Source organism: Trifolium pratense, linkage group LG7 (genome assembly GCF_020283565.1).
Source record: "Trifolium pratense cultivar HEN17-A07 linkage group LG7, ARS_RC_1.1, whole genome shotgun sequence".
NCBI lineage: Eukaryota > Viridiplantae > Streptophyta > Magnoliopsida > Fabales > Fabaceae > Trifolium > Trifolium pratense.
The window spans coordinates 25,200,568-25,344,746 of NC_060065.1; the positions used below are offsets into that span (position 1 = coordinate 25,200,568).

General features: G+C 32.4%; 10 protein-coding genes, 2 long non-coding RNA genes and 1 pseudogene across 17 annotated transcripts; 8 read left to right on the top strand and 5 right to left on the bottom strand.

The window, feature by feature from the left end:
* Positions 1-650: 650 nt before the first annotated feature.
* On the bottom strand, positions 651-4,330 carry LOC123900098. Its single transcript, XM_045951415.1, has 6 exons — positions 4,179-4,330; positions 3,635-3,699; positions 3,502-3,534; positions 2,565-3,402; positions 1,992-2,237; positions 651-993 (listed from the first exon to the last, which is right to left on the bottom strand). Exons 1-6 carry the CDS (start codon positions 4,227-4,229, stop codon positions 925-927), a joined length of 1,302 nt encoding a protein of 433 aa, XP_045807371.1. The 5' UTR covers positions 4,230-4,330; the 3' UTR covers positions 651-924.
* Positions 4,331-6,566: 2,236 nt separating this feature from the next.
* On the bottom strand, positions 6,567-27,461 carry LOC123898181 (myosin-2-like). The gene is made up of 24 exons (XM_045949074.1): positions 26,734-27,461; positions 25,958-26,059; positions 25,720-25,863; positions 25,493-25,643; positions 25,370-25,397; positions 25,059-25,227; positions 24,214-24,277; positions 24,065-24,078; positions 23,884-23,968; positions 18,003-18,106; positions 17,768-17,906; positions 17,366-17,484; positions 17,108-17,260; positions 16,936-17,025; positions 16,401-16,478; positions 16,101-16,259; positions 15,422-15,622; positions 15,042-15,247; positions 14,828-14,963; positions 14,277-14,406; positions 13,801-13,911; positions 13,615-13,712; positions 8,199-8,411; positions 6,567-7,420 (listed from the first exon to the last, which is right to left on the bottom strand). The coding sequence occupies exons 1-24, from the start codon at positions 27,139-27,141 to the stop codon at positions 6,962-6,964; spliced, it is 3,561 nt and encodes a 1,186-aa protein (XP_045805030.1). The 5' UTR covers positions 27,142-27,461; the 3' UTR covers positions 6,567-6,961.
* Positions 27,462-42,150: 14,689 nt separating this feature from the next.
* On the bottom strand, positions 42,151-48,094 carry LOC123897311. The gene is made up of 5 exons (XR_006804942.1): positions 45,495-48,094; positions 43,993-44,169; positions 43,813-43,897; positions 43,365-43,454; positions 42,151-43,206 (listed from the first exon to the last, which is right to left on the bottom strand). It is a non-coding gene; the product is annotated as an uncharacterized LOC123897311 (long non-coding RNA).
* A 13,341-nt stretch (positions 48,095-61,435) lies between these two features.
* LOC123897313 (myosin-2-like) lies at positions 61,436-78,913 on the bottom strand. 6 transcript variants are annotated; one of them, XM_045947905.1, is made up of 13 exons: positions 73,206-73,372; positions 72,955-73,101; positions 72,275-72,571; positions 72,058-72,160; positions 71,660-71,717; positions 71,283-71,335; positions 67,901-67,949; positions 66,792-66,893; positions 65,682-65,783; positions 64,572-64,673; positions 62,364-63,212; positions 62,116-62,276; positions 61,436-61,654 (listed from the first exon to the last, which is right to left on the bottom strand). In XM_045947905.1, exons 4-11 carry the CDS (start codon positions 72,084-72,086, stop codon positions 63,087-63,089), a joined length of 621 nt encoding a protein of 206 aa, XP_045803861.1. In that variant the 5' UTR covers positions 72,087-72,160; positions 72,275-72,571; positions 72,955-73,101; positions 73,206-73,372; the 3' UTR covers positions 61,436-61,654; positions 62,116-62,276; positions 62,364-63,086. The 6 variants fall into 6 exon arrangements, 1 of the variants encoding a protein (XP_045803861.1); XR_006804947.1 differs by lacking the exons at positions 61,436-61,654; positions 62,116-62,276; positions 62,364-63,212; ... (5 more) ...; positions 71,660-71,717; positions 72,058-72,160 and adding exons at positions 74,648-75,295; positions 75,408-75,858; positions 76,663-76,734; ... (2 more) ...; positions 78,280-78,475; positions 78,651-78,833 and having other exon boundaries at positions 72,184-72,571; positions 73,206-73,264; XR_006804943.1 differs by lacking the exons at positions 61,436-61,654; positions 62,116-62,276; positions 62,364-63,212; ... (5 more) ...; positions 71,660-71,717; positions 72,058-72,160 and adding exons at positions 74,648-75,505; positions 75,698-75,858; positions 76,663-76,734; ... (2 more) ...; positions 78,280-78,475; positions 78,651-78,913 and having other exon boundaries at positions 72,185-72,571; positions 73,206-73,264.
* On the top strand, positions 73,665-74,345 carry LOC123897314. The gene is made up of 2 exons (XR_006804948.1): positions 73,665-73,780; positions 74,151-74,345. It is a non-coding gene; the product is annotated as an uncharacterized LOC123897314 (long non-coding RNA).
* A 621-nt stretch (positions 78,914-79,534) lies between the features above and the next one.
* LOC123896121 lies at positions 79,535-81,109 on the top strand. Its single transcript, XM_045946553.1, has 3 exons — positions 79,535-79,681; positions 80,241-80,672; positions 80,759-81,109. Exons 1-3 carry the CDS (start codon positions 79,535-79,537, stop codon positions 81,107-81,109), a joined length of 930 nt encoding a protein of 309 aa, XP_045802509.1.
* A 2,685-nt stretch (positions 81,110-83,794) lies between these two features.
* Positions 83,795-84,878, top strand: LOC123896122. The gene is made up of 4 exons (XM_045946554.1): positions 83,795-83,843; positions 83,920-84,017; positions 84,104-84,538; positions 84,627-84,878. Exons 1-4 carry the CDS (start codon positions 83,795-83,797, stop codon positions 84,876-84,878), a joined length of 834 nt encoding a protein of 277 aa, XP_045802510.1.
* A 500-nt stretch (positions 84,879-85,378) lies between these two features.
* LOC123896123 (replication protein A 70 kDa DNA-binding subunit B-like) lies at positions 85,379-88,152 on the top strand. The gene is made up of 12 exons (XM_045946555.1): positions 85,379-85,391; positions 85,489-85,640; positions 85,750-86,014; positions 86,105-86,201; positions 86,277-86,404; positions 86,483-86,567; positions 86,669-86,798; positions 86,907-87,019; positions 87,129-87,249; positions 87,343-87,519; positions 87,602-87,670; positions 87,757-88,152. Exons 1-12 carry the CDS (start codon positions 85,379-85,381, stop codon positions 88,150-88,152), a joined length of 1,746 nt encoding a protein of 581 aa, XP_045802511.1.
* Positions 88,153-88,723: 571 nt separating this feature from the next.
* On the top strand, positions 88,724-93,876 carry LOC123896124. Its single transcript, XM_045946556.1, has 7 exons — positions 88,724-88,784; positions 88,889-88,978; positions 89,167-89,259; positions 89,352-89,802; positions 89,882-90,810; positions 90,898-92,115; positions 92,231-93,876. The coding sequence occupies exons 1-7, from the start codon at positions 88,724-88,726 to the stop codon at positions 93,874-93,876; spliced, it is 4,488 nt and encodes a 1,495-aa protein (XP_045802512.1).
* Positions 93,877-94,496: 620 nt separating this feature from the next.
* LOC123896125 lies at positions 94,497-96,801 on the top strand. The gene is made up of 4 exons (XM_045946557.1): positions 94,497-94,614; positions 95,495-95,586; positions 95,665-96,078; positions 96,333-96,801. Exons 1-4 carry the CDS (start codon positions 94,497-94,499, stop codon positions 96,672-96,674), a joined length of 966 nt encoding a protein of 321 aa, XP_045802513.1. The 3' UTR covers positions 96,675-96,801.
* A 10,965-nt stretch (positions 96,802-107,766) lies between these two features.
* Positions 107,767-108,946, top strand: LOC123896126 (protein ALP1-like). The gene is made up of 3 exons (XM_045946558.1): positions 107,767-108,128; positions 108,200-108,425; positions 108,498-108,946. Exons 1-3 carry the CDS (start codon positions 107,784-107,786, stop codon positions 108,944-108,946), a joined length of 1,020 nt encoding a protein of 339 aa, XP_045802514.1. The 5' UTR covers positions 107,767-107,783.
* Positions 108,947-111,024: 2,078 nt separating this feature from the next.
* On the top strand, positions 111,025-114,418 carry LOC123895287 (UBP1-associated protein 2C). Its single transcript, XM_045945542.1, has 2 exons — positions 111,025-112,542; positions 114,095-114,418. Exon 1 carries the CDS (start codon positions 111,186-111,188, stop codon positions 112,539-112,541), a length of 1,356 nt encoding a protein of 451 aa, XP_045801498.1. The 5' UTR covers positions 111,025-111,185; the 3' UTR covers position 112,542; positions 114,095-114,418.
* Positions 114,419-118,440: 4,022 nt separating this feature from the next.
* On the bottom strand, positions 118,441-120,083 carry LOC123895288 (annotated as a pseudogene).
* Between the last annotated feature and the right edge of the window lie 24,096 nt (positions 120,084-144,179).

A 144,179-nucleotide genomic window follows, 5' to 3' on the forward strand; every position in this document is an offset into this window, starting at 1 on the left:
TTTGAGAAATTGAAACCCACCCAAATAAAATCAACAAGATTTCTAAGCAAAGGGGGCAAAACTAAATCACAGTCACAGCAAAATGGAACAAGCAAGCACAAATCCATCTCAACAACACATACCCAAATAAAATCAGCAAGAGGTGAGGGGAAAAACTAAACCGCTGCAAAAGGATGCTATGGCACTTACTCTCTCCGTCATCATCTCCAATTAAATCATTAAGCATCACCGTTTTGACTTATGAGAATCATCATCAGAAATAACAGCCACAAACACAACAACAATCCAATGACAGATCAAAAATCAATTATCTCAGAAACAAGAGCAAAAGAAACCCTAGAAAATTCATGTCTAATTCGTGTTGCTGGTGACGCTTGTTGGCGACCTGCAAAACGAGATTTGTGAAGTTTGCATGTCTAACGGGGAGGACCATTGTGACAAACGGTCATATAGTTAAGGGACCAAAACGGACCTGTATTTCTTTAAGGGACCATTGTGAAACCGAAAATGTCTTTAAGGGACCATTGAACTAATTAGGCCTAAAATAAATGCACCAGTTCTTGATTTACGAGTTTATCTATGCAAGTTATACCAATAATTTATTATGTAATAGGATCGGGTGAATGCACATAAGCATCCTAGGATAATGATGAATAGCCACAAAAGGTATTGCAAAAAGAATTTAAGGTATGGTATTTTGTTAGAAACAAACCAAAATTTATCACCAAACATTGCAGGTTGGAGTCATAACCATACTAGACCCACTCACACTATATACAAGAGTTAGTAGCACAAACCAATATAAAGCTTCAATAAGTCGTGTGACATCGGGCTACTTTTTTCCCTTATTTTGAAACTGGGTTACTTCTTTCCCTGATATTTGATTTTTCATAACCCTCGAAAAGAATAGATTGCTATACTCCATTACCTCAGGTAAATCTTTCTAGATGCGTTACCTGGGATCTTTGCCTCACATTGATCGTTGACTTTTCCCTGTAATAATATGATGATGAATTTGCATTAGACTCGGATGGTTTGACAGCTAAGGAGCATTTAAACAAAAATGTGCCGAAAAGAAAGAAAGTAAAAAGCAATTTACAACCAAGTCACAAAACTGAAGTTAAATTCTCTATTCCAATTGCAAGATCAAGATGCGTGAGTTAAAACAATTTTGCCAAATAGCAGCTATAGGCTGCAATACTACAGTGTAGCAGAATTTGAACAAATTGTTATTTTCTGTGACACACTATTTAGTAAAAAGTGTTGTCAAATAACCGCTATTGTGGCACTATTGTGCTGCAGCGTAGTTGAAATATTTTTAAAAAATGGTATTTTTCCACAATCCGTGACTGACAACACTGGTTTCTGGTGTTACAAATAGAATGAAAATATGATCACAAGTTGATTACAATAATTACGAATTTCCATCTCTCAAGAGAACGACAAATAGAAAGGAAGAAAGAAATATTTTGCAAGTCATGCAAGAAAATGAAGTTGACCGAAAAGATTGTTATCAAACTTCATGAAGAAACATGAACAAAACACTTGACCAATCACATTCCCTAGAAGTTTCCAGGAGAATAGATCCTTGAAAATATCAGTTAACAAAAGGATATTAGAAATTGACAGATATCTCAATTAAACAATTTTTTAATTATTTGTACATTCAACTAGAACTCACAATGCATGATATATTAGAAGTCCAACAAATCTCCTAAAATAATATTCTTTCAAATTAGGACTTCCTTGTTATCTCTCTGATTAGTTTTATTTGCTTTTTCTTAGGGTCATGTCTAGCCCCCCCTCTTTTGTACATAATTTTTTTTCGTTTTATATATTATTATTATGAGATATAGGTTCGGTTCGGGAAGGAATGTTTAGGGGTGCCAACATAGTTGGAATGTCTACTCATTTCTTGAAGCCGGGATGCTCTTAACTTATCGAAGAAAAAAAAAACAAAACAAAAGAATAGTGAAATTGACTATAAATACCAGTATTGTCAAAGCCGCTGTTGCTGCTTTGTCATCCTTGCGCTGACGATTCTGTTCTGTAGGTTTCTGACTTTTTAAAATGCCCCTCGCAAGAGCACCTTTTTCATTGCAGTTTCGATTCACTGTCAATTTCCTCGTAGCATTCTCTTTCCCCTTGTCAAGTGTCTTATTAGCACCGGCACTAGAATTGTTTTTGTTGACTTTGCCTGGTAACATAATACTTGAACGCACAGACTGACTTTTGACCTGTGAAAATGTAAACCCAGCATTCTTAGCAAACATGTATCTTATTATTTCTAAGCTATAAATATATTAATCAATAGCAAGGAAAGGAATAATTGTGATGAGTGATGACTAACAAGATAACCGTCACTTAATACAAAGGGAGGAACCCAAAATTCCTAATAAAGAAGATATAATAATGCATTTGATAATGATTTGGTAAATTTATTTTCAATATTAAACTAATCCTCGGTATATATATGACCGGTCAAATTAGCAAAGTCATTCACAATTGAATAAAGATATAATTCTTCATGTCAAATTATATAAAATGAAAGACTTGCTTCTCACCAATGAATTTGCAACATTGATGTTACTTCCTGTAATGGAAGATGTCTTGGATTTATTACCAAGATTGCATTTGTTCTTATTTGCAGGATTCATTGCAACCACATCTTTCTTATCTGTGATTTTCTCCCTCAGCTGCTTTGCTACAAACTTAACTTCATAACTAGTATTTGAACATGACCCAACACTAGACTTCCCAGAAGATGATTTATGACTTCTTGATTTCATGTTACCAACATCCATCTCTACTTTTGAGACTTCTTGTGTTACATAACTTTTCCTAAAACTAATACTATTCACTGATGAACTTCCACTCTTTTGATCACATGGTTTACTAGACACCTCCGTATATTTATGCTGGTCATGAACGCATGAGGATTCTACTGTAACCAAACTTTTCCGAAAGCTAACGCTTCTAACCGACGAACTTTTGCTTTTCTCATCACATGATACCTTCTTATGCCCCTTATAATCCTTCCTTTGCATCATGTTCTCAGATGTAATGCTGCAACGGGGCTTGGACGTAGCTTTTCCCCTGGCATTGTGTTCAAAAGTCAACCCCGACGTCTCACTCATGAATCCTTTTGACCTACTAACATTTGATGTTGATTTGGCCTTCACTTCATGACCAAAGCTGGAACCTTGTTTGAAGCATCTCCCCTTGCTTAAACCCTCCTGTTTATCCAGCAAAGCATTCAGATTAATACCTTTCCCCCACTTCTTATTGTTATAGTATTTTCCTCTTGATTTCGAAACTGAAGAAGAAAGCACCGGCGATGCTACCACCTCACCAGAGTGAGCAAACTTTGATTTCAACTGTCGGGCAGACAACTGGTGGAACCTGAAAATTATTTTATCACAACATTGTACTCAAACACTATTCAGTAAAACCCCGAACCCGCTATGGAAAACCCAAAAAAAATTCCAACAAGATCCTTACGGGTGGCTTCTGTTGAACCAGTCATCATCAGCTCTGCAATACAACCAAAACAAAATCAAAATCAAAACAAAATAAAATAAAATAAAAATCAAAACAGAATATTAATTCGAAAGTAGAATCCAAACTCACTCACATATTTTCATAACCAGACTTAGCTTCAACAATCAAATCTGCCCACATAGGTGCTTCAAAATGTTCCTGTATATCATGCAATTACAACTAAAAACTCAATTTTCATCCTTAACAAAATAAATTAGTAATTAATTAACACTAAAATAAATAGCTGTTAATGTAGAATTGAACATGTGGTGAAATTGGAAACATATTCTGCAAAATTGCAAGAAGGTTTGTTTCAATTTCATTTGGTTACCCTAAATTGAATTCATTACATTATTACTTTCACAATTTTTTTTACTCTGTACCATAAAAACGAAACACAGATAATTTCCGAGAAGCTGAAAAAACTGCATAATCAAAATTCGAAAACCTAAAAAATGTGCGATGAAAATGAAATTGATAAGTAGTGAGAAGAAAGTGATGCTTACCAAAGCAATGTTCGAAAACAAATGATTTTTAAGATTTTAAGAAATCTGAAGAAAGTGCATAAGGAAAAAAAAAAAAAAACCCAAAAAATGTGTAATGCGGAATCGAAGAAATGAGAAGAGAGTATTGGTTACCAGAAAAGCCCAGTGATCGATGACGTTCCCGTTCTTCTTAGAAGCTTCCATGAATCTCAAATCAAGAAGACTATGAAAGCGTTTCTATTCTAAAACTCACCTCACTCAGTTCAGTCGGTATTCCGTATGTATAAATTAGTGTTCAAAATCATGAAATTCTAACGACTATACCATTTTTTCCTTTAAAAAAAAAATTTCCATAGCATTTTTTAAAAATAAAAAATGATTAAATAAGTTTTTTTTTTTTGTTTAAATTCAAATTACAACAAAGTGTTTCATTCAAATCGGATCACAATAATTTTAAGCGGGTTAAATAAATTTGTAGTCCTTCAAAAATTATCAAATTTTATTTTTAATCTCTATAAAAAAAAAAAACCTGATAAGTCTTGGTCTACAAACTTATTATTTGAAGGTCTATTAATTGATGGTCACAGGGTTACTGAAAGGATAACAGTGTCACAAGTTAGAAACATAAAAGACTTTGTAGCAAAAAAAAAACATAAAAGACCTATTTATTACTTAAAAAAAAATTAAAACCTAAAAGTTACAAACCGTAACTTAAAGATCCTTGAATGCATTTGACATATTATATGTTTTGTTGAGTTTGAATTTTGTTAATAATAGTGAAAACTCCATTGTTAGAGAAGAATTTTTTTATTGATAATGAGAAAATTATCAACATTTTGAGAATAGAAAACATCGCAGAAAACAATTTATGATATATAAACCACCCTAAAAAAATGAAATGTTATTTACATATTTATTGTGACAAATTTATATATAGTTTCCCCACTATTCAAAAGTTTCAGCTCCGTCAATGATCCTTCACACCCTATTTATCAAAACATTAAAAAAAGAAGAATAACAGATTCGTACGAAGTACAAGTACGGGAGAGTCATATAACACTCGTGCAAAGAGTGTAAAATCTCATGTCCTTATGAAGAGTTTCTGGTCATCAAAGAACGTGTACAGAGGACTACAAAGCAGACAAAGAGAGAACTGAAGAGTCGCGAAAAAAAATAGGAGAAAAAAAAATTGTAAAATACATGTGTCCCTTTGTTTTTACTTTTTCAAAAAAATAAAAAGGCTAAAATGCAGTTTTACCCCCTGTTTTGAAAAATGCGGAATTTTACCCTCCCCTATTTTAAAATGCGGAATTTTACCCCCTATTTTATAATTTGTTGGATTTTGCCCCCCACCAAAATTCTGCACAAAATCTGCTTCTAATCCTCAAGTTCAAAGTTTCGCACAGAATTCAATTTGGATCAATAATTAACAAAATTGATACCAAAATAACCGTAATCGAGTTAGCTTTCCACAAAATCAAACCCCACTAAATTTGGAGTTTCACAGAGAGATTAATTACTGTTTTAGTGAAGGTCTGTCCAATTACTAATTATGCAGAAATCTACTTGTGACCTTCAAATTCAACATTGTCTACCGAACCCATCGTAACTCCAAATTCGACGAAATTGAAATGTCAACAAGGGTAATTTCGTTAGCTTTCCTTACATGTAAATACTATTCAAAAATGAGCTACGAGGTGAGAGGCATGACGAAAATACCAGTAGTAGTTTCATACGATAATTAATTTGGACAGAGCTTCACTAAAAGGTAATTAATCTCTCTCTATAACTCCAAAGTTAGTGGAGTTTGATTATGTGGAAAACTAACTCGATTGCGGTCATTTCGGTACCAGTTTGGTGAAATATTGATCCAAATTGAGTTATGTGCAAAACCTTGAACTTGCTCAGAAGCAGATTTTGTGCAGAATTTTGGTGGTGTTGGGGGGGGGGGCAAAATCCAACAAATTATAAATAGGGGGTAAAATTCCGCATTTTTCAAAACAGGGGAGGTAAAACTGCATTTAAGCCAAACAAAAACTATAGGTTTTTTGTCCAAATGAAAAGGTTTTGGTTGCTAACACTTTTATCTAATGTAGACTAGAGGTAAATCAAAACAAAACATTGAATATAACAACACTTTTTTGGGTTTTGCTATCCAAAAAGGTTTAGTAGCACAGCTTGTTGTCCGTCTACCTTTTGTTCATATGTAATTATTATAATTATAATATATAAAAGCAAGGGGGCAAAATCCAACAAATTATAAATAGGGGGTAAAATTCCGCATTTTTCAAAACAGGGGAGGTAAAACTGCATTTAAGCCAAACAAAAACTATAGGTTTTTTGTCCAAATGAAAATGTTTTGGTTGCTAACACTTTTATCTAATGTAGACTAGAGGTAAATCAAAACAAAACATTGAATATAACAACACTTTTTTGGGTTTTGCTATCCAAAAAGGTTTAGCATCACAGCTTGTTGTCCGTCTACCTTTTGTTCATATGTAATTATTATAATTATAATATATAAAAGCAATGTGTATTCCATTTAAAAAAAAACCAACACTTGAATATTAAAATCTTTGAGTTCAGCGACAATATACATACCCATCACTGGTTTTCCACCATGTTAAGGAAGAAAGAATATACTGAAGCAGACTATACCAATCAATACAGCTATGCTACAAATCTACAACTACGCACAATCTATAATTCTTCCACGGCTCCACCATTAACAAAATTGCTAGATATACAATTTCATGCCTTATACCAAGTATCACAATGATAGCACTTTTATCTAGTGTTCAAGCAACATAGTGAGATATAAAGGAAGAAACTCTTCAAAATGACAGAGTTCACGACTACAATCATTTTGCCACTATTTGCTGTGTCTTCAACATTCATGGACTTCAGCGAAGAGACTGCTTGAAAACTGCATGCTATTATGCTTTCAAGCTTAATTTCCCCCACCATGTCCATCGACTTTTTTCGGTTTCAGAAAGCCTTGCTTTTGTCTCCCGTAATCTAACCTTGTATTGTTTCTTCCATCCCTCAAATCTTTGCTTAAGTTTCCGAAGTTCATCAGCAGAATTTGTGTTGGAAGACTGCCCTGGTTTAACCTCATTCAAAGCTTTAACTTCATCATTGAAGGTCTGTCTTCGCTGCTCAAATTCCTTCATCAGATTGCTCACTGTAGTCAAAGCACCATTAGTCTGCCTCCCTGCATCAGCGACCGAAAAACAACTAGAAAGCTTCATAGGTGTGCTCCCATCAGTTGTTCGAGATTCCATGGAAGTAGCATGTTCAGAATCATAGTAGCGAGGTGACACAAGATCATGTCTTACAGGTTGAACAGTGCCATTCTCTGAAGCATGGTTCTTTCTAGCAGCAACAAGACTCGTCTGCATTGAAATTGCAATTAGAATCAACTATAACGACACATTAATTTATCAGCCACGATTTTTACTTATTAGAAATGAGAAAGTTAAATCAATTTGAATATCAAACAAACATGTGTTAACAATTCTGGCTTATTTAAGAAAATACATGCTATCAAAGTTAAATTTTGTTGTCACAAGTTTTAAACTGAGTCTAACTCATCCTTGCAGAACTGGTAGTAAGTTGTAAGGTGCTGGATGCACTTCTTTATAAACTTTTTTTAGGCCTTAGCTCTTTTCAATGTCGGATATGGGCTAACCGAATATACCCCTTGCCAACAATACTACTAGGCTTGCCATCATAAAAATTGGATTTGGTACAACTCATCCATACAAAACCGACTTGCAAGGTGATGTCCTTCTTTATAAACTATTTTCAGACCTTATATTTTTTTTCAATGTGGGTCTTGGGTTTGCATTGAAAATGGTTGATTGTAACTGACTTTATATGACAATTTTAACTAAAACAGTTGGGACAGCTATCCCAGCTAACTATGCATAGTTAACAGAGGTAGAAGTGTGGTAAAATTAAACACTTAAAACTATAAGTTATTATATTATAGTCTCATTTTTGGGATATAAATGTTATTTGGTTAGTAACAGGAGGGGATAGAAGGAAATAGCTAATGTAGACTAAAGGTAAATCAACTAATTAAAAGTTTGGTGTTATATTAACAGCATCATTTCAGTAACATCCATGATTATGTCAAAAAATGAGGCCTAGCCTAAACTGAAAACTTACTTGCAAAGATGCCATCTGCTTTTGCCATGCCTCCTCCATTGACTTCATCTTCGCTTCATATTCAACCCTCTTTCTTTCAGATTGTTTTAACTTTTCCCTCAATTCAGTATTTTCCTCTTCCTTTTGCTTGACAATTGCTTCAGCGCTGTATACCCGTTTCTGGAGTTCTGCTAAAGCTGAAGGCATGTTCTCAACCAGCTCTTTGGACAAATCCTGTTGAACCAACAAGAAAAATAAGGACTTTCATCATGAGAAGATGGGAATTTTAACAATATCGTGGAAAATATATATTATATATCCATGGAAAAAATATTTCAAAAGGTAAATATGAGAGATGTGTATTACATGCATATGCAGAATAAGTTGTAGTATGCTAAAGGGAAAAACAAAATTAAATATTTGGAATAACATGTAAATCAGTGCTTGGTACCATTTTCACTAGGAAGCTTACATAATTGTATAATTAAATTACCACAAAAATGAAGACAGAGAATATTTTGGATTTCTAATAGTTGACTAATAAAATTTGGCTGCAACAGGGTTTGCTTTTTATGTCACATATGCTTAATTAACTCATATTCTTTGAATAACCAAACAATAACTTAATTAGGGAAAAGAGTATTTTCAATGCATGACCAAACATTGTTAATAGATTTAGTTGAGGGATTAATAATTGGGGAATAATTAATAATTGCGGTAATCGAAATCACAAGTGAAACCATGACTTGAGAACTTCTCTCCATTGGTTTACAAATTTGGGTTGTATTCTTATTCTTAATTACTTGGTACTTTGTTGCCATAAACAATTCAACCGCTTATTAATCTTATACCACTTATGCAATAAAGGGCACTTGATCTAAGTGATTTTTTAGTACAACAATAGACATTTGTGAGATAAATGGTACTGAAAATTACACGAGTTTTTATTTGAAACTCCTAATTAGCCACAAGTTTTAGTCAGTAAAAAGAATAGGAAAACTAGATTTAGCGTATTTACAACAACTGAAAAATAACCAAATAGATGGAGTTGTCTAAATTAAATCATGTTGGAAAATATTTAGTTTCCTAGTTTGTTATTTCTAGGAGATTCTAAGCTTATCTATTATTTCCTTTTATGTTTGTATTCTTCCTATTTAAACCAGCCTTGAGCTGAGGAATAACACATAATAGTATTCACTTATTATTTTCTACATGGTATCGAGAGCTCCCGATTTTGGGGGTCTCGCTTCCGCAAAACCCTAGCCGCCGTCGTGTTTACAATCCGACCACGACAACTGATTTTGTGCGGCACTGTTCACCCGTGGTACTGTTCATACGGCACTGTTCATCCCGCGGTACTGCTCACCGACGACACTGTTCACGCGCACTGTTTACGGGATTACTGTTCGCGTATACTGTTCACCGGCGTTACTTTTTTCTTTGCTGCTTCCGGTACTACTTGGCTAAGATTATTAATTATGACGTTTTTTTATTCTCGACGACGATCATCCACTTTCAAATACCGTCGTGAATGCAAATATTGTCATCAGTTTGGGACATACTATTTTTCAATGTTGGAAATTACATGGTCTTCCGCGACCTTCAAATCGGAAGAACAAAGGTGGAGGTGAGGGTCATACATTCCAAGCCAGTAATTCTGATCAAGAGCAACAATCTTCTTCAATTCAGCTTTCATTCACGATGGAACAACTAGACAGACTGTACAAAATTCTTGAATCTAACACTCTTTCTGGCTCTGTTGCCCCAAAAGGTACTTCTGCCCTTTTTAGTGTCAGTCCCAGTCGTGCTTGGATAGTAGATTCTGGTGCAAGTGTTCACATGACAGGTGATTCTACTTTGTTTTCTTCTTATAGTCCATGTGCAGGTAACCATAAAATAAAAATTGCGGATGGATCCTTTTCAGCCATTGCGGGTAAAGGTTCGGTTGTGTTGTCTCCAAGTCTAACCCTTAAAGATGTTCTTCATGTCCCAAATCTATCTTGTAGTCTCATGTCTGTCAGTAAATTAGCCCAAGATAGAAATTGTCAAACTAATTTTTTCCGTACTCATTGTGTTTTTCAGGATTTGAACTCGGGGAAGATGATTGGTAGTGCTAAGGAGAGTGGAGGACTCTACTACTTCGACATTGAACCTGAATCACAACTACCTTCCAAACCAATAAGTTCATGCTTTGAATCTTTTTTAGTTCTGAATAATAATAATGATGATGTTATGTTATGGCATTCACGATTAGGTCATCCTAGTTTTCCTTATTTAAAACACTTATTTCCTGAGTTATTTCGTAATAAGGATTTGTCCTTGTTTAAATGTGAAGCATGTGAATTTGCAAAACATCATCGTTCTCATTTTCCATTACAGCCCTACAAACCATCAAAACCTTTTTCTGTTATTCACAGTGATGTTTGGGGCCCTAACCGAACGAGTACACTTTCTCATAAAAAATGGTTTATCACATTTATAGATGATCACTCAAGAGTTTGTTGGGTGTACTTGTTAAAGGGGAAATCTGACGTTTGTCAGGCCGTAAAAGATTTTGTTAAAATGGTGCAAAATCAATTTCAAACAAATATTCAAGTATTTAGAAGTGATAACGGCAAAGAATATTTTAACACAATGTTGAGTGATTTTTTTCGTGAAAATGGAATTGTGCATCAAAGTTCATGTCCTAACACTCCCCAACAAAATGGAGTTGCAGAAAGGAAAAATAGGCACTTGTTGGAGGTGGCTAGAGCTTTACTTTTCGCAAGTAAAGTACCAAATTATTTGTGGGGTGAAGCAGTTTTAACTGCTGCATACTTAATTAACAGAGTGCCCTCCAAAGTTCTTAATTTTCAAACTCCAATTCATATTTTCAAAAAATGTTTTCCTAATGATCGTGTTTCAAACGATTTGACCTTAAAAATCTTTGGTTGCACTGCATTTGTTCATGAACATAAGAATATTAGCAAACTCGAACCGCGTGCTATAAAATGTGTTTTTGTTGGGTATTCTCCAACCCAAAAGGGATATAAATGTTTTGATCCAAAAAACCAGAAAATGTTTGTCACCATGGATTCTTTGAAAACAAACCTTTTTTTGACACGCATCTTCAGGGGGGGAATTTATATGAAGATTCGTTTCAAACTGAGGACATGAGTTTTTTTAATAATTTATCTTTGCCGGTATCACAAAGTTCTAAGACTTATACTTCTGCACCAACAAAAAATGGTCATGATTCTTTATCTAATCCTACTCCTGTTATGAGTAGTGAACTTGGTGAATCCGAGCCTAAATTTTCTCATGAAGAAAACAATGAGAATCTTGAAAACGATGATAATGGTGATCTAATTGAAATGCCACAAAATAATGAGTCATATAAAGATAATAGGTTTGAAGCAGGAAACAAGACTTGGAAAGGAAAGGTTTTTGTGAGAAAGAATCACAAAGAAAGTGATGAGTCCACATCTCAACACTGTCATGAATCTGAACCGGGGGATGATCAACTTCCTAAAAAAAGAAAAGGTAAGTCTATCTCTGTTTCTGAGAGTCGTATTTTGTATCCTGATATCGATGATCCTGTGGCTGTTAGAAAACCTGTTAGATCTTGCACTAAATACCCATTGTCCAATTTTATATCATATTCAAATTTGTCTTCGTCTTTTTCTGCCTTCACCTCAAAATTGTCTAGTGTAGAGATTCCAAAAAATGTACAGGTTGCTCTAGAAGTTCCAAAGTGGAGGGAAGCTGTACTTGAGGAGATGAAAGCTCTTGAAAAGAACAAAACCTGGAGTGTTATGACACTACCGGGTGGCAAGAAGACGGTTGGATGCAAATGGGTGTTTACTGTGAAGTATAATTCAGATGGGTCAATCGAAAGGTACAAGGCTCGATTGGTGGCTAAGGGTTTTACTCAAACCTATGGTATAGACTACTCGGAGACTTTTGCTCCTGTTGCAAAATTGAACACTGTCAGAATTCTCTTGTCTCTTGCTGCTAACTTAGATTGGCCCCTACATCAGTTGGATGTTAAGAATGCTTTTCTCAATGGTGATTTAGAAGAAGAAGTATATATGGACATTCCTCCTGGCTTTGAAGACAAGTTTGGAATTGGATCAAATGTATGCAAACTAAATAAGTCTTTGTATGGATTAAAGCAGTCTCCTAGAGCTTGGTTTGAAAAATTCACTTATTCCATGAAGAAACAAGGGTACATTCAAGGACAAGCTGACCACACCTTGTTCACAAAGTTCTCACAAGATGGAAAAATTGCTGTCCTAATTGTTTATGTTGATGATATCGTCCTTACTGGAGATGATATAGTTGAAATGGCAAGAGTAAAAGAGAAATTAGCATTAGACTTTGAAATCAAGGACCTGGGATCCATGAGATATTTTCTTGGTATGGAGGTTGCTCGATCAAAAGATGGTATTGTAGTTTCCCAACAAAAATACATTCTAGATTTATTGAAAGAAACAGGAATGAGTGGATGTCGACCAGCAGATACTCCCATGGATCCTAATGCAAAACTTTGGGAAGAAGGTAGTGTTCCTGTTGATACTGGAAGGTACCAGAGATTGGTTGGGAAACTGATTTATTTGTCACACACTAGACCTGACATTGCTTTCTCGGTTAGTGTAGTAAGTCAGTTTATGCATTCTCCTTTTGAAGAACATCTTGAGGCAGTCTATAGGATACTGCGATATTTGAAAGCAAATCCTGGAAAGGGATTATTTTTTAAGAAGACTAGTGAAAGGAATGTGTCTATCTTTACCGATGCTGATTGGGCAGGTTCGATTACTGATAGAAGATCAACCTCTGGATATTGTGCCTATGTTTGGGGTAATCTTGTGACATGGAGGAGCAAGAAACAAGGAGTTGTAGCAAGAAGTAGTGCAGAAGCTGAGTTTAGAGCTATGGCTCAAGGTATATGTGAAGGATTATGGATCCACAGAGTCCTAGAAGAGCTTAAGATGAAAATTGAGCTTCCATTGAAATTATACTCTGACAGTAAAGCCGCTATTAGCATAGCTCATAACCCAGTTCAACATGACAGAACCAAGCATATTGAGATCAATCGACATTTCATAAAAGAGAAGTTAGATGCCGGAATCATATGTCTACCTTTTGTAACTTCGAGTCAGCAAACTGCAGATATCTTAACCAAAAGTTTGGCAAGACCCACCTTTGAGCATTTGATCGGCAAGTTGGGCATGACAGATATCTATGCACCAACTTGAGGGGGGGTGTTGGAAAATATTTAGTTTCCTAGTTTGTTATTTCTAGGAGATTCTAAGCTTATCTATTATTTCCTTTTATGTTTGTACTCTTCCTATTTAAACCAGCTTTGAGCTGAGGAATAACACATAATAGTATTCACTTATTATTTTCTACAAATCACAAAAAGAATAAGAATAGATTCAAGTGCACAGTAAAATACCTTAACATGAGACTTCGGTCTAGGTTTTGCATTATCATGATTTTTCTTCAATATATTGTCGCAACTAGAGTCCCTACGAACCAGCCACCCACGAATCACTGCATTAAAAGGAAATGGATAATAACCAAATCATATTCAACACCTATTTGGAAGGCAAGGATGAATAGAAAGCAGAACCATACTAACCAGATTGAAGTAATATGATTGCATGAATCTCCTCAAGTTTTTTAGAATAAATGGATATGGAAGATTTCGTCAAAAGACCATGTTTCTTTCTTGTAGTTTCTCCACGAATAACTGCAATGTGCGAATTAGCCATTTAGAAATAAACATGTGCAAATTAGCCATATAGAAATAAACTAGAACAAATATTATGTATGAATAATCACTTGTGACAAGAATTCTATGATTTGAGCCTACAAATTATATATATATATATATAGTTTTCTTAATGAATGAATACGGAGTACCAGTAAGGTCCTCAAATTTATTTTACAACAAGGCCAAACTGCAGAGGAATTTCTATTTCAACCAATATCAATTACTCTTATGAAAATTATTTACTTGAGAAATTTTCATTTCAATGAAGAAAAATATTGATGATGCCTACACTCAGTAGGTAGTTTTGTTAAAATATAAACTAATATTGCTACCGGCATTACATGATTGTAATATTGTCGCTCCATTCTTAAATTCACAGAAATAACTACGAGCTTGATGACCACGGAAGCATTTTTGAATCCGAAGAGTTCCCTGCAAAAACTGTTTTCTCTTATCCTCCAAGGCACCGATCTACAAAACAAGCCAGACCACCAGAATGATCATGTCAGAAAAACACAATATGCAAAATTATAAAGTCAAACCAAAGAAGAAATAACAGATTAAACATATAATTAGATATTCTGACAAGAAAAAATTAATGGTTCAAAAACAAAATATTGAAAAAAAGGGTTGATCATGTTTCAATGGCACTTCCAGAGCTGTGTCAAGCCATGCGGAGCATGAGCCATCTGGTTTCCTTGTAACTCAACAAGTAGTGTATACATACAACACTTTGAAGAAGGGCAGTTGAGAGAAGTGAAGTCAAGGCATGAATGTGTTTAAAATGCCAACTATGTAGAGGTTATAAATTTAACTTACGTGATGCAGGCGGGAAAACAAAATGGAAATACAAAGTAAAAACCAACCCTGCAAAGAAAATTTAGACATATACCTGCCCTGCTCGGAGATACAGTTTCGTGTAGCCAACTTGGTACATTTCAGAAGGGATATTAAATTTTTGCAAAACAGCGACTGAGGTGCTCAACGGATCCCGGGGTACATCAGTCCCAAAAAGCAGAAACTCGTACCTAGAAACATAAGGATCTGAAATCAACCCGTTATTCAAGATAATCGAAATCGTGGAAAATTTCAAAAGTTTAAACTACCGTCTGGAAAACTCTTGATGGTTCATTCGAGTAGGATATCCAGCCCTTGAAATTCTAACAGCGTCTAGAACTCCACAAGATCTGAGCTGTTGAAGGACAAGTTCATTGTCATAAATTCCAGGATGCTTCCTAGTATTTGGTTTTATACAGCGAATAAAGTGAGGAGTGCTGCTCTCCAACTGATGCATCAACTTGAACAATTGATCCTAAACGTAGAAAATTAGTTAGATTATGTTACTTCAATAATTTATTTGCATATGTTATACAGAGGATAGAGTTCATTGTCCATCATCGTGTCCTAATCTTCTGTGAAAAATCAAAGTAATAATTTCTTTCCGAATTTGAATCAAGCTAAAGCAGCATAAATGCTAAAAGATTACCTTGAAGTTTGTTCCGACACCTCTCTTCTGTGAGTATAATGCATCAAAATGGAAAGTGGAATTTCCATGCTCCTCAGATTGGTTAAACACTTCGGAGAACAAATTCAGCAGTTCACAATTACATGATGAAATGAGTTGAATGGAATTAGAAGACAACATATCTCTGTTCTTTTCTATAAAGCCATTTGTATCATACAAAACCTGATAGAGGCCCATATGTAAGTAAAATCACAAAAAAGATATACAAAAAAGAAACAACTATAACAGATATTAGAACAGAGATTTCTCATATTTGATCTACATCAGTTAATAATTAGATTTTAGTGACCATGATTGTCAATGTCTTACAATACATGCAAGTCATTTTTCAATTCAAAACAAAACTGAATTCAATATATACAAATCTTTTTGTGAGTCTACTTTGGAGTTTGGGCATGAATTCAATAGATACATTTTCTTTTCAACTCTATAGTCGGTAACTTTTCTTTTGTTATTTTCATTTATGACTTGAATTATTGAGGTTTGTATACAACATATGAGCTTATCATTTTGAATACGTATCTTGAAAAAATGCCTTTTGGGAAATACATCTTTTAATTAATGATTTGAATCTCAATTTGATAACTATGTTCGCAACAACTAAATTCCAGAACTTCTTAGATAGTGGTCAGAAACTAACCTCCCCTGCATAATGACGAACACTGAAAGCTCCACCTCTTTCCACTTTGAAGCAATGATTAGCATCCAGGAGATTCTTTAGTTTATTAGAAAATGTTAAATCAGAAGCCTCGGTGAGATTTGATTCCTCATCCAACAATGAGAATAGACTGAGAGGTTTCTGCACATTAAATCAAAATGGTCTATTTAATAGAAAGGGATAATTCCTAGAAATGAATGAAACAACAACTATAATAAAAGTTCAATTTCCAGGGAAAGAGGAATAACTCGCTAAACCATTTAGACAACTAAACCAACTTACCTTCTCAAATAAATCCAAGCACTCTTGATTGTCCTCAAAATCTAACTCTGTACAAACAATGCCGTCCGATTCACAGTCCTGACAAAATATGTAAATTGCATATCAAGCCTGTGATGAACACATGCTTAGCACTGGATTCATTTTTCACTCAGATCAAAAATAGTTCAATTTACAGATCTACGAAAATAATACCAAACAACTGACTCTTTGATAAGATATCCTTCTTGATTAAACTATATTATGTAAATAGCATACCACAATTTAATCCCCCATGAATGTATTTTAACTACAGAGTTGACATAAGAGAATATGGTATTACTCCCATTGCACTGTTTTTTTGTTAGTATTTGCCTATTTGGAAATAACTTTGGAAGTCAGGTTAAATCGGCCTTGTTCTAGGAATTCACACTAAAGCATTCTTAAGACATTAATTAATAAAAGAATTCAGAGCTATTTCACATTATATTGTTCAATATTTTAAGGTGTTCAGCACCAAATATCCGGTAATATTAGCACTTAACATAGATTTACTGACCTCCTGCTCAAGTTTAAACAGATGCCGATTAAAATGTTGTTGAAGCCTCTCATTGGCATAATTTATGCAAAACTGTTCAAAGTTGTTTTTCTGAAAAGAGAAACAAGAAACTATAAGAACATATACCACACACAGTCTTTGAAGCATATGCATGTTAATACAAATTGAATACCTGGAATGACTGAAACCCATAAAAATCAAGGATACTAATGAATTTCTCTGTATATTTTTCACCCACTTCAAGTGACTTGTTAACTTGTTGTACAAGCCATTCAAACAAGCTTGCATAAATAAATTTGGCAATTGCATCTCTTGTTTCAATTGCCTGAGAATAGAATGTGAAAAAGATAGATAGATAGATAAACATACTGAATAGAGAGCATTTAGAGCCACAAAAAATTGAACAGACATGTTTGAGTAATAAACACACCTGCAATAATGTCAAACTTGTGGCAACAGTGTCCTCGCCAGGTTGGATTTTATGGGTAGATAATGCCATTATTAATTCCTGGGAACTGCAACCCATCAGCATGGCAGCACTGGATACAGCTGCAAAGAGAACGAGATGTATTTACTCTCAAGTTCTGTGTAAAATTCCAAGTATACCCTCTTAAATTAATATGTTAGCCACAGTTCAACAGAACTGGTTCAAAATCATCTCCCACACAATTCAAAATAAATTTTTGTTCCGTATAATATATGATATTATGATATCACAAAGAATCCATGTTAGTCCCAGTATGCTTTAAGAATTCAGTGACACCGAATTAGCATACACAGCATGAGGTGCAAATAGACCATCAAAAGAAATGCAACGTACTATCTATCTTACCTTCATCACTCATAACTTCAATGTGATTTCCACTGTCAATAACTTTGAATGATATATTTCCCAGCCATAGTATTGCAGCAAGCATCTTAAAGATGAGGTCTTGGTCCTCTTTACAAATTCGAACAGCATCAAATGCTTTCTGGGGTAATTGCAGATGCAAAAGGAGAAAACTGACATGAATTTAAGAGACCAGAAATAAAATCAGAGGCTGCAAACACGTTGTCAAGTAATATACCTTCAGTTGATGAAAGTTTTTAGCATCATCAATACCATCAACTGTCATGCAGTCACTTTGATTTAAATATTTATATTCACGGGCTGCCCTAAGATTCAGTCTCTCTGCATAGCAAAAGAGAATGATTCTATAAGTCAAAATATTACAAATTCAATTATGGTCAAGAATGTCTGCAAAGATAACATAACTTGTGAAAATTTAGGCTCGGATACTATGTTGAATTTGTGATTTCATCAGCTTAAATCAGATCACACTCATGTCTATTTATACAAGCTTAGTCTATAATACTAATTGTTGGAAAATATTTAGTTTCCTAGTTTGTTATTTCTAGGAGATTCTAAGCCTATCTATTATTTCCTTTTATGTTTGTACTCTTCCTATTTAAACCAGCCTTGAGCTGAGGAATAACATATAACAGTATTCACTTATTATTTTCTACATGGTATCAGAGCCTCTCCAAGATCCGTTGTTGGGCCACCCGATATCGGGTCACCTACCATTTATATCCGCGTACCAAGCCCAATAGCGCTGGACGCGAGGGGGTGTGTTAAGAAGTCCCACATCGGTTAAGAGATGGCCTTACTAAGTGTTTATATACTAGAGGCAATCCTCACCTTACAAGCCGGTTTTGTAAGGATGAGTTAGGCCCAATACTCATTTCTAAGATGGTATCGAGAGCTCCCGATTTTGGGGGTCTCGCTTCCGCAAAACCCTAGCCGCCGTCGTGTTTACAATCTGACCACGACAACTGATTTTGTGTGCGGCACTGTTAACCCGTGGTACTGTTCATTCGCTGGTACTGTTCACGACGGTACTGTTCATGCGCACTGTTCACCGATGTTAATTTTTCTTTGCTGCTTCCGGTACTACTTGGCTAAGATTATTAATTATGACGTTTTTTTATTCTCGACGACGATATTCCACTTTCAAATACCGTCGTGAATGCAAATATTGTCATCGTTTGGGACATACTATTTTTCAATGTTGGAAATTACATGGTCTTCCGCGACCTTCAAATCAGAAGAACAAAGGTGGAGGTGAGGGTCATACATTCCAAGCCAGTAATTCTGATCAAGAGCATCAGTCTTCTTCAATTCAGCTTTCATTCACGATGGAACAACTAGACAGACTGTACAAAATTCTTGAATCTAACACTCTTTCTGGCTCTGTTGCCCCCAAAGGTACTTCTGCCCTTTTTAGTGTCAGTCCCAGTCGTGCTTGGATAGTAGATTCGGGTGCAAGTGATCACATGACAGGTGATTCTACTCTGTTTTCTTCTTATAGTCCATGTGCAGGTAACCATAAAATAAAAATTGCGGATGGATCCTTTTCAGCCATTGCGGGTAAAGGTTCGGTTGTGTTGTCTCCAAGTCTAACCCTTAAAGATGTTCTTCATGTCCCAAATCTATCTTGTAGTCTCATGTCTGTCAGTAAATTAGCCCAAGATAGAAATTGTCAAACTAATTTTTTTCGTACTCATTGTGTTTTTCAGGATTTGAACTCGGGGAAGATGATTGGTAGTGCTAAGGAGAGTGGAGGACTCTACTACTTCGACATTGAACCTGAATCACAACTACCTTCCAAACCAATAAGTTCATGCTTTGAATCTTTTTTAGTTCTGAATAATAATAATGATGATGTTATGTTATGGCATTCACGATTAGGTCATCCTAGTTTTCCTTATTTAAAACACTTATTTCCTGAGTTATTTCGTAATAAGGATTTATCTTTGTTTAAATGTGAAGCATGTGAATTTGCAAAACATCATCGTTCTCATTTTCCATTACAGCCCTACAAACCATCAAAACCTTTTTCTGTTATTCACAGTGATGTTTGGGGCCCTAACCGAACGAGTACACTTTCTCATAAAAAATGGTTTATCACATTTATAGATGATCACTCAAGAGTTTGTTGGGTGTACTTGTTAAAGGGGAAATCTGACGTTTGTCAGGCCGTAAAAGATTTTGTTAAAATGGTGCAAAATCAATTTCAAACAAATATTCAAGTATTTAGAAGTGATAACGGCAAAGAATATTTTAACACAATGTTGAGTGATTTTTTTCGTGAAAATGGAATTGTGCATCAAAGTTCATGTCCTAACACTCCCCAACAAAATGGAGTTGCAGAAAGAAAAAATAGGCACTTGTTGGAGGTGGCTAGAGCTTTACTTTTCGCAAGTAAAGTACCAAATTATTTGTGGGGTGAAGCAGTTTTAACTGCTGCATACTTAATTAACAGAGTGCCCTCCAAAGTTCTTAATTTTAAAACTCCAATTCATATTTTCAAAGAATGTTTTCTTAATGATCGTGTTTCAAACGATTTGACCTTAAAAATCTTTGGTTGCACTGCATTTGTTCATGAACATAAGAATATTAGCAAACTTGAACCGCGTGCTATAAAATGTGTTTTTGTTGGGTATTCTCCAACCCAGAAGGGATATAAATGTTTTGATCCAAAAAATCAGAAAATGTTTGTCACCATGGATGTTACATTCTTTGAAAACAAACCTTTTTTTGACACGCATCTTCAGGGGGGAAATTTAAATGAAGATTCGTCTCAAACTGAGGACATGAGTTTTTTTAACTCGTTTCAAACTGAGGACGTGAGTTTTTTTAATAATTTATCTTTGCCGGTATCACAAAGTTCTAAGACTTATACTTCTGCACCAACGAAAAATGGCCATGATTCTTTATCTAATCCTACTCCTGTTATGAGTAGTGAGCTTGGTGAATCCGAGCCTACATTTTCTCATCAAGAAAACAATGAGAATCTTGAAAACAATGATAATGATGATCTAATTGAAATGCCACAAAATAATGAGTCATATAAAGATAATAGGTTTGAAGCAGGAAACAAGACTTGGAAAGGAAAGGTTTTTGTGAGAAAGAATCACAAAGAAAGTGATGAGTCCACATCTCAACACTGTCATGAATCTGAACCAGGGGATGATCAACTTCCTAAAAAAAGAAAAGGTAAGTCTATCTCTGTTTCTGAGAGTCGTATTTTGTATCCCGATATCGATGATCCTGTGGCTGTTAGAAAACCTGTTAGATCTTGCACTAAATACCCATTGTCCAATTTTATATCATATTCAAATTTGTCTTCGTCTTTTTCTGCCTTTACCTCAAAATTGTCTAGTGTAGAGATTCCAAAAAATGTACAGGTTGCTCTAGAAGTTCCAAAGTGGAGGGAAGCTGTACTTGAGGAGATGAAAGCTCTTGAAAAGAACAAAACCTGGAGTGTTATGACACTACCGGATGGCAAGAAGACGGTTGGATGCAAATGGGTGTTTACTGTGAAGTATAATTCAGATGGGTCAATCGAAAGGTACAAGGCTCGATTGGTGGCTAAGGGTTTTACCCAAACTTATGGTATAGACTACTCAGAGACTTTTGCTCCTGTTGCAAAATTGAACACTGTCAGAATTCTCTTGTCTCTTGCTGCTAACTTAGATTGGCCCCTACATCAGTTGGATGTTAAGAATGCTTTTCTCAATGGTGATTTAGAAGAAGAAGTATATATGGACATTCCTCCTGGCTTTGAAGACAAGTTTGGATCAAATGTATGCAAACTAAATAAGTCTTTGTATGGATTAAAGCAGTCTCCTAGAGCTTGGTTTGAAAAGTTCACTTATTCCATGAAGAAACAAGGGTACATTCAAGGACAAGCTGACCACACCTTGTTCACAAAGTTCTCCCAAGATGGAAAAATTGCTGTCCTAATTGTTTATGTTGATGATATCGTCCTTACTGGAGATGATATAGTTGAAATGGCAAGAGTAAAAGAAAAATTAGCATTAGACTTTGAAATCAAGGACTTGGGATCCATGAGATATTTTCTTGGTATGGAGGTTGCTCGATCAAAAGATGGTATTGTAGTTTCCCAGCAAAAATACATTCTAGATTTATTGAAAGAAACAGGAATGAGTGGATGTCGACCAGCAGATACTCCCATGGATCCTAATGCAAAACTTTGGGAAGAAGGTAGTGTTCCTGTTGATACTGGAAGGTACCAGAGATTGGTTGGGAAACTGATTTATTTGGCACACACTAGACCTGACATTGCTTTCTCGGTTAGTGTAGTAAGTAGTTTATGCATTCTCCTTTTGAGGAACATCTTGAGGCAGTCTATAGGATACTGCGATATTTGAAAGCAAATCCTGGAAAGGGATTATTTTTTAAGAAGACTAATGAAAGAAATGTGTCTATCTTTACCGATGCTGATTGGGCAGGTTCAGTCACTGACAGAAGATCAACCTCCGGATATTGTACCTATGTTTGGGGTAATCTTGTGACATGGAGGAGCAAGAAACAAGGAGTTGTAGCAAGAAGTAGTGCAGAAGCTGAGTTTAGAGCTATGGCTCAAGGTATTTGTGAAGGATTATGGATCCACAAAGTCCTAGAAGAGCTTAAGATGAAAATTGAGCTTCCATTGAAATTATACTCTGACAGTAAAGCCGCTATTAGCATAGCTCATAACCCAGTTCAACATGACAGAACCAAGCATATTGAGATCGATCGGCATTTCATAAAAGAGAAGTTAGATGCCGGAATCATATGTCTACCTTTTGTAACTTCGAGTCAGCAAACTGCAGATATCTTGACCAAAAGCTTAGCAAGACCCACCTTTGAGCATTTGATCGGCAAGTTGGGCATGATAGATATCTATGCACCAACTTGAGGGGGGGTGTTGGAAAATATTTAGTTTCCTAGTTTGTTATTTCTAGGAGATTCTAAGCCTATCTATTATTTTCTTTTATGTTTGTACTCTTCCTATTTAAACCAGCCTTGAGCTGAGGAATAACATATAACAGTATTCACTTATTATTTTCTACACTAATCCTAATAATAAATATTTGGATTTGATACCTCTCACTTATAAACACTTTTTCAGATTGTACCTCATCAAATATGGACTCTCAAAACACACCGCCCTCACGCCCAGAATTGGACATTGGAAGCGTAATTTGAATTTCAATTTTCATTGGGATGGGGATTTTATGAATTTCAATTTTCGTCTTTTGAGGATATGCCTCTTGTGTAGTCGTTGGGTACTATCAATCTTAAGCCAGGTGTTCTTCTTTTGGTGGGATATCATGCCTCCTTTTAATCATGAGGATTTTTTAAGGGACAGATTTGGATTCCTAATTATTGTTTCCCTTATGTTTCTCTGTGTTTTTGTTATTATCTTGTTTGTTTCTTTTTCAGCTTTTTTGTTGTTTTTATTTTTTCTTTTTCTTTAGGTAAGGTCTAGCCCCCCATTTGTAAATTTTTTATATAATATTATATATATTATGAGCACTTCGCACAAGATTAGGGTCTACAAGGGGTGCTAACATAGTTGGGATGCCTACTATTCTCTTTGATGTCATTATGCTCTTAGTTATCCAAAAAAAAAAAGAGGTCTGATAGAAGCTGGCCCAACAAATTTTGGATAGGCTCTAATACCATCATAAAATTTTGGTTTTGGTCTAACTCAACTCAACCCTACAAAACCGGCTTATAAGGTGAAAGATGCCTCTAACTTATAAACATTTTTTGCAGGCCATATATCTCATCTATGTGGGCTCTTAACAATATTTAATGGCATATTATACCTATTGTCTGCATGCCAACTTCAATGATGGTAACATAAGGATAAGTAGAACCTCAAAAAATATCCCGACCACAATGAGCTGAGAAATGTATAAGCATCAATATACTTCAATACTTTGAGAATAAATAAAAGCATGGGCTGCTTGGCTCTTTAAAGTGAACGCTATGATCATTGCCACTTCATCTGATTGCATAAACCACATAAATAGACACAAATATGCCATATACCAGGAATGATTGTGCGGTAGAAACAAAAAAGTTGATAGAATATTGCTAAGAAAACACACCTTTAAGACTAGATGAAGATCCAGCACAAAGTTGATAAAATACGTGATACAACCTCTCGCCATTGGCCATTTGAACAACTCTCGACTGCTCACAGCACACATAATATTTCATGAGTTTTTAACAAAAGATAGGGCATTACAAATTATCGCCATTCAAAAAAAAAAAGGCATCACAAATTACCTTTTCCAACAAATCTGTTCCAGTTAGCATGTGGGTTGGAATATGACAAACACAGAACCAGTAAAATAAGTCAACTCAGTAATTACAATAGAAATTGAGAGAAGAAACAAGCAAATGTTTAGTAAAATGTATAGCTTGAATTAGCTTACAGGTTTGAATTTTAGCCCCGCATATTTTACCCATGGCACTGAAATGAATTTGAATAAACTTTCCCTGCATCAATTTAAAAATATATGAGTGGAACTGCTCAGCCTTTAAATATCATCCAAAAAGTGATGCATAGCCTTCAACAATTATAAGTAGGATTAAAATTTCAAATTTATGGACATATTTGTTGAAAAACCTTTCAACTATATAAATTAGGCTTAAATGCACTTTTGGCCTGCCTAGTTTATCAATTGTGCGATTTTGCCCCGTCAAGTTTAATCCATTTCTGATGTACTAGCCCCCAGTCAAATTTTGACAAAAATGTGCTGACGTGGCAATCTATTAACATTGTTTTTGGACCAGATTCATCAGATACAAAACAGAGTAAACCAGAGGATGAAGAAGACAGAGAAAAACTAAAATGGACTAAAGCGAATGAAGTTGTTATTATCAGTGATGATGTTGTTTTTGTATATATTAGTTTTTGATCTGGTTTTGTGTTTGAAGAACAAAAATCAGTGAAAACAAGGTGAAACTTGAAGGTATAATCAAGGAAAATGTTAGAGAAGAGAAGAGAATAGAATCTCCTGCAAAAAGATCGTGCACGGAAGAAAGCAGGTGGAGGAAGGAAAGCTATGATATGATCAAGTAGTCTTTGTGGAAGCGTACTCCATATTCTGCTGTTCATCCTTCTCTCTTTCCAGGGTTTGAATGCATTTAGTGATGAAGGTGAGGAAGAGAAAAGAAGGATGCATATTTTTCTGCGTTTGGGGCAAAAAGTGCATTTAAGCCTAAATTCTAACAATAGCAGGAGTAAGTTCCATTACACTAGGAAAGAAATACTCACAAATCTGCTAGAGTTGTCATTTACAGACGTTTTTGCATTTCCAAAAGCTTCTAGTATGCAATTTGTCTGAAGAACATCATTTGCTCTCCCACAACTGCTACTACCAAGAGCAGCTAAGTATTGCATAGCAATTTTAGCTGTCTCTGTCTTTCCAGATCCACTCTCACCACTGCAAACAAATTTTAATGGTGATTTTCAACGCACTAGAGTTTATATGCCTTACTACTATGACAATTTAATACCATCAACTGCAGGAACATATATTAAAGTATTTTTCACAGAAAGAGTCTGCAATATACAAAAGTGCTGACCTTATGATAATGGACTGATTTACTTCATCTGAAAACACAAAGGAAAATAGAAAACCTTTAAAATGTGTAATTCAAGTAAAGCGTAAAAATTCGAACAAAGAGTGGGAAAATATCTTCACTCACCTCTCATCATCTGGTTATAAGCTGCATCTACCATACCATAAACATGAGGAGTATCAACAAATTGCTGCCTATAAGTGGAGACATAATCATTTCCATAAATCTGGAGATCTTTGAAAGGATTGAGTGCAATTAAAACCGGACCTGCTTTACTCTGCACACAGAAAGCAAGATCATATATATGATCTGATCACCTAAGCAAAAGAAAAAGCCAGAGCCGGCATACATACATATATCATCTCCCGAGAATATCTAAACCTAAGATTGTGAAGAACAGATGGCTCATTCAAATAAGCGATTTTGATAAGGTCATCCGCACCCTCTAAAATATCAGGATTAGCTGGTACGAGTTCTGATCTAGCCATTTTCAGTACCTGAAGTAACAATTGAATAGCATGAGCAACTTTAACCTTGCAAACTTAAGATTACACAGTCTCTTACAAAGGCACAAAAAGCATATAAACTTACTTTTCCATTTGATAGTGAAATGGAAGCTTCTTCTCCCGAAGTTGATTGTATTGAACCTAGCTCCCATTGCCCTCTTGGTTGCCTACACCAAACGCGAAGCTTCTGGAGGAAACAACCAACAAACCAAAAGTCAATTTAACAGAAAAACAAATGCCATGAACAAAAGCTTAGTCTATACTCTATAATCTATACCAATCACTACCAAACAAAAGAACAAATATGATGCTCAAACATACTTAACCACAAAAAAAAACTGCAGCTTCTAGAGTTAAATTTAAAAAGTAAACTAGATAATTTTCAATCAAATACCCTTGCAAAACAACCATAAAAGAATTGAATGAGACATTAAATGAACAAAAAAATGCATGTTTGGAATCATCTTTTGACAAAATCACAATGTCACATATTTCACTGAAGCCTCAAAGTGTAACTTTTGCAAAAATCACAATAGCACGATGTGATTTTGCCAAAACTCACAGACAATCCAAACAAATTTAACTTTTGAAACTTTTTTTTTAAGACTCGGTATTCAACCAAAGGATCGACTAATCCGAGGGAAATCAATTTCACTGTCCACTAGCAAGGGGGCATTTAAGAGTTTTGCTATGTATGGAGTGACCCAACACAGAAAGTGGCACCCGGAGGATTCAAACCTGAGAGCTTGAGAGGATCAGTTCAAAACTTGAATTATCATTTCAATGCATGATCATCATATATATTTAAAACATATTAGGAATTAATTTATTTTTGTTTCTCTTTTCGAAGTTCATAGTTACCATTTTGATGAAATAAGAAATAGTGTCACCATCCAATTCTGAAATTGCTGACACATAAGGTGACTCCACAACATCCTTCTTCACCCTCTTCCTCCCAAAACTGCTGTCACTTCTCTTATATTCAGAACATTTTGATGTTGATGGTGATGGTGATGGTGATGTCTCCTTCCTCTTACTTTCCACATTGTCAATAAATCCATTCTCGACCACAACACATCTACCAACCTTAAAATTATTCGGCAACGATCGCCTCGCAGGAGGAAGCCTGGCCTTAGAAGCCGGACGAGATGGCAAAGCAGGAGGTAAGTCCTTCTTCTTCTCTTGTTCCTCATCCATCCGACGAAGCGATTCTAACATCTCTTCCAACGAGCTTCTCGTTAGAGAACATGACGAAGCTGATAACACCATTTCTGAATTTTTGGTTGGCGAAATGTAAATCGCCAACAAGAATGCAAAAGGATATCGGCGTTGAAGAAATTGAGATTTAGGGTGAAAATTGGTTAGTGTTGTTGATGAATGAATGAATTGAAAAATGAAGAGTTGTTACACGGGTTTCTATTTAGTGAAAGGGTGAGTTAGATATAATGCATTGGAGAGTGAAACAAAAGTTGTTGTGTTTGGGATTAGAGAGAAAGATGGAGAAACAGAGGGTAGCTAAAAAAAGGAAGAACACCAATTTCTTTGTTTTGTGAAACCAAAAAATTAATTTAATTGATTGAGAAAAAAGAGAACAGAGAGAGAAGAAAATGCTTTTTCTTTTCTTTTTTTCTAATAATTCGTCCGTTGTAATACTCAAAAGAACGAAAATTGGAAAAATTATTTATATTTGAATTTGAATCGGCGTTTCTTCTGTCCGTAAATTCAAATTACTCCATCTTGAGGGAGGTATCCAAGTCTTTTATATTTAGACAATCAAGAGAAAAAATATATATTTGGATTTTTTATTTTTTATTGTGAAAAAACTATTTCGATTTTATGAGTCTAATAAACAACTTATATAAAAATATTTCTTTTAAAATTTGTGAATTCAAAGTCACTAGGTTTGGTCTAGTAATGAAGGATTTTGGTAATACGTTATAGATCATGGGTTCCGCCCTCAACTCATTGTAAATAAAAAAAATATATAAATTATGCATTCAATTTTTTAAAAATCAAATTATTATACTTTTTAATATAATAATTCTACCTTTCATTATTTAATTTGTGCCCTTAAAATACAAATTAGTTGGATAAAAAAAATACTCTCATTCTTTTTGTAGAAGACAATTTTTTTAAGGACAAAACTTATATGCATTTTTTTAGATGCATTTTTTCCTGTTTCTCTCACAAAAATGTAGTTATTTATATTTTTTAATTAAAAAAAGAAAAATAAAATTATTTTTAAATAAAAATAACTTCCCCATGTATCTAACACAGTAAGAATTGTGTATATTGATAGACCATATAGACCATATACATATACATCAATTAATAAATGAATCTAAAAATTTATTTGTCTCTTATAAAAAAAATCGGAGAAAGTAATTACTAATTTTTCACATAAAAAAGAAAAAAACACTGAAAATCACTTTCATCAATTTTGTGATTTTTTATCCCTAAAGTGAGCGATCTTTTATATAGAATCCAGCACATTAATTAGTTTAGTTGTTATAATTAGTAATAAAGAGCAGTCACTTACCAATATTTTAAAAAAGATTTCATAATACTATAGGGCATAGGCTGCTGTCTAATTTCCATAGATTGAGCAATAAAGTTAAGGTGGCATTTAGGGTGCACAAAGTATAAAATTTGTGCACCATGTGAACAAATTTCAAAAAACAAGATGAGGGGTTGGATTTTGCAGTTTACTAAACATTATCATACTCCTCCTACACATTATCACATATTTTCTTTTTCACTAAGTTCACACTCTTTCCTTGCAACCTCTTTACCCATTGTGTTTTATTTCTTTATTAAAAAAACTCAAATAATATTAACTCATCGTCTTCTTCTCTCTCCAAATTTATCTTCTTCCCATCTAGATCTGGATTTTACCTCCGCTGTGTACAACCATGACTCACCCATTGGGTCCTTGTCGTCGGAGAGCTCGCGCGCCGCAACTAAATGGAATTATAAAATGGTTTAAATTAGAATTTAGAAAGAGGAATAAGTAAATTCACAGTTTCATGCTAAAATGTTTTAAGATTGAAATCTTTGATTTGTGTTTTATTTTACTCTAGCAAGTTTTTGAATAGTGATTTTTTGTGTTCTTTCATTGAATTAAAGATAGAAGGAGGAAGATGAATGTTTAGGGACCAAATTAGTTGAGTTCTTTTATTGCAAAAGGGTTTTGGAATTTAGTGATAAATGGTTTTTTCATTGATTGAGCTTGCTATAGTAGTGGTGAGAACGGAGATGGTCGTAGAAGATGAGGTTAGATTTGTTTTGGGTGTGAAAAAAATCTAGTGTTGATCGACTACAATAAACCTGTGTTACTTATTTGATCTAATGGTCAAAAATTAAATAATAAAGTTGTGCACCCATGACTAAACCTCACCTAAAGTTAATGGGTCTTTGAAGTCATTTTGTTACTGGATTGCATTTAGAACATCTTCAATGGTGATACCACTTTGAGTATCATACACTACTAACAACTGGTCCCTACAATATTTTACTCCAATGGTGATATCATGTTTTGAGTATCATACATTAATGACAAACGATAATGTTTTGACATATATGGAAGCTATTAAATTGAATTTATATACCAAAATTAAAAATAATGATAACATTAAATTGATGATACGGTACCTTATTTAAGGTACATGTATCATCAACTTTGATACCCTCTGTGTCACGTCATGGAACTCCAATGATAAAAAAATTAAGGTATTGTATCATTAGTCTATGAAACTCTCTTAAATACTCTTATTGGAGATTCTTGATAAAATGATTTAACTCGTTCCGCCCCGTTTTATTACCAACTCGCCCCGCCAATAAATCAAAATATAAATTAAAAATCATTCAAGAAAATCAAGAATTAGACACACACACAAATCAAAATATTTAAAAGAAAAATAAAATAGTCAATCAATAAATAAAATAGCAACTGCACTTCTACACATGCATCAAAAAAGGGAGTGACCTTTGGAAAGTTAATTCATACCTTAGACGGTTTAGATTTTTTCTCTTTAATTTTTTTTCCTTATATAAATGTGCCTAAGCATAATTTATTTAGGCTTGTGCCTAGAGGTGAGAATAGGCTAGGCCGAGCTAAGCTTTGCCAAGCCTGAGCTTGGCCTGTCAAAAAATCGAAGGTCTGAGCCTGATCTGTGGCCTATCATAGGCTTAAATTCTAGGCCTGAGCCTGGCCTTTTGAAAGTCTGATGTGGCCTGTTAGCCTGTTTAAAAGTCTATTTCATATGAACATATTTAAATAAATAATTATATTTATTTTGAAATATACTTATGAACTAATAAAATAATGTTCCATTTGATATTTTAGAGAATTTGACTATATATGTCATCATATTTCAATTCTAGTTTATAATAATACATTTATATATGTTAAAAACTAATGTAGATTAATAAACTTAAATTACTTAAAAAGTTAATAGATTTATAATTTAATCAAAGTATAAATTTTAATATATAAATAATAATCGTAATAAAAATATTATTCATGTTAACTTAAATAGGCCGGCCTAGTAGGCCTCAAAGGTTTTTTTAATGGCCTGCGACCTGGCCTTTTTAGCTAAATAGGCTTATAAAAAAACATTGGCCTGCTCTATTTAAAGAAATAGGCTAGCCTGGCCTGAGCCTATGTAGGCTAGGCCTTAAGGCCATGTAGGCCGGCCTAGCCTGTTCCCACCTCTACTTGTGCCTATATAAGTACTTCTCATTTCATTCTACTACTCCATTTTAATTGTCTAATTTTTATAATTTTTTATTTATCTATTTTTTTTTTTTAACAAAATTTATCTGTTGATTTAAAATTATGATATAGTAAAACATTTTTGTTGAAAATAACACGAAGTTTGAGTGCCACACCTCAACTAAAACTTTCAACTTCATTACATAATCGATAACTTCATTTGTCCATTCTCTTATATTCTCGCTGCCTCAAAATAATTGTCATAATTTGACGTGTGCACTATTCATACTAGATATTTTTACTATATTTTATTACTAATGTTTAAAGACAAATATTAACATATGAGATTTTTGTTAGATTTGTTTTGGTGAATACAATCACGATATCAATTTTTCATAATTTTTAATAATATATTATTAAACATATTAATGATTAAAATTGTACATCAACAAGTGTGCAGTAGTCAAATGCGACAATTATTTGAGACAGAGGAAATACTGTATTATTTTATCCTTTATGGATTCTCGTTTTTCAATTTCAATTAATTTTAAAGTATTTGTAAAAAAAAGTAATAAAGTCAAATTCAGTTGAGATGGTGACATTTTAGTGGAGGTCAGTGAATGATTTGAATCATTCAGTACGCTTTGGCATATCCTTTTGTTATTAAGTTTTCATATAGTTATTTTTATTTTCTTAATAAAAGTGTAAAAGAGTGGGTCTTATCTTATCCAAAATAATTAGCAATAAAAAATAGGAAATTGTTTACCTAACCATATATTGATTGATAATGGGGTAGTGGATTTGTATGCCATGTTGCATTCTCGTCCCATCTAAGGCAAAAGTGATAAAGTGACAACAAAAAAGCCAAATCTAAAAGGTTTATGTTAACGTGCATAGTGTTGATGAAATGCACACTACAACTTGAAGGTAAATGATTTTGTTCTAGATAACCATGTTAGTGAACTTACTTTTACTAAAATTTGAATTGAATTGAATTGAATTGAAAGTATCATCTGACAAGTCCTCGTGGAATGCTGCTCTTTATGAGTGATGCCTAGCGATGGATTCTCTCAATTACTTGAGAGAAATAGTAGCATCTTACCCATTAATGTGTGAGAAGAGATAAAAAAAAAAAAAGGAAAAGATGAACTAAAAGGTAAAATTGAAGAAATTGAGGAAAATAAAATTGAGAGAATTTCTTTCTCATTCCTGATCATCTAAATTCTACAATATATAAAAAGAAGATACGTATGAAATTCTAAATTTGCCCCTTTTTCATTTTTTGACACATAATCAATTCAGGGTTATTTTGTGTCTTTATCAAAAAAAGTTAGTAGAAAAATACTAAAAAGTTTCTCAGCCAGTAGGATTTGAACCCTTAACCTTTTAGTTACACTTCTTATTGCATTTACCACTAAGTCATGTGAATTAATTTGTTATATTTTTGGAATTACAATATATGAAAAGAAGATACGTATGAAATTCCAAATTTGTCCCTTTTTCATTTTTTGACACATAATCAATTCAGGGTTATTTTGTGTCTTTATCAAAAAAAGTTAGTAGAAAAATGCTAAAAAATTTCTTATTTAGTCAATAAGATTTGAACCTTTAACCCTTTAGTTACACTTCTTATTGCATTTACCACTAAGCCATGTGAATTAATTTGTTATATTTTTGGAATTACAATATATGAAAAGAAGATACGTATGAAATTCCAAATTTGTCCCTTTTTCATTTTTTGACACATAATCAATTCAGGGTTATTTTGTGTCTTTATCAAAAAAAGTTAGTAGAAAAATGCTAAAAATCTACAATATATGAAAAGAAGATACGTATGAAATTCCAAATTTGCCCCTTTTTTATTTTTTGTCACATAATCAATTCAGGGTTATTTTGTGTCTTTATCAAAAAAAAGTTAGTAGAAAAATGCTAAAAAATTTCTTATTTAGTCAATAAGATTTGAACCTTTAACCTTTTAGTTACACTTCTTATTGCATTTACCACTAAGCCATGTGAAATTAATTTGTTATATTTTTAGAATCAATATGATCTACAATATATGAAAAGAAGATACGTATGAAATTCCAAATTTGCCCCTTTTTTATTTTTTGACACATAATCAATTCAGGGTTATTTTGTGTCTTTATCAAAAATCTACAATATATGAAAAGAAGATACGTATGAAATTCCAAATTTGCCCCTTTTTCATTTTTTGACACATAATCAATTCAGGGTTATTTTGTGTCTTTATCAAAAAAAGTTAGTAGAAAAATGCTAAAAAAATTCTTATTTAGTCAATAAGATTTGAACCTTTAACTTTTTAGTTACACTTCTTATTGCATTTACCACTAAGCCATGTGAATTAATTTGTTATATTTTTAGAATCAATATGATCTACAATATATGAAAAGAAGATACGTATGAAATTCCAAATTTGCCCCTTTTTTATTTTTCGACACATAATCAATTCAGGGTTATTTTGTGTCTTTATCAAAAAAAAATTAGTAGAAAAATGCTAAAAAATTTCTTATTTAGTCAATAAGATTTGAACCTTTAACCTTTTAGTTACATTTCTTATTGCATTTACCACTAAGCCATGTGAATTAATTTGTTATATTTTTGGAATCAATATGATCTACAATATATGAAAAGAAGATACATATGAAATTCCAAATTTGCCCTTTTTCATTTTTTGACACATAATCAATTCAGGGTTATTTTGTGTCTTTATCAAAAAAAGTTAGTAGAAAAATGCTAAAAAATTTCTTATTTAGTCAATAAGATTTGAACCTTTAACCTTTTAGTTACACTTCTTATTGCATCTACAATATATGAAAAGAAGATACGTATGAAATTCCAAATTTGCCCCTTTTTTATTTTTCGACACATAATCAATTCAGGGTTATTTTGTGTCTTTATCAAAAAAAAATTAGTAGAAAAATGCTAAAAAATTTCTTATTTAGTCAATAAGATTTGAACCTTTAACCTTTTAGTTACATTTCTTATTGCATTTACCACTAAGCCATGTGAATTAATTTGTTATATTTTTGGAATCAATATGATCTACAATATATGAAAAGAAGATACATATGAAATTCCAAATTTGCCCTTTTTCATTTTTTGACACATAATCAATTCAGGGTTATTTTGTGTCTTTATCAAAAAAAGTTAGTAGAAAAATGCTAAAAAATTTCTTATTTAGTCAATAAGATTTGAACCTTTAACCTTTTAGTTACACTTCTTATTGCATTTACCACTAAGCCATGTGAATTAATTTGTTATATTTTTGGAATCAATATGATCTACAATATATGAAAAGAAGATACGTATGAAATTCCAAATTTGCCCCTTTTTCATTTTTTGACACATAATCATCTACAATATATGAAAAGAAGATAGATATGAAATTCCAAATTTGCCCTTTTTTTCATTTTTTGACACATAATCAATTCAGGGTTATTTTGTGTCTTTATCAAAAAAAGTTAGTAGAAAAATGCTAAAAAATTTCTTATTTCGTCAATAAGATTTGAACCTTTAACCTTTTAGTTACACTTCTTATTGCATTTACCACTAAGCCATGTTAATTAATTTGTTATATTGTTGGAATCTACAATATATGAAAAGAAGATACATATGAAATTCCAAATTTGCCCTTTTATCATTTTTTGACACATAATCAATTCAGGGTTATTTTGTGTCTTTATCAAAAAAAGTTAGTAGAAAAATGCTAAAAAATTTCTTATTTAGTCAATAAGATTTGAACCTTTAACCTTTTAGTTACACTTCTTATTGCATTTACCACTAAACCATGTGAAATTAATTTGTTATATTTTTAGAATCAATATGATCTACAATATATGAAAAGAAGATACGTATGAAATTCCAAATTTGCCCCTTTTTTATTTTTTGACACATAATCAATTCAGGGTTATTTTGTGTCTTTATCAAAAATCTACAATATATGAAAAGAAGATACATATGAAATTCCAAATTTGCCCCTTTTTCATTTTTTGACACATAATCAATTCAGGGTTATTTTGTGTCTTTATCAAAAAAAGTTAGTAGAAAAATGCTAAAAAATTTCTTATTTAGTTAATAAGATTTGAACCATTAACTTTTTAGTTACACTTCTTATTGCATTTACCACTAAGCCATGTGAATTAATTTGTTATAATTTTAGAATCAATATGATCAACAATATATGAAAAGAAGATACGTATGAAATTCCAAATTTGCCCCTTTTTTATTTTTCGACACATAATCAATTCAGGGTTATTTTGTGTCTTTATCAAAAAAAAGTTAGTAGAAAAATGCTAAAAAATTTCTTATTTAGTCAATAAGATTTGAACCTTTAACCTTTTAGTTACATTTCTTATTGCATTTACCACTAAGCCATGTGAATTAATTTGTTATATTTTTGGAATCAATATGATCTACAATATATGAAAAGAAGATACATATGAAATTCCAAATTTGCCCTTTTTCATTTTTTGACACATAATCAATTCAGGGTTATTTTGTGTCTTTATCAAAAAAAGTTAGTAGAAAAATGCTAAAAAATTTCTTATTTAGTCAATAAGATTTGAACCTTTAACCTTTTAGTTACACTTCTTATTGCATTTACCACTAAGCCATGTGAATTAATTTGTTATATTTTTGGAATCAATATGATCTACAATATATGAAAAGAAGATACGTATGAAATTCCAAATTTGCCCCTTTTTCATTTTTTGACACAAAATCAATTCAGGGTTATTTTGTGTCTTTATCAAAAAAAGTTAGTAAAAAAATGCTAAAAAATTTCTTATTTAGTCAATAAGATTTGAACCTTTAACTTTTTAGTTACACTTCTTATTGCATTTACCACTAAGCCATGTGAATTAATTTGTTATATTTTTGGAATCAATATGATCTACAATATATGAAAAGAAGATACGTATGAAATTCCAAATTTGCCCCTTTTTTGTTTTTTGACACATAATCAATTCAGGGTTATTTTGTGTCTTTATCAAAAAAAAGTTAGTAGAAAAATGCTAAAAATCTACAATATATGAAAAGAAGATACGTATGAAATTCCAAATTTGCCCCTTTTTTATTTTTTGACACATAATCAATTCAGGGTTATTTTGTGTCTTTATCAAAAAAAAGTTAGTAGAAAAATGCTAAAAAATTTCTTATTTAGTCAATAAGATTTGAACCTTTAACCTTTTAGTTACACTTCTTATTGCATTTACCACTAAGCCATGTGAATTAATTTGTTATATTTTTGGAATCAATATGTCTACAATATATGAAAAGAAGATACGTATGAAATTCCAAATTTGCCCCTTTTTCATTTTTTGACACATAATCAATTCAGGGTTATTTTGTGTCTTTATCAAAAAAAGTTAGTAGAAAAATGCTAAAAACTTTCTTAGTCAATAGGATTTGAACTTTTAACCTTTTAGTTACACTTCTTATTGCATTTACCACTAAGCCATGTGAATTAATTTGTTATATTTTTGGAATCAATATGAGTTAAATGTCCAATTGTAAAAATTACTCCACTTTGTAACCACAAAACTCCACTTTATTTGTTACTTCTCCTACGATTTTTTTCTTTTTATCTGAAAATCCAATTTTTTTGTATGTAACCCAAATTCAAATTACCTCACTTTATAAAAATTCAATTTTTTTATTAAATATAAATCAATTATTAACTGGGCATCAATATATCCTATACACCATCATTTTTCAAGGGTATTTTGTGTCATATTTGAAAGTTAATAACTAATTTCAATATTTTATTAATTTTCTTTAGGTGGTTACTTCCATTTTAATATTTTAATATTTTGTGCCATATATTTATACTCATATATTAATACGATAGCCTAATTTTTGTGTGATTTATGCATGACCTGTGTGTTTTACTCAAATTAATAAGTTTGTCCGTTCTTTTATGACATTTGCGAAACCTATATTTATACTCATATATGAAGAAAAAAAATTAGGGGACTATATTCATACTCATGTGTATATATATATATATATATATATATATATATATATATATATATATATATATATATATATATATATATATATATATATATATATATATATATATATATATATATATATATATTTAATACAGGGACCTAAGAAAATAAGATACATGTGAAAATCTCATGTTACCCCTACTTAATAATTTGACACGTCATCACTTTCATGGATATTTTGTGTCATATTTGAAAGTTAGTAAATAATTTCAATATTTTAAAATTTTTCTTGAGGTGATTAATTCCATTTTAATATTTTACTCCTTCCGTTTTTTTATAAGTGTTCAGTTAGAATGATAACACTAAATTAAAAAAGTGGATTTTTGAACATTATCTTCCTATTATACTCTCATCTTAATTCACCAATAAATTCTATTTTTTGCACTCTTTCAAATAAATTTATTTTTATACAAAAATAAATTGGTAACAAATTATGTTTAAATATGAATATAACAAGGAAGAAACAAACTTTCTCATCGTAAAAAAAAAAGAACAAAATTTCTTTTTTAAAAAAACTTTAGTTTTTCAAATATGTATATAAAAAAATTATTGAAAAAGATAATAATAATAATAATAATAATAATAATAATAATAATTGACAAAGGGTATAATTGACAAATCGTATCCTTAAAACACAAACTGAGCAGTTAATTATAAACGCTAAATTTGATGAAACTGAACACTTATAAAAAAACGGGGGAGTAATATTTTGTGCAATCAATACATTGGCCATTTTTTTGGAATAGATTGATCATCAATACCATCAGCAAAATATATATTTATACTTATATATTAATACGAAAATCTACTATTTTTTGCGACTCTCACGGAACTTGTGTTTTTACTAATATATTATGTTATCTATTTTTTTAAATAATTTTACGGGTTGTATTCATATTAATACGGGAACCTTTTTTTTGTTATATCTACAGGCATTATATTTTTAATCATATATTAATAAATATGTTTATTTTTTTTTTATAATTTTACGTATTATACTCATATTTATACGGGAACATAATCTTTTGTGTGAATTCTGCGTGACCTATGATTTTCCTCTTATTAATAAGGTTTTCTGATCTTTAATAATTTATATAGGACCTAAATATATACTCAGATATTAATACGAGAACCTATATTTTTTTCTGATTTCTACGAGACTTATATTTTTAACCATATATTAATAAAGTTGTCATTCTTTCATAATTTATGCATTGCATATATTTATGATCATATATTAATACAAATATCTAATCTTTTGTGTAATTTCTGCGGGGCCTATGTTTTTACTCTTATTACTGAAGTTTTTTTTTACTATTGTTTTTAGACCTATATTTATTATTATATATTAATACGAGATCCTTTTTTTTTTTAAGGATCCAAATCTTTTGTGTTATTTCCGGGGACCTATGTGTTTTTTTTGGGTACATGGGGACCTATGTGTTTTACTCATATTAATAAGTCTGTCCGTTCTTTTATAACATCTGCGGGACCTATATTTAAACTCATATATTAATATGAAATTTTTTTTGTTTGTGTGGTTTCTACGGGAACTTTTAATTATATATTAATTAAGTTGTTTGTAACAAAAATAAAATAAAAATTAAGTTGTCTAATTTTTTTTTTACAATTTTACTGGTTATACTCATATTTAATACGATGACCTAATTATTTTGATGATTATTGAGAGACCTATATTTTCACTAACATATTTTCACTAATGATTAGAAATTTTACCTTAAATGTGAATAAGGGGAGTGTTCGGGATTCGAACTTCAGCTCCTGCACATACAGTACGATGTCCCTACCAACTGAGCTAACATGAGACTAATAAATGTTTTTCTTCTAATTACATTTTTCAACTCAAACCAACTTGTTTATTATCAGATTGAGTAGGTTTGGATTTCACATAAAAAAATATATAAGAGATATTTACCCAACATAAATCAATTAATTTTGATTGGGTCCGACATCAAGTTTGACCAAAATTAGTCGAAGCTGTGAATCTCCCTAAATAGGAAACACACAAATAATTAATAAGATTAGTTTTGTAAGAGTTTTGTGTGTTTTGAAAATTTTAAAATATAACAATTATAAAAAAAAAAATTAAAATATAACAATTGTCTTATTAAGATTGAACAATTATGAGACACTGATTATAGTCGTAGTCGATTGCAAGCAACAATTTTAAAATACGGCAAGTAACAATTTTTTTCGATTTACAAATGAGTAAAAGATCGAATCCAGAATCTCATACATACTATTCAAAATTTTCACCACTAAAACAAATCTAATCACTTTGAACATGTAACAATCTTTTAATAAAGCATGTCATGTTAGGGTTTTTGTTTTCAACAGTTAATGAGAATGATTAGTAATTAACAACTTATTACCTGAATAGAAGTTTTTTTTTTTTTCTTTCAGTTTATGTGTCAATGAAAGCATTGGCCCACCCCTACCTCTAACCAATTCAAGTGCATATCAATCAGAAGATGATATATAGAACAAAGCAACCAAGGTCTCTCTGCTCTTCTTCCTTTACACTTCTTAATTGGTTTTTGCATGTGGGTCTAAACCAACAACCATATCAAACATGATCTATTGACTCCTCTGTTTGCTTGTTCTTTTCCCCATCAACACTGCCTTGATTTCATGCGTTATTGCTAAGATGTTATGGCCCCATTCCAAACACTTTAACGGCACAAGGTGTCATATTTTTTAAAAGCTAAATTACACTTTTATTTTTTTTAACTTAATTTTAGATTTTATTTTCGTCCTTTAAATTATTTTTGTATTGTCAAAATTTTTTTTATAAATATTGAACATTTAAGTTGACAGGACATAGCGATATAAACGCAAGAGCTGAGATTTAAATCCCGGATACTTCATTTATCCATCTTTAAGTTGTAATTTTTAGTCACTAAACTACTTGACAAAAAAAAATTATAAATATTGAAAATTTTGATCTTTAAGTTATATAAAGCTTAGACAATTTAAGAAACTAAAATGTTCAATATTCATATATAAGGGATTTAAATGAAACGAAAAAAATTTAAGAGACAAATCATCTAATGTTTTTAGTTTAAAGGACCAAAGTGAAACAATAAAATTTAAAATTAATTTAAGGGAACAAAAAATATAATTTATCCCTTTTAAAAGGATATACCAGGTACTTTCGTCTCATTTTAAGCATTTCATTTGACTAATAGAAGTGGTCACTGATTAATTGTGTTACAAAAATTCTTCTCTGTTTAAAAAATATTGGCAGAAAAGAAAAGTACTAATGTGTATATATTAGCTGTTGCTAGCTGTTTGTGTTCAATAGGAAACATGATTTTAAAAACCAATTTTTTGAAGGTGGCTTGTTCCTTTTTTTTTTTTTAAGGAGGCTTATTCCTTGTCACTACATTTAATAATTTTGCATTTTTTCCTTGTCATAATGAAATGAAAAAAACTCACGAGACTAAAAATGCAAAAACTTAAAACTGTCAATTCTTGATACAGTCTGCATATATGTTTTTGCATTTTTTAGTAATTTCATCGGTTTGACATGCATACCCATATTTTCTTGTACAATGTATTCTCTGCGTCCTAAAATATAAGACTAGTTACAATGAATGTTGAATTGGGTGTTGAATGAGTGATTCAACACAAGTGAATGGTGCAATGTTGGTGTTGAATATGATTTGGATGAAAGAGAAGATGAATTGTCTCAACTGTGTTGAATGCTGCGGACGGAGACATGTGGCGCGCTGAGATTCGCCCTCGCAGGCGCGTGCATCACACATCCCGACAGGGCACGTTGCCCAGCAGGGGACACGGAGAGAGAAATCCAAATGGACAAGTGGCACGCGTTGATTGGCTGGACGGATTTTTACCTCATCTAATCTTTGAACTCAATTATTTCAATGCAAATTAATTTTTTTATTTTTTCACCAAAATTCGTAATTTTTTTCTCTACAAATAGAGACTTGGTTCATTTCATTTGGACACAGAAAAAAAAACCAAATTTTTCACTATCTTAATCTATTATTATCTTTCTAATTAGTCTTTCTTTTGAAGTTTTAATCTTTTTTTAGTGAAATGGATCCCAACAATTCTTCTAATTATCCCAACAATTCTCAAAATCCCAACAATTCTCAAAATCTCAACAATTATCAAAACTCCAACAATTATCAAAACCCCAACAATTATCAAAATCCCAACAATTATCAAAATTCAAATCAATTTTTCAACCAACATCCTCAAAACACACCTAATTTTGGTTTAACACCAAATTTCAACCAATCATCATTTGTTCCAAACTTTCATCCATATTATGGAACTATGCTGAGAAATTCATCTCAAACACCCCCGTTTAAGTGTATTATTTTAATTTAATTTTAATCGATAATTATAATGTTATTTAATCATAAAAACAAAAATTAAAATTTAAATAAGAATATGAAATAGAAAGTGGTGGGGTAGAGAAAGTGGTGGGGTATGGTGTTGAATATAAAAACCATTGGAGAGAGTAAAAGTTGAATGTGTGTTGAATGATTAGGTGGAAGAAAGAGAAAATGATGTGGAGTGAAAAAGTGGGTGTTGAATGTTTTTTGGTGTTGAAACCATTGTATGTAGTCTAAGGAAAAATGAATCAAACAAATTTAATATATTTGATTCAAAAGTTGGACCAAATATATTCATTTTTGTTGACCAACTTTTACTTATATTTTTGAACAAAGGGAATACGATATCTTGTGCCAATAACACTTCTCTTTAATTCTTTCATCAAATTATCGAGCCGACTTTATATCTTTTGCCAAGTTCCAAGTTCCAAGTTATTATTGCATGGTTTCAGATAATATTCGAGACATTGGTGGTTACATAACTTTGTAGGTGCATTGCTGAAAGAGAGCTCTAGTGTATTGTTATTATTGTACCAAATTTGTTCCAACTTCCAACTTTTGAGCACATGATTTGACAAAAGGTTTGGATATTTTGATGTAAGTTTGAATATACCGCTATATTCCCTTTAATAAAATTTAACATTAATTTAGCCACCACAATGAAGGCAATAAGATGATTTTAATACCTACATTTTTTTTGTTTTTCAATTTTTTTCAATTAATTCTCATTACACTACTATTACAATAGAATAAACTCAAATAATAAGGAAACTACTTTATGCTTTGGTTGCCCCTATTGCTGAGAACTGATCTTCCTCTGCTTGTGGAGCAGCAGAGCCCTTAAAGAGCAAAATTGCCATACTACCTATACAGAAATATATGAAGCAGCCACAACAATGTGTCACAAATGATTGATTCACTTTTGAAGGTAGGCGTAAAATTACAAACAATGACATAAACTCATCATATCCCTTCATTTATTTTAAAGGTTTTCATAACATATTCTTATATTCATCATTTTTTTATCATCCTATGGGCAGATTTTTATCAATACCCACTGAAGACATACATGGTCAAGTGCATGTGCCTCCCCACTCCCCCTAGATAAATAAATAATAATAATATTCTTCCTCCTCTATTTTCATTTAAAAAAAAATCATTTTCTATCAAATACCATTTCTTTATTTATGTGGAGCATAGACACAATGTCAAGTTAAATAAATAGTGCTAACTTAACATTCATACCTGGTACAGATACGTCCGCAATTTTATCAAGAGCCCTGCATAAAGAAGTTGCAGTACCTTCCTCACATGAGGCATCATAGGCTGCAAAGAAGGAAGAGGCTAATTTTCTACATTAACATAAAGGCTCTCTTGCGGGAGGGATAGGCGGGAAAGGGTTCTCAATCAAAAAGTTTTACTATTATAGTATATCATATATATACAAAGAAAAGTTGATCTCTCGCAGACCAGAAATCTCTAAGAACTTAATAAATAGAATACCAACCCATCAGATTTTAATCACACATAATTACACATTTCACAAACAAAATGTATTCAGTGCTTCTAAATCTAATGCAACACTAATTAATTTCAGTATATCAAATTCTTTGAAGAAAGCAGATTTAAAAGAAATAATATCATACTTGAGTCATTTACAAAAGTTGAATAATAAAGATCGTCTATTTAAATACTAAATGTTCCCCTTGTTGAGAACAACCACACGTGATTTGTTGGTAATCGCCATTTTCTGCAAATATTTGAACAAATGTAATCAAAGTTTTACCTACAATTTAACTCAAAAAGATAAAGAGAATTACCGTACAGATTGTCAACTCAACAAGTGGGAAATTTTGAAGTATAATATTTCTACCTACAATTTAACTCAACAAGTTAAAGAGAATTACCATACAAATTGTCAACTCAACAAGTGGGAAATTTTGAAGCATAATACAAACTAAAAATTTTAAGATCGTCCACATAGAGGCATTAGTTAGTCCTGTGTAAAACCTGAAATCTGAGTTTATAGTCAGATCAGTCATATTACCTAGCATAGATCATGAGCAACATAAGCTTGGCATTGCTTCATAGGATAGTGCAATTGCTTCAATTTCCATACAACAAGAGAGTGAAGTGATCGATCATTCGAGACATCAGTGTAATTATGAGGTAAGCCAATCAACATCGAAGATCTCTAAAAAATATAGAATATACTTAGATTAAGAATATTCTGCAGAAGTATAAAATATGTATGGTGTGGGATCTAATGTTTTATGTTTAGCAATTATATAATCATATAACTGACACCATTTAATTAAAAGAATGAGATATAAGCAAATCCAAGAGAAATACCATTTTAATGAGGTGCTTTGCTATCCATGGATATCATGAGTGCTCAAGAATCTCCAATGGCAATATGATCTTTAGCTCCTGCATCCTTGACTTGGATATCAAATTAGTAAACAATGTCAAAACTCAAAATGAAGGCAAAAACCTCACGAGAAAGCATCATATATGTACATCAAGTTCTGTGATAGAAAACATTCAACTTCTTTACTTGAAATGTATATAAATTCATGTATGAAATTATCTAAAAATGTTCCAATTAATAAGGAAATTGAATTACCTAAACTACATCAACCTCAAAGGGAGAACTATCTCAAGTCTCAACCAGTTTGGCATATCACACATCACAACAATACCCAAAATTACATACATATTGATCACAAGCAACAACACATTAAGCTTAAAAAAATTAACAATTAAAAAAAAACAGTTTAAGCAACAAATCAATAATCACCTCTTGTTCCATTGCTCTCTTGCTGTCGCCAACATAAAGTGTACTCATCCATTGCTCTCTTGCTGTCCCCAACATAAAGCACATACTGCAAATTATAAAAACCAATTAATTAACTGATTAATCATAGATTACTACTTCAAATAGAACTAATAAAGAAAAGACAGAATAGAAGTTACTTACCTTAATAACAACAACATGGTCTGGATGTTCACCAGGCCCATAGAGGATTGCATTGTTGTTAACCATATCATCAACAACATTGCTCTTGGAGATTTCTTTGCAGCAGAAAGTTTGTGGTGCAGAGAGATTCATTCCATCGTTGTTTCCCAAATGGTTGTAACTCACTCTTGATGTTGGCTATAATTCATAATCCAACAACATAATTAAAATATCAATTCAATTTTTTATCTATATGTGTAACAATTATTTTATTTGGGTAATGATCCTGACAAATTCTACTTGTAATGTGATTGTTATCACTTTGTATAAAGTCTTTTCAAGTCATTTTTTCATGTGCGACTTGCGTTTTTACCAATAACAATCGCGACTCGCAAGTCACATGCTTAATTTGCATAAATAAAACAGTAAAATTTGGATAAAATTATCGTTGAAGGAGAAATCTCAGATTCATTCCTGTCCTGTTGTCCACAGAAGCAAAATAAACGGAGAAACGATTGAATTAAAACGAAAAAGAACCTCTGAGATCATCGATGGCGGAGTTAGAGACATTTGAGAATGGAGAATCGCGTTTGAGAATCTTTTTGTTAGATGGGAACTGGAGAACGTGAATCAACATTTGAAAAGCTAGGGTTATCGAGGCAACATTAACCCAATTTATATAGCCAATAAGAAATGAACATAAGGGTCATTGAGGCAACATTTAATAAAGGTTATCAAGGCAACATTGACCGAATTTATATAGCCAATAAGAATTGGACATAAGGGTCATTGAGGCATCGTTTAATAAGGGTCATCGAGTCAACTTTAAATAAAGAGTAGTAATTGAGGCAACATATGACCGAATTTATATAGCCAATAATAATTGGACTGATGGATCATCGAGGCAACATCTAATAAGGGTCATCAGGGCAACATTTAACCACATTGCTCAGAACTTAACCGAATTTATATAGCCAATAAGAATTGGACTCAAGGGTCATCGAGGCAACTTTCAATAAGGGTCATCAAGGCAATTTTCAATAAGGGTCAACGAGACAACATATAACCAAATAAATAACCAATAAGAATTAGAGTTAAAGGTCATCAAAGAAACATTTAATTAAAGCTCCTCGTGGCAACGTATAATCGGAACTATCTAGTCAATAGGATTTAGACTTACGGGTCTTCAATGTAACATTTAAACATATGAGAGGCAGAGCCAATGGAATTTGAATTTAAGCATTATCAAGGCAGCATATTACCATCTTAAAATAATTTATAGAGTCAATAACAATGAATATATTTTGGGTCAATATATCACTCTGGCATATCAAATATAGGGAACCTAGTCTAAGTCATCGAGGCAACATTTAACCACGTTGCTCATAATTCAACCGATAGAAAATCTTTTGAGAAAGCTATCGCACTTTGCAAAGTATGGGTCTAATTCAAAATATTGATGTCAAACATGGTCTTTCGGCAGAAGATTGAAACTTTCTAAATAATCAAGAAAAAATGGATACCTTTTTTCAAGCAAAATCATGTTAATTATGTCATTTTTCTCTTCCACCTCACATTTAATTCTCGAGCAACCTGTTCAAAAACAACACAGATTAGTACATGTTGAATTTCAAAATTGAAATGAATCGAAAATAGACACTAAAAGTAGTTACTTGCCTTGACTTGTAGACTGCACTGCCACAGAGGAACCATTTCCAAATTAATTTTGTCAGCAGCAATGGGATATAGGGTCATCGAGCCAACAATTAACGGAATTTATAATGCCAATATTAATCGGTCTTAAAGATCATCAAGACAAAGTTTAATCGAATTTATATAACCAACAAGAATTGGACTGATGGGCCATCGAGTCAACATTTAATAAGGGTTATCGAGGCAACATTAACCGAATTTATATCCAATAAGAATTGAACATAAGGGTCATCGAGGCAACATTAAATAAGGGTCATTGAGTCAACTTTTAATAAGAGTCATTGAGGCAATATATAACCGAATTTATATAGCAAATAATAATAGGACTTATGGATCATCGAGGCAACATTTAATAAGGGTCATCGAGACAACATTAACCGAATTTATATAACCAATAAGAATTGAACTTAAAGGTCATAGAGGAAACATCTAATAAGGGTCATCGAGACAACTTTAAATAAGGTTCATCGTATATAGCCGATAAGAATTAGAGATTTTTTTATTCAATTGCCTCTAAAAAAATCGTTTTTTACAACAATACCCTTGTTTTAAAAAATATTTCCGTAATACCCCTCTTTTGGGACAAAAACTGGCAAGCTGCAGGTCCCCACTGATGGCGGAACCGACAGTGTGGCCACATGCAAGTAATGGCGGAAATGGCAGTTCTGCCATTGCCCAACTTTTTTTTTTTTTTTTCATTTTCTGGCCTGAAAATGGCGTTTTGTATTTTTTTTTTTTTTAAATGTTAATATTAAACTCTGATCTAAAATCCTAATCGCAAATGAAGCCTCAAAAACACAAATCGAAATAAAACAAATTAAAACCCAAAAGTTTTGATCTGTTTATTACCTTTCCTTTTTTTTTTTCTTCCTGTTTCTTTGTTCTATCTTCCCTACTTTCAGATTTTGGTTCTCTGCCTCTTTGATTTTTTCATTTGGTAATGATTTATGGTGGTGATTGAATTTTGGTCGAGGGGGAGGCACAACGGATTATGTGTTGTTCTTTCAATTTTTCTCCCCCTTCAGGCCATAACAAAAAAAAAATCTCATAAACAGAGCCAGAAAAATAAGAATTAGAAACACAAAAGAGGTAATAGAACAACAACATTTAATTTTTGGGATTTTAATATGTTTACTTTGATTTATTTGTTTTGGGGTTTGATTTGTGTTTAAAACTGGTTAAAAGTGTTTAAAAAAGGATTTTGGATTTTTTGGGTTTAATTTGGGATTTTTTGGGTGATTTTAGGTATCCGGCACGGTGGCGAAACCGCCGGAAACCGGACGTCGCGGTGGCTAAGGACGCCGGAATCTGGCCCAGGCGGTGGTCCGCCGCCGGCATTCATGTGTTCATGAAGAACAACATGAATGTTCTTGAGTGAGATGAGAGAAGAGAGAGAGCCGAGAGAAGAAGAGAGAGAAAGTGAGAAGAAAAATGAAATTTTTTGAGGATTAGGAGAATTTATACCTGCTGATCCTACGCGCGTAGGTCCACTGCAGCTGCACCATAAGCCTTTCATCACAGCCGCTGATCTTCATCAGACGGCTTAAATATGTCTTCTTCCTTTTTGGATATAAAGGAAAAAAACAAAAAACAAATTCTTTGGTCAATGGCGGAACTGCCATTTCCACCATCACCATGCAAATGGCGATTCTGTCGGTTCCGCCATCAGTGGAAACTTGCTACACACCAGTTTTTGCCTCAAAAGAGGGGTATTACGGCAATATTTTTTAAAACAGGGGTATTGCTGTAAAAAATGATTTTTTTAGGGGCAATTTAAAAAAAAAAAAATCAGAATTAGACTTAAGGGTCATTAAAGAAACATTTAATTAAACCCTATCGAGGCAACATATAATTGAAACTATGTAGCCTATAGGATTTAGACTTAAGGGTCTTCAATGGAACATTTAACCATATGAGAGGCAGAGCCAATATAAAATTTGAATTTAAGCATTATCAAGGCAGCATATTACCATCTTAAAATAATTTATAGAGTCAATAACAATGAATATATTTTGGGTCAATATATCACTCCGGCATATCAAATATAGGGTATCAAGTCATCGAGCCAACATTTAACCACGTTGCTCATAATTCAACCGATAGAAAAACTTTTGAGAAAGCTATTGCACTTTACAAAGTATGGGTCTAATTCAAAATATTGATGTCAAACAGGGTCTTTCGGCAGAAGATTGAAACTTTCTAAATAATCGAGAAAAAATGGATACCTTTTTTCAAGCAAAATTTTGTTAATTATGTCATTTTTCTCTTCCACCTCAGATCCAATTCTCGAGCAACCTGTTCTAAAACAACACAGATTAGTGCATGTTGAATTTCAAAAGTGAAATGAATCGAAAATGGATACTAAAAATAGTTACTTGCCTTCAGGTGTAGATTGCACTGTCACCGAGCAACCATTTAACCATTTCCAAATTTATTTCGTCAGCAACAATGGGATATAGAGATCATCAATCCAACAATTAACCAAATTTATAATGCCAATATTAATTGTGGACTTAAGGTCATCCAGAGAACATATAACCGAATTTATATAACCAACAAGAATTAATAAGGGTCATCGAGACAACATCTAATAAGGGTCATCGAGACAACATCTAATAAGGGTCATCGAGACAACATTAACCAAATTTATATAACCAATAAGAATTGAACTTAAAGGTCAGAGAGGCAACATCTAATAAGGGTCATCGAGACAACTTTAAATAAGGGTCATCATATATAGCCAATAAGAATTAGACTTGAGGGTCATCAAAGAAACATTTAATTAAACCCTATCGAGGCAACATATAATTGAAACTATATGCAGCCAATAGGATTTAGACTTAAGGGTCTTCAATGGAACATTTAACCATATGAGAGGCAGAGTCAATAGAAATTTGAATTTAAGCATTATCAAGGCAGCATATTACCATCTTAAAATAATTTATAGAGTCAATAAGAATAAATATATTTTGGGTCAATATATCACTCCGGCATATCAAATATAGGGTATCTAGTCTAAGTCATCGAGCCAACATTTAAACACGTTGCTCATAATTCAACCGATAGAAAATCTTTTGAGAAAGCTATCGCACTTTGCAAAGTATGGGTCTAATTCAAAATATTGATGTCAAACAGGGACTTTCGACAGAAGATTGAAACTTTCTAAATAATCGAGAAAAAATGGATACCTTTTTTCAAGCAAAATCTTGTTAATTATGTCATTTTTATCTTCCACCTCAGATCCAATTCTCGAGCAACCTGTTCTAAAACAACACAGATTAGTGCATGTTGAATTTCAAAATTGAAATGAATCGAAAATGGATACTAAAAGTAGTTACTTGCCTTCAGGTGTAGATTGCACTGTCACCGAGGAACCATTTAACCATTTCCAAATTTATTTCGTCAGCAACAATGGGATATAGAGATCATCAAGCCGACAATTAACCAAATTTATAATGCCAATATTAATTGGACTTAAGGTCATCGAGAGAACATTTAATCAAAGTTTTATAGACAATAAGAATTGGAGTTATGGGTCATCGAGATATGTGTGATTTCGACATTATTATATGATTATTTAATCAAATGTAGTACTATCAAGATATGTGTGATTTCATCATTTTTATGTGATTATTTAATTATTGAATCACAACAAATGTATCAACTTGGTAGCACTAAATTTTTGCAAGTTGAAGTAAGTAGACACAACAAAGATACACTAGTACTGCATCTAGAAATAAGTTATATGACTATTGTATCACAATAAAAAACAGAACAACTTCAACAAGCTATGGACAAAAACCATAGCAACTCAAAAAATCAATAGGGTTACAAATGATTAGCTCCATTCTCAATAAAAAAATCTAACTTCTCAAGGAAATGAAAGATTAGAAAAATAGAAAATAAAACATAAGAAAAACAAAACAAATTAGTTGATCATAAACACTTGATCAATCAAATACCTAAGAAACCAAAGAGACACACATCACACTTGATTTCCTCTAACATTACAACTTAACAAAACAACAAAGTGAGGGTACAAAAAGTTGGATCATTTTCCGAAGGATTTTAATATTTTACCTTGATCATCATAATCAAAATAAAAAGTCGTAAAAAACATAAGATTCGGAAAGACCTAAGGAAATTGCAAATCTAAACTATTACCAAGCAATAAGCTAACAAGAGCTGCACAATCAAGTGGAGACCCCTATAAATCTAAGCAATAAAATCCATATTGAAACATATAAAATAAAGATGAGAAAGAAGAATCTAAGCAATAAGACGAAGGTGTAAGCCAAACCTGATGCAACAGCACAGCGAAAGCTCTACCAATTTCTGCCTGATCCGCAGCCCATTTTCCTTGAAAATGAATTGATTCGGAATCAGATACTTCAGGCCTAGAGTCTTCCCATGTCTGACCCATAACTGCCAGAGCAGCGATTCCATGCTCAACCACCTATTGAAGATACATACTCAGATAAAAAAACATAATGATCTAGTGACAATTTCAGCGTGATAAAAACAGGTAAGAAATATTGAATCATCAAGCAAAGCAACAGATCAAAATTGCAGGGTCAACACATCAATGAAGACACCAAAAACAATGTGCTCAAGGTCAGTACTGAGGAAACCTACAGTATATTGGAATTGGATACAGATTGAGCCATTGAGGAACTTTTAATGTTATTCAAATTGTTAAAACTTCCGATATTGAAAACCACTTAGATTCAGATAGAGATATGACATGGGCTTGGGTATTATGGGGTGCTTAAGCCCCACACCGAGTAGTATGATATGCTCAATGGAGTAGTTAAATGGCTTGGCACTTATACTTTGATAGCTAGCTTATAATGGATGGTTCCCCAAGTGCTTGGATGCTTATCAAATATTACTAGAGTTGATTGTCAGTTGTCAATTGAAATTCCTGGCACTCAGTAGACAGGTGTTGATCAAGGTGTATCAACACTTGTCTGTAGTAGACAGATGTTGCTACGGGTGCACCAACACTTGTCTATAAACAGAACATAAAACAATAAAGACAATAACGTAAATAACACACAAGAGTTGTTAACTCAGTTCAGCCTATCAGCCTACTCTAGGGATACCAATCCAGGAATGAAGTCCACTATCAGTAGTAGTACTTCGAAGCTAAACTCACCCGTTTACAACTTCTCACTTAATCACTACCCAATGACACTTCTACCTAGGAACTCCTAGATATGAGACCCCGTCCCAATTCCCACCTTAACAACACACTCAGCATTGTTATAAACTTCAACGATTACAAACGGTGGAGACACACTCCTATCAAACTAGGATTTACTCTTGCTTAAAAGCTTGCGAGCAAATCATACACAACACTAGAACAATCTCCGTACTTCAAAGATTAGGAGAAGTTCACACTTACAACTCAATAAACACAGGTCCTAAGCTTGCATCAATGAGATACAAGAAAGGCTCACAATTAACACTCTAAAATCCCTAAGACACACGCTTTGTAAGAACACGATTTTAGATGCTTGAAACCATAAGCTTGCATTTATAGTAGTAGAACGACTTGGGCTTCAAGACAAAATTAGGGCTTCTAGAATTGCGGCAGCAGCTGATATATTTTTGAAAATAATTATATTTTTGAATCACAAAAATATATTTTCTAAAAATATAATTCCTGTAGAAAATATAACTAGGGTTTGGCTGCCTCCTGAAACACATTAAACACGTGCGCCTTGCTCTGTAAGAAACCTTGAAACAATTCTTCAATCAAATCTTCAAAAGATTGAGTAGAAAATAAAAACCGCTAGCTGGCGCGCACAGTCAGACGGACAGGTGTTGTTCCAATGTGTACCCACATCTGTCGCAACACTTGGTGTAGGCACATATGTCTCAACACTTGGCTAAAAGATGTTTTTGCAAAATGTAGCCAACATACAAAAACCCAACATCAATGTCTAGTGAAGCATTGAAGAGTGCAGTTGTTGTGACGTCGGCTCTCAGGGGTGGTGCTAAAATAGGAACTTGAGTATTGTATGGAGTGTCCAAGTCCCACGTCATGTAGTATCAGATATTTGGTGTACAAGTTAGTTGTTTTCCTTTCACAGCTAACCTTTAAAGGAGGGTCCGCCGAGTGTTTGAGTGTTTATCAACATATTTCGACAAGACATTCATACAATTCAGCAAAATTCTTTATGTTATTATGTAATTGCAATTTTTAATGAAACATCCGATATAAATTATTGCTAATAATTAATAAAAAACAAGAAATATCAATACATACTTGAGGCCAAGGCTCCAGATTGGAAGTCAACCATTTTGACACTGAACCCACTATAGATGGGATGGTGTGTGGGATATGGACTGAAACTTTCTCCTCTCCAGTTTCCATGATGGAACTGAGAAGTTGGAATAAGATGGAGCTATCATTCTCATCAATTCCAATGTTGCTAACTATTACTTGGAGAAGGGGTAGAAAATCAGGGGGCATATAGTCATTCTGAAAAGAGAAGCAGAATCAGGTCAGTGAAAAAAATAAAAATAAATAAGAATGTCCTATTGACAAAAAATCAGGGAACTGTGTAGTTATTGCCCCACCAGCTGAAACCCGCACGGGATAGCAAGAAGTATCAAGTTATAGATAACAGAAGATTTGAAAGCCGCGTGGAAAATGAATATACCAAGCATAACCATTAATCAAGCCAACTACTAATCAGATATAAAGAACAAAATTTAAGAATATCATCTTACGCTGGTATTTTTGCAAAATTTGACTACGCTTATTTATAATATCTGGCATCAACCTGAAAATGGAGGAGTTATATTTCATTATACAATACCAAACATGCATATAACCAAAAATTAAAATAGTTAGAAACTATATTACTTGTCAGAATGTTTCCTGTGCCGGGTAACGAGGGAAGAGAAAATTAGCAGACTTCTTTTTGCAGACTTCCATCTTGTTAAATATACATCTTCTTGAGTGACTGTACAATCAAAGCTCAGAGAAGTCAAAATGCTCATTAAGTCCCGACTAAGCGAAGTCATTAGAGGAGCTAGAGTAGATGGCATGTAGGACTTTACCTATAAGTAGGAATGTCAGCTTAAAAATGAATTAAAAATGTCAGATTAGTTAGCAACAAAAAAAAAAAATGAATTTACCATATAAAGACCATAACTTCAGAGGGAGGAGAAAAAATTCACATACATTCTTGAACCAAATACCGAAAGAGAAATAAAAGGTTACAATAGCTACATTCCCACAATAGTAGTTCTGTTTTCATAGTTCAAAAGCAACTCTGCAATATTGACAATGGCTTGTGTGCAAAAATTCATAAACATTGGGAAGAATTTGCATTGAGACAGAACATGCCATTTGACATTAATAACAAACATTGTACTACAAGTGGATCAAGATCACAAAAAAAAAAAAAAAAAAAGATAACTGAATAATGTTGTTTGAATGAGATGCTATAACTTATAGGCTAAAAGCTCTACCATGATTGTATATTTTATAATCTATGGCATCAATAACTAAATATAGATTTATGTATATAAACTATAGACACGTCAAACCATTACCTACTGCAAAATGCAGGCATTTGCATATAGTGAGGATGGCTTTCTCAGTTTCTAAGTCTGCACTGTCATGGTTTGCTACGGCCTGACCCATGCATCATAAAATCAGAAGTGAAGTTCACGATAAATAATGAGTATAGCCAAAAATAAAACACAATACCTTTCCAACAAATTGATGAAAAACCGCTAGCAAAGGCACGAGAATTTCTTTTGCTATGAGCTCCAACTGCGGCGATACTGGCTATTTTGCAACTTTGGGATTCAAAAAATACTGCAGAAAGGATTGCATTTTATATATAAGGCAAAGAGACCCCATTGTCATCTCTACTAATAATACAACAATATGAATTTTCATAAACGAAGTTATATACATCTCGATCAGTATACAAAGATTTTACACAAATAGTTTAATTATATACAACAAACATTCATTTCACATAAAAAACATATCATGACAAATTGCATTAAATAACAAAAATTTACAAATTATCAAGACCACCAACAGTGAATTTCGAATACCTGAAAGGGTCTGAGAAGCGCATGAAGAACAATAAGTGCATTGATGGTATTCCATGTGGAGTTTGAACCGTTGATAAGATGGTTATTTTGAATAGAAGACTGCAGATTTGGCACAAGTTCCGGCCACAAACTCTGTCTTACAAAATCCGCACATCTCAGATATAAAATCAAATCATAGCAAACCAAGGATCAGTGATGAAGCACAGAAATAATGTTTTTAATAAAATAAATTGCTCAATTTAGATGAACTTTGTTTCTCAATTTAGATCTTTAATAAATAAATTAACATATACTATATATGCAGTGGTGTCGGTGTCCAACCTTTTTTCTTTACGTGTCCATGTTGTGTCAGAGTCCATGCTTCAAAGTCCATGTTTCATAGTCAATGACAAACATAAAATTAAAAATGATAAAATAAACACGAACCACTTCAACTAAAAATCTTGAGAAGCTATATGTCAAGCACACCCTTCATATACCAAGCTAATATCAATGTACCTTAAAGCATATTATAAATGCAAAGAAATTATAATGTGGCATTAGGATCAGCTACAAGTTTGCATACATTGAACCATTCTAGTAGAATCTCCCCAAACTAGCTTTGGCATTTTATCTGCAACATAAACATTATCATCTATCTAATGTACCAAAAAGTAAAATTCATACCAGAAAAATTTAAGATTATTTCTCTACTATGGTTGTCAATTTGTCATTAACAATGATTGGAGCATATGGAGTCCTTAACAAAGGTTGGAGCATGTGGAATCCTTAACAGAGAGACAAGTTTTAAAGCAAATACTTCCTAAATACTAGTCAATATAGAAGAGCTGGTCAGTTTCTTGGCATATGTTAATCAGATCCAATAATACATTGATTCAAACAAACAATGTTAAAGTAACATACCTAGCACTTTCCTTGTAAAGAATGTTGGGAATAGTTATCTACAACAACAAAACAATAATGCTTGGGTATGCTACACTAAAAGGTCATGCACAATAACAAGATTAGGCTATAGAATTAGTCTTTATTTAATCTTGGATTAACTAAAAACACTAAAAACTATATTATCTCAAGCACACTAAAAACTTGGATTAACTAAGGAAACTAGGAAGCTATATGTCAAGCACACTAAAAACTTGGATTAACGAAGCAAACTATATACGAAGCTACAGTCCAGCTACAATGTCATTGCAACTTAAAATGCAATTATAATGTGGCATTAAGAGGGAGAAATATAATCATTCACCAACATCTAATATCATCACAACTATATCCCATTAAAGAGGTACTAGCAAGTAAAGAAAACCTGCATAAGTCCCTAACAGCATCAGTTTTCAACTATGTAAATATACTCCAGCCAGAATCTGTACCAGTGCAGGTAAGCATCACCCAATTAGCATCATAAGCAAATATTCCACTTTGTCACACCACCACCTTCAAACAAAAACCACCACGCGCTTCTTTAACACAATATTTAACTCCACCAAAGCAGATCAAATCCTAATATACACAGAATTAAACAGCAGCACCAATTTAAGTGTTAGTTTGTGATAATGATATAAAAGAGGCAACTGAGCGTTAGTATCATGATTATCTGTGATAATGATATTAATATTTTAATTTTAATAGAATAATAAACAAACAAAACACTATAAATTAAAAATAGAATTTGAAAATCACAAACTTGGTTTGCTTATTCTCACTTCTAAGCATTGTCACTTTTAAACACCTGAGACTCGATCACACATAAAGAGCTCAACAAAACAATATTGCCATGAACATAGATGGACATAATTGTATGCTATAATAAACAACAGTGGAGAGGACACTAATTTGCAATTAATAAAAGAAGTATATGAATGTATATAGACAGTTAGACAATAGAAAAGACTAGAGATAAGATTAGTCTTCCATCAGATTCATTCCTTAATTGATACACCAATTGATAAAAAAAATTAGTCTTAACTTTATCCAAATGTAAAGCCATGAACTATGGTTTTGGGTTTTTTCTTTATTTTCAATCCTATTAACATTTTATGAAGCCACTACGAGACTCTCCCTAAATCTCAGTAGTAGAGATGGCGGGGCAGGAGGCAATTTGTTAGCCTATGAATTCTTACCATTCCAAGTCAAACCAAAATCTTCCCTTGCCTGAGAATTCTGCACCTTGCTACATATTGTCAATCAAATATAGTTAAAAGAGGTTACTGCATATATTTAGTGTACTCAATTGAAATGAATCAACTATCAAATGCATTACTACTAAAATCAATCAGCTTAATAGCACTAAAAAATTATCAAATGTAGTACTATCAAGATATGTGTGATTTCGACATTATTATATGATTATTTAATTATTGAATCACAACAAATGAATCAAATTAGTAGCACTAATTTTTTGCAAGCTGAAGTAAGTAGACACAACAAAGATACACTAGTACTACATCTAGAAATAAGTTATATGACTATTGTATCACAATAAAAAACCACAACAACTTCAACAAGCTATGGACAAAAACCATAGCAACTCAAACAATCAATAGGGTTACAAATGATTAGCTCCATTCTCAATAAAAAAATCTAACTTCTCAAGGAAATGAAAGATTAGAAAAATAGAAAATAAAACATAAGAAAAACAAAACAAAACAAATTAGTTGATCATAAACAATTAAAAACACCCAAAGGAGAAGGTTTAGAAACAACTAAAGAAGGAGAACTTAAATTCATTAATTAGGAGAACTTAAATTCATTAAATAGGAGAACTTAAAATCAGCAAACCAACAAAAATGGAAGGCATAAAGTTTAGGGTTTTTTTCCCCAAATGTTAAGAAATAAGTAGAGAGTGAAATTGTTATATCAATAGAATACCTCAACTAGTTAACCAGATTCTTGTTTGATTTTAGGATTTGACAGTCAAATCAACCTAATTGTATCTGAAGAGGAATGGTTTACCTGAGGTTACATGTGTTGCTGAAACATGGGAGAAATCCGAGAGGCATGGAAGAGAAGACGAATGCGAGCTAGACTCGATCTATCGTACTCGAGACAAGACACGATGGAGAGTGGGAGTGACATAGTTGAGGGATTTGTTTTCCTCATGTGTTTACAAGAAAGGAAAGTGGGGATATGTTCAAAAACTCAGAGAGGGAGAGTGAAAGTTTTGAGAGGGATATTGAAAAATTAAAGGAGGGGACTGATAAAAAAAGGGAAATAAAAAAATAATTGACATAGGTAAAGGTAAAGGAAACATATAGAACTTTAGGCCACCGTTGAGCAATGTACTAAGTAAATTTAAGAAACTAGTAAGAACGTGTCAGCCAAACTATTGATTCTCTGGTAATTTCAAAGACCAACAACTGTAACTAACTAAGTTCCATTGTTTGGATTTGCAAAAAATGAATGGAGTCGAATGGAACACAATGGAACCCATTCCATCCCATACCATCCAATCTTCTAATTTTCTTTCCCCTCCAAATTGGGGTGTATGCAATGGAATGAATATTTATAAAATATATCCAAACAATGGAATGGTATCTTTACTCCATTCCGCTCCGTTCCACTCCATTCCATTATATTCCATTCCGCTCCATTCCATTTTGTACCACCAATCCAAACATAGCCTAAGGTGGCAACTAGCTAGTGCAAGTAAGGGTTTCTCTCTTTAGGTTCCATCTTATCTCATTAAAGTCCAAGATTCTCTACCATTTTCCCTGAAATCAAAGATACTATATTCAAATTGGATCGGTGTGCAATCAAAAGATGTTGTTGCAAGGACGATACAAATGAAAACAGCATCCAAATAAATCTATAAGAAATACATTCACAGTCCTCTCTAAGGTAACTAACTAAGGTAGCATGTTCACAAAGTCGCTTTGTCCACTACAAAGCAATTTAAAGTGTCAAGACAACGATATGTGCAAAACTAGAATCTATTTTCTTAACTGAAACAAGGAAAAGAAAGGAAAGATAACCTTGAATATAATCAGATGTATACACAGTCATGTAATCAACTGTCTTAGTAGATAATGAAGCTACTCTCTTAGAAAGTGTCGAACTTTCTACTTATGTAAATTGATTGTATATGTTTGCAACCCGCTCTAAGATATCTTTGAAGTCAGGCTTCCCAAGACCACCGCCATTTGTGAAAAATTTGAATCCATTCCTGTTGAAAGGCAGATGACTTTCTGTTCACAGACAGGGACATTTAATAATTAATCCATAACTTCATATCGAAAGTTCACTAAAAATTAAAATTAAATAAAATAATGGATACAAAAAAGTAAAAGTCACCCGTCCATAAAGGACAACTTCTAGGCTAGCACCACCAAGACCACGAGAAATCCCATTCTGAATAAGTTGATATCATCCATTAGAAAACGATGATTAAAACTGCCAAAAGATAAAGAATAAAACCAATTCTGTCAATGGATAATGAAGTAAACTTTGATCAAGGACTAAACTTACTGTTCCTTGAAGTATGAACACGACTAAACTGAATTTGACCATGCAGGAACAAAATCATTAGAACAGCAGGGTTACATATGGGTTGCATTGGGAGGTAAACCGTCATTATTTCACTCATTATGCAGTTGGAACTGACATCACTGAAAGAAAGTAAATCATTTCATGACAATACAGTGAACACACCATACTGCTAGAACTTCAAACATAAAAGGACTTACATTATCTTCAAATTTGTAGATTATAATGCGAGGTTCCAAGATATCCCGGTTAGGTTCAATCCTTGAATTTTATTGCATGAGTACAGAGAGAGCAAGTATAATGTTTATCAGTTGCATTATAATATGAAATAATAGGAGATATCAAGATTAGATTAGTTGCATTTACAGGTGTATCATATGGCACAGAAATTGCCATTCAAACAAAAAAAAAAACATCAAATCATGGAATTGCAAATGTTCAATAACATTATACTCCCTCCGGTCCTATATATAAGGAACACATTGAAAAAAACACACATACCAAGGAGGCTTATTTTTTTTATTAAAAATAATAAAATGTCAGGTGTTATTTCCAAAGTGTTCCTTATATATATATGACCGGAGGGAGTATAAAATAGTTTAGCCCAAAATGTTAAATTTCAAAAGTATTAGCACCGAGACATAGCTTAGCTCTTCCCCAAATTAAATTGATTAAGCTGCAAAACATGACATTGGTATTAATGAAATAGCCTGAATAAGACAAAAAAGAAGAAACCATGACATATAGCTGATGGTTTGTCACCTTCATTTGTTCCCACTTTGTGCTAGGTATAATAACCCTCTGTTTGCTGCTATTTATATCCGGAAAAGATCTTTTTGTTCCCAATGGACTTGAGAAGCGAAATCTCACGAATCTAGTAATGCGAGTCCAGATCTAACATCAAACACCGATTCAAACCAGTTAGTGTATGAAGCAACGAAAAATTCATGCAAAAGTGTGTGATATTAATTAAACCAAGCAGAGCATGAAACCGAGTTAGAACAATTACCTTTCAAGCTTATATCCTATTTAAGCTTAGACCCCAAACACAAGCCATCATAGGTGGTTCATGCCTTAAACATTAACATCATCAGTTACAAATTCTATCACAAGGTTAGAAGCAAAGAATCAAGTGTTTCAAACCTATTTAAAAAATGGCTTATCTTTTGAGATGATTTAACTACTTATAAAACCAGTATCATTTCACCGATCACCATCAACTTGAATCCTTCCACATTTCACTGGATAACCTATTAGTCATAAAAACAATCATACAAACAACCTTTATCACAAGTCTCTTGTGAGATTTGCTTGCATATCACGGTTCCAATCTAATCTAATTAAGCATATACATGAAAACTGAAGCAAATTTCAATATAATTAGGCATAGACATGAAGACAACAACAACAAATTGCAACCTGTGCAAATACAGAAGCAATCAACTGATGCAGCAACAACTTAATGAGATTGAAAAGAAATCCATACTTATATTACTTTAACAAATCATATACTCAACACTCAAGCAAATCAATTCAGTTGAGAACAAACATCAATAACAACAACTAAGTTTGCACCCTAAGTTAGAAATTGAAATATAAATTCATTGAAACTGAAAATAAAATTGAGAGAAGATTATGAAAATCATTAAGTTGTAATCCTTTTTCTACCGTCTCATAAACCTAGGAATACAAAATCAGCATTATTTAAAGTGAAAGCTCACCTAGAACAGTCATTAGAAGTATATATGAAAGACTTGCCTTCTCATAATAGGCTACACGAGTTTTAAAGTCTCGGAGCCCAGCCTCAAAATCTTTCATGCAAAAGAAAAGCTAATTGCATTTGCCCACCACGTCCACTGGCCATGTCAATCATTTTTATGTAATCCTTCTTGATGCAAAAATAAACCGGATAATCAAAATAGACTTTGACTGAAAATTAGAATCATATATCAAGCATTAATTTTCCTAAAAGCTCAAGTTATTAGGGGAAGGTTCAAAGTACTATACTTGTATATCTCTAAATAAAAATAAAAATAAAAAAATTACCTCAATTGCAGAACCAATCATCTGGATAAGGCGATCAAATACACTTGTCCTTTCAGCTTCAAATGATTTCCAGTGGAGAATACATTTGTAAATGGTGAATGCAGCAATAGGCTTTCCATGATGGAATCCAATATTTTTCATAACACAATTGATAAGGGAATCAACATTTTCCTACATTTGAAATTAGAGTTAAAAAGATGAACATAGTAGCATAAAGAACTGAAATATTAGATGTAAAATTTTAAGCATAAGCATGTTGATGTTCAATGTATGATCTCCTTAATTTGCTATCAGACTCTGTACCGAACTTTTTCACAGGTGTGTCAGTCTGTGTTTCCTGCAACGATACTCATTTTAGATACCATTCAACATAAAAGCTGGCATGCTATAGAAAGAGAATGTAGATAAGAGTAGAAACTAATGCACTTACAGTAGCATTCTGATCTTCTACCAAATGGTGACCACTATGCAAATCCATTGGAAGTATATATGTGGCAGTAACTGCAAAAGAACAAAAAGCATTTTGAGATTAAGAAAAATAGAAAAGTCAATTTAGTTATTTAACAGTTTACTCACGGTTGACGCCAAGCCGCCATTCAAGCATGGGCTTCAAACTGTGAAGGGCTTATCTGTTTACACGTGAACAAAAATCATAAAGCTTATCTTAGCATTTTCACTTGTACAAAAATAAGGTAGTTGGTGCCGATAGGTATATGACCATACCTCAACATCACAACAACCACAGACTATACCATTTCCTTGTTTGTAACCTCCAAGTAGTTTCTGAAAAGCACATCATTCAAGTCACATATTTAAGAAAAACAAAAATAATGTGCAGATCAATCCATAAACACAAAATATCAAGAGATAATATCAAGACACGTGTCCTTTGACATAGTAAGCCAACTCAGCACCGTCTGGTAGGCCATTAGGCATAAAAAGTAACCTGTGCAAATCATTGTCCCTGAAAAAAGATAAATAAATCCAATTCAAATTTCAAACTTCAGTAGCTAAGATATTTCAGTTCAAATGTTAGATTTTTTAAATGATATACCTTGACTTGCTTTCGAATGATTGCTTCGCCTTCTTTCCTGTTCCAGAACCTCTCTGTTTCGGCTTTTTATCCTTCATGTCAGTCTGGAATAGCTCCCGCATTTCTTCTGTCCTTGAAGAGGAAGGCTTTCGCGAAGGATTAGATTTATTAGATTTCTTTTGAGGCTTCTTCACAATTTTGCCAAAGTGTAGTGCCCTTTGGGTGGCCTTTACTGCTTTTGTCCGCCGGTAATATTGGGGCTACCTTGCTCTTTTGCACTCTTAAACGAACTTTAAGACCAATTTCTTCATCTCTTTTGGCCTAAAAGGTAGTGAAAATGCAGATTAGTTCTTCATATTAGGAACAAATATATTTTGGAGTAGAAAGACCAAATAAGAAAGTTTAAGATAATATATAACAGATTTATCAATGGCATATATCATTGAACTCATATGATTAAGCTTACAAATAGAGGGAATTTATGTATAATCATTAATCAGGGAAACTTGCATATAATTTATGTATAACCACCCGTCGCAAATCAGAATAATTGAATGACAATCAAATGGATCAAATCCCAAAACCCAATTTATCCAACTTAAAATATTATTCGTCTCATCTTCATCCAACGGTTCTAACTTACTAATTTTGGTGAACGCGTGCTATTCTGAAAGACAACTAACGATCCATACCCCAATCATTAGCTACTGTAATGTTAAACATAAACTGCAAACATGAATTTGAAAAGCAATGATACACAAACTAGTAATTAGATTACATACATGAATTCGAGCTGACCCGAGTTGACAAGCTCTTTGACTTTAAATTTCTTAGCTTTACTTTGCTGTCTCCACCATCTCTAGAAAAATGGCGAATACAAATGAAAACAGCATCCAAATTAGCACCGAGACATAGCTTAGCTCTTCCCCAAATTAAATTGTAGCTGCAAAACATGAACATTGGTATTAATGAAATAGCCTGAATAAGACAAAAAAGAAGAAACCATGACATATAGCTGATGGTTTGTCACCTTCATTTGTTCCCACTTTGTGCTAGGTATAATAACCCTCTGTTTGCTGCTATTTATATCCGGAAAAGATCTATTTGTTCCCAATGGACTTGAGAAGCGAAATCTCACGAATCTAGTAATGCGAGTCCAGATCTAACATCAAACACCGATTCAAACCAGTTAGTGTATGAAGCGACGAAAAATTCATGCATAAGTGTATGATATTAATTAAACCAAGCAGAGCATGAAACTGAGTTAGAACAATTACCTTTTAAGCTTATATCCTATTTAAGCTTAGACCCCAAACACAAGCCATCACAGGTGGTTCGTGCCTTAAACATTAACATCATCAGTTACAAATTCTATCACAAAATTAGAAGTAAAGAATCAAGTGTTTCAAATCTATTTAAAAAATGGCTTATCTTTTGAGATGATTTAACTACTTATAAAACCAGTATCATTTCACCGATCACCATCAACTTGAATCCTTCCGCATTTCACTGGACTAACCTATTAGTCATAAAAAACAATCATACAAACAACCTTTATCACAAGTCTCTTGTGAGATTTGCTTGCATATCACGGTTCCAATCTAATCTAATTAAAGCATATACATGAAAACTGAAGCAAATTGCAATATAATTAGGCAAAGACATGAAAACAACAATAAATTGCAACCTGTGCAAATACAGAAGCAATCAACTAATGCAGCAACAACCTTCTTGCAAGCAGTGACAAGGAAGATTAACAACTTATATACCTACGATCCAAAGCTTCAGGTGCAAGAAGCCTGAATCGATCCACGAATTCATCAAACGTTTTTCTGGTGGGATAGCCAGCGCAACTTATCCTGATTGCCTCCATGACACCCTACAAGCAGGCATACTATGTAATAAGCACAAACTCACAAGCTACAATTTAAACCTCAATTATCACTTTAACTATATGATCCAGATCAGGACAAAAGTGCAAGCAGACTTCCTCCACAGCGCATTTGCTGCAAAACATTTTTGTGCTAAAAAATTGCTGGCTTGACAAGATTATCGGGTCTAACACAACACAACGAATGTAGTGTTGCTGCAGGACATAGGAACAAGGATATCAAAAGTGCATAAGGAGGATGAAAACCAAATCATATTCTGTCAAAAAGAGAAATAAAGGGGATTCATACAAAGAGAATTAAAGGTTCTAATTGACAATTGTCAAAGAAATTTGATATTATTATTAGATAAAATTTTATAATCACATAAATATTTTTAATTACTTTTATATTTTAAAAAAGAATGTATAATTTAAAAATTATGACTATATAATAAAAAAATAAAAAGCATTTCAAATTAAAAAGTTTTTTTATATACGATAAATTAATACATAAATTTTGATAACTATTTTTTATTCAAAATCAAATTATATAACAGAAGGCATCCTTTAAATATTAGTAAAGAAAAAATACCCAGGGCCTTTTTTTTTTCTTCAAAAGTACGAAAAAACTTGTTTCATTTTTCTCCAAAGATCACATTTACAAATAAAGGTCTCATTTTTTAAACTTCTGGATAACAAACACAAAATGTTGTGCCTTTAAAACATATTACCATGCCTTTAATCATAGTCATCGACCAATCCCTGTTTATCACCCATCCAAACACTTGATGTTAAGCATAATTTCTTAAAAGTTTAGTTTTATAGTAAATTGAAACTGCATGGGTCTTTTATCTCCTATCTTTTTCTATATTAACATGAAAAAGTGTCACAGATATCTACAAAATATAAATATTATCCTGAAAAGGGAACTGTATTTAGTGAGTAGAAATTTAAAATTTTAAAATTTTAAAACTCCTCAAAAGTTAATGTTTTTTTTTTCATAGAGCAAATATTTCAAATATCGAATTTTTTATGTTCACTCATTTCTCTTATAATTAAATAAATGGATAGGCATGCACGGCATGCATTAGTGCATGGTTAGACTTAGTTTTTTGGTAACAATTCTGCTACATAATCATTTAAAGTCACCATCCAGGAAAAGATTCGGGAAGCCACACTACCAAATAAAAGATTCTATCACGAGCTAAGCTAATCCCTTCTATAGTTCTATCTATTTGAGACACAACCAACTTTTACAACCCTCACCCTCCACATTTAGTGCAAATAAAAGAAATGAGCATCTTACACAAATGTTTGTTAAAAGAGACAGCCATTCAACATAATGGTTATGATAATAGAAGGAAAAACCTTTTCAATGAGATCCAAAATATCTTGATTGTCAACAAATTCAATGTAACTCCAATCAATCTCCTCTTTCTTGTATTCTTCTCGCTCCATTTTGAAAACATGCTGCAGAATAGATAACATTGCAAGAGCACATGTCAAACGAGTTGAAATAAGCATCCTTGATAGAATAGAATAAAATATCTTATAATAGCTTTATATTACATTAGAGTATCTTAGTTTATCTCCTATATATTATATACGATAAATTAATACATAAATTTTGATAACTATTTTTTATCCAAAATCAAATTATATAACAGAAGGCATCCTTTAAATATTAGTAAAGAAAAAATACCCAGGGCCTTTTTTTTTTCTTCAAAAGTACGAAAAAACTTGTTTCATTTTTCTCCAAAGATCACATTTACAAATAAAGGTCTCATTTTTTAAACTTCTGGATAACAAACACAAAATGTTGTGCCTTTAAAACATATTACCATGCCTTTAATCATAGTCATCGACCAATCCCTGTTTATCACCCATCCAAACACTTGATGTTAAGCATACTTTCTTAAAAGTTTAGTTTTATAGTAAATTGAAACTGCATGGGTCTTTTATCTCCTATCTTTTTCTATATTAACATGAAAAAGTGTCACAGATATCTATAAAATATAAATATTATCCTGAAAAGGGAACTGTATTTAGTGAGTAGAAATTTAAAATTTTAAAATTTTAAAACTCCTCAAAAGTTAATGTTTTTTTTTTCATAGAGCAAACATTTCAAATATCGAATTTTTTATGTTCACTCATTTCTCTTATAATTAAATAAATGGATAGGCATGCACGGCATGCATTAGTGCATGGTTAGACTTAGTTTTTTGGTAACAATTCTGCTACATAATCATTTAAAGTCACCATCCAGGAAAAGATTCGGGAAGCCACACTACCAAATAAAAGATTCTATCACGAGCTAAGCTAATCCCTTCTATAGTTCTATCTATTTGAGACACAACCAACTTTTACAACCCTCACCCTCCACATTTAGTGCAAATAAAAGAAATGACCATCTTACACAAATGTTTGTTAAAAGAGACAGCCATTCAACATAATGGTTATGATAATAGAAGGAAAAACCTTTTCAATGAGATCCAAAATATCTTGATTGTCAACAAATTCAATGTAACTCCAATCAATCTCCTCTTTCTTGTATTCTTCTCGCTCCATTTTGAAAACATGCTACAGAATAGATAACATTGCAAGAGCACATGTCAAACGAGTTGAAATAAGCATCCTTGATAGAATAGAATAAAATATCTTATAATAGCTTTATATTACATTAGAGTATCTTAGTTTATCTCCTATATATTATATACGATAAATTAATACATAAATTTTGATAACTATTTTTTATCCAAAATCAAATTATATAACAGAAGGCATCCTTTAAATATTAGTAAAGAAAAAATACCCAGGGCCTTTTTTTTTTCTTCAAAAGTACGAAAAAACTTGTTTCATTTTTCTCCAAAGATCACATTTACAAATAAAGGTCTCATTTTTTAAACTTCTGGATAACAAACACAAAATGTTGTGCCTTTAAAACATATTACCATGCCTTTAATCATAGTCATCGACCAATCCCTGTTTATCACCCATCCAAACACTTGATGTTAAGCATACTTTCTTAAAAGTTTAGTTTTATAGTAAATTGAAACTGCATGGGTCTTTTATCTCCTATCTTTTTCTATATTAACATGAAAAAGTGTCACAGATATCTATAAAATATAAATATTATCCTGAAAAGGGAACTGTATTTAGTGAGTAGAAATTTAAAATTTTAAAATTTTAAAACTCCTCAAAAGTTAATGTTTTTTTTTTCATAGAGCAAACATTTCAAATATCGAATTTTTTATGTTCACTCATTTCTCTTATAATTAAATAAATGGATAGGCATGCACGGCATGCATTAGTGCATGGTTAGACTTAGTTTTTTGGTAACAATTCTGCTACATAATCATTTAAAGTCACCATCCAGGAAAAGATTCGGGAAGCCACACTACCAAATAAAAGATTCTATCACGAGCTAAGCTAATCCCTTCTATAGTTCTATCTATTTGAGACACAACCAACTTTTACAACCCTCACCCTCCACATTTAGTGCAAATAAAAGAAATGAGCATCTTACACAAATGTTTGTTAAAAGAGACAGCCATTCAACATAATGGTTATGATAATAGAAGGAAAAACCTTTTCAATGAGATCCAAAATATCTTGATTGTCAACAAATTCAATGTAACTCCAATCAATCTCCTCTTTCTTGTATTCTTCTCGCTCCATTTTGAAAACATGCTGCAGAATAGATAACATTGCAAGAGCACATGTCAAACGAGTTGAAATAAGCATCCTTGATAGAATAGAATAAAATATCTTATAATAGCTTTATATTACATTAGAGTATCTTAGTTTATCTCCTATATATTATATACGATAAATTAATACATAAATTTTGATAACTATTTTTTATTCAAAATCAAATTATATAACAGTAGGCATCCTTTAAATATTAGTAAAGAAAAAATACCCAGGGCCTTTTTTTTTTCTTCAAAAGTACGAAAAAACTTGTTTCATTTTTCTCCAAAGATCACATTTACAAATAAAGGTCTCATTTTTTAAACTTCTGGATAACAAACACAAAATGTTGTGCCTTTAAAACATATTACCATGCCTTTAATCATAGTCATCGACCAATCCCTGTTTATCACCCATCCAAACACTTGATGTTAAGCATACTTTCTTAAAAGTTTAGTTTTATAGTAAATTGAAACTGCATGGGTCTTTTATCTCCTATCTTTTTCTATATTAACATGAAAAAGTGTCACAGATATCTACAAAATATAAATATTATCCTGAAAAGGGAACTGTATTTAGTGAGTAGAAATTTAAAATTTTAAAATTTTAAAACTCCTCAAAAGTTAATGTTTTTTTTTCATAGAGCAAATATTTCAAATATCGAATTTTTTATGTTCACTCATTTCTCTTATAATTAAATAAATGGATAGGCATGCACGGCATGCATTAGTGCATGGTTAGACTTAGTTTTTTGGTAACAATTCTGCTACATAATCATTTAAAGTCACCATCCAGGAAAAGATTCGGGAAGCCACACTACCAAATAAAAGATTCTATCACGAGCTAAGCTAATCCCTTCTATAGTTCTATCTATTTGAGACACAACCAACTTTTACAACCCTCACCCTCCACATTTAGTGCACATAAAAGAAATGAGCATCTTACACAAATGTTTGTTAAAAGAGACAGCCATTCAACATAATGGTTATGATAATAGAAGGAAAAACCTTTTCAATGAGATCCAAAATATCTTGATTGTCAACAAATTCAATGTAACTGATAGTTATGACAGATTTTATAAAAGGAAACGTGGGAAGAAGGATACAACTAATCATACCATTATAGGAATGTTTCCTTATTCGGTGAGGGAAGGGAAAATAGATCTGGATCTGATTGATTAAATAGGAGAAGGTTCCTGCCATTGTTTTTAGGCAATTATTTTAGTAGTCACTCTACTTGGGAGATTCTAGGTGTCTCGAACTACCTAGCCTATCTTTACATTTTCTGCATTTTATCATTCTATTTCTACTGTAATTTCAGCCATAGAATCACCTTGATTCTATGAGATATTCAATATAACACTTTATTTTGTTCTATATTTTACTACTTGATCAATGTTTAATCGTAATCGAGATCGAGTCCTATCAATTGGTATCCAGAGCTTTGGTTACAACCCAAAATCCAATCACCGAATGGAGAAACGTGTTGATGCGTTAGAACAAAGGATGAGCAAAGCTGAAGTTGCAGTTGAGCAGCTTCGTCAATTGGTTCTGGAACAACAATCACGACCGCCACCAGTCACGGTGGAGCAGATTCGCGAGCTCATTCTAGAACAACGGGATCGTTGTAAACGTCGTCGGGGGCGACCACGGGAAAGGGTGCACCACTATGACGAAGAAGAGGAATGGAGCGATAATAGCACGTGGTCGTGGGACTCACGATCTCAACCACCGCAAACTGATGGTGGTAACGATATATTCTACGACCGCAAAGAAGAAATTCACCTCAACAAATCTGAGTTTCAGCCGAAAACAGAAGTGAATGTATCTGAAACTGGTGTGAAGGTTGCGACAGAAAAGATGAGTGTGATGCAGAAAACAGAGCAAGTGGTTGCTTTGGAACCACCGACCAAGCCACCACCAAAACTGTCGGGACTGCTATCAGAACAACCATCGGACACGTTAGAGCCGCCATACTGCGACTCAGTTGCTACGGTTCCACCGCAAGCAAAATCACCGGATCCGAATCTGCTCATCGTGGTTGGAGTAATTCACAAAACGTGGAACCCAGGGATTTCGGTACATCCACGATCAGAGGAATCACTGTGGAAGGAGATAATGGACGAATCACCATGGAAACAACCATTGAGAAACCCGACTCAGCTGAAGGAGAGTTTACGAAGGAGGCATGTGGATTGTTCTCATATCACAATCATACCACCACCCAAGCCACCGGACGACGAATTGCCACCAACCGCCGTCGGGACGCCGTTAGTTGAGACCGCCGTCGTCGAAGACTTTCCTTGGTTGAAGGAATTTGCGAATCTGAGGAGAGGCCAAGGGGCAAAGTCGGAAATATGCAAGTTGGGCATATTCCTAAAATCAAGGGGCCAGATGTACAAATCTTTGCAGTCCATTTTGCACAGTAGTAGCATCTTGTTACACGTGTTCTCAGCAGGTCAGCACACATCCCATCTTCTCTCCCATGTGCCACTTAGTGGACACCCTTTATCATCTGTTATGTGTCATGGTTACAAATTGCAAGGAGACTTTGGTCAATTTTTTAACCTTGTGGGTCAGACCCAAGATAATTTTTGTTTGAATTTGAAGAAAGTAGTAATATGGGTTGGCATAAAGTTATTGGGCTTTAAAAACAATCGGGCCATAAGGAAGGATGATGGGAATTTGAAGCTTAGAAGGAAGGATTACTTTTCAACTCCACATCCTGGAAAAAAATTGTTTTCTTCTAGAGAACAATTATCTAAAATAAATGCAGAGGAAACTTCTTTATTATTCAAGTTCATGGCAAAGGTTAGTAACCTTGATCATTTTTCAAAACCTCAATTAGCAGCTACTAAGAAAAATTACAATTTTATGATAAATCCCACCAATGGTCCATGTGAACTATCAACTAATGCTTTGATGAGTCATGGTGCTCTCATAATTTTTGAGGAATTAGTGGAAAGGTCCCCGAACACTGAAACATTACTGAGAGGTGAGAAAGTACTTATGTTCATTAATAAGGAGAGTAGAGAAAAGATCATGAATAGGAGAAATTTTTTCCATGTAGCTCTTGCATCAAAAAATAGAAGAATGGAAATTATGAAGCTTGACTTAGACTGGCCTGTGGTTATTATGTTAAGTTTTGTAACTGGTTTGGCTTACTGTGAAGATAAAAACATTGAGATGGAGGCAAACCTAGCAACAGATGCACTTTTCAGCGTACCTTCATATATTCAAGACATTGCAGCAAGGGTTCTAACATCTCTTGGCTTTAACTTTGATAATTCTTATTTGATTCGTGAAGGGGAATGTAGTTTTCTTTCCACCAGTATGGAATCAACAGAGCAACTATATGTGACAACAACAAGCTTGAGAGATGAATTGGATGTTTCCTTCTCTTATTTACCTAAAATTATATCAAGTTACAATAACATGATTTTTTGTGAGGAGGATACAGTAAATGACTATGGGGTTGTCAAGTTCTGGGGAAATGCAGACAAAGCAATATTTGATGTTTTAAATGAGTTTTCTCTCCTTACTATATTCAATATATTTGATATATTGGAAGATGTTTTTGTGAGTGCTTTGATTGAGATGAATTGGAAGTGTGGGCATGATTCATGGATACACAAGGTCTTGGTTCCATTTATGACAGTTTCGTATAACCTTCACTTTATGAAGGAAATGATAGCAGTGTACAAAAGGAATGGAGACTATAAGTTTGGTTTTGAAATGGTTTCCAACTACACAATAGTTTTGATCAGACCATGGGACCCAGGGAAAGTCAATGCTTTTATGGCTAAAGTTACTTGTTTGAATGAAGTTTGTCGACTGGATGATGAGCCTGAAGAAGCCATGGTAATTAGAAGGAATGAACAAGGGGAGGTTGAGGTTTTAGTAAAAGGGAGGAGACTACATACCTTTCAGAATTCATGGGAACCGGTAGTTGAAGAGCACAAAGAGTTCTCAGGATTCCTCCTTGAGGACAAGGAGAATTTTGAAGGGGGAGGTATTGATAGTTATGACAGATTTTATAAAAGGAAACGTGGGAAGAAGGATACAACTAATCATACCATTATAGGAATGTTTCCTTATTCGGTGAGGGAAGGGAAAATAGATCTGGATCTGATTGATTAAATAGGAGAAGGTTCCTGCCATTGTTTTTAGGCAATTATTTTAGTAGTCACTCTACTTGGGAGATTCTAGGTGTCTCGAACTACCTAGCCTATCTTTACATTTTCTGCATTTTATCATTCTATTTCTACTGTAATTTCAGCCATAGAATCACCTTGATTCTATGAGATATTCAATATAACACTTTATTTTGTTCTATATTTTACTACTTGATCAATGTTTAATCGTAATCGAGATCGAGTCCTATCAGTAACTCCAATCAATCTCCTCTTTCTTGTATTCTTCTCGCTCCATTTTGAAAACATGCTGCAGAATAGATAACATTGCAAGAGCACATGTCAAACGAGTTGAAATAAGCATCCTTGATAGAATAGAATAAAATATCTTATAATAGCTTTATATTACATTAGAGTATCTTAGTTTATCTCCTATATATTTGGGGTTTAGCGTTCAGTTTTTGTATTAAGTAACTATCAAGTTATTATTAATAATAATATTTGAAGTACTTTTTTCTCTACTATTATTATTATATAAAACCCATAACTTCAACGATCCTTAGGTCTCTGTTTCGAATATACAAACTAGAGATGCCAACAATTATCAAGAATAAAATCTCACTCACAAACAAACCTGATTGAAATGTTGCTGGAGCTTTTCATTGGTCAAATTAATACAGAACTGCTCAAAACTGCAACGTAAACAGAACAGCTAGGTATCAAACACAAAATCTACAGCTCTACCATTATTTATTAGAGACATAGACTATCAATACTGATAGATGACAAGGAAATAAATTTCTTTAGAATTAAGTTTAATTGATATGTTGGGATGTTTTAAGGGGATAAAAATGGAGTAATTCAAGTTGGAGAGGTTTGCAATACAGTGGAGTGAAAATCTAAAAGACCTAAAATGAGTTTATATAAAGTTTCACCCCTCACCTTACAAACTGCTTTCATAAGCATGAGTTAGGCTCAATATAAAACCTAATACACATTAACTACAGAACAAAATGTGCAGCAATAATGCACCTGGTTAGTCTTTTAACTCTCAAAACCATAAATATCCAGCACGCCGGTTAAGGACTTTGAGTCAGGATCATGACCAATTGAATTATTAATTTTATCAAGTAGCCTGCAAAAGATGACAAAACTTACAGGCACAGAACTTGGAACAAATTGACCAATTTATCAGTAAATAAATCAAAGGTTCAAGCTGTATTTTGGTGCTATCTGCTCAAAGACTTACCAGTCAAACAACCTAGAGTACACAACCTTAGCTAAAGCATCTCGGCTCAGTGTAGCAGCTTCGGGATCCAGGCATTTTATAATAGTTTCATCACGAGTAACAATTATACGCTTGCAAAGAGAATCGTATTCCAGATCACACTTTAAGAACAGCATTATGAACTTATTCCAACAAAATCATTGCTCTCCTTGTATCACAATATTCTTTAAATTCATCATATCCTTCCAACTCATAGCAATTTGTTTGATTTAGATAATGAAAGGTTCTAGGGTTTCCTAATTTGTACTTCTGAACAACCTGCCAAAGATAAATAATATAAAAATATCAGGAAAAATAAAAAAACTTGAATCCAAAGAAGTTACAAACAAACTTAATATTAACAGTTACAGCAGCAAGCTTTATTATAATTAAGCTAAAGGGCCACATCTTACAACAAACAATAAGTGTTTTAAATAATACATAAAAATGATGAGGAAAAGAAACCAACTCTTGTTTTCTACCAAACCACTACATAGGTCCATTGCTAGACATATCACTCTGATTGTCGGTTACTTATATTTATGATTCGATACAGGAATCAATTAATGTATGCATAAACAAATGCTCTGCATTTACATATTGATTTGTTCCAATCTTTCTGCCACCTTAATTTTGATTCAGCACAAAAGAAACTTAATTACCTCTGGAGGTGCAGCACAAAGCATATAGAAACAGTGATAATTCCTCTCTGGATCCGACAACTGGCAAACACGTGATCTTTCCAGCAGGTAAGTCCTGATAGCAGCTCCAGAAATTCATCCCTTCTGGTCAAACTGAATCTCCACAAACTTACCAAAACAATTGCATAAGTCACAAGTGAGAGTTAAAAAATAGTACAAATAAGACAGAAGTATAAAATTTGCACTGCACCAATATAAGGGAAAACCCCTACCTTGAATTATTGTTTCTAACAGTCTATGCATTTCCAAAGGCTTCTAGAACAGGATTGGACTGAAATTAATCAGAAAAGGGGGGCAAATGAGATCAATTAAGTGGATATGAGATATGACATAAGTAATTTATGTTATTTATGATTTTCTTTTATTTTAATTCTTATGGTAAGTAATTTATGATTTTACTTTTTGGTACTTAAGATAATTTTACTTTTGCTTTCTACTTCATAGAATAAGAGGGGCTATAATAGCCCAATTCTTAAATACTTACCCTTATTTTTTTGCAGCAGCTTAAATACATACCTTTTAGCTAGTCAATTTTACTATTATAATGCATTTTTCTGTTTTGTCACAGCACATACTAGTTGGTGCATTTGAAAGGTCAAGGTGAAACATTGAAATATACGGTGCATATTTTTCTTATAATTGTCAATTTGGTTTTTATTTTTCTAGGTGTGGCCATTGTAAGAAGCTTACAATATTGTTCCTCAAAACCTGCAAGTTTTGTTTCATTCCCATGTTTTTACTGCATTCTTTTGTTTGATGTGGCTGCAACAGATTAAGGGTAGAAACTGTAAGTTTGATGTGGCTGCATTCTTTTGCTTACATTGTATCTTAGAAATTTAGCATGAGTAGCTTAGATGTTAATTTAGAATGAAATTAGCTTTATATATGTCCATTCTTTGAGAGTTGTTGTCTTGGCCGGTAAGAGTGGAATTTTTCTTGATGTTTTTGTACCTTTCCCTCTGTTATGTTTAGATCTTTGTTGCTCTTGTATAATTCATGTCATATTGTTTAGGTGTTGGCCTAGGTGGTATTGGGGGGGCTGTTTTGTATTGATGTATTAGAGAGAAATATCAATATACTGCTATTTGTATTGAAATTGTTCAATTCTATCATTAAAAAAGAGTAATTAACCATGTAGTATATTCTTAATTTTTCAGGGACTTCTCAGTAACATGACAATGGTGTTGACTTAGTGAGAAATCTTAAGGCATTCAAGTCGAGTCTTGCTTGTTGCGTAAATTCAAGCGAGAAATCCTATGGCGTTCAAGTCGGTTTTGTTTATGAAATGAATGTATTACAAGAGTTTTTTGTTTTATTAGAGCTAATGAAATATTATATATTTTGATAGTTTATATATTGGTACTATTTTAAAATTTCTAGAGCTTATTGTCAAAAGTAATTTCAAACAAAAATAAAAAAACAACTAAAAAAAAAGGACAGGACATATACAATAGCTTTGCACAAGCGCTATTATTGGCTAACATTTTTATTAGCGTTTTTCTAAAAGCGCTATTATATGATTTATTACCAAATTAAAAAAAAATTAAAAGGAAAACAAACGTAATTATATAATTTCGTGAAACTTCACCAAATGTATAGCAGTAGAAAAAAAATTTAAAAAACTAATATATTTCACGTCTTGATTTACACTTACATCAGATCTACAGAAAGTCAATCTGCGGGGTTGAGAAGCAGACCATGAAGCCACCAGACAACCTCTCAATTGCAGGAGAAATGAAATAATGCAAAAATAATAAGACTATTTGCGATATAAAAGATAGTTACACATTATTTATTCTAGTTAACTATAACTTCATCCATAATGCAGAACATAAGTGCACACATTATTTATTCTAGTTAACTATAACTTCATCCATAATACAGCTGCATATTGTGCATGAACAGAGAAAAACACAGCTTCCACCGTTAACTAATCTGTTAAACACTCGTCTAATTTTACACTATAGACTAACTTCCTCAGAGGTCTCTTAAAATGGATAAAAACATCCCTCGTCAACTTAATGATGTTTATTTATATAAGTACATACCACACACACACACACACACACACACACATATGTGTGTGTGTGTGTGTGTGTGTGTGTGAGATATTTAATGATTTCCTGGAAAAAACAGATAAAACAATCATAACTACATTCACAAACCCCTGCCAACTAGGTAGTCTAACTCAGTGAACAATTCAAATCGAAAACTAGGTAATTCACGACAGCACCAATGCTAGAATTCCATGAATAATATGTTATGAACAACATGAGAAGCTGATGAAATGACATAAGAATACCTATATCAATAATGACCAATGATACAAAATAGAATAAAAAGTCAATCAAGTAGTTGTGACTTGTGAGGCTAAGAAAGGATAAATACAATTTAGAGAAGATATAGAAAATTACATTTCAAGCACCCATCCAAATGCTTTATCCGCATCAGGGTCCTTCATCATTGAGATGATAGCATTCATCCAAGTAAAAGCAATCTTCATAAGGGATTCCTAACATTTTTATAAATAACACACTAACAAAATAAATATCTATGCTTCATGCAAAATTCATACAAATAAACTGAACTCTTGATACGCTACTTCCAACAAACTAGTCCTTAATAGGTTTATGAACTAAATAATTAACATCAGCTTCTAAACAAACAAATAGCTTAGAGAAAATAAAAAGTAAAGGAAGCATACCTAACCTAGATATAACCAAAGTCTGTAATATGGATTTACTGATATTCTCTTTACGAGGCCATTAATTCTCGTTGCCAAAATCTCTTAATCCTCAACACAAACGACAGAAGACTCCTCGAAGAAATCAACAAAACCACAAATGGAAACTCTAGAAGAAAAACCTAATCAAAATCACTAAATCAAATAAGATGATGAAAAAAATAATCAGAATGTTAGGATTGGAGTAGAGAAGTGTTAGAGCTTTTTGGAAATTTAAGGGTTTCAAGGAGTAGAAAAGGGTTCATGAGTCTCGAAGGCATTCTTGGAGAAGACGCGGTTCTTGGTTCGTGAGAAGAGAAAGAAGTGGACAATTGGAAGGGGTCGCGATCAATGACGTTCGTGAGAGAAGCAGGTTCTGAAAATTTTGAAGCGGGTTGTGAGCAGATCACGATCGATGGTAAGGTCGCGTTGGATTTGAAGCAGCATCAATCCATACTCGATTAGAGAACTGAATGTGGAGTAGAGGAATTTTGATATTTGAGTATTTGGAGTTGGGATGAGATTTTGAGAATTGAAACACACGATGAATTTGAAAGTTGGAATGAAATTTTGAGAAATTTTGCTTAAAATAAAAGAAAACGGAATTTTTATTTGATATTCAGAAAAGAAAAAAAAAAATAAGAATGAAAATTTGGCTGAAAAACAAATTAGCTGGCGCTCACCAAAATAGGAGAACGGTTATATGATAAAAAAAATAGAAATTATACTGGAACGGTTTTTCGGTGTTGCCGAAAAGAAGTAATAAAAAACCATTCTCTTTCACTATACAAGAACGGTTTAGAGCCGTTGCAGAAGATTTACAAATTTTTCATATGCTACCGCAACAAAATATGAAAACTGTTGCTTACAACACTATGAAAACAGTTTTTTTTTACTTTCCAAAATGTAGGCGTTGCGATAGATCTAAAATGTTGTAGTGACCTGACCTTGAGTAGATTGAAGGCGAAAAACTGATATTGTTTGATGGTAAGCAAAAGTGGAAATGCGCTATAAGAAAGCTGCAAGTAATTAAGTTGTGCTTATTAGCAATGGATGATAGCTTCATTACAAATGTAGTGAATATGCATTTGCTCACTTGCTGCATAACCAATGAAACAAGAACTACTAGATAAAAATTTCAGTAACTTATGGAAACAAGAACAAGTGATAAATTGAAAATAAACTTCAACGATAAAGCTTGAAACTCTTGCAGACTGAACCCAAAAATGAAATTAACAAAAAACTATAGCAGAACAAAACCAAACCATAGCAGCTCGTAAAATATCATTTAATTGCTAAAGGAAAACCAAATGAATATTTAGACAACTTGCTTAGTAAAATAACACTTTGTTGCTAATAGACTATTTCTATAATCATTCAATGGCATACACTTAGGTAAATGAAGATATCAGTGCTAATAGACTATTTCTTGATAAAGGTAAATGAAGATAAAGAATTATTACTTTAAGGGACTAGAAATTCATATACTATATTAAACGTGTATGGGACTAACAATGGTACATGTGTTTATATATGTACAGTCATACATACCTTTCTTGTAAGCAACATCAGCAAGCAACTATCATGCCTCTTCCCATGAAGCAACAATGTATCATACAACTTCGTACACTTCAACAGATCAACGCTTTTGGATCTCCTCATAATTTGCAGTGATACTCATTACAAATAGATGCATATGCTTCAATATTGAGTCCATATATTACCATATTGGATTTTCTAATCTTTCTCCATCTTCATATAGTAGTTAAAATAAATTTGTTGCTGTAATAATTCAATATAATTCAGGAGAGGTTAGTAAAAAGCTTAATAAAACAAGAAATAAAGCTTGGAGATGAAAAGAGAAAAAGTGTGTGGAGTATGAGAGATATAAAATATAATAAATATGATCTAATAACTTGATTAAGTAAGCAGCCTCATTGTTTGACAATTGTTGCAAGGCTAACCAAAACACAACAGATCATATAACTTATAAGCAGAGATAAACTAACAAAGAATAATTAAAAATATGGAAATGAATCACACACACACACACACACACACACATACCCTGATGTGGGAGGCAGACAAGAAATGAATGAATGTGTAAAAACAGAAGTAGTATATTATTGGCCTCTAGATTGTTTTTTTGCACATCTTATTGACTTTAATGAGAAGGAAAGATAAGATCTACCTTCTTGAGTAGAGACAACTAAATTATAAAAACTTACAAGGTAAAAAAGCTTTCGCCTCTAAGTTGGTCGAACCTCAACTACACAACTTGTGGCATGGATAGACTTTAGCCACAACTATTTCCCATGTTTTCAAACCTACATTAAATAATAGAAATTATTATAAGACCCGAATGCATAAAACGAAGCTACAGAATTGTGTAAAATTGTGTACCACGGAGTACACCTGAGACTCAATTTCAATTACAAGGACCATATAATAAAACATAAATAAGCCAGAAATAGTAAATGAGATGCTAATTCAAATTGATGGGGTTCCATTAACAAATGCTACAGGAATACATAAAACAAAAACACACAAAAACATAAACTTACAAGGATCTCCCTGATCAGAACGTGTTCTAGAGCTGTTGTGACTCGATGTGAGTGATGGCTGCGATTGTGAGAGGCTTGAACAGCATTGCAAGAGAGGGTGAGGGCGGTGCGAGGAACAGAACATCGAAGCGATCAAGGTCAGAGCACCAAAACAAAACCTAAGGGCGAGAAAGAACGAGGCAACGACGAACAAAACCTGAGAGTTATGGCCACCGCAAAGAGAGAGGAGCAAAGATTAGGGGTTTGTTCTTTGTGGGAATAGGAACCAGAAATTGAAAGGTTAGGGTTTTGTATTACGTTGTCCAATTTTGTGGATTAGGGATTAAGTGGTAATTGAAAATTGAAATTGAAAGGTTAGGGTTTTGTATTACCTTGTCCAATTTGAAGGAGAGGCAGTCGAACAAGAAGAAGATGAAAGAGTTGAACGATCGTGCAAGTGTTAGCAGCAACATCAAACGAGAAGAAGACGACATAGGGAGATGAATGTGTTGAACGTTTTTGCAGCGAGAATATGAGACTGTGAAGAAGACGAGAGAAGGAGATTGTATTTTTTTTTTTTCTTTCATAGCTGTAAAAATCGGCTAGGCTATCGGTCATCTATATATATATAAAAGATGATAAACATTGCAACCCTAATTACAAACCCTAATTAACTAGCCAATTAGTGATTCACACCTTTGTCTTATAACCAATTGTGTCTTGCCATTGTGTCCATATGTGCGCCCAATGATTCATTTCCACGTGTGTTTTTTCATCACATGTACCATCTATTGTTTATATGATCATGGAGGCTAATGTATCATCACATGACCATGTACATCATTCTCTAATTGTGTTATGGTGTGGATTCATTTGTCATCATAAGATTGTATTCTCATATAATCAATGTGTGTATCATTCATCCATGTTGTTTGATGATCCATCCATCACCATCCAAACGATTCACATTCACTCATTTGGCATTATTGGAACTTGCTACTACTTACTTCATTGTATTTCCAAAGTCAACTTCCACATTGTGTCATCATTGTTTTCCTAAGATGCTTATTGGCTAACCAATCTTGTAGTTTGCTTCACAAACTTAACCATCCCATTATGTAATCATTGTTTTCTTCATTTTCTCATTGGGTGTGGCTTCTTATTTTCTACATCCACGGTTTAGAGATCAATCAACATTACCATCATCATCCTCTCCTCATTCATTGTTTGCTTTCATTCTTTTGCTTGCCTTCTCAAATCATATCTCTTGCCAAACATGTCTCAAACTAATTGTTCATTCATTAATTGTGCAGCATTTGTTGATGTTGAGGCTGCGCAGGGGATTGATGAGGTTCATGGTTCTTGTGTGGGTGGAATTGTTAACAGTATCAACACATATCGGATGGAATATGATCCGTACAGTGTAAGATTGTGATTTCTTTGTGTTTCTTAAATCAGTCTATTTATACTGGTTTTGTTATACCTTACTGCATACACATTTGTATTTATCCATTGTTTTCTTGAACAAGAAGTGGTTTTTTTATACACTGCATGTTGATATCTTGATTGTTTTTGTGTTGCTGTTGAATTGTATGTTGATTTTGTTATATGTGTGTTTATTTCAAGTTATGCATTTACAAGCTGTATTTTGAGTTTTTAATGGATCTGTAGTTTTGGATTGTTGAACATGTTTATTGATTAGTTGCATGTTCTTTGGATGTAGCAAAAAATTATACTAATTGATGTTTATGTTACTGCGTCCAAGCATGTTGGTAGTTACTTGTGTGATAAGATATGGTGTATTATGTTTTTGATGTGAGTATTATGTAGTTTACTTTAGTGTTTTGCCATGTCGGTTTTTCTTGTGTTATGATAAAATTATGTGTTTATAATATCATGTGCATGTATATTTGAAATTCCAGATTTGCAGGATGTGCTTTAGATGTTTGATAGATGTGTTGTTTTGGATGTTTTTGATGCAGAGATCTGGTAGACTACCTCAGTGCTTTGTTCGGGAGTTCGGTGACTTAGTCGATGAACATGTGATTCTCCAAGATCCAAATCACAATGAAATTGAGGTCCGGGTTTTGAAGAAATGTAGTGAGATGACCTTTGAACAAGGATGGACGACTGTTAGGGATTTTTACCATCTATGGTTTGGAGGTTGGCTTAGCTTCAAATATGTTAGTCCCAAGCTTCTGGCCATAAGTCTCATGACAAGATGGGGTAATGAAGTTGTGTATCCTTTCCATGATCCTCCATTCAAGCAATTATTGGCTAATGGAGGTGTTGGCCCTAAAATTTGTTCAGCAACTCTCCCAAAAATTTCCTCCAATCCTTTCGTGTTTCCGATGTCATTCCGTCGTTCTTACTTTAAAAGATTGACAACATATGATGTTGAATCTGGAATTCTGGTTTGTAGATTGTTGTTTTTTTATCTGTCTTATTGATGTTTATACAATTATAATGCTAACTTGTATATCAATTGATACAATTACAGGTTTTGCCATGGTACGGTTTTGGTGAGTTCGCATTTGCATTTACTTTCAGCAAGCTGGTATTGGTTGATCATACTGGATGTCGATATCCATGTAGCATACAGTTCAGCGTTGATGATAACGGTGAACTAGCTTGCAAGGTGTTTGGTTTCTGGATGGAGTTCTGTAAAAAACATCAACTGTCGCAAGGTGACAGAATACGTTTTGCTGTTAATGAGCCTACTCGGGATCATGTTCTCTATGCTTGTGTTTATCCTCAGATAGGAGTAGAAACAACTCTCAGTTACCCTTTGAACGATGGTTCTTATTTACCCCTCTATGTCTCCCAGCAACATTTTGTAGTGCCATTATGAGCTTTGAAGTTTCAAGTTGATAACTATTCAGTTTTTGGTTTAGTTTTATCAGACAATGTGGCTTGCCTTCTAATTGTATTCTAGCCATGATCATTATTGACTCTAATTTGATCCTTTTTCATAGAACATGCTATTGTAATATTTGTTCATCATTGCATATATCATTATCTTTTATGATTACATTGCAAGGTTTTTGAAACTTGATTGTCTATTCATCATAAGAGTACATCTTATAATATTATGTATTAATGGTCCAGCAACACTATTGGATTTGATACCTTTTGATTCAACCCATATATAAAATCCTGTATATAAAGGTAAACTTATCAATGTATCTTGAAACAATGCCAAAATCTTACAATGTTATGAACACTCCAGTTACGTTTTCTTTGGCTTGTAATGGACTAACCAATGGCATAACTTCTCATACAAACAAGCAAACAGGGTTGTATCTAATACTTTGAATTAAAATCAATGTTTTTTCATGAACACTCTTGGAACACAACAATTATAGATTTTATTGCCTAGTGGATCATATGTGAGTTATTTGGATGATTGTCGAGATATACTTTCTTTCTTACTTATCGAGTATCCGTCTTATCTTAGTCGAATTATACACGATTGATTTTCAGTATATATAATTTTCTATGTTCAGTGTGACATGATCGCCGTTTATTCCCGTATTTATGTAACTTTATAAGTCGATCCTTTCCCTTATCCGACGTTTCCCTTATATCAATCTATCTTTCATCCCCGTGTTTATATAACGTGATAAGTTGATCGTTTCACTTATCGAGTATCCGTCTTATCTTAATCGAATTATACACGATTGATTTTAAATATATGTAATTTTTTATGTTTAGTGTGACACCTCTCTTACTCATATTTTACTATTTGTTCACTCTTTCGCGATATGCACGTTTTGTTTTCGATATATGTAAAATCATATGTGAGATATTTGGATGATTGTCGAGATATATGTTCTTTCTTACTTATCGAGTATCCGTTTTATCTTAGTCGAATTATACACGATTGATTTTCAATATATATAATTTTTTATGTTCAGTGTGATATGATCGCCGTTTATTCCCGTATTTGTGTAATTTTATAAGTCGATCTTTTCTCTTATCCGATGTTTCCCTTATATCAATCTCTCTTACTCATAGTTTACTATTTGTCCATTCTTTCGCGATATGCACGCTTTGTTTTTGATATATGTAATTTGTTATCGAGTGTATCGTTTCACTTATCGAGTATCCGTCTTATTTTAATCGAATTATATACAATTGGTTTTCAATATAAATAATTTTTTATGTTCATTGTGCCATGATCATAGTTTACTATTTTATGCCAATCTATCTAACTTCCATCGATCAAGTCATTCTACTATTCATCTTCTCTTCATGTGCCAACGTGCACTGTACTTGAGTATATCTTGCCCAATGGAATTACTTGCTATGACTTTAACCATAGAACCTATATAGACAATAGTGTAATAATGCCTTGTGTTTTGCTTGACCAATCCAGCGCCCTGCACATTGCTTCCATAGAACATCCACTATTCTTCTATAATAATTGCAATTGCTTTGGAACCATCAAGAACTTTTTGCTTCCTTGCATATCCATGCTTATGACGTATGAATAGGTATTCTTATGGAAGATTGTGATGTTTACTTTATAACTTTTCAACCAATGAGACTATTGTTCAATCTCACTTGCTTAATTGTGATCTTTCCATTCATCTTCCTATTTATCTAACGCCCAATATTCACTACATATGTCACCTAATGGTTTGAAGTATAAGTCCTTTGTCAAGCTCTTATATGTTATCAGTTAGCAACTAATCTGATATCATATGGCTAGCAATCTTATGGTCTACTCTTATATTTGACAGTTAAATTACATTAATCTATAGTTTCATAAACTACTTAAAACTAACTTTGCATATATCCATATGTGAGAATACACATTCTAGAATATGGAAGGAATGATCTAATAAAATGCTGATTTTTTCCTACCATTGCTTTTGCGATGTGTATGTTTGGTTTACGATATATGCGATTTTGTTAACTTCGCGGTGGCATGTTCGCCACTTATTCCTCTATTTGTGTAACCATATAAAATGGTTGTTTCACTTATCAAGTGGTTGTCCAAACTTTGACAATATACATGATCATATTTCAATATATCTAGGTTTTTATGTTTGCGATGACATGTTCCCCGTTTATTCCGGTATTTATATAACGTTATACATCGGTCCTTTCGTTTAACCGGTGTTCCTCTTGCCTCAATCGCAATATAACTGATCTTATATCATTTAGACAAGTTACATTAGCTTATTACTTGGTCAACTACTTAAATAATAAATCATATCTAGATTAAGATGAGATCATTGTGACCAATTGACTTATATCATGCTTATAGTTTGCTTCCATATTTGATCAAAGCCAATGGATAGTCATTTCATGTGTGATGTCACATAGGAACTCTACATACACGGTTTAGCTTCATGTAATCATTCCACCTCATGTACTAGCATTAATTATGTTGTTTGATCTATCTCGATGGCTTAGCCAACTTAACATACACGATAACCTCTTATCACATACACATTATATATAGATGTCTCATGTACTTATGTCTTAATATCATAACTAGATAAGATACATTCACACTAATTGAAATATGGCAAACAATGAATTTGAAGCCACAATTGCTTTGCAAACTTTGAGAGGTACATATTTTCTATTCTTTTGTTTTGACATGCATACCCACATATATACATTTGATTAATTCTTTTCTTTGTGTAGCTCCAATGGACCCTTTTCCTGTGACAGCTGAAGAGAGGTTTTTGCATGAGATGAGGTTGAGGTATCGAACATACTATGTCGAATGCAATGTTAACTATGTGAGCATTATACTCTTCTTATTTAAAATGTGTGTCGGTTTCTTTTGCACATTACTCATATTAACTAACTCTCATTTGTGTGTTAGGGTGCCGTTAGGTTGCCAAGAATGTTCACAGAAGACTTTGGAGAAGAGTTGTGTCGTGTGGCTATTTTGGTTGATTCAAATAATAACCAGCTGGAGGTTTTAGTTGATAAGATTGACGAGGACGTGTATTTCACTCGTGGTTGGGCTTCGGTTCGAAATTTTTACAATATACGCTCTGGTGCTTGGGTTGTCTTAATGTATTCCGGATTTGGACACTTTGGAATTAACATACATGATAGGCTTCAGTGTCCAGTCCCAGTCCCCACATTCATGCCACCGATGAATTTGATAATCGATAAGATAGATGTGTCTCCTCATTTTGTTGATGATTTGTCAGAGGATCTTCATGATCTCTCTTATGCTCATGATGACTGTTTTTTCGATCTCTCATATGAAAAGTCGCTAACTTATTTTGACGTTACGGACGGTTATTTGGTATATTATTTAACATTAACGTTGTTATTTCGATGGGTGTGAGAAGCTTTTTTTTGGACTGACTTTATGTTTACTCCAAATATTACAGATGTTACCTCACCATGGGTTTGGCGAATATGCTTTTCATCGAGGTCTTACATCTGTCAAATTGGTTGATGACTATGGAAATGCTTGGATTTGTAGTTTGATATGCGGAACATTTCCCATTAAGCATTTCAAGGTTGGCGGAGAGTGGAGTCGATTGGTAGCTGCAAGGAGGCTGACTGCTGGTTCAGTAATCACAATTGGTGCTCAGCCAGATGCTGACAATGAAACCCTCTATCTTATTTTGGATCCTTAGACTATTCATAGGCATGTTAGTCTTCAATATATTTTGCTAGAATTAAGTTCTACTAAGTATTTTGGATCCTTAAATTTAGTTGTTTGTTTTGAAGTATCCTCCAATGTAATTGTCATGTATGGTTGTATTTTGAATATGGAACTTGATCTCCATTTTAGTACTCCTACTTTTGTATGGTATATTATGATTCAGTGTAATAGTAGTTCTTGGTCGATTACTTGCAGTACAAGAAAACTTTATCCAACTTGCCACTCTAATTTAAAATCTATTTTGTTGAGCATTTTGATCTATTCTCCTCTTATCATTGTTTTCCATTTGGATATATTAGTAACATGTTGACTACATTGGTATAACATATCTTTTTCGCCATATGTCCAACATGCAAAAATGTTATCTCACATGTATAACCCATTAATTCTATATAAATATCACCCCATTGTATGCAACATTCATCGCATCATACACATCTCCCATACAAGTCCTTCTTATTCCTCTTTAGTATGGCTAATTCAGGTTAGTGACCATATTAATTTGTTCAATTGCATATATGCTATATGGCTTTTAGTTTGCTACTTTTGGTTATCCTCTTCCAATCTTTTATTATTTGTAGGTATGTATGTTAGAAAGACTAGGATCTCTGAAATTACCGGTGGGAAGATTGACTTCCAAATGAAAGTAAGGGTGATTAACCTATGGTCTACACCAGATCGTTCCAATCCCAACGAACAAGGAGCCCTTCACATGATTTTCCTAGATAAAGATGTATGTTAATCCATTATTTTAATAAGTGATAATAATATTGTTGTTGTTGATTGGTGTTTTAATTATAAATTGTTTTTTTTTCTTTTGTGCATCTTTCCCTGATATGAAGTGTGGAAAGATATATGCATCTGTACGAAAGGACTTGCTCTCACAATTCAAAGATGATATTGAGGATGGTGCTGCTTATGTTGTGGAGAGGTTTATGGTCGGCAAGAATGATACTTCTTTCAAGAGTACCTCTCACAAGCACAAGCTCAATTTCATGCGTGGGACTAAAATGATCAAAGTAAAGGCTACTGATATTCCCGCAAACCACTTCGATTTTATGCCTTTTACAGAAATTTTGGCCTCTACTAAAGAGGATCAGTTTCTTGGTATGTTGTGTTTGATTTTTATGTTCTTGGTTTATATTTGGACTTGATTATCGCTTGCAATGTTAACTGTAATTTTTCATATGGCTATAGATGTCATTGGTCATGTAGTTGAAAAAAATACTTTGAAAGAAACCCAAAAAAATGGCAAGATCAGTAAGTTAATGGATGCAACCATTGAAGATCTGGAGTAAGTTTCAATCTCTATAACTATATCCATTTTACATACCTATTAACTTACTAATGACCTGTTAAATTTGAATAGGGGTAACAGGATACATTGTACCTTGTGGGATGATTATGCTGTAAAAATGCAACAATTTCTTGATGGTCATGATCCATCACTTCCTGTCATAATTATACTTCAGCTTTGTAAGCTCAAGAAGTATCTTGGTATGTAAATAATTGTGATTTTTATTTACCCTAATGTGACATATATAAGATTCCTACTCATTACATGTTGTCTATTAGGTGTTATGGGGGTATCCAATTCTTTCTATGGAACAAAGTTATTCTTAAATGCTGAGATGCCTGATGTGGCTAGCTATATAGAGAGGTTGTTGTAGTGTGTTCACTTACTTTGAATTTTTGTGGATATTTTAATTTTGTTGGCCAAGTATATGTGTTCATTGAAATTGTGATTGTTACTTGATATAGAATGAATGCTGCAAATGTAGAGCTGACTCAGGGTGTTAGTCAGATGTCTGGACCCCCTGTCATAAGTGTCGCCGATGATTTGCTGCAGACACCTAGAATGACAATTGAGGATCTAATTGAATCCACTCAGGTTAATTGTCGGATATGAATATACAATAACGTCTTTATGTTCTTTCTACTATTGAATATGTGATTCTTTTGCTAATTTGCTAATCCATCATTGCACTTATTAACATAGAAATGCTGTGGTTCCGTGTTGGCATGGGGTTGTGAGTTCGATATGGATGCTGGTTGGTTTTACCAGGCCTGTACTAAATGTTCTTCTAGGATCAATTTTGTTTCAGGACAACTGTATTGTGATAAGTGCAAAATGCCACGTACCGCCGTACCTAGGTATGAAATTTGCATTCGATACTCACTTATATAGTCTTATAGTTGACATTGCTCTTATGTGATGCAGGTACAAGGTTCATCTCCAAGTTATTGACGATACAGGATCCATAACTTTTGTCATGTTCGATCGTGTTGTTTTCCAAGTGGTGGGATTGACAGCACAGGATTTGTTGGATTCTATGAACAATGTAGTTTTAAATTATTCATTGGTTCTACATTTTACATGCTGCTTTTCATCTTTTTTTGATGCGGATGAGTTACTTTGGTGTTTGTATGTGTAGGATGCTAGCTCTCATCCTTATCCTCCACAGCTTGACATGTTTGTCAACAAATGGATGTTGTTCAAAGTTGAAGTAAGTGATGCCAATTTGTATCGTAATTGGCGTGGTTACAACGTGAAAAAAGTTACCTCTGATGAGAATGTTATTAATCAGTTCACTGCCATCCATGGAATAACGGTAGTGTTTTATCGTCTGCAATTTTCATTACCTTAAGTTTGATCCACTACTTAACAAACTATTTATCATGGTTTCATTGCAGTTGAATGGTGATGCCAATGACACTGATTTTGAGTACCCTGAATGTGATTTGGGAGACGACACTCCATCTGTTAGTTTTGACTTTTTTGCCTTTATTTGGATTGTTACTCTTTTATATTGCTTTATTGTTTACTTATTTTATAATGTTGTTTGTAGCTTGTGGTTGATGGAGTTGAATCAAGTAATAAACCAGATGCTATGGTTTCAAAATCTGGTCAAACACCTACAAGTAAGTTGTCTGATAAGAAGGAGGCTGATATTGGAGTTACTAATGTCTCTGCTGCTGGAAAATCAAAAGCCAAACGGATTATTGATCTTGGTGATGATGATGATGTGGTTCTCTCTGATACTCTTGATCTATTTGCCAACAAATCAACCGGAAATGTCAAAAGGATTATCCATCTTGGTGGAGATGGCGTGGCTTTTCCTAATGAGCTTAATCCATCCACTAGCAAATCAAATGTAGCAACTACTACTCATCTTGCTGAAAATCCTCTTGTGACTACCAAAGAAACCAAGCTAGCATGTGTCAAGATTGAGGGATCCAAGTGATTGTCTTCCTGATCGTGCTTCTTTCTTAATAGTGTTTCCTTTATTTGTAATAAGTGTGTTTGTACTTTGTTTCTTTCTTGGATTTGGCTTTTTATAATGAGTATGTTTCTCCATATTGTATCTTTATCAGTATAACTTTGTACTATTTCATGTTTCATGAATGGTGTGTTATGTATCCTTTCCTATAATGTACTAAATAAATGCATTTGTTAGTAAGAATTGTTCCAATCTTTGTTATTGGATTCTATGGTTAATTTAACTATTATGGTTAAAATCTATCACCTAATTAACCATTGTATAACATCGCTGCACATGGGTCGTTGACTTTTATGCTATTATAGCTATGATCAATATCTATTGGCCAATTGGTACTCTAACATGTGAACAAAAAACTAAAGTCAACATGTAGTTGGATATAAGGATAGAACGTGCATTCCATTACTAGCATTGTTATACTTGGCTACTACTTGCATATACTCCTTTTATATTTGTGCAAACTTACAATTAGTTACTACTTACATAGGTTCCTCTCACATTTGTCTAGACTAAGGCCATTATATGATATCCATCAATGATTAAACGATTTAGGTCTTCTCAAGATATGAATTTCCAGGACACATGTGGATGTAGTGGTATTATATACTTACTTCTATATACTTATGCATTGATTATTGTATGTTCATTAGTTCTAATGATTACCTTTAATTATAATTTATCATGTCAATGCATGTTTTAGATCTGAATGCTTCCATTCAATGTACACTTCATGGTGAACAAGTGATTTGTCAATCTAATACTGAACAAGTTGATATACCTTCTAATACAGGTATTGTTTTATGATCTCTTCACTATAACTACACTATGATTCACATAATACACTCCAATTAGTGATTATCTGTTGTACAACTAATTTACTATGTATGAGCATGCTTTTCCCCTTTGAGAAATAGCAAAGATGTATGACGATATTATAATGTCTTTCATATAACTATTACATTTGTCTTTTGTTTGTAGACATTGATGTATGCATGAGCTCTTCTAATTGCCTTCCTAATATGATATGTCCAACTAATTATGAGGAATTTGATGTGCCCTCTAATAATCCAGGTGTTGATTTGTTGAATTTTTTTTTTTGCCATTTATAACATATACTGTATATCCTCTTACCCAAATTAGTTCTCTCAACTATACATATGCAGAGATTGGTAATCCTTCTTATTTCAACATTGGTTGGCCTAATTGCATATGTCCGGATTGCGGCGCAGTAATGTGGTACCAGGAACGTGTCAAGATTAGCTCCAGGGCTAATCCCAAGTTTTCACTGTGCTGTAGTCAAGGGGATGTAGTGCTTCCACCATACAGGCGGTTACCACAGTTATTGCATGATCTGTATCATGGTTGTGATAGTAGAAGCAAATTCTTCCTCGACAATATTAGGTCTTTTAATAGTATGTTTGCTTTTACATCTATTGGTGGTAAGATCGATACACATGCTAACGATGGAAACGCACCGCCTACCTTTATTCTAAATGGTGAAAATTATCACTTGATTGGAAGTTTACTTCCATTGCCAGATAAGCCCCCTAAATTCGCGCAGTTGTACATATATGATACCATTAATGAGATATCAAATAGAATGGCAGCTGTTGGGTAATTAACCTCTATCATTGAATTTTTCCTGTATTGTTTTAATGTATCTTACATCTCATATATTTGTTTTGTTTTATAGTATGGCTGATGATTCAAATGCATTCAAGTCGTCCATAGTGAGAGACATACGGCAGGCATTAGATGATTGTGACAATCCTTACGTTCGCGTGTATACCATGATACGGGACACAGTGCATTTTCAAGAGACTCCATCCGTGAGGTTGCGAATTTTGGGTAAGCGAGGTCGTGACGGTAGGAGGTATAATCTTCCATCTGCTTCCGAGGTTGCTGCTTTGATTGTAGGTGACTTTGATGCAGCTGATTTCGATAGAGATGTTGTAGTACAGACTCAATCTGGTCTTTTACGACGCATATCAACATTTGAACCATCTTACTGGCCCTTGCAGTATCCTTTGTTGTTTCCTCGAGGAGAAGATGGATATAGCAGAAACATTGAGTTCAGGGACAACCCAAACAAGTCAAGAAGGAAAAGGCAGTTTATTACTCAATTGGAGTGGGTTGGATATACCATTCAGCAGAGGCATAGGGATGTATCGACCATTGTTTTTGCACGTAGATTGTTCCATCAGTTTTTGGTCGATTCCTTTAGTACAATAGAGTCTGATCGGTTGCGGTATATGAGGGATCATCAGAAAGATTTAAGGGCTGCTATGTACAAGGGATTAACTGAAGCTATTGTCAGTGGTGATTGTGTTGCGAACGCAACAGGAAAGCGCATAGTTTTACCTGCGAATTTTGTTGGCGGTGCAAGGTATATGATACAGAATTATCAAGATGCAATGACCATTTGTTCTTGGGCTGGATATCCTGATATATTCATCACTTTCACTTGCAATCATAAGTGGCCAGAGATCGTTGAATTTCTGAAAACGCATAACCTTAAACCATCGGATCGTCCAGACTTGATAAGTCGATTGTTCAAGCTCAAACTGGATCAACTTATGAGAGATATTAAGGAAGGAAGTATTTTTGGCAAGGTTAAGGCAGGTTAGTTTTCTGGTACTAAATAGTTTGCTTAGAATTATTTTTGATATATCATCGTTTTCTAATGATATATTTATTTATGTGTTCCAGTGATTTACACAATTGAGTTCCAAAAACGTGGCCTGCCACATGCTCATATTTTATTATTCTTTGACCAAGCACATAGAATAGTTCATCCAGATAATATTGACAAGATCATATCTGCTGAGATTCCGGATATGCACCGAGAGCCAGAATTGTTTAGCATTGTATCTGGACTAATGATTCATGGTCCATGTGGAGAACAAAATAAAAAGTCTCCATGCATGCCGCATGGTAGGTGTTCCAAATATTTTCCTAAAAAATTTACCAGTCATACCATTATAGATGCCGATGGTTATCCTGTATATCGAAGGAGGGATAATGGTGTGTATATTAAAAAAGGTGAACATTTTGCTGACAATAGGTTTGTCGTTCCATATAATAAAGATCTATTACTAAAATATAACGCTCATATCAATGTTGAATGGTGCAACCAGTCTCGGTCTATAAAATATCTTTTTAAATATATCAACAAAGGACACGATCGCATTACAGCTGGATTTTACAATGGTCCTGACACCGGTTCTAATGGTGGAGTTGTGGATGAGATAAAGACATATTACGATTGTCGGTATCTATCTGCATGTGAAGCTGTTTGGAGAATTTTTGTGTTTGACATTAATTATAGGGAACCATCTGTTGAGCGATTGACTTTTCACCTTGAGGATGAGCAGTCTGTGATTTTCCCCGATGATGCTTGCATTGAGGATATCGTCAACAAACCTTATGCTAAATGTAGTAAGTTTATAGCCTGGATGGAGGCCAACAGAAAATATCCGGAAGCACGGCAACTAACTTATAATGAATTTCCTACTAAATTTGTATGGAATAAGGATGAACGTCGATGGACGCCGCGAAAGAGGGGATTTTCCATCGGACGACTCCATTTTGCTCCGCCTGGGTCTGGCCAGAGATTTTATTTGAGGACTATTTTGAATTATATCAAGGGTCCGACATCTTTCGCTGATATTAGAACCGTTAACAATGTCACTTATGACAATTACAAAGACGCATGTTCTGCATTGGGCCTTATGAATGACGATGCCGAGTTTGTTCGAGCAATCAAAGAAGCCAGTTTCTGGGGTACTGGTGCTTATTTGCGTCGATTGTTTGTGGCTTTGCTTCTTTCAGATCAACTGCAGCATCCAAATTCTGTTTGGAATAGCACGTGGGAGTATTTAAGTGATGATATCCAGCGTATCCAACGACGTATTCTCCAACTGCCGGGTAAGTTGTGTGTCAGAATTGGTTATATTTAAGTTGTTAAGTATTTAGCATTTACGTTCACTGTCGTTTGTTCAGTTTTATATCTGATATATATATATTTATTTATTTTTCACAGATTTAGTGTTGACGTGCGATCAGTTGAAGAGTTATGCTTTAGCTGCGATTGAATCTGCATTGCAAAGTAACGGCAAAGGTTTGAAAGATTATCCTGATATGCCTCTGCCAGATGATGGATTGGTTCCGGATAGAGGGAATAGATTGATCTACGATGAATTAAATTACGATCACATCGCATTAGCTGATGAGCATCGTAAATTAATGTCAACCATGACAGTTGAGCAGCGACAAATATATGATAAGATCATGACAAGGGTTAACGAAGATAAGCCGGGATTTTTTTTCCTGTATGGTTATGGTGGTACGGGTAAAACGTATATTTGGAGGGCTTTGTCAGCAGCATTAAGATCGCGAGGTGAGATTGTTCTCACTGTGGCGTCCAGTGGGATAGCTTCCTTGCTAATTCCTGGAGGGAGGACTGCTCATTCGCGATTTGCCATCCCACTAAATATTGATGAATATTCCACATGTCAAATAGGCCCAACTGATCATCTCGCTGAATTGATTCGCCATGCGAAATTGATCATATGGGATGAGGCGCCTATGATGCATCGACATTGTTTTGAGGCGGTCGATCGTACTTTGGCGGATATAATGCAAGAGAAACGATTTCCATTTGGAGGGAAGGTTGTGGTGTTGGGTGGAGATTTCCGCCAAATACTTCCAGTTATACCTAAGGGAACGAGGCATGAGATTGTTCACTCCGCGATAAATTCTTCTCATCTCTGGTCTTATTGTGAAGTTTTGACGCTGACAACTAATATGAGACTTCTGTCGGGGTGTTCCGATTCCGACATTGACAAAAGAAGGGTTTTTTCGGAATGGATATTGGGAGTTGGTGACGGAAGTGTTGGGCATGCAGACGATGAGTATATTGCAGTCCAAGTTCCACAAGATTTGTTGATTGATGGTGGTGCTGATCCTCTTGCATCTATTGTTGAAAGCACATACCCGGATCTGATTAGAAATATGAATGATACCTCATTTTTCCGTCAAAGGGCGGTTCTAGCTCCAACGAATTCAGTTGTTAGTAGTATAAATGAATACATTCTAGATTTAATACCAGGCGAGGAAAAAGTATATCTCAGTTATGATTCTCCGTGTAACCAGAATTCATTTGTTGATGCCCCTGATAATGTACATACTCCTGAGTTCTTGAATACTATTGTTTCTTCCGGCATTCCAAATCATAAAGTAAGACTCAAAATTGGTGTCCCAATTATGCTCATGAGAAATATGGACCAATCATCCGGGATGTGCAATGGCACGAGGTTAATGGTCACAAAAATGGGAACATATGTTATTGAGGGACTAATTATATCGGGTAGTCATATCGGTGAAAGAGTGTTCATTCCGAGATTGTCATTGATTCCTTCAGATAAAAGGCTTCCTTTTAGATTTCAACGCCGACAATTTCCAATCAATGTTTGTTTCGCCATGACAATTAACAAAAGTCAAGGTCAGTCACTTGATCATGTTGGGGTTTATCTTTCTCAGCCAATCTTTTCTCATGGTCAATTGTATGTCGCTTTGTCTAGGGTAACTTCGGATAGGGGTTTGAAGGTGTTAGTGGCTAATCAATCAGGTGAAAATCCAGATTTGGCTCGAAATGTGGTTTACAAGGAGGTGTTTCGAAATATATAATGTTAATTATATTTTCTGTACCAGATTAATGTTCTTAATTTACTTTTCGTATATTTTATTTAATAAACGTTATAATTATTTGTTTACATCATCAAGCGTGATCCTTTTTTTTTAATATATCGTTGTGTCTTCGCTCAATTATCGGTTCTAATTACTATAATTTTTGCTATCGTCAACATTAATCATTATTCAATAAATACTACAAATATTCATTTATCATATGCCGAGTGATCTATTATTTCTTTACGTGTCGTTGGCTCATCGGTTAATTATCGGTTCTAATTGGTGTAATTTTGTTATATCCAAAATATTTTGTCCAACGAATATATTTTCTATTTTTATGCTTTCAATTCCATACAAACCTATCACCTCCTACAGGTATACTTTACGGCTACCTCCATTGTGCAGTTTTAGTTTCCCAAAGAAAAGAACCAGTTCCAACGCTCTGTAATCATTACAATGGGTGTGAATTCATTGAACCCGTGTAAAATTGATCCTTGCTATTCCATCACACCTACCAATGCTATATTACATTATTTTCCCATACTCTTCCACACCAATCGCCGATTCCATCTCTTTCTCTCTATCCATTCAGTAACCCTTTCATCATCGTCCAAATCATGTCCAACCTACCAGATATTGCTCAGGCGTTCGCCACCTACGTGGCTGGTGTGTGCGATGGTGGCGGTGAGAGTAGCATGGGTGCTTCCCAACACTCGGATCGAAGTACTTTTGAAGGTATACAATATACTTTCCTTTCTTAATGATTCTTAATTTTTTGATGGTCCGTGGTTTCCATTTTGCTTATTATTATCATTCTATTGTAGGTTTCATGATTTGTAACTATACAAAACGATTTCATTCGTATGAATATTATCCTATCTTGCATGTGCTTGTGCTGATTCGTGGTTCTGCTGGTCAATCATGTTGCATGTGTTTATTAACATCATTTGCGTCCTATTATCTTTTGAATGTTTCTTCTACAAATTAATGTTTATTTTATGTTCAATTGGTTTGTATTCATTCATTTTGTTCATTCAAATCCTGTTCAGTGTATTATATTAATGTCATTCTGTTTATTTTACAATTAACTTGATTATCCTTATCAACTATTTGGATTCATGATTGGTGTCTCTTTAAATCTTTGTTCTCTAAATTTTCCTAATACATGAGATGTGTTCATATATTTTAGACTTTGGGAAAGTAAGATCCAAATTTCTCCAGTTCATGAGATGTGTTCATAGATTTTAGACTGTGAGAACGTGATCACTGTCCACTTATACATGTTAACGTTTAAGACTATGTATGATATCCTCTATTGAATGTTTGGTCTGTGACCAATTTGATGTTCATTTTATGTCCTTTTGATTTGCATTCATTCATTTTCCATTTAAATTCTGTTCAAGTTATTGTCTTAATAACCACATGATTATTTGATCCTTGATTTTATTATCCTTATAAACGATTTGGGTTATATCTTTGACCATTTGTTGGAGGAAAGTTTTAATGGGTGGATAGAGTGTTTAAGTATTTGAGAGAGGATATAACACTTACATATTGTGTTTCAAAGAATTTGCATTTGGCTGTTTCTTATAGATAACTATTGTATATTGTGCAGCTATGACGCACCGGTATGATAAGCTTCATGTTGATGTAAGGTCTAATGCTATGTTGACCAAAACATGCTATATGGAGTATGATCCAATGAATGTGAGTGTGTTATCTTTTATCTTTATTGTTGTTTTGTTATTTAGTCTTTCTTAATTTGTTGTTGTGTTCAATGTGTAGAGGCGAGGAGTATTACCAGGGATTTATGCGCGCTGTATTGGATCTGTGATTGGCAACACTGTGATTTTGCAGGACACTAACCTCAACCAAATCCAGGTTGTTGTTGAAAGGGATAAGTTGGGAGTCTATTTAACTCATGGCTGGTCTCGCTTGCGAGATTTCTATAAGATTGATGCTGGTGCTTGGGTTGTTCTTACATTCGTTAATCCTTTCCTTTTCCATATCAAGCTTATAAATATTACTGGAGTCCCCATCACTTGCCCTCTCGCTAATCCTCCTTATAAGCTCATGTTAGAAGAAGGTTTCCAGACAGGTACTTGGGATGCACCCATACCTTTCTTCGTAATGCCAACTGTCTACACACATAGGCTTGAAAAAACACTAACTGCTGCTGATGTCACAAGTGGGAATCTGGTATGTATTTATTTGGATACTAATTTGTTTGGTATATTCTCCTTGACATGTATGTGTATGTTGGTTTTGGGTTATACATTTATTTGCTTAAGTTCATGTAAATGGCAAAGTTGAATGCTTCCTTGAATGCCATGTGCTGTCTTGATTTTATGTTCTAAATAGGTTGAACATGTATGATTTCATTTGCTTTTTTTGTTTGACATGTTGTTAATTTGTTATGTATATGAACTAATTGTTTACTAATTGTTCCATAGACACTTTTCTGGGGTGGCTTTTGCAAAGATGCACTTCCTCATGAGCAGACTAAACTGACATTGATTGACTGGATTGGGAACACTTGGAAGGAGTGCGATCTTCTATTTGATGATTCTACAAAGACCACTTGCAAAATTGCTGGACAGTGGAATAGCATATGTAAGATCCATCATCTTGCTGACGGTGTGGTCGTCAAATTTGGTGTCACCCAGGCTTCCAACAACAAGGTCATATACTTTAAGCTCGCTCCTTTCATTGGCGTCCGAACAACCCTACATGCTCCTTCCAAATCTGGTGACAGAAAGTTCATCCATCAAACTCAGCATTATTTTATGCTTTAGGGTCCCCATTGTCTGACTTTGGATCATATTTTCTTGGTTTTTATGTATTTTGTGGTGTAATGACATTATAACCATCTTGATCTACATCCTTATAGCTTTTGTGGTGTATTGTTTTGTACTCACCTTGAATATTGTTGTAGTTTGGATTTGAATGGTTCCCCTGAATATTTGCTTTTTATAATATCAATCTATTTATAAATATAGCTGTTCTTTCTATATATATACAATGTGTTTGTAAGGGTTAGTGGGAGGAATTGATGATGTAGCATTTATCATGTTATTAGATATCATTGTCAATGTTCATAGACAAGTTATATTGAGTTAGACATTGAAGTTGGATTAGTTGCTGATATAGTATAATTCTTGGTATCAGTGATGATTTCTTGGTTTGGAGAAAGCAATCCATTAAAGAATAGCAACTCATGTTATCATGTCATTCTTTAACTCTTTCATTAATCTACAATCTTCATATATTCATCTTATAGGACACGAGTATTATATTATTGATTAAGCTAACTTTGTCATTAAAATAAATTTCATTTACAATCAACTTACCTATATTGCCATCCAATGGAAAGGCTTTAATAGACTTTGCATCGTCATAGTGATTCATCCTATGTTGACCCTATAAAAATAGCTATCATTGATTCATTTGCTATTTCCCAATAAACATGTATTTGATTCCTTGCACTACAAGTAACCATAAGTCAAATGTTTGTTCTAATCAATTTATATAAATTACCACCCAATAATAAGACTTGGGAAGACTTTGTATCATCATGGTGATTCCCCCTACATTTACCCTATAACAATAGTACTCATATACCTAATTAGCTTTTTCCCTGCAATAGTAGATACTGTTCAAAACACTAAAGATGCATGTTGTAATCATAACATGGTGTAACTATTTAGGAATGGACAACTAGGAATTCAACCTCTATTCATCTACTTTTTGCCTCTCTTCTCATGTCTAATATATCCAACCTTATGCGAGCTATTGGGACGCCAAGCTCTCATAACAATTTGGTTCAGAGTGGTACTCTTCACATCAATGCACTAGATGATGGCCATGGTTCTACAGAAGGTTTTTGAACTAATACCCTCTTATATGTATATTCTTTTGATCATCATAATGGATGTAATTGATTACAAGATCATGGCACTCAAAAACTTAACTATATTCCATAACTTTAATTGCAGTCTATAGTCACAGTAGCAATACACTTCATGGTAATGCTTCTCAACTTATTTTGGGTAATGATGGTGTCTCCCAACCATCTGATACTCCTGGTGGTTCTTCACAAGGTTCTATTCCAATCGTTCTCCATTGTATTTGTTTGTATTGATTTGTTGGTTGATTGTTACTATTAGACTCCCTTAGTATTGTCTTTAACTCACATATGCAGCACTTAGCTCCATCCATATTGATGTGTTTTGTTCTTCTTTTTACCTAAGACTCAATTACTTTTTATACTTGGCTTAATTAGTAGGCATTGTGTCATTTTTTATGTTGTGAGTGTCCAGCGTATTCATTTGATAAACACCTATTGTATCAATTGATTTCATCTTTCTTCTCCTAGAAACTATGAATGAATAAGTTCTATAATAATATGTTTAAGAGTGTGTGTTAGAATTGGAACAGAATAGTGGGTATTTAATTGATTGTGTTATGATTATTGTTTGAATGAATAAGTTCTATAATAATATGTTTAAGAGTGTGTGTTAGAATTTGAATAGAATAGTGGGTATTTAATTGATTGTGTTATGATCATTGTTTGAATGTTTTTTCCCTTTGTGGGATGATTAAGTGCATAATCCCTAATAGATAGATGTTGTATTTCTTTATATATTCCCGCAATAAATGGTTTGGATTTCTTTTATTATTAAACATAAATCTTTTAATCTGTATAGATGCTGACCATGACTCTGATAAGCTACATCCTGATATTCGTCCTTACGCAATGATGACACGAACTGGGTACATGGAGTTTGATCCCATGAAGGTAAGTGATGATCATCAGCTTGCACGTTCCACACTTTATGGTTTATATTTTCTTGATATCATATTTGTTATGTAGGATCGAGGGAAACTACCAGGAATATATGCACGCTGTATTGGTCAATATATGGGTAATAGCGTTATCTTGCGAGATATTAATAAGAACGAGATTGAGGTCGCTGTGCAAAAAAAATCTTCTTCTAAAATTTATTTCACACACGGTTGGTCTCGATTAAGAGGTTTTTATAACATTCATTCAGGCGCTTGGCTTACTTTATTGTTCGTTAGTCCTTTAGTATTTCACATCAAAATTCGATATATTTTTGGCATGGAAATTACTTATCCCAATAGGACTCCTCCATATAGACTAATGTTAGGTAAAGGTTTTCAAGAGTCATCTTCAACTGGACCAATTCCATTTTTTGTACTCCCAAGTGTTTTTTCTCACATGCTTGAGAAGACTTTGACTGTTTCCGATGTTGAAACTGGAAATTTGGTATGTGTACTGTCTTAATCTATAATAACAATTATACCCAATGATTATCACTAACATTTGATGTAATTGTCCAACAGACTCTCTTTTGGAAAGGTTTCTGCGAGGTTGCATTACCATCTGAAGATACTCGACTCACATTTATTGATTGGGTAGGCAATACATGGGATCAATGTGATTATAAGTTTCAGGACGCGACTCATACAACCTGCAAAATATCAGGTCAATGGCACGATATTTGCAAGGTTCATCGGTTGTCTAAGGGCATGATTATCAAGCTTGGTGTCACAGATGCAGCAAATAATAGAATCGTGTACTTTAAACTATCTCCCTATCTTGGTGTTCGAACAACCATATATGCTCCAACAACATCCAATACTTACAAGAGAATCTATCAAAGCCAACACTTTTATATGCTTTAGCGTTATATTTCCTTTGATTCTGCTTTTGTGTTATTCTGTTTCATTTTAATTTTAATTTTCGAATGGATTGGATTCTTATGTTTCTTTTTAGCCAAGTTTTTTAATTACAAAGTTTATATCTTTTGGTTATATCGTAGTATATGTACTTATTAATCAAGAAATTGCATCAAACTATGTTCCTTATCAGTTAAACATTTTCATTTGTTTAGTTGAGTATTTATGAGGGGTGGTTAATCTGGTGTGTTAATGATAATTGGAGGACATGTTGGTCATTTTATCGTAAAGAGAAATTGATAGGCCAATCACTCAAAGGACATTGACTCCACTGTCCCCTCTTAACCCTCACACCTATTCCCTTCCAATATATTCTATTCATCTGTTTTTTTTTCTAGATCTTGCATTCCACAACTTCTTGCCATTTTTTCCATCCAACTTAATCAACCAAACCATGTCTAACATATCAGATATCGTGCAATCTGTTGAGTCTCTTGGATCTGCTGATGTTTGCAAGGGTGTTGCAATTGGTGTTGCCTCCTTCCCAGAATATGTGCCTCATGTCTGTTCTTCACAAGGTTTTGCATTTACTACTCTCTTTTTATGTGCATTTCCTGTGTATTGTTTTCAAATTAATAGGCTAAATTAATTGGCTGTATATATTGATTACATTGAACCAATATTTTAATTGCTCTCAACTAGATTATATCATACCATATCCCCTTATATTATGCTATTTCAATTGGTTTAGATGTTGCTGGTTCATCCATGGATAGGGAGAGTGTTTATGCAGGTGTAGGAAAGAAAAGAGCCAGAAAAGTTGTTGCAGAGAATGATGCATCTAAAATTAATCAAATAAAACATATTCCTCAATTTATGCAGCCCTATATTGAATCTATTATTGATGTCAAGAGTGATGGTAATTGCGGTTATCGCGTGATTGCATTAGCTGATAGGAACAATGAAGATGATTACGAACTCATTAAGGAGAGGATGCTTGATGAGATTCGACTCCATAAGCATGATTATTTGAAAATATATGGCTGTGAGAATCGTTTAGCTTACATCACAGATGCACTTTTGCCATCAAAAAGAAAGTCTAGGAAACACGGTGTCGCATTGATCGACAAATGGTTAACGTTTCCGGATATGGGACACATTATATCTTCCATTTTGGGCAGAGTTGTCGTTAAGTTGACAAACCAAGGAGCATCTGAGACATTTTTTCCATTACGCGGTGTTCCATCATCCGATCCTTTATCACTGGTTATTTGTGTTGTGGCTATTCCTGGACATTATGTCTACGTTAGATTGAAGAATGGTTGTCCAATACCTCCAACCTGTGTTCAATGGAAACAACATTGTTCACGAGAAGCTATTATTTGGGAGTCATTTTTTGCTATTCAACAAGCCAATTATGTTAAGCTAATGAAAGAACAGATTGTCCACAACAAAAAGGGTACCCGTGTTGGTTCAAGTTTTTGTGATCCAATTGATTTATGATTTGTTTTGTTGTTTTCTGATACCCCTCTTTGATAATTTCCGTGTCAAATTGAGATATGAATTTGTACTACGTTCATGTCGTTTTAATTGCGACATTATACTATTTTAATTGCTACATGAATGATGTCCCCTTTGATAATTTCCGCATGTTTATGACTAACTTTTCCCGCTAATAGCATCCATGATTGATATATAAATGACGTCCCTCTGATTAATTCCCATATGCTTATGACTAATTACCTCGGCACATAACAACCATGATTGGTATATGAATCACGTTCTCGCGAACCCGTGCAACGCACGGGCAGCCGTCTAGTTTATCTAATTCTTTTTGTAACACTTTCTTACTTTATCTTATTTATTATTATTTGTAACTTTGGTCATTTATCTTATTATTATCAAAGTGTTAAAAAGAAAGACTAAAATGTTACAAATAAATAAGATAAAGGACCAAAGTGTTACAAATAAATAAGATAAAAGATAAAAGAGTTAAAAAAAATAAAGGACCAAAATGTAAAAAAAAAATAAAGGATTAAAGTGTTACAAAAAAATAAGATAAAGGACATGCGGTGTAATTTTGCTTTGACTTTTTAAAGAAATTAGTCCCCCGCCTAAATTTGGTGTTATTTTTGCTTAGGCTTAATTGTAATTTTGGCCCCCTAAGTTTCATAATTGTGCAATTTTGATCTTAACTCATGTTTTTCTCTAAAACTGACGATTTTTTTTATGCTCAAAAAGACGGATTTTGGTCTCAAATGTAATATTTCACCTTTTGATTAAATATTGATGTTAATAAATCACCTTTTAGTACGTCAAAAATCAACACTTTTAAAGAAAAATATGGTTTGAGACCAAAATTGCAACAACCAATGTTTTAAGAATCGAACCGGAGGTCGAGCCGGTGTGGTCACTGGTTCATGGTTCAATTGGTTAGACCGGTTCAACCACTATTGAACCGTTTATATGAACCGTTCATATAATTTTCGTATCTGGTAGCTAATAAACAAATTATCAGTAACAGAATAACAAATACTTAGACATCAATTGACAAATTAACAAAATTTAGTTTTAAAGTGCATGATGTTCATAACAAAATTTAGAAAATAAACTTTAAATTGGTAAACAAAGCAACAAATTACTAAAATTGGTTCATAATAATTATTCTACTTCACAGGTGATAAACAAACTAACAAAATAGAAACTTTAAAAACCTAAAACAAACAAAACACAAATTAGAAACTATTGTAATATAAGAAGAAAAAAAACCCTTTTCAAATATAAGGAAAAAAGAAACTACTGTATTTAACGTTTTTTTTTTTTCACTGTAATATAAGAAAAAAAAAACCCTTTTCAAATTTGAAATAAGATTCTGAAAAATATTATTCTTGTTGCAATCAATCAATGTGTTGAAACAAGATTTCCTAAAGCAAATAATATAAAGATGAAACCCATAAAAATTGAACAAAATCTTAGTTCTTCATTCCACAAATTAAGAAACAAATTAAGAAACCTAAACATAACAATAGGATAAATTTGTTTCATTCCACCATCTAATATAAAAAAAAGATTAACGAAGAAGAAGAAGATAAAAATTGAACAAAACTTTAGTTCTTCATTCCACAAATTAAGAAACCTAAACATAACAATAGGATAAATTTGTTTCATTCCACCATGTAATATAAGAAAAAATTAAAGAAGAAGAAGAAGAAAAAAAGTGCAGGTGTTCAATCCTTACCGGTGGTTTTGCGATGAAACTAAGGGATTTGGTTCCTTCCACCGTTTTCACGCTCTTTGAAAAGGAAAAAATTAGGATTACAGGAAAAAAAAAAAAAACAAGTTAAATACACTGATATTTTTTTTTTTTTAATTTTCAAAAGATTCCGAACCGGCCGGTTTTTTCAAACCGCCCCCGGTTCACCGGTTCGAACGGTTCCGGGCGGTTCATACCGGTTTTAAGCGGTTTTTTTCCGGTTCTGCAGACTACCAGTTCTCAGCACTAGCCCGGACCGCTGCTGTGTCCGGTTCCCGGTTGAACCGGTTGAACCGGCCGGTCCGGTCCGGTTCTTAAAACATTGGCAACAACTATAAAAATAGGGACAAAAAAATTCAATTTTAAAAATATGGTCCTTATAGTTTTGTTTCATTCTCATGTTTTTACTACATCAGATTAAGGGTAGAAACTATAAGTTTGATGTGGCTGCATTCTTTTGCTTACATTGTATCTTAGAAATTTAGCATGAGTAGCTTAAATGTTAATTTAGAATGAAATTAGCTTTATATATGTCCATTCTTTGAGAGTTGTTGTCTTGGCCGGTAAGAGTGGAATTTTTCTTGATGTTTTTGTACCTTTCCCTCTGTTATGTTTAGATCTTTGCTGCTCTTGTATAATTCATGTCATATTGTTTAGGTGTTGGCCTAGGTGGTATTGGGGTTGTTTTGTATTGATGTATTAGAGAGAAATATCAATATACTGCTATTTGTATTGAAATTGTTCAATTCTATCGTTAAAAAAGAGTAATTAACCATGTAGTATATTCTTAATTTTTCAGGGACTTCTCACTAACATGCAATGGTGTTGGCTTAGTGAGAAATCTTAAGGCGTTCAAGTCGAGTCTTGCTTGTTGCGTAAATTCAAGCGAGAAACCCTATGGCGTTCAAGTCGGTTTTGAGTTTTTTGTTTTATTAGAGCTAATGAAATATTATATATTTTGATAGTTTATATATTGGTACTATTATAAAATTTCTAGAGCTTATTGTCAAAAGTACTATCAAACAAAAATAAAAAACAACTAAAAAAAAAGGACAGGACATATACAATAGCTTTGCACAAGCGCTATTATTGGCTAACATTTTTATTAGCGTTTTTCTAAAAGCTCTATTATATGATTTATTACCAATTAAAAAAAATTAAAAGAAGGAAAACAAGCGTAATTATATTATTTCGTGAAACTTTACCAAATGTATAGCAGTAGGAAAAAAAATTAAAAAAACTAAAATATTTCACGTCTGTTGAATAGACTAACAGCTGTGAAATATAGATATTTCACTTCTGGGACATTACAATACGGACGTGAAAACCTTAATCTGATCTTAAAAAGTAAATCCTAAAGAACGTTTTCACGTCGGGAGACAAAACGGACGTGAAAATTCCAAACTTACAACGTCGGTGTTCATATTGTCGGGTCCCAGTTTGACGTTAAAATATCTTTTCTAATCCGATCTACAAGAAAATAGACGTCAAAAGTCACAACTTACAACGTCTGATGTGATAATGTCGGGTCATCAACAGACGTTAAACGATCTTATCCAATCTGCTCTGGAAGAAAACCGACGTGAAAAGTGAATAATTTGTAAAGTGAAAAAAGTGAGTAAATTAAGGATTGTTATTTTGACAAATTTATATTTTTTTTATGTACTTATAATATTTTTTTTATTCTATCATCTATCGGATTTAAAGCCGTATTTTATATTTGTAAAAAAAAAAAAACAGTATTTTATATTATATTCATATATTACTATTATCATTATATACCAAAATGTTCATTGTAAAATATTGAATACTTATTATACCCTAAGTAATATAGGTAAAAAACTTCGGAAGAAGTAGTAAGTAATATAGGTAAAAAAACTTCGAAAGAAGTAGTAGATCATTGAATGATAATAAATAATTATAAGTGGTCCAAAATACAGATGCCAATGCTTATAAAAAAAAATCCAAAATAATCACACAGTGGATAGTGTATCAAATTCAACATACAAAAACCACACTATTCTCACTTAATTGTTTCAATGGTGAAGCCATGACCATTCTCAATGTCAACCATCATCCTTCGACCTGATCTTAAAATTGGCAAATTAAAATTTGAAATAAATACATATTATATTAAAAAGGAATGTAGATTAGACTATAAACTTCAAACACATTAGTCGAATAAAATAAAGAAGGATATAACATATAAACTACTAATTTTAACGTGTTGTTCCATATAATCCAAGATTTGCAGCAATATCAAAATTACTGCAATAATACAGCTTACCCTCCTTTAAGTTATTCTCAAACTTGTATATTAGGCTATGTTTGGATTGGTGGTATATGGTGGAATGAAATGGAATGGAAAGGTAAATAATTGAATTCCATTGTTTGGATTTGCAAAAAGCTGATGGAATGGAATGGAACCCAATGGAACCAATTCCATTGTATACCACTCAATCCTCCAATTTTCCATTCCCCCCAATTTGGGGTGTATTCAATGGAATGGAATTTCATATTTTTTATATTACCTTTTTACCCTTATTCTATTTGTCTCTTGAAGTAACAATGTTTGTCACAAGAAAGGAGGGTTTGAATTGTGACCCTTTAAAATTTTAACTGCAAAACAATTTAAGCACAATACACACTATGACAGTAAATGGTTAGACTAACTGGAGAACGTTCTCCTGGAATATAAGTGCAGTAAAATGAGTTAGTGTTTGCACAAATAAAAAGAGTAAGGGAAGAGAGAATCACACAAAGAATTTATCCTGGTTCACCCCTTAATAGTATGGGTTACTCCAGTCCCCACTTGCGTGAGATTATCCACTATAATCTAGACCAAGATTACAGAAACTTCCCTTTGATCTAAGCCCAGATCAAAGACCCTTTATGATCTAAACCAAGATCACAAAGTACCCAGCTATAACCAGCTGCTCTACCTTTACAAGGTAACCTCAATCAATTATACCCAATTGACTTGAGAGAATCCTAATGATTTTCCAATGGTTTCTTTTGGATCTAAGCTTAAACACCTAACCGGTTGTGAAGCTTACAAATTGATACACTCAAAGTACTCTACAAAAATATGATCCTAGATTTCTAAAGAGCTTTAGAGTAAGAGTGAAAAGGAGAGCTTGATTGCTTGAGATTGAATGTATTAGATTGCTTCTTGTGCTTCAAGTTCTTACTCTTCCAATTAAACCAACGTGCTATTTATAGATGGAGATGCTCCTTTGTTGCTTGGACATCACACATATACGTTGTGAGTGAAGAACTAGCAGTTGTGAGAGAAACAAAATAGCCCATGTGATTTTGTCTTTGAGATGCTCCAGGAGATCATTCTTTTAATGGTCTCTGACTGTCACATTGTACTTGTTGGTCAGAAATATTCTTTAACCAACTGTCAATGAGTTGTCTCTGAGTGTATATCCTTTGCAAATGTATTTCCCAAGTGAGAAAATAAGATTTGAATTCCTTTGGATAAGATTGTCACCTAAGTGCAGAAATCTGGGAAATCATTTTCCAGGACGTTGGAGACCATTATCTGAAATGGTGTGGATAAGGTCCAACGAAAATAGAGCTGTTGCAAGTTGTCAAACAGCTGTAAACTCTTCATCAAAGGCATAGAGTAGCAACTGTTCACTTGTCCTTCAAAGGACACATGAATAGTGAAATGAGTACTCTTTTATGGGAGAGTGTAGCCACCCATGTCATAAACTTGTACTTGGATCAGATGTAAAGCTTCCTTGCAAGCTGTATGTACTTGTTGTTGAGTTCTCATTGGTCTAGATTAACTTCTTTAATGATGTTCTTGGAGAACATAAAGCCTTGTTGCAAGATGTGAAGTTATTATTCCTTAAAGAAGCTTATTCGAGTAAGCTCAAGAATCAAAATCAATTACTTGCCTTAAATGACTTATTTGCACTGTTATGATCCTTTAATAAGTCCAACTTAAAAGTTCATTCTTGTCTTGTACCAAGTTGACTTGAATAAGTGCTTATGCTTTTGAACACGTGAGTCTGGAAACCAATCTGAGATCATTCTCTGAGGCAAATTTGTCTAAAACGTGTTTGATTCTTTTCTTATTAGTGAAACAAGGTTAATTTAATCCATTGCATCTGTTCTTAAATTAAATCACTCAAGAGCATTTGTTAGATCACAAAATGATCAGAATCAAATTAAAATTTAATTAAGGGTTGTTATCTTTAAAACATCAAAATAGGATTTTGTCTCAACATCTCTTCCTCTTCTCAAATACTCATATTTCACGCAAGAAGGGTTTATTTCTTCACAACACTCTCTACTTCACCTCTTCCTATGTGTTCTTCTGACTGCTCATTTCTTCACGTTTTCCCAACAAGGTATGCCATTTTTATTGATCATTGTTTGCCCAGAAATTGAAAATAAATTGTTCTGATTAATACCCATATTTCTAATGCATTTTCTTTAAAATAGATTGTTCTTGCTATTGTGTTTTAGTGCTACTGATGCCCCTGTGTTGTCTGTGTTTTTTTATCCCTTTTGTGCTATGTTTGTAATGATTTGCTTTGTTGTATGTTTTTGTTTCACTATTTGGAATGCTATTGTCTGCTAGCTTCGTGGTTTCATTGGTTTTGCTTTGTTGTATGTTTATGTTCCATTTTGTATACTTATAGCCTCTCTGGTACCTCTTGTACCAGGAGTGCTTATTAATATATTTCATTTGCAATTCAAAAAAAAAAAATTGTTTGATGGTTGTATATAAATAAATCTTATTTTATTTTTTGAATTCTGTTATAGATGACTAATGAAGATGTAAGGCAAAAAATATTTCAAATTGCTTCAAATGATGGTTATTCAAGTATCGACCATTATAGTTCTAATACGTGGACTTAAAAACAAGCGTAGAAGATCTCAAATACCTAAAAGAATCACATAACATAGAGAGAAAGTTAGAAACGAACTAATGAAACATATAATAGGTAGTGAGCGATGTTACGATATAATTCGTATGGGTCCCAAAGCTTTCTTAAACTTATGCACCTTATTACGGGATCATGGTGGTCTTACACATACACGAGGAGCATCTATTGAGGAACAGGTAGCAAAATTTCTTCACATAGTCGGACATAATGTCAGAAATCGTGTGATGTCCTTCTTTTTTCGACGCTCGGGTGAAACTGTTAGTCGTCATTTTCATAGAGTCTTAGATGCTTTGATAGAATTGGAGGATAAGTTTTTGAAACAACCAGATGGGACACAAGTGCCTCCAGAGATACTTAACAACAATAGGTTCTACCCATATTTTAAGGTAAACATAAGTTTGTCTTACACATTCAATAAGTTATGTTTTACACTTTTAATGGAATAATTGAATGTTAGGACTGTATTGGAGCAATTGATTGTACACATGTGCGAGTTAAAGTTCCAATAGAGCTTGCACCTAGATACCGAGGTAGAAAATATTACCCTACACAAAATGTATTGGCCGCTTGCTCATTTGACTTGAAATTTACGTACGTTTTGGTTGGATGGGAAGGAGCGGCATCGGATTCAAGAATAGTAAAAAGTGCTTTGACACGTCGGTATCCCCTTAAAGTCCCACAAGGTAACAAAAAAATACAAAAGCTTTGTATAAGTATGTAGCTTACACAAACTAATTAACTCATTCTTTTTATAGGAAAATATTATCTTGCTGATGCAGGATTTCCTTTAAAGCCATGTCTCATCACACCTTACAGGGGAGAACGTTACCACTTACAAGAATATTCTAGAAATCCACCTCGCAACCCTCGTGAATTGTTCAACAACCGACATTCGTCGTTACGGATGTCTATTGAATGTGCATTTGGAGTATTGAAGAAGAGATTTCCAATTCTACAAACTTCAACTGAACCTACATATGGAATTAAAACTCAAAATAAAATCATCATTGCTTGTTGTATCTTACATAATTATTTGATGAGTGAAGACCCTAATCAAAATCTAATAGACGAGGTGCGTCACGAGCTCACAATTGAAAGTGGTCTGCAAGAGGGACATCAAGCTCAAAGAGAAAACAATGATGATACCGCTAGAGCAGAGTTAGTTAGGGATAATGTTGTTGGTTCAATGTGGATAACTTACTAAAAAGTGCTTAGGCTTATTCCATTCCGTTCACTTCCCAAACAATGGAGTGGTAATTTTGTTCCATTCCATCATTGAATATCCAAACAATGGAACGAAATTTGTGTTCCATTCCGTTCCACTCCATTCCATTCCATTATGTTTCATTCCGCTCCATTCCGTTATGTACTATCAATCCAAACATAGCCTTAGTGTCCTTCGGATAGTAGCACGAATCATGTTACCCTAAAAATACAATAAACTAAAAATAAAAATATACATAAAAAAGCTAAATACCATAATTAATCATTAAATTTAAAATACACACCAATGGATCCATTAGAACATGTCAAAAGAGAAGGGATGTGTGTCGCCGCGATTCACATCTCGGACGAACAAATTTTCCTTTTCAAATAGGAGAAACAAAATTGTTTAGTTTTTTTTATAGGGAGAAACAAATTTGTATGAGATGATTAGACAAATAAACTCAACATCTATGGAGAAAAAAAACCCGAAAGATATGTAACAAATTTGAATCCTAATCCCGTCAATCATTCATCCTAATCCTAATTATTTAGTGCACCCCCAAATGAAAATTGCTTAGCGCACCCCCAAATTGCTTAGCGCACCCCTAGATTTTCTTGCACGTCCCTAATTTTTTCTCACGCACCCCCCAAATTTTCTCGCACGCCCCCCAAATTTTCTCGCACGCCCCCCAAAACCATTTTTGTTGTAGAATGGTTTCACATTAGATGTACTTATAATGCCAAAACCATTTTTACTGTCGAATGGTTTTAATATATTGTCTATTTTATTGTTGCTAACTATATTTCTTTTCATATTGATAATTGTTAACCAACCAATTAAAAGAAATATTGTCTTGAGTTATTTTAAACTAATATAAAATAATTTTAAAAAGGGTCACAATTCAAACTCCTCATTTCTTGTGACTTTTATTGCTACTTCAACATCGTTATTTCGAGTTATACTAATCCTCTATATTGTTTTTTTTTTGTTAATTGAATTGATCTAGCCATGCTTTTTTTTATATAATTGATTTTTTTTTGTTATAATATATTCATAGATTTATTTGTCAAAAAAAAATAGATTCATAGATTTAATATTTTTTTATAATTGATTCATATCTTTTTATTATAATAGATTCATAGATTTATTTGTAAAAAAAAAAACAGATTCATACATTTAATAAAAGATTAAAAAAAGACACGCAGATGCCACGTCAGATTAAATTATTTAAAAATATTTCACTTATGAATTTGTAGACGAGAAGCAACGTGAGAATGATAAGTGTACTTTTTACTTTGAGGAAGACAAATATCTATAGTACAGATTTCCCAATATTAAGGGGGTGTATTGGATTAAGATTTCATAGGATTTTAAAAGACATTTTTATGATAAAAAAATCTTGTGGTATTCAATTAAAGACAATTAAGATGGGACAACAAAATCTGTTGGTATTCAATTGAGATTTCTTTCTACTTTTAAAATGTCTATTCATATTCAAAAGTCTTCAGATTTTGATGGATTGCAATGGTTTTTGATAGACTTTTTAGTTAAAAATATACATACTATGATCTTTCAACAATCCCACTAAAAACCTCAAAACTTTTTGAAACTCACCAAGTTTTTTTTTATCATGGTTAGTAAGCTTTTCCTCTCTTTGCCAATCGGACATGCTTTGAAAAATTCCTCTTATCATCTTTGCCAAAAGAGAACGATAATCATTTGCAGAATTCTCTAATAATCTAACCAACCATGAAATTTACCTATCATGCTTCGGCGGTTGTTTTTTTTTTTTGTTTGTTATGTGTTTGTTCAAAATTCAAATATGAAATTGAATCGCATTCATATTCATATGAAGTGAGTCTCTAACATCACTAGTAGCATCAACTATTGAAAAAAATAAATCACTAGTAAAAAACAATAACATGGAGATTTTCTATTGTAAGAGTTTTTTTTAAAATATTTGAATTCCAAAAAAATATAATTTCTTTTATTAAAATTTATTGATTTTTTTAAAATTTTTTTAATATACAAAATTTTTATAATATATAAATTATTATTTCTCTCAAAATTCATTCAAATTATTTAAAATTGTCAAAATTTCAATCCAATTCACCCCCTAAACCTACTATTCTCTCCTTTCCCACAAAACACAATCATCATCATCATCATCATCGGTAGTCACATTAGGGATTTAGGGTTAGGGTTTATCCTTTTCTAAATTCCAATTCCAATTCCAATGCAAACGATCATGGATCCCACCAAAAAGCGCAAGCTTGACGAGAACGGTTTCGGTGGAGAAGCTGATCACCTAAAGCTCTCCCCATCTGAAGCCCGCAAGGTCATCGAGCGATTCACCCCTGACCAGCTAATCGACATCCTCCGAGACGCCGTCGTCCGCCATCCAGATGTTCTCTCCGCCGCTCGTGCAGTTGCAGACACTGACATCTCCCAACGCAAGCTATTCATCCGCGGCCTTGGCTGGGACACCACTACTGAAGGTCTCCGCTCACTCTTTTCAACCTACGGTGAACTCGAGGAAGCTATCGTGATCCTCGACAAGGTCACCGGGAAGTCAAAGGGTTACGGCTTTGTCACCTTCCGCCACGTGGACGGAGCCCTACTCGCACTCCGTGAGCCTAGCAAACGCATCGATGGACGCGTAACTGTCACGCAGCTGGCCGTAGCAGGGAATTCAGGCTCCAACACCAATGCAGCTGACATTGCGCTCCGTAAAATATATGTGTCCAACGTGCCGCCAGATCTCGCAGGAGATAAGCTTCTAGCCCATTTCTCAATTTATGGAGAGATTGAGGAGGGCCCTTTGGGCTTTGATAAACAGACAGGAAGGTCGAAAGGGTTTGCTCTTTTTGTCTATAAGACTCCGGAGGGGGCACAGGCTGCACTATTGGAGCCCGTCAAGAATGTAGAGGGGCGGCAGTTAAATTGCAAGCTGGCAATAACAGATGGGGGGAAACAGCAAGGGATGCGTGGTGGGCCGGACGGGGTTCAAGGTCGTGGGAATGCTCATGGAAACGGCATGGGGATGACTTCTGCACCTGGGCCTGGGGCGGGTCAATACGGTGGTTCTGTTGGTATTGGTTCCTATGGAGGGTTTTCTGGTGGACACCAGGGTCAGCCTCCAATGGGTAACCATCCTCTGAATTCGTCTGTTGGTGTTGGTTTGTCTTCTGTGGGGAATCAGGCTCCGTCTTCAATGGGTGGTACCGATGGATATGGTGGTGGTCATTATGGGGGTTATGGTGGGCCTGCTGCAACAGGTTTTGGCGGTAGTGGTGGTGGCGGTGCTTATGGCGGAGGAGTTAGTGGTGGTGGCGGTGGTTATGGTGGAGGAGGTAGTGGTGTGACTGGTGCGGGTACTGGTGGTGGACTTGGCTCTGCTGGAGGTAGTGTTGGACTTGCTTCCCTGTATAGATTACCAAGTTCAGGTGGAATGCAAGCTGGTGGGTATCCTGACAGTGGACACTACAGTTCATCGGGTTATCACAATCAGCATCCTCCTCCTGCTGTAGCATCGCCGGTACCAAGGGTTCAACCTGGTTCCATGTATCCAAATGTGCCCCCTTACTACTAAGGTAATTATGATTTTTTTAGTTTTAAACATTTTCTTTAGGTCAGCTATTTTAAGTTATATGTTTTCTTTTTCTTAGTATTTATGGTTTTGTTATTGGTGTTTTTCTTTGATTACCGTGTAATATTGTTTGGTATATTATTACTTGCATTGTATTTATTTAGTAATAGTAGATTTTTTTGGTCAAGTAACCTAGTGGCTAGAAATTTCACCTTAAAGTGAATAAGTGGAGTGTCCGGGGTTTGAACCCCGGCTCCTGCACATATAGTGCGATATCCCTACCAACTGAGCTAAGCTCACGGAGACTAGTAATAGTATTTCTATTCATGAATAATCAACGGTGAGGTCTGCAGTTTAAATAGTGTTATAAGTTTGCATCACATGCCTTGTCTATGTTTTGGAAACTTTTTCTTTTGTCATAGTTTGTGTTTTCTGTTTGCTGTCTTGACATGTTAATTGTTGAAGCTGTATGATTAAATATGTCGTTTGTGATGTCTTTTTTTCTCTTTCGACTAATGTCTTTACTTAATTGTTACCTTTTGACCTCTTTACTTATCACCCTATTAAGTAATTACATTAATTTAATCGAACATACCTGTTTGCTTTGTGGTGTTTATGGAGATTGTAGCTGCTCTATGGCTTTATATACCTCATTGATGAATGGTGTGATTCTCTGATGCAAAATTAGCAATATAAGTCTTCAATTGAATTTATTAATAGTGAATTTGTGATGGGTTGTAAATTTCATAGTTTCAGTTTGGAATGAACTGAGTCACTGATTTTTATAATGACTTAGTTTAAATTTAAGGCAAATGCTAACGAGTGCCCCTGGGGCACTCTTTAAGACCTTAAATAGTAAGTTTTTTATAGAACTTTTATGGGAATGCGTAAAGTCAACGCATTGAAAATTGTAGTGTTTGATTTTTTGAATAAAAAGTTTCTTTAATTTAATTGACCGCAACCTGTTTTTTACTTTCTTTGTTAACTCAGTCATTGTGTATTGCATACAAACTCAGTCGTTTATAATCGCACGAGGAAACTCTCATTCTATAAAAAATTGCATGTCGTGAAATCTAAAGTTTTGGTATTATTTGTTGAAACATTGTGTTTATTTCTTGTTGAAACTTTTATCTGGTGCTTATCCAACATTTAACATGTTCTGCTCTGCGACGGTTTAATCACCTTGATAGTTAATTAAGGGAGCTGTCTGTGTGATTTTAATTGTTATCTTCTGATTACATGGTATTGTCCCCCCCCCCCCCCCCCCCCCCCCCGGCTTGTATATAGTTTCATGTATGTGATATGTGGGTTGTTTGTTTTTCGACTTTTCCGTTATAATTCCGCCTTGTTCATGTTTCTTACTCCTTGCTTGAAATTGCCTTAAAAATTGAAATTTGGGTTGTGTTTTGACTTTTGACATGGTCGTGCGACTCGTGCCACCTATGAATGGATGATCAGTGAATTTTTTTTATCATTGAGTATGCACTTTTACAATATATATTTTTTGAAAGATGGTTGTGAAATGATGAATTGAGTTGAATGGGTGTTTGATTCAGGTGGATCATCGCTTGTTGGGCGCAGATCTTTGTTTGCTTCTGGTGCTTGCGTTATTGCAGACTATGTGCTCTGGTGTAGTGATTGTGTTTGCCCTTTTACAGCCTGTTGATTTTATATGCTTCTTGTTTAAGCTTGTTCCATGTGTTGTTAGTTAAATGCTATTGAGATAGACTAGTTTTGTACTTTTAGCCAGATCACTTTAGCTGTTACAATCTCTGTTTAAATTATATGGCTATGGATGATGTTCATTTTTATTATGAGTCTGTACTCGGTTTCATTTTCCTTGGGTTATCAATAATTTCTTCCTGGGTTATCAATACTTATACCCTCCTTATTTGATCATTTACCTAATTTTTTTTTTTGTATATAAGATGGATTATATTTGTGCCAACAATTTTTAATTCCAAGACAACTTTACCCATCTAATAAGAACCAATTTCTTTTGTTTTTCCCTTTACTAAGGATCTCCCATCATGTCATTGCACCTTTGTTTAATTTTTATCGACTTGTGCTGTATGAATTTATTGTTAACTATTTGTTTGGGGTGGAAGTATGATTTCCTAGTCACTTGCATAGATTGTTGGTGATATTGTCAATGGGATTTAGTTTTTTTGCTGGTTTGTGGTGTGGTGAACGCCTTTTACATCAATTAGTATTTTGGTTTGAGATTGTTCATTGCTAACTTTTGAAGACTGACTGATTGAGTAACATTATGCGTATTGCTTAATTGCCCGCGCTTAATTTATGCGTGTAAGAAGCTTGCCGGTCGATGAATGTCTTGCTTCCTTCTGTTTTATATCTCACTCATCTCTACTTTCTTTCACGTCTATTTTTGTTTTTAATATTTTTGGTTTTGAAATTAGTGCTTACTTGAAACTATGGAATGATAATAGTCAAAATTTTCTAGTAGGAGTCTGATCATCGGACTGTGTTTGGATTATCTCAACATCTATAGAATAACTCCTTGCTTAGTCATGTAGAGTTTGTTAGATGCTGAACTTGCTTGCATACTGGGATATTTCAATCTTTTGGGTTATATTATGTTCATACTGATCTGATTATGCAGGTTGTGATTCTGTAGATTGTTGATATTTAAAATTATGTTCTATACAATTTCTTTGGATCAGTTTTCGTTATAGGTCAAATTTGAATCTCATAATATATTTGTTTTTTCCTAAAAATTATTCTGGCCACGATCCTTACAAATTCATATTCTGAAAGCTATGTTATAATTTGCACACTATGGTATAACAGGCTTTATTCAATTACACAAATAATAGGCAATACTTAATCTAGCTAAGTGTCTTATTGGCTGTAGTTTTGTTATAATGCCCGTTTACTCCATGTTGGTTATGTCTAAATATTTTGCGAAAGGTTCAAGTTCAACCATTAGTTGAAGGTTGCCAGCCGCAGGACTGAGTAGTTGAACTAAAGCAGTATATATTAGTTTTCTGTCTTCCGATTTGCATGATCATTATCAATCTAGTAGTGTCCCCAGGAAGATGTTTGCTGTCGCTGAATTGAGCATCTGTCGTCTGATGGCATGGTGGGTAAATCCATTTCCAAAAGTTCTTGACTCACTGCTCATTGATTCGAAATATTCACCAGCCCTTCCAGCATGCCTTGTGATGCTTGTATGTGTCAGGTTGTTCATAGTATAGTCCGTTAACTTTATTTTGGTCAAGAATTGATAACGTTTTAAGAATGAAAAGGGATGCTTCATGATTGACTTGTAACGTTTTTCGAATGAAAAGGGATGCTTCATGATTGACTTGTAACGTTTTAAGAATGAAAAGGGATGCTTCATGATTGACTTGTATTAGTCACTGCCAATTTATTAGAGACAGGCAGGTACCTTAACTAATGATACCGTATCTTAACTTTTTTATTATTGGAGTTCCATAATGTGACACAGAAGGTATCAAAACTGATGATACCGGTACCTTAAATAACGTACCGTATCATCAATTTAATGTTATTATTATTTTTATTTTTGGTATATAAATCCAATTTAATAGCTTCCATATATGTCAAATAATTATTGTTTGTCATTAATGTATGATACTCAACAAGTAGTATTACCATTGGAGTAAAATATATATGAATTGCATAAATATTACATGATATTGTAGGGACCACTTGTTAGTAATGTATGATACCCAAAGTGATATCACCATTGGAGATGCTCTAGGCACAGTTCCTTATTTACTTATTACAGTTTTTTTATTTATTTATGGAAAATGCTAAACAATGCCCTGAGGCAATGATTAAGCATATTAAAATATAATTTTTGTCTCAAAATGTGCATTCTCAAAAGTATAAAAAGTTGTTTTTCAACTAGAACTTCGACCTATGCGGTGCATGCGTCTAATTAGCCGTAATATGTAACAATAAAAAATAAAATATAAAAATTCTAAGAGCATCTTGAATAAGAGTATCATAGAGAGTTTCATAGACTAATGACCGTACCTTAGTTTTTTTATCATTGGAGTTCCATGACGTGGCATAAAGGATATAATAGGGACCCTTGATTAATGTATGATACCAAAATTAGTATCATCGTTGGAGTAAAATATGTATGAGTTGCTAAATATTACACGGCATTGTAGGACCATTTGTTAGTAATGTATGATACTCAAAGTGGTATCACCATTGGAGATGATCTAATATTAAAAGCTATATGAAAAAAGTCGAGCAACATTAAACATTAGTTCAACAATAAATTTGGATAAATGTACATCCAACAAAAGTTATGGTATATTACGAAATACTTCCTTATAGGCTACATTGGAAGTTTTATTTGTATCTTCACCAATCATGTAACAAAATTTGACTAAACTTAAGTGGACAACCATAAATAAATAGAAATTGTGATAAATTATGCCGTTCAGATTTATTGAAAAACAGGGTTAACGTATTAGGATTTCTAACTTTTATCACGATTGATAAACATGCTCTAGTAGTTGAAAGACTTTATTGTAAATAAGGGATGCAAATTTGATTCCCATTGTAGACAAATTTATATTTTTTTTAATATAAAGTGGCAATAAAAAAAGATGGAAAATGAGAGGAAAAATAATTAAGTTTAGAGTTAGCGTATCTTAGCAAGCTTATAATATAAAAGATAAAAGATTAGGTTTATAGTTAGCATGTGTTACCAAGCTTATAATATAAGAGATAACAGACGATGTTGTTCAAATTTATTGAAAATCAGAGTTAACATATTAGAATTCCTAACTTTTATCACGATTGAAGCACATGCTTTAGTGGTTGAAAGACTTTGTTATAAGGATGCAGGTTCGATTACCATTGTAGACAATTTTTTTTTAGATATAAAGCTACAATAAAAAGAGAGGGAAAATAAGAGGAAAAAAAAATTAAGTTTAAGGTTAGCTTATGTTAGCAAGGTTACTTTTATCACGATTGAACCACATGCTATATTGGTTAAAAAACTTTATTGTAAGCAAAAGATGTAGGTTTGATTCCTATTGTAGACAAATTTGTATTTTTTTAATATAAAGCTACAATAAAAAGAAAGGGAAAATAAGAGGGAAGAGAATTATGTTTAGGGTTAGCTTATGTTAGCAAGCTTATAATATAAGAGATAAGAGATAAGAGATGATGCCGTTCAAATTTATTGAAAAACGAGGTTAACATATTAGGATTCCTAACTTTTATCATGATTGAAACACATGCTCTAGTTGTTGAAAGAATTTATTGTAAGCAAAAGATGCAGGTTCGATTCCCATTGTAGACAAATTTTTTATTTTAATAAGAGAGGGAAAATGAGAGGGGAAAAGAATTATGTTTAGGGTTAGCTCATGTTAGCAAGCTTATAATATAAGAGATTAATTCTGCAAGAAATTTAATTGATTCATAACGTTAGACAGATTTAACACTTTGTGCACATAATTTTAATCACAATTGGTCTACATGTCATAGTGGTTGAAATGTTGTATTGTAATAAAAGGATGCTGGTTCGAATCTTAGTTAATACAAAATTATTATTTTTTTTAATAAAAAGCTGGAATATAAAAATGGAGGAAAAAAAATTAGGTTTAGGGTTTGCTTGCGTATACGAGCTTATATTATTACTAGAACATCGACCCGTGCGGTGCACATGTCTGATTAGCTGTAAGATATATAATGATTAAATAAGATATGATAACCAAAAATTCTTCACATTTAATGTGTGAGACTCTAGCCACTAGGCTACTTAACCAAAAAAAAAATTGATATGATAATTCCAATAATGTAAGGTATATGAAAAAAGTTGAGTAACATTAAACGACAGTTCAACAGTAATTTTGGATAAATATTCATACAAAGAAAATTATGTTATATTACAGAAGACTTCCTTATAGATCACATTCGAAGTCTTAGTCGTATCTTCACCGTCGTCATCGATGATCAATATTTTTAATCCTTTTCTAGAAGTAACTCTTGAAATTGCAACATACAACTGACCATGTGAAAACACTGGCGACGGAAGATATATCGCAACATGCTTTAAAGATTGTCCCTGACTGTTATTAATAGTCATCGCAAAAGAAATCGTTATAGGAAATTGCCTCCGTTGAAATTTAAAAGAAATTCTCACGTCGGATGGTGTCAGAGAAAATTTAGGTATGAAAACCTGATTACCAATATTACTTCCTGAAATAATTTTTCCTTCCAGAGAACGTTTTCCCAATCTCATGATAATAAGTCTTGTTCCATTGCATGATCCTAATTTTTGATTCAAATTCCTTAATAGCATAGCTGGAACTCCAACTTTAAGTCTCAACTTGTGATTTGTAAGTCCCGACGTAGAAATCGTGTTAAAAAATTCGGGAGTATGAACATCATCCACTGTTTGACCGTCTACATTTTGTGTGAGTGGAGTATCATAACTCAAATATGTTTTTTCTTTACCAGGAATTAAATCTAACATATAATCATTTATTGTGTCGACTATTGAATTTTTAGGAGCTAGTATAGCTCTATTTTGGAAATATGTTATATCGTTCATGTTTTTTAAAAGTTGGGATAAGCGCTTTCAACGATAGAAGCAAGAGGTTCACCTGAATTTGGAATCAATAAATCTGATGGAATGTCAAGTTCTAAATCATCGTCGTTGTCATCTCCAATTTCTCCATCGCCAACACCCAAAACTCATTCAGAAAACAATCTTCTTTGTTCAACGTCTGCACTCGAAGCACCACCGAGAAGCCTTGTGTTTTTACTCAATGTTAAAACTTCACAAAAATTCCAAAGAACCGAAGAATTAATAGTAGCATGAACAACTGCTGGCCTTGTACCTTTGGGTATTACTAGTAGAATTAGTCTAAAATCTCCGCCAAAAACTACAACTTTTCCACCGAAGGGAATGTGTTTATTTTTTTCATCAACAGACTTGAGAATATCTTTTAAAGTTCGATCAACAGCTTCGAAACAGTGTTTGTGCATCATTGGTGCTTCATCCCATATAACGAGCTTTGCTTTTTGTATTAATAGCGCCAAAGGGCTTTTAGGAACTATGGTACATGTTGAAAACTCGTCAATATTTAGAGGAATACAAAACCTTGAATGTGTTGTTCTACCGCCAGGTATAAGCAATGCAGCGATCCCACTTGAGGCAACTGTTAAAACTATCTCACCTTTTGAGCGTAATGCGGCTGACATGGCCCTCCAGATAAATGTCTTCCTTGTACCGCCATAACCATAAAGAAAAAACACACCAGGTTTGTTTTCGTTAATTCTTGTCATGATTATGTCATATACTTTATGTTGCTCTGAAGTCATAGTTGACATCAATCTAACATGTTCCTCGGCTAATGATTGTCTATTATAATTCAATTCGTCGTGTATTAAACTATTTTGTATATCATGAACTAATGATGTGTCTGCTCTAGGCATTGGAGGATAATCTTTTAAACTCTTCCCACAACTACGTAACATCATTTCAATATCTGCTAGTACATATTGTATCAATTGATCATCGGTTAATATTAAATCTGCAGTGTTAAAATCAAAATAATGAATGTGATCAGTGACATGACTATGGTTGTGCATGATTATTTTGCAAAAAAAATTGATTTAGCAGAATTGAGTTTGATAGATTGAATTTTGGTTAAAAGTGAGTTAAACAGAATTGATTTATGTTTGGATACATTAACGTAAAAATAAAGGGTATTTATAAAAAATATCAATTCTTTTTCTATTTTTTTTTGACAAAATTCTTTTTCCAATTTTAAAAAACTACAATTTAATAAACTGCATAATAAATAATTTAAAAAGTGATATAAGCAAGGTTACATGAGACATTGAAATGTGAAAGATGTGTTTTTTTTAATAGATTTCAATATTGTTGAAGGTGTTATAGTATGCGAATATATATATATATATATATATATATATATATATATATATATATATATATATATATATATATATATAACTTTCCAAATCACACGTGATAATAATTTTCCAAATCTCACATGATAATTATTCTCTAAATTTATGATCCGGTAGAAAAAAAATTATTGATCAAGAAAGACATAAAAATATTTCGTGATGAATAATATAGTCAACAATAATTTTGATATGATATACTTTTAAAATTGGGTGAATTCTTCGGTACACATATTATGTGGATGTGTACCGGTACATCGCTGAGGTGGTTAACAAGTGGCAAATATTTAATGCAGATTTTGTTTCTTTATTAAGCTTTCTATATTAAATCTTATTTTTTAATATTTGCAAATGCATCCTTCACATAAATGTAATCACTAATTATGTCCGACAATAAATCAAAGCATGGATCAAATCTTTCGATCTAGATTTTCATTTTTTTTAACAAGATTCAAATATTTTAATATTATTTAATTTCCCTTTAAAAAAATATTATTTAATATCCTATAAAATAATATGATTTTAGTATTTTTAACAACATTTGATATTTTTTCTTTAAAAAACACGTATGATTTTAATAACTTTTTTTTATTATTATTTCCTTTCAATTTTTTTAATATTAGTAGTGTATAAAGTTTAATATTTATTTACCGTTTAACAATTAATACATATAATTATTAAATACAATTATTTTCTTGTAAAAAAACTTATAATTTTTAATATGTTTAAATATTTTATTGGAAGTCTGTTAATTTTTAGTGATTGGTAATATTTGATAGGGTTAAATAAGTTTTTTGCCTCTGCAAAATTACTAAATTTAATTTTTCGCATGCAATTTTAGTCATGTTGTTAAGTTGATGTGTATTTATGATGATTTTGTAAATATGTATAGAGCGTTATAAAAAGTTTGTCAAAAAATAAGGATCTCAAAATTTGATTTTTAGGTCAGAACATTCGTTACTATTATCTTGATATTTTGATCTAGAAAATTCATATTTTATTCATCTCATTTTGGAAAATACTAAAGTTTTGTAAATATTGTTTTAGACATGCTTGATTGTCGAAATTTAAATTCATAAGTTATTGTTAGTTCAATTAGGTGATATTGAACGACTTGATTGAGAAAATTTGAATTCATTAATGAAAGTAAGTATAATTAGCTAGGTTTACATATGAACTATGTTTCAAGTTGAAGTGTTTGATCTATAAATTTTTATTTCTTGAGTCACATTCGACATTATTAGTTGAGACTTAACAATCATTTCATATAAACTAGGTTTCTTAAGTCATAGTTAATCTAACTAGTTGAGGTTTAACTATTTGTTGATTGTCAAAATTTGAATTCTTAAGTGTTTCTCATTCCAATTTGGTCAAGTTGAATAGTCAGATTGAGAATACATGATCTCCTTAGTCCCTTTCAATCTAGCTAGGTGGATGTGACTTAGCAATCCTTTCATAATAGCTAGGTTTCTTGAGCATTAGTTACTAGTCTAACAATATGATATTGAACCGTTAGATTGTTGAAATTCAACTTCTTAAGTATTTATTATTCTAATCAGGTCAAGTTGAACAAACTGAATGAGATGGATTGATTCCCATGGTCAAAATTGAGAAAATTAGTTGAGACTTATTTCATATGAACTAGGTTTCTTGAGCCATAGCTAATCTAATTAGTTGAGAGTTATGATTTTTGAAATTAGTAGGTTAATAGGGTTAAATATGATTTAATAAGAATAAAATTTATGCGCAGTTGAATTGACTTAGTTTTAAGCTTAGACAAATAAATAAGCTCTTATGTATTATTCATAAGCTTGTCAAAAGAATTTATGAAAACAATAGCTTATGAAAATACAATTTTCGCTAGGTAGAAGTTATAAATTAATATTTTTTTGGAGCAACTAATAAACTAATATAAAAGTTTATTATTTGTATAAAATGTTTTTTATAAGCTAAAAAATAAAAAGCAAAATAAAATTTGGTCCATGGTGAATTTTTTAAGTATTGTTAGTTCAGTTAGTTGAGATTTAACAATTATTTATTTGCATAAGTCGTTTTTTATAAGCTTAAAAATAAGTTAATACAAACAAACCTATTTTTTTGTAAAAGCTACTACTTTTTTTTTGTTTACAATTGAGCTGAAAAGCGAACTATGACCTCAAATGTACAACCCAAACTCCTCACCACTAGACCAAACGATCATAATTTTGTAGACAATTTTTTTTTTCCAAAAAAATAGTAAAATAAAATTTGGCTCGTGATGGATTAGAATTAGAACTCAGACTATACGTTAACAACACATACAACTTACCAACAAGACAAATAATCATCTTGTTAATTGAACCTATTTGTTATTATGGGCCCGATTGAATTTAGCTTATTTTTTAGTTTATGAAAATAACTTATTCAAATAAATAAAATTTATGTTATTTTGATAAGTTTTCACCAACAAGAATTGTATCTTTATAAGCTGATTTCTCATAAACTACCTTGAAAAACTTATATAATATTGCATAAAATCTTATTTGTTTGTATTGTTAGATTGATTAGGGTTGTTCTACCTTGTTTGTTTGATCACGTTGTATTCCCGTTTAGGTTTAATATCCTCCGGTCTCTGTATTTTTTATTTTTACTTAATATATTTTTCCTTTTGTCTAAAAAATCATTTGACCTAAAAATCAAATATTGTGCTCTTTATTTTTGGACAAACTTTTTATAATACTCTATACCTATTTGCAAAATTATCATAAAATACACGTCAACTTAACACCATGACTCTATCTGCATGCATAAACAGTTTGAAGAGATGAAAACACAATTTTTTTATGTATACGAAAAATTTAATTTAGTTGTATTTAACCCACTTTAATAACTCGATATCGCCATTATATTTCTTCAATCCAACCGTTGAATTCAAAGATCTTATTGAGTAGATCAACTCCACAAATTTTTATAAAAATTCAAAATATGTAGTTATGTATTCAGACCATTGAAATTCAACGGTTTTTTTTAAAAGTTTATCGTACGCGCAATTGAAGTTGTCAAAAAAAGTATCAAACGATTTTGAATTTTAAAAAAATTTTGTGGAGTTGATCTACTCAATGAGATATTTGAATTCAACTGTTGGATTGAATAAATATAAAGCCGATATCGAGTTATTAGATAAATCAATGGAGACTTACTCCTGGAGTCAATATATATATACACACACTAAGAATTATAAGTTTTTTTTTACATAAAATAATATATAATTATATCTATTAATGGTTCAAAGGTAAATAAATATTAAACATTACAAACTAATGATATTAAAAAAATGGAAATATAAATAATATTGAAATATTAAAATCTTCGTTGGATGCAAAAATAATATAAATTTATCCGATGTTTTTTTTAAAGAAAATACCAGATGTTGTTAAATAATAAAAAATCATATATTTTACAGGATATATAATAATATTATAATATTTGAATCTTGTAAAAAGAAAATATTTGCTTAATTTTTTTTTGAAAATTTAAGTTGAAAGATTTGATGCATACTTTGATTTATTGTGGGACATGATTAGTGATTACATTTATGTAAAGGATACATTTGCAAATATTAAAAAGTAGGATTTAATATAGAAAACTTAATAAAGAAACAAAATCTGCATTAAATATTTGCCACTTGTTAACCACCTCAGCCGTGTACCGGCACACATCCACATAATATGTGTACCGAAGTGTTCACCTTAAAATTGATGGTGCTTATCAATTATTGCACATAATTTTAATCACAATTGGTATACTTGTCATAGTGGTTGGAAATATTGCCTTGCATTGAAGGGTTGCGGGTTTTAATCATAGTCAACACAAAATTGTATTATTTTTTAATAAAAATTGCAAGATAAAATGGAGTGAAAACAAATTAGGGTTTAGGGTTTGCTTGTGTATACAAACTTATAATATAAAAGATATTAATTTGATTTTTTCTTTCCTTTTTTGTATGTTTAACGAGTGTCTTGGGTACTGTTTAACATGATTTTTTTTTTTTTATTACAAAGAGGGGTTCCGTCCAAACAAAAATGTAACTACACCAGAATTACTTATCAGAGTGAGTAGTGGTTTTTGATCAAACAATAAATCAGCTAATTAATTTAGCTTATGCTTATTTCATGTACCGCGTACTATCTTGAATGTCGTGATTAATTTTAAACGCGTAATATCTTGAATGTTGTGATTAATTTTAAATTTAGTTTTCATTGTATGTTTTCCAAATCTATAATATTTAAAAAGTCAAACCTATTTACCTTTCTCTTTCTTCAGAATACTGACCTTTCAACAACTCTGCTCTCTCCTTCATTTGGCCATCAATGTCATTATTGCATTTACTCATTAAAAACATCAATTGTCCTAATAATTCAATATCATTCTCCTAAATTCAAATTCAAATCTGATGCATTAAAAGACATTTTATTCAAGGAAACTACAATTCAAGGGAATTCAAAGAATGCAATCACTCTTTTAGCAATATTATTATGAATTTTATTATATTGGTCAACTACAATTAAAGCATTTCTCCAATCTTCTCTCATACCATCAATATGTAACAGTTAGTCAACTAAAAAAAATGAAATTGTTTGTCAAAAAAAAATTAATTTGTTTATAAATATTTTATTAAATTGTTTGAATCTTCTTTCTTATTAATTCTATCTATATTGATTTTTTGTATGTTAATTTTTTGTTTTTTCTCTCTTTCTTTTGAGTTTGTTTGTTTATTTGATCTTTTATTAGAATTTTCAAAGTTTCAAGTTAAAATCGATCAACGACCGACATGACAACGGAATGTGTAACCAAAAAATATGCAAAGGAAGATCTATCATAGGGTAATTTTTTTTTCCGGCTTTTCACCACCAGTTGAATCTGGTTCGGGGGTCAGTTCTGGCATCAAGTGGTTCCACCCCCCTCCCGATCGCAGTTGTGGGGGATCGAACCGCGGTCCTCCCTACCAAGTTCAGCACCAATCACCACTGAACCAACTAACGATTGGTTATCATAGGGTAATTGATAATGATAATAGTTTAGTGTGAATTAAATTATTATATGCATTAATCATTAAGATTCAATATATTTTCATTTTTGTTTCAGCTACACGATCCTGAGTTACTCTATTTTTTTCTTCACCTCTTTTGTGTGAATGTATATGAGCATTTTCTTCTGCCTATATTTCATGGCTTATTTGTACTAATTTTTATACATGTTTTTATGACAATCGAATACTATATGGACCTTTTTTTTTACGATGAATACTATATGGACTTATTTATGAATATTATCAAAAATACTAAAATTGTTTTTATTGTATATTGCAGATACAGGATCCGGGAAAAAGATGAGATGTTATACCATATATATCAAAATTGATATGAGGCTGGAAAATATTTTTATTTTGTTTTGATACTTCTACGTATTAATTTGATTATATCACTTAAAAGAGTTAGATCCGTTGACACCAGGTATCAAACTTAAGTTTGACAGTAAATCTTGTCCATCTATTCATGTTCAATCCACGGTTCTCATTTGCTCACCTTAACTTCACACGTGACATCTCTTTTGACTTTTACTCTATCAATGGATCTTCCTATTATTAGCTTCGACTGTCATGCGGGCTTTAGAAACCTCTAAATTGACATGCATCTCTACTTCCAATTTATTTTAACTAGGGGTAAACCCGTGCGTTGCACGGGTTCGATTAAAATATATAACTAAAATAATTTTATAAATGAAAAATAATAATTGTGATAAGTTTAATCACACATAATTAAAACATAATTAATTTAAAATATGATCATGTTTAATATTAGTATATGTATATAAAAAAAAAGTTGTTTAGAAATATTAGATTTTATTTATTTATATCATAGTTTTGTTTATATTTTAATGTAATAGATCTCTTATAATATTTTATAAATTTGAAGGGATACATCATATTTTATTTTAATTGTGTGCTCCTATAAGATCTTAGGTTTTCTTTATATGAATGACAACTTTACAGTCATATGTCACTTTGCTTTTTATTTTTTTATGTCTCCGTTATTGTATTTTCAATAACAGTTGGAGGCATGCGTACATACATACTTTTTTTTATCACGTGATCTCGTTTTTTGAAAATTACGTATCAAATAACGTAACCGGCCGTTTACTCCCTTATATGCAATTTAAGGCACCAAATAGCTTTTCTACTTACTTCTCCTTCGGTCTTTTGAAGTTTCTCCTCACATATTCATTTGGTGAAATTTTATCCCGACTTTATTAGTCCCAATTTTTTTAGTATATTGTTTAGTTTACATTTTTTTTCTTAGTCTTTTTTTGTTTTGGTTTGTTTTTTCTTTTTTATGGTAAAGTTTGTGACCCTACAAATTTATTTTTAGTTTTTGTGTCTCTTATTTAATAATATTTGCTTGAATATTTAGTGTATTTTTGTTATAATATATATAAGGCTAAATTGCATTTTCGGCCCCCCACATTTTATAATTGTGCGATTTTGGCCCCCCAAGTTTCAAATGAGCGATTTTGGCCCCCCACGTTTGCCCCCATTTGCATTTCTTGGTCCCCCTGACTATTTTGACGAAAAACCTGCTGACATCGAATACTTTTAACACGTGTCTTAATTGTATTGGCCAACCAAAATTTATTATTTTTTTTTAAAAAAAAAAATTTAAGGAAAGGTCACGTGACTCTTTTTTTGTTGGGGTTAATTATTTATTTTTTAAAAAAAATTTGTAAAAATCAACAATAAAAAGCCTTAATTTTAGCAATCAGATGTTAGAGTTTTCAAACCAAAATTGCGATTTAAGACTACCAACAGAGGCACTAACATATGATTGTTAAATTAAGACTTTTAATTGTTGTTTTTTACAATTTGTAAAAAAAAAAAAAATTAATCCCAACATAAAAAGAGTCACGTGACCTTTCCTTAAATTTTCTTATAATTTTGGTTGGCCAATACAATTAAGACACGTGTCAAAAATATTCCATGTCAGCAGGTTTTTGGTCAAAATAGTCAAGGGGGACCAAGAAATGCAAAAGGGGGCAAACGTGGGGGGCCAAAATCGTTCATTTGAAACTTGGGGGGCCAAAATCGCACAATTATGAAACGTGGGGGGCCAAAACTGCAATTTAGCCTATATATAAACCTTAAATACTTTTTGTTGCCAATATATAAGTTTGGATGATGATTTCATATATTTGAATTTAGGTTCAGTTATTTGGCTCAGGTAAAGAAAGTTTATTTTGCATGTCTCCCGAGAGGTCACTTGGTTGAGGAGTTAATCTTCAACCTAGAGGAACTTGGTTCGAGACCCGACACCCGAAAAAGAAAGTTTATTTTAGAAGAATTTAACATCTCATCTTATTATTTGCTTAAAAATGTTATATTATTCTTATAAATATCTCTCTATATTTATTTTGGGCCGTAAATACTCTTAAATCATATTCTCAAAGTCCTACATATATGTTTCAATCATATTTTTCGTTTATTATAAGCAATTGTTAAATAATTATGACTATCTATTTTAACAAAATTAAAAATAGATGATAGTTTTTGTAACTTGAAAGTTGTCCTAAGTTAATATTATTAGTGGTGTGAAATTATAATATTTTTATTATATGCAAAATTTTAAAATTCTAAATTATTATTATTTTGTTGTAGGTATAATTTTTTTTCAAGTAAATGCATGCATGATAGAATTGTAATTTACAATTAAATACGTAAACTGATTGTATATGACATGCAATTAAAACTCAATATGAAAATGAAAGGTCCCATGAATAAAAACTAAACCTTTCAATATTCATTACTTTTAATCATCATTAATTAAATAGAATAAGAAAGGGGAGAAGTTACAAATGAGTATTAGGATTTTTTTTTAGAAGTGTCACATTGTCATAAGTAATGCAAGCTAAATATCATGTCAAAGTCATTATCATTATCACAATTCACACAATGCTTACATAATTTAGTCTGAATATATAAGTTTAAAGTATCCCTGAAATTAGAAGATTTGAACTTCACCACAATGCTTGCATAATTTATCTAACCGTCTATGAATGTAGAGGAAAAACGTGAGTATAAACATATACTCACATTTAGTTATAAAGACTATGGACCCATGTTATAATAGTGGTTATAACATTCTTTTCTTTTTTTAAATGAACTAAAATTTAGAATTGAAAGTGAATTCCTTCAAAACATAGATGAAAATTATAAAAAAAAAATGAATCACTTGCACCAAACATATTGATGCTATAAATTAAAAATAGATGATAGTTTTTGTAACTTGAAAGTTGTCCTAAGTTAATATTATTAGTGGTGTGAAATTATAATATTTTTATTATATGCAAAATTTTAAAATTCTAAATTATTATTATTTTGTTGTAGGTATAATTTTTTTTCAAGTAAATGCATGCATGATAGAATTGTAATTTACAATTAAATACGTAAACTGATTGTATATGACATGCAATTAAAACTCAATATGAAAATGAAAGGTCCCATGAATAAAAACTAAACCTTTCAATATTCATTACTTTTAATCATCATTAATTAAATAGAATAAGAAAGGGGAGAAGTTACAAATGAGTATTAGGATTTTTTTTTAGAAGTGTCACATTGTCATAAGTAATGCAAGCTAAATATCATGTCAAAGTCATTATCATTATCACAATTCACACAATGCTTACATAATTTAGTCTGAATATATAAGTTTAAAGTATCCCTGAAATTAGAAGATTTGAACTTCACCACAATGCTTGCATAATTTATCTAACCGTCTATGAATGTAGAGGAAAAACGTGAGTATAAACATATACTCACATTTAGTTATAAAGACTATGGACCCATGTTATAATAGTGGTTATAACATTCTTTTCTTTTTTTAAATGAACTAAAATTTAGAATTGAAAGTGAATTCCTTCAAAACATAGATGAAAATTATAAAAAAAAAATGAATCACTTGCACCAAACATATTGATGCTATAAATTAAAAATAGATGATAGTTTTTGTAACTTGAAAGTTGTCCTAAGTTAATATTATTAGTGGTGTGAAATTATAATATTTTTATTATATGCAAAATTTTAAAATTCTAAATTATTATTATTTTGTTGTAGGTATAATTTTTTTTCAAGTAAATGCATGCATGATAGAATTGTAATTTACAATTAAATACGTAAACTGATTGTATATGACATGCAATTAAAACTCAATATGAAAATGAAAGGTCCCATGAATAAAAACTAAACCTTTCAATATTCATTACTTTTAATCATCATTAATTAAATAGAATAAGAAAGGGGAGAAGTTACAAATGAGTATTAGGATTTTTTTTTAGAAGTGTCACATTGTCATAAGTAATGCAAGCTAAATATCATGTCAAAGTCATTATCATTATCACAATTCACACAATGCTTACATAATTTAGTCTGAATATATAAGTTTAAAGTATCCCTGAAATTAGAAGATTTGAACTTCACCACAATGCTTGCATAATTTATCTAACCGTCTATGAATGTAGAGGAAAAACGTGAGTATAAACATATACTCACATTTAGTTATAAAGACTATGGACCCATGTTATAATAGTGGTTATAACATTCTTTTCTTTTTTTAAATGAACTAAAATTTAGAATTGAAAGTGAATTCCTTCAAAACATAGATGAAAATTATAAAAAAAAAATGAATCACTTGCACCAAACATATTGATGCTATAAATTAAAAATAGATGATAGTTTTTGTAACTTGAAAGTTGTCCTAAGTTAATATTATTAGTGGTGTGAAATTATAATATTTTTATTATATGCAAAATTTTAAAATTCTAAATTATTATTATTTTGTTGTAGGTATAATTTTTTTTCAAGTAAATGCATGCATGATAGAATTGTAATTTACAATTAAATACGTAAACTGATTGTATATGACATGCAATTAAAACTCAATATGAAAATGAAAGGTCCCATGAATAAAAACTAAACCTTTCAATATTCATTACTTTTAATCATCATTAATTAAATAGAATAAGAAAGGGGAGAAGTTACAAATGAGTATTAGGATTTTTTTTTAGAAGTGTCACATTGTCATAAGTAATGCAAGCTAAATATCATGTCAAAGTCATTATCATTATCACAATTCACACAATGCTTACATAATTTAGTCTGAATATATAAGTTTAAAGTATCCCTGAAATTAGAAGATTTGAACTTCACCACAATGCTTGCATAATTTATCTAACCGTCTATGAATGTAGAGGAAAAACGTGAGTATAAACATATACTCACATTTAGTTATAAAGACTATGGACCCATGTTATAATAGTGGTTATAACATTCTTTTCTTTTTTTAAATGAACTAAAATTTAGAATTGAAAGTGAATTCCTTCAAAACATAGATGAAAATTATAAAAAAAAAATGAATCACTTGCACCAAACATATTGATGCTATAAATTAAAAATAGATGATAGTTTTTGTAACTTGAAAGTTGTCCTAAGTTAATATTATTAGTGGTGTGAAATTATAATATTTTTATTATATGCAAAATTTTAAAATTCTAAATTATTATTATTTTGTTGTAGGTATAATTTTTTTTCAAGTAAATGCATGCATGATAGAATTGTAATTTACAATTAAATACGTAAACTGATTGTATATGACATGCAATTAAAACTCAATATGAAAATGAAAGGTCCCATGAATAAAAACTAAACCTTTCAATATTCATTACTTTTAATCATCATTAATTAAATAGAATAAGAAAGGGGAGAAGTTACAAATGAGTATTAGGATTTTTTTTTAGAAGTGTCACATTGTCATAAGTAATGCAAGCTAAATATCATGTCAAAGTCATTATCATTATCACAATTCACACAATGCTTACATAATTTAGTCTGAATATATAAGTTTAAAGTATCCCTGAAATTAGAAGATTTGAACTTCACCACAATGCTTGCATAATTTATCTAACCGTCTATGAATGTAGAGGAAAAACGTGAGTATAAACATATACTCACATTTAGTTATAAAGACTATGGACCCATGTTATAATAGTGGTTATAACATTCTTTTCTTTTTTTAAATGAACTAAAATTTAGAATTGAAAGTGAATTCCTTCAAAACATAGATGAAAATTATAAAAAAAAAATGAATCACTTGCACCAAACATATTGATGCTATAAATTAAAAATAGATGATAGTTTTTGTAACTTGAAAGTTGTCCTAAGTTAATATTATTAGTGGTGTGAAATTATAATATTTTTATTATATGCAAAATTTTAAAATTCTAAATTATTATTATTTTGTTGTAGGTATAATTTTTTTTCAAGTAAATGCATGCATGATAGAATTGTAATTTACAATTAAATACGTAAACTGATTGTATATGACATGCAATTAAAACTCAATATGAAAATGAAAGGTCCCATGAATAAAAACTAAACCTTTCAATATTCATTACTTTTAATCATCATTAATTAAATAGAATAAGAAAGGGGAGAAGTTACAAATGAGTATTAGGATTTTTTTTTAGAAGTGTCACATTGTCATAAGTAATGCAAGCTAAATATCATGTCAAAGTCATTATCATTATCACAATTCACACAATGCTTACATAATTTAGTCTGAATATATAAGTTTAAAGTATCCCTGAAATTAGAAGATTTGAACTTCACCACAATGCTTGCATAATTTATCTAACCGTCTATGAATGTAGAGGAAAAACGTGAGTATAAACATATACTCACATTTAGTTATAAAGACTATGGACCCATGTTATAATAGTGGTTATAACATTCTTTTCTTTTTTTAAATGAACTAAAATTTAGAATTGAAAGTGAATTCCTTCAAAACATAGATGAAAATTATAAAAAAAAAATGAATCACTTGCACCAAACATATTGATGCTATAAATTAAAAATAGATGATAGTTTTTGTAACTTGAAAGTTGTCCTAAGTTAATATTATTAGTGGTGTGAAATTATAATATTTTTATTATATGCAAAATTTTAAAATTCTAAATTATTATTATTTTGTTGTAGGTATAATTTTTTTTCAAGTAAATGCATGCATGATAGAATTGTAATTTACAATTAAATACGTAAACTGATTGTATATGACATGCAATTAAAACTCAATATGAAAATGAAAGGTCCCATGAATAAAAACTAAACCTTTCAATATTCATTACTTTTAATCATCATTAATTAAATAGAATAAGAAAGGGGAGAAGTTACAAATGAGTATTAGGATTTTTTTTTAGAAGTGTCACATTGTCATAAGTAATGCAAGCTAAATATCATGTCAAAGTCATTATCATTATCACAATTCACACAATGCTTACATAATTTAGTCTGAATATATAAGTTTAAAGTATCCCTGAAATTAGAAGATTTGAACTTCACCACAATGCTTGCATAATTTATCTAACCGTCTATGAATGTAGAGGAAAAACGTGAGTATAAACATATACTCACATTTAGTTATAAAGACTATGGACCCATGTTATAATAGTGGTTATAACATTCTTTTCTTTTTTTAAATGAACTAAAATTTAGAATTGAAAGTGAATTCCTTCAAAACATAGATGAAAATTATAAAAAAAAAATGAATCACTTGCACCAAACATATTGATGCTATAAATTAAAAATAGATGATAGTTTTTGTAACTTGAAAGTTGTCCTAAGTTAATATTATTAGTGGTGTGAAATTATAATATTTTTATTATATGCAAAATTTTAAAATTCTAAATTATTATTATTTTGTTGTAGGTATAATTTTTTTTCAAGTAAATGCATGCATGATAGAATTGTAATTTACAATTAAATACGTAAACTGATTGTATATGACATGCAATTAAAACTCAATATGAAAATGAAAGGTCCCATGAATAAAAACTAAACCTTTCAATATTCATTACTTTTAATCATCATTAATTAAATAGAATAAGAAAGGGGAGAAGTTACAAATGAGTATTAGGATTTTTTTTTAGAAGTGTCACATTGTCATAAGTAATGCAAGCTAAATATCATGTCAAAGTCATTATCATTATCACAATTCACACAATGCTTACATAATTTAGTCTGAATATATAAGTTTAAAGTATCCCTGAAATTAGAAGATTTGAACTTCACCACAATGCTTGCATAATTTATCTAACCGTCTATGAATGTAGAGGAAAAACGTGAGTATAAACATATACTCACATTTAGTTATAAAGACTATGGACCCATGTTATAATAGTGGTTATAACATTCTTTTCTTTTTTTAAATGAACTAAAATTTAGAATTGAAAGTGAATTCCTTCAAAACATAGATGAAAATTATAAAAAAAAAATGAATCACTTGCACCAAACATATTGATGCTATAAATTTATTATCTAACTATTGGAAAATTCTTCAAACATCATATATCTCAATCCTCTAAATCTTCCACAACTTTCTTGCTCCATAATATTAGTTGACTCTTTATTAGATACAATTTGAGAAACGAATATATTTTGTCATCTTACATAGAATGAAGCCTCTTAAAAATTATCATTGGTTCTATGTTCTTGATAACAAAAGAACAACCAATATCAGTAAATAAATGAGAAAAATAAGATTGTTTACTTACAACCATTGTTATGATAAAAAAAAAATTAAAGATTTAAATGACAATAATTTGATAAGAGTAATTGAGAATACCGACCTTTTCATCCATTAGCATTCTATCTGCAGTGAAAAATTATATCTTCCAAGCTACAAATGAAGAACAAAAACTAAACATTAGTACATATGAATATTGTAGGATAACAAAAACTAAACATTAGTATATATAGCACCATGTAGAAATAAACTCAAAGATTGAGTGAAATTGTCAAATGTTAAGATTTAGGAATGAGTAGAAAATGAATGTGAGGTGGTGGTTATAAAGAGTGTGAGAGAGAGTGAAAGTCACTAAACTTTTCTACTTTGTAAGTTATATTTGGAGGAATGTTAAAGGATGCATACAATTATGATGATGCTAAATAATGCATTAGTTTTTTTAAAAAAAATTTAATTTAATAAATTAAAAGAGACAATATTAAGATTTTAATAGAGATTAGGAACTATTTTTTAGAGTGCCACATCATCACAATGCTTACTTATGAGCAACTCAACCTTCCTTTTACTAGTAAAAGATATTGGAATTTGGAAGGAAAAAAAATCAAGTTTTACCAATCCTTTTGCAATTCTGCTATCTCATATCGCCAATCTATCGCTACGAGTAAAAGAATGTTTGTGCTAAAATTGTTGGTTCCAAACGATTTACAAAGAAATTAAAGAGGTTTTTTTTAGCAATTTTGTGACATTGTATTCCCAATAACTTCTTATTCTTTTATTGTAAAATACCAATGGAGTGGTTTCAATGGAAGAAAGGGGTTTTGTTGAGAATATTTTTTTTGAGAAACACAACAGAACTCTGGAAACAGGATCCTGCAAATACATACGAAAATTCTCGCAACATTGATGAGTAGTTAGGTCAAGAAGGAGATGAGGCCGGTGAAGTTAGTGTGATTCGCGAGAAATATAGTCACGTGAGAGATAAAAGGGAATATATTGCAACCATTGGATTAACACAAATAGACGGATGAGATTTGGTGTCATGGTGTCAACAGATCCTAATTCACCAGGTGTCAAACTTTATTTTGACACCAAATCCAATCCGTTCATTTGTTTTAATCTAATGGTTGTGATCAATTCACTTAAAATATCATGTAATTGTGTTTCTAATGAATTAATTCCTAATTATCTATTTTCTCTCAACCAAATCCCTAATTCACTGTGTTTGGTTTTGGATCAATTTGGTACATCTTTTTCTCTGAACCCTTCTCTTTAATGTCGTCCATCTCACACATAGAATTTCTTCCTTCTTTCTATTTTTCTTCTTTCTTGATGCAAGCTTATAGTCTTATATTTCTTGGTTTGTCTCATCAAATTTACTGCCACATAGAGAACATTAGCTACGGCCACGTCTAAATATTTCACCAATTCCCTCGGTGCAATACCACCAGTATACATGATAAATTAAAATGGCTTAAATGCAGTTTTGCCCCCCCTATTTTGATTAAATCGGAATTTTACCCCTCCTGTTTTAAAACGCGGACTTTTACCCCCTGTTTTAAATTTTTTTGGATTTTGCCCCATAAAATTCTGCTTTCAAGTCACAACTTCAAAGTTTCGCATACAACCCAATTTGTATCAATAATTCACAAAACGGATATCGAAATGACCGTAATCGAGTTATCTTTCCACATAATCAAACCCCACTAAATTTGGAGTTAAAATGAGAGATTAATTACCGTTTTAGTGAAGGTATGTCCCCAAAATTCTGCACAAAATCTGCTTTCGAGTCACAACTTCAAAGTTTCGCACACAACTCAATTTGGATCAATAATTCACCAAATGGATACCGAAATGACCATAATCGAGTTAGCTTTCCACAGGATCAAACCCCACTAAATTTGGAGTTACAAAGAGAGATTAATTACAGTTTTAGTGAAGGTATGTCCAATTACTAATTTTGCAGAAATCTATTTATGACCTTTAAATTCAACATCGTCTACCAAACACATCGTAACTCCAAATTTGACGAAATTTAAATGAAAACAAGGGTAATTTCGTTAGCTTTCCGGAAATTTAAATACTATTGAAAAATGAGCTACAGGGTGAGAGACATGACAAAAATACCAATAGTAGTTCCATACATTAATTGATTTGGACAGACCTTCACTAAAATGATAATTAATCTCTCTCTGTAACTCCAAATTTTGTGGAGTTTGATTCTATGGAAAACTAACTCGATTTCGGTCATTTCGGTACCAGTTTGGTGAATTATGGATCTAAATGGAATTCTGTGCGAAGTTTTGAAGTTGTGACTCGAAAACAGATTTTGTGCAGAATATTTGGGGGACATACCTTCACTAAAACGGTAATTAATCTCTCTTTGTAACTCCAAATTTAGTGGGGTTTAATTCTGTGGAAATATAACTCGATTACGGTCATTTTGATATCCTTTGGTGATTTATTGATTCAAATTGAGTTGTGTGCGAAGCTTTGAAGTTGTGACTCGAAAGCAGATTTTGTGCAGAATTTTGGGGACATACCTTCACTAAAACGGTAATTAATCTCTCTTTGTAACTCCAAATTTAGTGGGGTTTGATTCTGTGGAAAGATAACTCGATTACGGTCATTTCGATATCCGTTTGGTGAATTATTGATTCAAATTGAGTTGTGTGCGAATCTTTGAAGTTGTGACTCGAAAGCAGAATTTTAGGGGGGGCAAAATCTAAAAAATTATAAAACAAGGGGTAAAAGTCCGCGTTTTAAAATAGGGGGGTAAAATTCCGATTTAATCAAAACAGGGAGGGCAAAACTGCATTTAAGCCAATTAAAATTCATGGTTGTATTGAAGCGATTAATTATTAACCTTTAAGCCTATATTGTGATTAAAATTCATGGTTCGTTCTTTTACAATCTCTACTCTCCATACATGTATATACTGTGATTGTAGAATGTTTTTCACGATCTAATCCCTATTCCCTATTCATGTTCTTCACCTATGAGAAACAAGAGAGAAGAGCGTTCTGAGATTTTTTTTGTTAAAGAGTTTTTTTTTTTTTTTTTAAAGATTTGGTTGAGAGAAAACAGATAATTAGGAATTACAGTAATTCACTAGAAACACGGTTACATACTATTTTAAGTGAATTGATCACAACCATTAGATTAAAATAAATGAACGGATTAGATTTGGTGTCAAAATAAAATTTGACACCTAATGTCGATGGATCCTAACTCATTAACTCACCTTAAAATAATTAAGGTATAGTATCACTTATGAAAATTATGTTGTACTTTAAAATACAACGGTTGTCTATGCGCCGTATCCATCTACATTATATAAAAAAAATGGAAAATGATAGATGGTACGACAAATGTTGTCGTCGTAATTGCACGACATGTTTTTCAACTTAATTTTTCTCTTTTATTGATGAAATTTAGTTTGTCCAACATTTTTTTTAATAAAAATCAGTAAATCAGAAAATCTATCTTGAGGTGGTAGTACTCCAAATCAATCCAACTGGCTGCTTATCTTTCTTTTTCTTTGAGGTAATTAGTTAACAAGTTGACAGTTGGTTTAATACGTGTAACTCTTGCAATTAAAGTGTATTTTTTTTAAAATTTTCATCACCAGTATTCGGCTCACTGGACCGCCTAATTTAATTCGAGGATCAGTTTTGACAACAATTAGTTTAAGCACCCTTTTGATCGTAGTTGCGTGAGATCAAACCGTAATTTTTCCTACCAAGTCCAACATTAATCACAATCTGACCAACTAACAATTATTACATAGCATTTAATTTAATCTATTTTTCTTTTAATTTGGAAACGGATAAACTAAGTAGTATGACCAAGTAGTAACTATGAAGCCAATTTAATGAAAAAAATGCAGGGTCGTGCAAATTGGACGAGAGAGGCGTCGTGCTATGTAGCACCGCTAAAAAAAAATACAACTGTTAACTCTATTCATAATTTGTGATCATAATTAAGGCAACGGTTTAATTTTTTATTCAATCAAATTAATTAATGATTTATTATTACCTTTTAATTTATTATTTTACATCTATAAATAGTCTGTTTCTAATAGAGCTACCCAAAATTTCAACATTGGTCGGTATTTTCTTCTTCCTATATCAAGTTCTTCTTCTTGCTCTTTTATTTCACGTATGATCTTTATAATTCCATTTTTTTTTTAACTATTTTAATGTTTTGGTTTATTTATTTATTTTTGAATGGTATTCATTTTGGTTATTGTTTGGTTTCATTACACGAATAACCTAATTAATCTCCTGATTTGTATTTTTTTTAGTATTGTTAATAATAATTTTGTCATTTTTATTGATTTGTAGATAAGAAAACATAACTTTTTCTAAATCCTACTACTTTTCTCATTTTCTATTTGATTTGCTTAGCAAAAGAAGGATACGGGATTGCAATGAAGTATTGAATGAGTTGAATTAGTGAAACATAAATTACCCTATACTTTTTTATTGTACATGTAGTCATGCTATTCTATTTTAATGTCACTATCTTATTATAACGGAGGCTTTTATTTTTCTCTTCTTTCATTTTACAGGAATCTGGTCTCTTCAAGGATTACTCATCCATATGAGACTCATCAGTAGAAAGAGAAAAAAAAATATATTCAAATTCATTGAACAAGACTATGTATTTTTTTTGCTTGAAAACTTACTTTGTATTTCTAAATATGATACTCCATGGTGTATCGAGTGGTGGGAGAAATAAAATAAGAATCCTATCTATTTTCTTGGTTCTTTATATTTTTCTTTGTGTTCTTATTTTTTATTTTTATCCTCATATATTATTTTTCATGCAACATATCTTTTCGAATCATGCTTATATAGTTTTAGGTGAAACATATATTTTCTATCAGTAATTACTCCCAAAATTTTTTCATTTTTTATTATGAATTTGTCAATGTGATGTTTTATATTGGATTTAATCATTTATTATATTTTATTTGCATATGTATAGAGAGGCTAAGAAAGGAATGAATTAAGACCAAGATGGTTGCGATTGAACTTGACGGATAATGATATTCTTTTTTATAGTGGACAAAATTGATTTGATTTGATTAGGTTAAGATTATTTTCTGTATTAATTTTTTTATTTATTTAGAGAAAACCAATAACAAAGAGGAGAAAGAGAATATATTTTTCCTATTTTTTATTTATTTATTTGTTATAATTTTTTATCGTGGTTATATAATTTTATTTTAAAACTTTTATACGGGATTTTATAATTTTATTCATATATTCTTCATACATGGACCTATCTTTTTGTATTTTTTATGGGGACCGTGTTCTTCTTCTTCTTCTTTTTTTTGTTATTTACATATGACATATTTTTGTTGTTGAAGTATATGACTATATATTTATATTTTTATATTAATACGGGAACCTATTTTTATTTATGTGAGACTTTTGCACATGTATTATTTAGGGGATATACTTACCCGGCGGTCGAACTCTGAATTATCAAAGAATTCTTCCCTTGTGAACAAGATGGTTAATACCTAAAAAATATATTAATATAGGGATTGTATGTTTGTTCATATATTAACACTGAGACATATTTTTTATTTATAATTTATACGAGGTTCTATATTTATTATATTCGGAAGATATTGATGTGAAAATTAACTAATATAAAATATACTTCGATAATTTCTTTAGGGTATTTTTGTTTCATATTTATTTTACTATTGAATTTAACTTTTTTTGTTTGTTTGGGGGGCTTTTTTTTTTTTAAAGTGTACACACAATATTTTTTCATTCTTTTTATTTGAGAATTATGAAAATTATAATATTAAAATTTTATTTTTTGTAGTCTCATTTTACCCGCGCTTGGCACGGGTCCGAATACTAGATGATATTGAGAGTGGAAAGTTTTGAAATTTTCAATGCAACAATGGGTGTACAAAATAACTTGAATGAGGTATTTTGATTTTGAGCTAACAATCCAAGTCCTTGTTTGGTTTCAAGGTGGAAGACACGATGTCTCTCTACTTCAGCCTCACGTTCAACATCTATAACAATATATAAAAAGGATAGGTGAGTTTGGGATGGACTTTTCAATCTACCTATTTTGCCCTTGACTTAGTTTCACAACTTCCATTAACTAATCAATTTAAAAAAATAAAGGCTTAAATGCAGTTTTGGCCCCCCAAGTTTCACAATTGCTTGATTTTGGTCCCCACATTTTAATTGCTTGATTTTAACCCCCTAAGTTTCACAATTGCTTGATTTTAGCCCTCCAAGTTTCAATTGTTCGATTTTGGCCCCCCAAGTTTACCCCCTTTTGCATTTGCTAGCCCCCCGTTGAATATTTTGATTAAAAATTGGTTATGTGGCATTTTAAAATTAAATAAGTATTTAAAAATAAATAAATAAATTACAAATTGTTTTTTAAAAACTAAATTATAATTTTTTTTTATTATATGTAGTTTGTAAAATAATTTTGTTATATAAAAAAGTAAAAAAAACATTTTATGAATTATTTTTTAAAAACTTTGTAAACTTTTTTTTAAATAAAAAATAATTATTAAACTTTTTATTAAAAAAACAATTTTTAATACATTTTTATAAAAGCAAATATTATTATTTTTTAATTAAAACATATTTTTAATTTTTTTAAAATGTCACATAAGCAATTTATAGTAAAAAAAAGTCAACGGGGGGCTAGCAAATGCAAAAGGGGGTAAACTTGGAGGGCCAAAATCGAGCAATTGAAATTTGGAGGGCTAAAATCAAGCAATTGTGAAACTTAGAGGGTTAAAATCAAGCAATTGAAATGTGGGGGGCCAAAATCAAGCAATTGTAAAACTTGAGGGGCCAAAACTGCATTTAAGCCAAAAATAAAAAATAAATTCAAATCATAAAAATCTATAACAATATATAAAAAGGATAGGTGAGTTTGGGATGAACTTTTCAATCTACCTATTTTACCCTTGACTTAGTTTCACAACTTCCATTAACTAATCAATTTAAAAAAATAAAAAATAAATTCAAATCATAAAAATGTGAATAAGTGGCAAATGAGTTGTCTATACATGAATGATTACCAACTTAATACTACATCTATACTATATAAAAAGATAATACAAATGTTTTTGGTGTCGATTTTTCATAATACCAACAATATCCTTATTTTTCTAGCAATAAAAATCTTTTATTAACAAATTCATCATAACATAAAATATTTTTTTGTATTTTTTTGGACATAAGTTAGACACAGGCAGGCGCGGAACGCGCCTGTCTGGCCCGCTAGTGTTGATAAATTCTCTTTAGGCCCTGTGATTTTTTTTTTACCCCCAAAAAGTCAATTTTGCCCTTGAAAAAAAAATTTGGTTCGTAGAAACCGAAGTTTTTTCTAGTTCAAATTCAGGAAAAATTCGGTAAATAGAAACCGATTTTTTTTCAAGGCAAAAAACTTAGGTAAATAGAAACCGAAATTTTTATTAAAAAACAATAAAGGAAATCAAAGGAGTGAAAAAGAAACACGGACCCTAAAGATAAATTTTCTAACATGTTTGTGTTGCAAATAGTTTACGTGCTTCATTTGTTAAACTTGCGTTTCACTTGAAGGCAGGTATTTGTAGCTCTTCAATTTGGGTAAAATTGATTATTCACACCACCAAATTGTTGGCTGTTTTTTGTCCTTCATTACTTCTCTATAAGGTTGTTGGATTTGATTTCATGTTATTTATGAGCCTGTTTGATTTGACTTTTTTTAAAAATGGATTTTATAGTGTTACATAATTTTGGTGTAAAACAATTTACAAAGAAACTTTTTATAAAAGCTTTAAATGAAAATTTGGTTTGAATAATTATTCTTAAAATGTTATTTTAGATATTTCATCATTTTATTAAAAAAAATTTGATATCAAATTTTTTAAAAAAAAGCTTCTCATTGTTCTTACAAGTTACCACTATAACCTATCTTTTAACTAATCAATTTTGTCTCAATTACTTTTCTATTTCATTGTTAGAAATATATTTGTTGTGGATAAGTGTTAGAAATATGTTGTGAAAATATACATCTTCATTTCCTTTTATTTAGAAAAATTTCATCTAACAATTAATTTGTAAATTTATTCAAGGGTAAATAGGGTTTTACCCCCTGCAAAATAGGCCAGTTTTGCGTTACCCCCTGCAAATTTTTTTTTTTGTGATTACCCCCCTGTAAAATGAAGATTCCATCATTTACCCCCCTCAGTCGACAACATGGATGTTGACTGGACAAAATTGATGACGTGGGATGCATGTGTGGCTTTTCATTAATTTTTTATTAAAGTTTTTGTGCCATGTAGATAAATAACTTAATATAATTATTAATTTTTCAAAAAGAAAAAGAAATTAAAAAAAATTATTAATAGAATTTATTTATAAACATTCTTGTTCTTCTTCTCAGTGTAATCATAAATCAAATCTCACACAATCAACAAAATCTTCTTACCCAAATTTCTCTCAAATTTCACATCTTATTAACAACCCTAAATTATTTATCTTCTATAACCACAACTATACGATACAAAACTAAGCCAAAGTAACAAAAAATTTAAACTTTCCAAAGAGTGATGAAGATTTGGGTTTGAAGATGATGAATAAGTAAGTGATGAAGATTTAGGTGTTGAGTATATTGGTGTGTTGATTGATTTTCTTTTCCTAGAGAGGGGATAACTTTTGTTGTTGTTGAGTTTTTTGGAGAGAAGGATGAAATTATAGCAATATTGAAGAAGATGAACCTTCAACCTGTTTACGTGAGAATTTGGTAAACAACCGCTAGTTTAAGTGTTTAAACTCGCGAGATCAACTAGTAAATCTCAGGACAATTTTGTGTTTATTCGTTTTAAGAAAACTGTTTGAATGTTCGTTTTAATAAGGAAACGAACACTTAGGAATTAAAATGTTTTAAAGCATACAAGAGAAACTAATTCGAATCGCCTCGAAGTAGCAGTTTCTCGAGCAAGTATCTGAATTTAAACTTGGAGAAGATTACTGGAAAATAAATTGCATTGAATGAAAAGCAATTACAAATAAAGATGGTTCACAAAACATACATTTCTCCTCTGAATTCCGTTCGTTCGATCGCTGAGTACTTAGAATTTTAGAGAGAGTGTTTGCATAAAATTTTTGTGACCCTCGTTCTGAATGAAAAACTACTATAAATACTACTACAAAGTGGTAACTGTTTCTTGATCATCTGGACGCTCCTCGATTTGCCACGTCGACCACGTTCTCCACTTTCATCTTCCATTCCTTCAGCGCGCCAATGCCTTTTGGGCCGCTCGTTGTTCCGTCTTTGGGCTTAGCCCAACTCTCTATCGGTTCGATTTCATACTTTCGATAGCCTTCTGGCAAAACCAAAACTGGACGCGTTATCCATATCTTTCGAAGCGCTCTTTGGCTTCGACCCAGTTGGCTTTCGACGCCAACTTTGAAAGTTTTGTTTTGACAATATCACCTCCAAATAAATATTGGACCCACCAATTATATTTAATTGATAAATACCAAATTTATATCCAACAAATTGCCCCCCAAAAATGCCATTTTCGACTGTGTCTATCGCAAGAGGAAGTGGCGTTTTTGAAAGTATTAATGGATATCTTTCTTTTCCATTTATCCCTCCTATCGTTTAGACTGCCATTCAAAACTGTGGATTGGCTCCAAAACTTTTTTTTTTTTTTTTTCTTTCCACCTGTCAAGGGGTTTGGACATTTGTCAAAAAGGAAGTTGAAAAATTTGTTATTTTCAACAAACCGCGTGCCTCTATAAATAGCTATATCCTCCCTTTATTGCGTTTTCTCCAATTTTTTGCTCTGTCAACTGTTCGTCTTCTTCTTCATCTTCCGCGATCTTTTCTTGAATTCTTGCTTCCAAAAGACTTCTTGTTCTCACCTTTCTGCTTATCACCCAGTCATCAACTTTCTTTTCACTCGGATTTTCCTCAACTGTTTCAAACAACCTGTGATTCCCAAATTTAACCCTAATCACCATTCTTTTACACCATCTTTATATCTTCATCAATGGCGTCAGGTTCAGGTGTTGGAAAATTCCTTCCTTACGCT

Bases quoted from the DNA above. Each gene is read 5' to 3' on its own strand.
- LOC123900098 (XM_045951415.1), bottom strand. From the start codon at position 4,229: ATGGAAGCTTCTAAGAAGAACGGGAACGTCATCGATCACTGGGCTTTT. The intron at 3,535-3,634 runs GTGAGTGAGTTT...GTTGTATTGCAG, and splicing joins AAGTCTGGTTATGAAAATAT to AGCTGATGATGACTGGTTCA. The intron at 3,403-3,501 runs GTAAGGATCTTG...AATAATTTTCAG, and splicing joins TGGTTCAACAGAAGCCACCC to GTTCCACCAGTTGTCTGCCC.
- LOC123898181 (XM_045949074.1), bottom strand. From the start codon at position 27,141: ATGGTGTTATCAGCTTCGTCATGTTCTCTAACGAGAAGCTCGTTGGAA. The intron at 15,248-15,421 runs GTAATCTTTTAG...TTCTACGTTTAG, and splicing joins GTGTCGGAACAAACTTCAAG to GATCAATTGTTCAAGTTGAT. The intron at 8,412-13,614 runs GTATTTTACTGT...TTGGTTCAACAG, and splicing joins GACCGAAGTCTCATGTTAAG to GATTTGTCCAAAGAGCTGGT.
- LOC123897313 (XM_045947905.1), bottom strand. From the start codon at position 72,086: ATGGTTTTGAGAGTTAAAAGACTAACCAG. The intron at 65,784-66,791 runs GTTTTTCCTTCT...TCTATTCTGTAG, and splicing joins TTTTGGATCTCATTGAAAAG to CATGTTTTCAAAATGGAGCG. The intron at 63,213-64,571 runs GTTTTTCCTTCT...GCCTGCTTGTAG, and splicing joins TTTTGGATCTCATTGAAAAG to GGTGTCATGGAGGCAATCAG.
- LOC123896121 (XM_045946553.1), top strand. From the start codon at position 79,535: ATGTCTCAAACTAATTGTTCATTCATTAATTGTGCAGCATTTGTTGAT. The intron at 79,682-80,240 runs GTAAGATTGTGA...TTTTTGATGCAG, and splicing joins TGGAATATGATCCGTACAGT to AGATCTGGTAGACTACCTCA. The intron at 80,673-80,758 runs GTTTGTAGATTG...ATACAATTACAG, and splicing joins ATGTTGAATCTGGAATTCTG to GTTTTGCCATGGTACGGTTT.
- LOC123896122 (XM_045946554.1), top strand. From the start codon at position 83,795: ATGGCAAACAATGAATTTGAAGCCACAATTGCTTTGCAAACTTTGAGA. The intron at 83,844-83,919 runs GTACATATTTTC...TTCTTTGTGTAG, and splicing joins TGCTTTGCAAACTTTGAGAG to CTCCAATGGACCCTTTTCCT. The intron at 84,539-84,626 runs GTATATTATTTA...CAAATATTACAG, and splicing joins ACGTTACGGACGGTTATTTG to ATGTTACCTCACCATGGGTT.
- LOC123896123 (XM_045946555.1), top strand. The intron at 86,202-86,276 runs GTAAGTTTCAAT...AAATTTGAATAG, and splicing joins GCAACCATTGAAGATCTGGA to GGGTAACAGGATACATTGTA. The intron at 86,799-86,906 runs GTTAATTGTCGG...TTATTAACATAG, and splicing joins ATCTAATTGAATCCACTCAG to AAATGCTGTGGTTCCGTGTT.
- LOC123896124 (XM_045946556.1), top strand. From the start codon at position 88,724: ATGATTAAACGATTTAGGTCTTCTCAAGATATGAATTTCCAGGACACA. The intron at 89,803-89,881 runs GTAATTAACCTC...TTTGTTTTATAG, and splicing joins AATAGAATGGCAGCTGTTGG to TATGGCTGATGATTCAAATG. The intron at 90,811-90,897 runs GTTAGTTTTCTG...TATGTGTTCCAG, and splicing joins TTTTGGCAAGGTTAAGGCAG to TGATTTACACAATTGAGTTC.
- LOC123896125 (XM_045946557.1), top strand. From the start codon at position 94,497: ATGTCCAACCTACCAGATATTGCTCAGGCGTTCGCCACCTACGTGGCT. The intron at 95,587-95,664 runs GTGAGTGTGTTA...TTCAATGTGTAG, and splicing joins TGGAGTATGATCCAATGAAT to AGGCGAGGAGTATTACCAGG. The intron at 96,079-96,332 runs GTATGTATTTAT...ATTGTTCCATAG, and splicing joins ATGTCACAAGTGGGAATCTG to ACACTTTTCTGGGGTGGCTT.
- LOC123896126 (XM_045946558.1), top strand. From the start codon at position 107,784: ATGAAACATATAATAGGTAGTGAGCGATGTTACGATATAATTCGTATG. The intron at 108,129-108,199 runs GTAAACATAAGT...ATTGAATGTTAG, and splicing joins GGTTCTACCCATATTTTAAG to GACTGTATTGGAGCAATTGA. The intron at 108,426-108,497 runs GTAACAAAAAAA...TTCTTTTTATAG, and splicing joins TCCCCTTAAAGTCCCACAAG to GAAAATATTATCTTGCTGAT.
- LOC123895287 (XM_045945542.1), top strand. From the start codon at position 111,186: ATGCAAACGATCATGGATCCCACCAAAAAGCGCAAGCTTGACGAGAAC.